Consider the following 124,637-nt stretch of genomic DNA (forward strand, 5'->3'; position numbering starts at 1 on the left):
TGCGGTTACCTCCCTGGGAAGTGAAGGTCACGGAGACAGAAGTGAGATAATGTGGGGCTTCTTTTAGCTCCCTCAAAAGCGAGAGAAAAAGGGAGTCATGGAAACAGGAACAAGGAGTAAGCCCAGTGGAGCTGCCGCCGCCCACTGCTTCTCTGGCTGCGAGTCTCATGGGGCCTCTTAGGGTCTAGGAGTAAAAAGTTCATGCCAGGGAAGGGGCATGAGTGGGCTCTAGAGTGAGCCTGCAGTCTTTGTCCTGAGGGCTTTTTATCTTTTTTCTACTGGTGAGAATCTTAGGGGATGGTGTCAGCAGAATATTCATCAGCTTTCCAGGTGCATTTTAAATGTGCTGATGCAACAAAATGAGCACATAGGGGAGTTTGGGAATATTCTTTGGTCTGCTATGTTTTACTTTTATCTTGGGTCTGACTGGTTTTTAATGTTTTTTTTGGGGGGGGTGTTGTTATTTATTCCCTTGACTTCATCTGTCCCTGGGTGTAGCTGGCACAAATGGCATTTGTTGGGTCTCAGACCAGGGAGATTTAAGATATGTATTCTCTGGTTTGGGAGGAGAGGTATGAACCATTCTCTCTCAAGTGTTGTGTAACAGCGGAAGATTGTAATGGCGGGAAATTGCAACCCACCCTACCATACTTTTGATATTGTATCTGTAAGTGCTGGTTCTGACTAAATAGTTCATAGTTGAATAGCATGTTTGTATAGGAATCCTAGGAACTAATGACTCAAAAGATACAGACTCTGGCCTTCAAGCATCCCATTTCTGGAAGATTTGCTGACCTTCAACCATGGAGTCAGCATGGCGTGAAGCCAGGATGACTAAACCAGGATGATGCACTCCGGACCATCACTTGCCTTATTGAAATGGACTGTGCTAGTCTGCATGTAGAGACTTTTCAACCCCTTTCCTTGATCCCTTTGTTCTATCTTCCTCTCCCTCCTTCTAAAACCTCTGCCTCCAAGAAGATATGGAGATGGACTTTGAGATATGAGTCCACCATCTTCCCAGGAGATGGGCTCTGTGACACGAATGCCCTACCTTCCAGACGGCCGGCATCTGCACAAAACCACTTTCCTTTACTTCAGCACCTGCCTCTTGAGTATTGGCTTTTATAGTGACAGGCAGCCAGACCTGCTTTCAGTAACGCTTGGTTGGGGGAGATAAGGTCCTGCAATTCACCAGCTGGCTGTAAGTTGCCCAAACGGTTTGGCCTTGTTTAATTTTCTTGTCTCAGTTTCCCTATTCCACTTGCTCAGGAATTTTTCTAGTTTTTTACTATCCTGTCACAGCAGGACTAACTACACTTTTGTTAGTAAATGTGTCACTTAGAACGTATTTTGTTATATTAGTTCCCAGACATCTAAGAAATACAAATTTCACAAAATTATAGATTGTGCTTTTGTGTTTATTTGAAAGAAATATTGCTATACAGTGGGTATCTTAAAGGGAGTGAGGAGCCTGAAATTTAGGAATGTATTTTATGCCACTCTTGGATTTTAATATTTTCCACTTTCTGACAGTATCTCTAATGAATTAATCTGCTCTAAGTGATATACCTGTTTAAGTACAGATCATCTATGAGGAGCAAAAAAAACTACTTTCCAACTCATTGTGAGTGCATTTGCTCCTTGGTTTAATATTTCTGCATTTGAACACTATATTACAATTTTTCTTCCTATGGCAGTCGTGGCATTAAATGATAGAATAAAACTTAGCTACTTATTGGCTGAATAGGGTGGCGTCTGCCCATTAGCAAATACCTCCTCTTGTATATTTGGATAAATATTTCTGCTCAAGTAGACAGTCCTCACACAAAATATAAAAATAAACTACTTGTTGTTCAAAATTAATCTTTTGGAATCAATTCTCATGGTTAGGCCTTGGAAGACCTTGAATTATGGTTTAGTGGTGCTTTTCAAACCCTCCATACAGTTCTAATTGGCATCTTTACATCAGTTATCTGATGCTAGAACTCCAGAGTTTCAAAACTACTGTCCAGCCACTATTATCAAAACTAATTCATCTAATGACATTACAGAGAAGGAAAATGGATCAACTATGTTATCAGGTCTATTTGAACACCTGATGATCAACTGGACACAGAGAAGAAATACACACATCTGTGAAGATCTAGGAACAAAAATCAGAATTTTGTAGTCTCTTCTTATTTAGATTAAAAAGAATCAAAGGGGAGTCCTAATCCATGTGGCTCAGTTGATTGGGTGTCATCCCACAAAGGGAAAGGCTGCTGGTGCGATTCCTGGTCAGGGTAAATGCCTGGGTTGCAGGCTCAGTTTCCAGGTGTGGGCGTGTGAGAGGCAGCCAATCAATGTTTCTCTTGCACATTGATGTTTCTCTCCCTTTAGTTCTCCATTTATTCCCCTCTCTCTAAAAATAAAGAAATAAGTTTTTAAAATTTTTTATTTAAAAAGGAATCAAAGGTGATATTTTTAAAAAGAACAAAAAAAGTGTTGCTTCCAACAAATGGTATCAAGGGCATAATATCAGGAATTATATTCATTGAAATTATATCAACATCAAGGTTAGTGCTGAGAAATATTGTTCTTTTAAATCATAAGACCCTGAGAGTTTACTGATACTTTTGCTGAAAAAGAATAGTTGGAAGAATCATGCTATCAGATTTGAACACTTATTACAAAGCTACAACAATCAAAGCAGTCTGGCACTGAAATAAGGACAGACATTTAGGTTAATGGAATATAACACAGAGTGCAGAAATAAATCTATATACTAGATCTGTCTGGAAAACATCCAGCCATTGTTAATAAAGAAAATGAGAATGGTTTGTGCAACACCAATGTAAATTGGCAGCCACAGAGAATGGATTGGAATGTGCAGTGTGAACAATGATGACTTCACTGTACTAGTCAGTGAGGCCAGTAAAGCCATTGAGTGAGCATTTGTACTGTGTGGCCATCACATTCAAAATGACTGAGAGAGTGGAGCAATTAATCTGCATCAGGTTTTGCATTAAGCTTGAACATTCCTCCACAGAAATATGATTCACAAGCCTTCCAGGACAATGCAATGAGTGCAGTGCAAATAAAAGTGTGGCACAAACACTTCAAAGATGGTCAACAAGACACAGCAAAATCTCAGCAAGATTAAGACCATGTTAACTGCGTTTTCTGATTGGGAGGGTATTGTCCATTACAAGTTTTCCCCTCCTGACCAAACAATTAATAAGGAGTACTACTTTAATATTCTTTGTCAGCTGAGAGACACAAAAGGACAAAAATGGCCAGCTATGGGCAACTGGTGATTGGCAGCTTCATCCCAACACACCTACTCATGCATCACGTCACACACAGTTTTTTTGAGGAACGTCAAATTACTGAGGTGACTTAGTCACCCTATGGCCCACCCTTTGGCACCCTGCAACTTCTGGCTTTTCCTAAAACTAAAATCACCTTAGAAAGGGAAGAGATTTCACACCACCGATGAGATTCAGGAAAATACGATGGGGCACCTGATGGCGATTTTAACTAAGGATGTTGCAGAGAGTTCTGAAGAGCAGAAGACATGCTGGGAGAACTGTGTGAGGTCCCAAGGCGCCTACTTTGAAGGGGACAGAGGCATCATTGTCCTATGTACAGTGTTTCTTGTATCTTATACTTTCTTCAAGAAATGTCTCTGTTTCTCATAGTACATGGCTGGATACTTTTTGAACAGGCCTCGTATACATGGTCAATGGAATTTCAATGAGGGTCCATGACATTCAGTGGGGAAAGAATAGTCTCTTCAACAAATGGTACTTGGTATTCACATGTAAAAGGAGAATTTGGATTCTTACCTCACACCATTTACAAAAATTAACTTAAAGTGGATCAAAGACCTAAATATATGGGCTAAAACCATAAAACTCTTTTTTTTAAATATATTTTATTGATTATACCATTAGTTGTTCTATTCCCCCCTGTCATTGCCCTCCACCCGCACACTCCCTCCACCACCATTCTCCCCCCCTTAGTTTATAACCACGTGTCTCAAGTTCTTTAGATTCTATATTTCCCCCACTATTCTCGCCCTCCCCCCTATTTTCTACCTACCATCTACGCTATTTTCTGTGCCTTCTCCCCCCTTCTCCCCCTCCCACCCCCCTGTTTCTAACCCTCCATGTGTTCTTCATTTCTAAGGTTCCACTCCTGATCTAGCTGTCCTCTTGGTTTGCTTTTGTTTTAGGTGTGGTTGTTAATAACTGTGTGTTTGCTGTCCTTTCACTGTTAATATTTTTCATCTTCTTTTTCTTATCTAAGCCCTTTTAACATTTCATATAATAAGGACTTGCTGATGATGAACTCCTTGAACTTGACCTTATCTGAGAAGCACTTTATCTGCCCTTCCATTCTAAATGAAAGTTTTGCTGGATAAAGCAATCTTGGCTGTAGGTCTTTGGATTTCATGACTTGGANTCCTTTATTATTTGTTCAAATACGTTTTCCACTCGTGGCTGTTTCTTTCCCCCTTCTGGTACCCCTATAATCCGGATGTTGGAGCGTTTAAAGATGTCCTGGAGGTTCCTAAGCCTCTCCTCATTTTTTTGAATTCTTATTTCTTCATTCCTTTCTCGTTGGATGTTTCGTTCTTCCTTCTGGTCCATTCCATTGATTTGAGTTCCAGTTTCCTTTCCATCACTATTGGTTTCCTGGACATCTCCCTTCATTTCAATTAGTTTAGCCTTCATATGTTCCTCTAATTTGTGACTGTGTTCCTCTAATTTGTGACTATAATCTACCAGTTCTGTGAGCATCCTGATAGTGTCTTGAATTGTGCTTCTGAGAGGCTGGCAATTTCTCGGTCGCTTAGAGTTATTGGCTCTGGGACTTTGAGTTCTTCTTGCACCATCTTTTGGGCTGTTCATGCCTGTTCCATAGCAGGATCGGAGCCCTAAAGTGTTCACTAGAACAGGGCAACTAAGTCGCTGGGTTGTGACGTTGTATGTGGGGGCGGGGTCAAAGAGGGACAATGGCTTCCAGTCTGCCGCCTGCTGCCACGGCCCCCACCGGTGCCGCAGCCACCACCATCACCAGGCCCACGTGTTTCGTTCCACTGCACGCGAGTGTGCCACTGTGGTCAGCCCTCCACCACTGGGTTCGCCCCCTGGGGCCTGCGTGGTCCGTCTCACTGTGTGCGAATGTGTGACCGTGGTCAGTCTGCCCCACACCCCGATTCTTGGCGGGATTCAAGACTTCCGCCAAGATGGAGGCATAGGTGGAAACACTGTGCCTTCTCCCACAACCAAGTTTGAACACAACAAAGGTTTGGAGAACTAGGACACACCCAAAGACCAGAAAACGGAATTATACGGAAGTCCAACAACTACGAACCTTCATCGGGGATGGTAAGAGAGGCGGAGCCAGCAGCGGAGCTGGGTCGGGCAGGACAGATCCCCCGACCTAGGCGCGCAGGCAGCCCGGAACCAGTCAACCTCCTAAACAGACACTTTTTTTGGCCAGTCCCTGGGCCTAGGATTGTTGCACAATGGCAGTGAGGTTCACCCTCAGGAGGAAAGACCTGGGGCAGAGGCTCATTTATAGGCTGAAAGTGGACCCATGCCACTGCAGAGGGAATGTGGGAACCCTAGGAATAAGAAACAGCAGGTCTGAAAAAGGGGGTGTGAGCTCTGGGTAGTCATGTCCCCTTAGCCCACAGAGAAAGACTTGGCTTGAGGAGAAACAGAGTGGGGACCATCTAAAGTTTGGGGCCTAGTGCAATGCCCTCAATTTTCCAAATCTAAGGATTTTAACTGCTCCCCTAGGTACCTTAAACTCAGGTATGCAGACCTAAATTTATCATCTACCTCCTTTTCCTCCTCTATTACTACCTACCCACAACCTCTTCATTCTCTTTGTTCCATATCTAAGCAAATAGCACCACCAAACAACCTTTTACTTTAGCTGTAAACCTGGGAGTTGATCCTATCTCCTAAACATCTTTATAATGTCTGTCTTCACCTCATAACCCTACTTGCAATACCCTAGTTTGGATTGTCATTATTTGTCATCTGATCTCACTCCTACCATAAGCAGTTTCTTGCTTAAAACTCCTCATTTGTTTCCCATTGCCCTTGGGATAAATCCAAGCTCCTTAGGGCATAGAAAACCCTTTCGGATCTGCCTCCTGCTTATCATTCTGGATCGTCAGCACTTTGTCATTGTACATATATGCTCTATCCAGTTGAACTACTTGTATTTCCATGAATGGGCCACACTTATCCACATTTCCACATTTATCCACATTTATCTATGTACCTCTCCCTTTACTGGAATGACCTTTTTTGCCTAATTAATTTTACCTAACTCATCCATTTTCCTCCTTTGCACCTCAGCCAAAGGTCATATCCAGAAAACCCTGTACTCCCGTTAGTACCCCCTTCCTCCACTTCCTTGTAAGGGGCCTCTCTTACATGCTCACATAGTACTCTCTGCTTTTGTATCATGGTGGTTGTAACTCTCTCTCTTTCCCTCTGGAATGTGAGCACCTTGAAGGCAGGAGCTCTGTCTTTATTCCTGTCCCAGTACCCAGTACAGAACAGGACACCTAGAAGGCAGACCCTCTATAAATGCTTACTGAATCAAAGAATTACGAAACAAACATCCTATTTATATATACTTTTTAAAAGTACTTTTATGTAATTAATAAACAATTTTTATGCTACAATTACTACAAGGTAGAGGATTTCTGAAACCAGTTTCTAGTTTTTGCTGAAAATACCTTAAATATGTGTGACCATCAAAAGTGCCTCCAGCCCTGGCTGGTGTAGCTCAGTGGATTGAGCTCGGGCCTGCGAACCACGCGATCGCGGTTGGATTCCCAGTCAGGGCACATGCCTGGGTTACAGGCCAGTTCCCAGCGGGGGACGCACGAGAGGCAATCCTACATTGATATTTCTCTCTCTCCTTCCCTTCCCCTCTAAAGGTAAATAAAATCTTTAAAAAAAAAGTGCCTCTGTTGTGGTGAGCCTGCTTTTCTCCTCTTCCAAGCTCTGTGGAGCCTTTTCTGGATGTCAAGGTGTTATGTCCTGGGACTGTCATGTGATAATAGCAGGGCATTATGGTGACTTATGCCCTTCCTCCACCTTACTTTTAAGTAATTTTTAAACAAGTGCTGATTGTATTGCTATTAGAAGGCTTTGTTTTCCTTTAATACTCCCTGTAAGGTGCTGGCCTTCTGCCCCACTTATTAAACTGGGAATTTTCTCACTTTGTGGGCACTTGAGCTTGCTAATGGTATCTGAAATATCAGGACACTAAGAAGTGTTCTGATCTGTGTCTCTACGTCCTGAATTCCCCCCTTTTGTATTTTTCATCATGCTGAGGTGACTGGAGGACTGCTGCCAATTTCCTTTTCTCATGGGTGGGAGTGGGAAGTAACCCTGATTGGGATCCAACTTGTTAGAATGGATTTCCCCACTGATTTCCAGTGAACAGGAAATCATAATTTTTCAGTAGCTTTAATACACTTTTCTGTATAAACAACCCATGTCCATTCTGAATGGCCTACCGTGTTCTTGGTGAAGTAGAAGTAACTTTTTCTAGAGCAGTGGGTAAACAGAATGCTCCATTTCAGAACTCTTTTAAACAACTGTTGTATCAATTTAGAAGTATATACACGTGCCGCTCAATAAAAAAGACGTGTTCTGAGAAATGCACTGGTAGGCAATTTCATCCCTGTGCAAACATCAAAGAGTACACACTTAAATTGTAAATCCTATACTACACACCTACATCATGTGGCATACCACCATTGTATTTGTGGTCTGTTGTTGACTGAAATGTTATGTGACTCGGGACATAGTAAAAAGTGAAAATCTTCACCCACTCTTATACTCCCATGCCGTGCCCTTCCCCGAGTGGCTACAATACAGTTTAGAGGGTATCTCTCCTGCCAGACCATTCTCCACGCATTTACATATGTAGATTGTGGTTGTTTTGGAAACATCACATATGTAGCTTGTTTTCATAAAAATGAGACTGTAATATACATATTATTCTGTGACCTTCTGTTTTTTAGTCTTTTTTCCAGGTCAGTAGCTATTCATCAACTTTTAGTACCTACATACCATTCTATTGCTGATTAACTGCTTAAAGCTCCCAAAGTGAGCTAACTTTATCAAACCGGGAAGGCTACTTTTGATTTTGTGGAGAGTAGGTCTTAGCCTGTTAGCTCTTTTGTTTTTTATCCCAAGTACACTTTGAAATCTATGAATCTCTTTCTTTTACTTTCCTTACTAGTTACGCTTACTTATTTTTAGTTACAGTTCACTGTCTCAGTTTACTATTATAATAGTAATTGTTAAATTTTATTCCAGAGGGCCTCACACAGGTGCCATAAACAAACACCACTACACTTTCAGTGAATGTTAAACTTCTCCCTGGCTGCCACTTAGCTCCTGGCGTTCCTATTTCAACTATTTCATTCCTAATATTATTTTGGCTATATTATCATACCAAGCAAGGCTGCATTGACCTTGATAAAGCTGGACATTGGCTAGTTACTTATTAAATATTTGTTACTCACCCTGGCTGGTGTGGGTCAGTGGATTGAGGTCCAGTCTGCAAACTGAAAGGTCACCAGTTTGATTCCTGGTCAGGGCAAATGCCTGGGTTGTCAGCCAGGTCCCCAGTTGGGGGCTTGTGAGACAACCAACAGATGTTTCTCTTTCTCCCTCCCTTCCCCTCTCTCTAAAAAATAAATAAAATTAAAAGAACATATATGTTACTAAAAAAGTCTTTTTAAAAATTATGGTGGCTTTTGAACATACACAAAAGTAGAACATACACAACAGTATAATAAGGCCCTATATACTATCACCCAGCCCCAACCATCAACCATGTTCAGGTACACATTATCTCATTTAATTTCATGGCAACTTTATTAGTTATTATCTTCAGTTTATCTCGAGTTGCAAAGCTTATTTATAATAAATTCAACTCAGGATTCAATCCTGCATACGGTAGACCAGTAGATTCCAATTTCGGGGTGTGATCAGAACCGACTGGAAGGAACCTTTAACTTAAATGAATCTCTGGTGTTAAGGGCTGGAAGGAGAGTCCCTGAAAAGTGGACATCCTACAAAGTTCCTCTATGGGTCGCGAAGAGCCAGGTTTGGACCCACTGCCCTACTCTATGCTGTCTGCTCAAGCTGTGGTTCTCAAACCAGGTGTCAGGCATCACGATGACCTCAGCTCTTTAAGCTCTAAAATTCCTCATTACGTTCAGCGTTAGCCCTAAACGCCTGCGTTTTTCAAAAATCAAGACTACCAAAACAAAAACGCCACAGGAAAGTGAGTGGCATTTTCTCCTGTTACGATGACTGGGGGCGAGGGGCAGGGGCGGCGAGCAGTCAAGCATACACTGGTTGACACTAACCCTCCAAAAGCCTAAGGTGATAACCCAGATCTGAAGATCGACTACGAAGGGAACTTCTTGTGTCCTTTACTCCCTCTCGGGGGCTTACATATTGCGTCCCGCGGCTGCAACTGACCAAGAATGGTCCACATCGCCACTCTTCGTAAGGGATACTGGAGGGTAAGCCAGAGTGTGCCATCAAGACCGCAAGACAGAGCATGGTCCCCAGACACCCAGACAACTCCAACCAGAACTCCAGTCTACGCGAGTAGGCGGGGCACGCAACACCGCAGCCGAGGCGCGTCTCCGGAAGGCTTCCGGCTCCACTCTCGCAACAGGGCTTCCAAACTCTCAAATTTCCCGGGCGCTCAGTCCCTCAATTGCCCGCCCTATGGTTTCCAAGGCGTCGCGCAGGAAGTGAGCTCATGACGGTGGCGTGGAGACGCGAGGCTCTTCCGGCGGCCGCGGCAGTAGGGTGGGTGTGGAGCAAACAGCCCCTCAATTTCTGGGTTCACTCTCGTCTCCGGGCCGATTCGCTTGGTGTGCTGAAGAGGCGCAGGCCCGACGACTTGGAGGTGGGAGGAAGGGGCGGCGGCTGGTTTGTGGGCGCTCGTGGGAGGGGGCATCTGGGGTTGCCAGGCAGCTCTGCTTTTAAGCTTGAAGATTCCAGGCCTCGTAGACCCATATAGAGGTGGCGCACGCTGGGGGCCACAGTGGGCGCGCAGAGAGCGAGGTACTAGGATGATCTTGGGGGCGTGGTTTGAGGTGGGAGTACGAGGGTCGCGGGATTCCGAACGGTCTGGGGAAGGGGTAAGAAGTGCGGCTTTAATTAGGCTCTTGGTTTAGACTTGTTGATGGCCGCTGCAGTTTGCCCACTCATTGCTTCATACCTCAGTTTCCTTTTGTAGAGTAGGGTGGCAGGGGAGAGCGTTAGTGCCACATCCATGACTGATAGCTTGAGGACAGAGATCTAAAGATGAACTGGATTCTAGAAGGGGAGAGTGGTTGAGAAAGTAATGATACCTACTAGGGCCCAGCTTCTACTAAGTCCTGGAAACTTCCCCTTGATTCTCCATGCTGTTGGTGTAAGACTGAGGTTCTTATCAGTACTTTTTTGTGTGAAATTGATTTACCTTATCAATAACTAACTTGTTGAAGTGGTTAAAGTGTCTTGCTGTGTGGAGGCAAAGTTCTCACCTGCTTGGCCAGTTGGTTGTCAATATATCTCCCAATTCCAGAGCCAGCTGGAATCCTAACAGTACTCTTCCATAGTAACAGATGAGGAACTGGAGACTCAGAATGGTTTTTCTCTTTCCTAGACACAGACTAAAGTGATTTCATTCTGCTGCCTGTCGATATTGGTCTTAATCCCACCAAAACGTAAGTGACTGTCTTCTGAGCAGATCTGTATTTCAACTGGAAACTCCTAATGGATTCTAGTTTTTTTCCTTTTTTTATTGATTTTTTTTTAATTTTAGAAAGAGGAAGGGTGAGTGAGAGAGAAGGAAACAGAGAGAAACATCATTTGTTGTTCCACCTATTCATGCATTCATTGGGTGATTCCTGTATGTTCTCTGACCAAGGATTGAACCTGCAATTTGGGTGTGTGGGGGTGACCCTTAAACCATCTGAGCTCTAGTCTTTTTTTTATGAATAGCAGATTACCTGTACTGAGCACAGAGTTGCTATTTGTTGGTTTCTGTGTATGAAGTGAAGATGTTTACAAATAACAACTTTTTAAAATATATTTTATTGATTATACCATTACAGTTGTTCTATTCCCCCCTTCATTCCCCTCCACCTGCACACCCCCTCCCCCACCATTCTCCCCCCTTTAGTTTATGACCACGTGTCTCAACTTCTTTAGATTCTATATTTCCCCCACTATTCTCACCCTCCCCCCTATCTATTTTCTACCTACCGTCTATGCTATTTTCTGTACCTTCTCCCCCCTTCTCCTCCTCCCACTCCCCTGTTGCTAACCCTCTATGCATTCTTCATTTCTATGGTTCCACTCCTGATCTAGCTGTCCTCTTGGTTTGCTTTTGTTTTAGGTGTGGTTGTGGATAACTGTGAGTTTGCTGTCCTTTCACTGTTCATATTTTTCATCTTCTTTTTCTTATATAAGTCCCTTTAACATTTCATATAATAAGGGCTTGGTGATGATGAACTCCTTGAATTTGATCTTACCTGAGAAGCACTTTATCTGCCCTTCCATTCTAAATGAAAGCTTTGCTGGATAAAGCAATCTTGGCTGTAGGTCTTTGGATTTCATGGCTTGGAATACTTCTTTCCAGCCCCTTCTTGCCTGTAAGGTCTCTTTTGAGAAATCAGCTGACAGTCTGATGGGTACTCCTTTGTAGGTGACTGTCCCCTTATCCCTTGATGCTTCTAGGATTCTCTCCTTCATTTTAGTCTTGGCTAATGTAATTATGATGTGCCTTGGTGTGTTCCTTCTTGGGTCCAACTTCTTTGGCACTCTCTGAGCTTCCTGGATTTCCTGGAAGTCTATTTCCTTTGCCAGACTGGGGAAGTTCTCCTTTATTATTTGTTCAAATAAGTTTTCCACTCGTGGCTGTTCCTTTTCCCCTTCTGGTACCCCTATAATTCGGATGTTGGAACGTTTAAAGATGTCCTGGAGGTTCCTAAGCCTCTCCTCATTTTTTTGAATTCTTGTTTCTTTATTCTTTTCTGGTTGGACGTTTCGTTCTTCCTTCTGGTCCACTCCATTGATTTGAGTCCCAGTTTCCTTTCCATCGCTATTGGTTTCCTGGACATCTCCCTTCATTTCAATTAGTTTAGCCTTCATATGTTCCTCTAATTTGTGGCTATAATCAACCAGTTCTGCGAGCATCCTGATCACCAGTGTTTTGAACTGTGCATCTGATAGGCTATTTCTTGGCCACTTAGAGTTATTGGCTCTGGGACTTTGAGTTCTTCTTGAGCCATGTTTTGGACTGTCTGTGCCTGTTATGTAGGAGGAACAGAGCCCCAGGTGTTCACCAGGGTGGGGCAACTCAGTGGCTAGGTTGCGATGCTGTATGTGGGGGCGGGGGTCAAAGGAAAGCAATGGCATCCCCTCTGCCGCCTCCCACCGCCAGGGCTGCTCGGTCAGTCCCACTGTGTGCAAATGTGCGACTGTGGTCAGCCCCTCGCCTTGTGCACTCACGCTGGGGCTTGCTCTCACTGCTCACTACTCACTCCTCTGCTGGTTTATCTGCGTGTGCACGAATGTGTGACAATGGTCAGTCTGCCCTGCACCCTCACTGGGTCCGTGCTGCTACCCCGGCTGCCTGCGCGCCTGGGGTTGGGGGATCTTTCTTGCTGGACCCTGCTCTGCTGCTGGCTCTGCCCCTCTTACCGGTCCCAGTTGAATGATTCTTGTTGGACTTTCGTATAGTTCAATTTTCTGTTCTTTGGTTGTGTCTTTGTTTACTAAACCTTTGTTGTATTCAAACTTGGTTGTGGGAGAAGGCACAGTGTTTCCACCTACCTCTCCATCTTGGCGGAAGTCACAACTTTTTGATTACTAAGAATTTTTTGGTGGAGCTTTCTAGTGGTAGAACTATGGGACTAGGAAAGTGTCTCTCAGACTCTTTTGACCTGTGACTACATCATGATTCTGTGTACCCCCTAAATGCATAAAGTTCATGTGCGTGCACACACATGACACAGGTTTGCTGTCTGCAGATGATGCCCTTTGACATTGTTTCATTAAAAGAAAAAAAGTAGATTGCAACTCACTAAATTGACTGCTAAAGACCTATAGTTTGAAAACCAGTGGACTAGAAAATGTTTAAGATTGTTATGATTTGTGAGATTCTGTAATTAATTCAAAGTGGAAAATGTGTGGTTTTTCTGTTTTTCTCAACCAGAGTAGCAGGGTTAATAGAGTTCTTTTTTATTATTATCATTTTTTATTGTTGTTCAAGTACAGTTGTCTCCATTTTCTCTCCACCACTACTCCCCCTGCCAGTGTCCCACCCATCCCCACCTCTAACCCTGGATTATACCTGCCTTTCCCACCTTTCCCATTATCCATTCCCCCTCCCTCTGATTACTGAGTCTTTATTTCAATGTTTCTAGTTATATTTTGTCTGCTTGTTTGTTTTGTTGATATGTTCCACTAATAGGTGAGATCATACGGTATTTGTCTTTTACTGCCTGGCTTATTTCACGTAGCATAATGCTCTCCAGATCCATCTATGCTGTCGAGAAGGGTAGGAGTTCCTTCATTCTTTCCGCTGCGTAGTATTACATTGTGTAAATGCACCACGAGTTTTTTTGTTTGTTTTTGTTTTTAAGGTTTTATTTAGAGAAAGGGGAAGGGAGGGAGAAAGAGGGAGAGAAATATCAATGTGTGGGTTGCCTCTCACATGCCACTCAGCTGGGGACCTGGCCCACATCCCAATCATGTGCCCTGACTGGAAATCAAACTGGCCACCCCCAATCCACTGGCCAGTGCTCAATCCACTGAGCCACACCAACCAGGGCTCTACCATGGGTTTTTGATCCACTCATTTACTGATGGGCACTTAGATTGCTTCCAGTGCTTGGATATTTTAAATTGTGCTGCTATGAACACTGGATGCATAGGTCTTTTGAACTGGTGTTTCTGGGTTCTTAGGGTATAATCCCAGCAGTGGACTTGCCAGGTCAAAAGGAAGTTCCATTTTTAGTTTTCTGAGGAAATTCCATACTGTTTTCCACAGTGGCTGCACCAGTCTGCATTCCCACCAACAGTGCACTAGGGTTCACTTTTCTCCACATCCTCGCCAGCACTTGTTTGTTGATTGTTTATGATGGCCATTCTGACTGGTGTGAAGTGGTATCTCACTGTAGTTTGAATTTGCATCTCTGATGGCTAGTGATGCTGAGCATCCTTTCATATGTCTCTGGGCCCTCTCTATGTCCTCCTTAGAGTAGTGTCTGTTCAGGTCCTTTGCCCATTTTTAAATGGGTTGTTTGTCTTCCTGGAGTGGAGTCATGTGGATTCTTTATATATTTTGGAGATCAAACTCTTGTCTGAGGTATCATTGGCAATATATTTTGCCAATGGTATTTTGCTATTCCATATGATTGGTTCCCTTTTCATTTTAATGCTATCTTCTTTAGCTGTGCAGAAACTTTTTAATTTGATGAAGTCCCATTTGTTTATTCTTTCATTTATGTCTCTTGCTCTAGGGGACATATCATTGAAAATATTGCTGTGTGGAATGTCTCAGATTTTCTAGAGTTCTTATAAATGCAGCAGATCAACAGGACAGGATATCCAAATTGGTAGCTCAAAGTAAGTGTGTATAGTATCCATGGTGATAATGTCACTTTTAGCAAGGTATTTGTTAAGTCTTTTATGGTGGCCCTGTGGGTAAGGTGGGGATATTTGCCAGATTGTGGTAAAAGTAGATGGAATCATGATTTTAAATAGCTTTGTCTGGAGGGTTTTGATTTATGGACACAATACTGCTGGGATTCTGAGTTGAGGCTCTGTCACTTTCTTTTATACACAGTGTGTCTTTGAAGTCTTACCTGAAAGGTATACTTAGCAAGTTTGTGACCTTGATGAAGTGAAGAGAGAAAGAATCATCTGGTTAAACTCAAAATTTGCCCAGTGCAACTTAATGAAATGGAAGGGTCATATAACTGTGAGGAATTTTACTTGGGTCCAAAAAAATCAGTTATATCAGTTAATTAAGGTAGAGATGTGACTTTGGAGGGGCTCATGTAATAAGAAGATGTGGAGTGTCAGTCATCTGAGTCAGTGGTGTGGTTAGCCCGTGAGAAGAACGATGTGAACTGTAGTAGTAGATTGCATTAGGGAAATATAAGGTCAAGAAAGGTTGTGTCACTTGATCCCAGCACTGGTTGGCTCACACATGAATATTAGGTTTAGGTCTTGGTACTCTGCAAGAATAAATTAATTTAGAAGTTGGAAGTTAAAAGGAGTCAAAATTGGTTTTAAAAAGTGATTTTTATTGGCTGTCTGAAGACATGGTGAAGTTGCTTTGGCAACTTCAAAGCAACCAGAAAGAATCCCGTATCTTCACCATTGAGTGACGCTTTTTCCCCATGTCATTCCAGGCACATTCAGTCAGTGTGGCCTTAAAACATTTTTGCTTGAGAGTGTCCAAAACGTTAGGAAATCTATGTATCTCTTTTAAGTTGGTCTCTGAGATTTTTCATCATAAATTTAAGTTTACCTGGCTGGTGTGACTCAGTGTAGGTTGAGTGCCAGCCAGCAAAGCAAGGGGTCGCTGGTAGAATTCCCAATCAGGGCACATGCCTGGGTTGCGGGCCAGGTCCCCGGTGGGCGGCGTATAAGAGGCAACCACACATTAATGTTTCCCTCTCTTTCTCCCTCTCTTCCCCTCTAAAAATCAAAAAATCTTTAAAAACAATTCAGTTTAATTAAGCATTTAATTTTTAAAAGTTAGGGATATAATTTCTGACATTGTAAGTATTGACTTTCTAAAAATAAATACAAAGCTATCTAAATTTAATAGCAATTTGATTTTGTTTTAAATTCTCACCTAAAGGAATATATCTATTGATTTTAGAAAGAGGGTGGGAGAGGGGCAGAGAGAGAGAAACACTTACTGGTTGCCTCAGAGAGAGAGAAACATCAATGTGAGACAGAAACATTGATCGGTTGCCTCTGGTAAGTGCCCCGACCAGGGATCAAACCACAACCTAGGAGTGTGTGCCCTGACTTGGAATCGAGCTGCAACATTTTGGTGTACAGGATCATGTTCCCACCAACTGAGCCACCCTGCCAGGTTGCAATTTGATGCTTTTAAAATATACAAATGCCCTGACTTGTATGGCTCAGTTGGTTGGGCATTGTCCCACAAAACGAAAGGTTGCCAGTTCAGTTCTGGTGGGAGCATATGCCTGGTTTGCAGGTTTGGCTCTGTACGAGGGGCATCTGCTCGCCGTTTCTCTCCTCTTTCTCCCTCCCTTCCCCTCTCTCTATAAATAAATAAATAAAATCTTTTAGAAATGATTAAAAAGCAAATAAAAAACCTTTATTATATTAAAAACCGTCTAAGGTATGTATAAATGGTATATTACATTATTTGATTTTCAGATGTTAAGCCAGTCTTGTGTTCCTATAATAAACCCCACTTAGTCATGGTGTATAATACTCGTTATATGTTCCTGAATTCAGTTTAGTAATATTTTGTTAAGAATTTTTCTCTGTGTACATGAGGGATATTGATCTGAAGTTTTCTTTTCTTATGATGTCTTTGTCTGGTCTTAGTTGTCAGACTGATACAGTTGACCCTTGAACAATACAGGTTTGAATTGCGTGTCTCCACTTACACCCAGACTTTTTTCAATAAATATACAATTGGCTCCCGCCCGCCCCCCGCCCCCCGCCCCGCCCCCAGTATCCCTGGGTTTCCACGTTTGCAGATTCAGTCAACCACAGATTAAAAACAGTATTTTCAGTGCTCGCTTCAGCAGTACATATCCAAAATTGGAATGATACAGAGAAGATTAACATGACCCCTGCGCAAGGATGACACGCAAATTCGTGAAGTGTTCCATATTTTTCCAGTGGAACAGAATGGAGAGCCCAGAAATAAACCCAAGTCTCTGTGGTCAATTAATATTTGACAAAGGGGGCAAAAGCATGAAATGGTGTAAAAATAGCTCTTCAACAAATGGTGTTGGGAACTCTGGACAGCTACATGCAAAAAAGTGAAACTAGATCACCAACTTAACCATACACAAAAATAGATTCAAGCTGAGTAAAAGACTTAAATTCAAGGTGGGTGTAAGTTGTGACATCATAAAAGTCCTAGAGGAGAATATAGGCAGGAAAATCTCAGACATTCAACACAGCAATATTTTCACCAATACATCCCCTAGAGCAAGGGACATAAAAGAAAGAATAAACAAATGGGACTTCATCAGATTAAAAAGCTTCTGCACAGCCAAAGAAAATAGCATTAAAATGAAAAGGGAACCAATCATATGGATTAGCAAAATACCATTGGCAAAATATATTGCCAATGATACCTCAGACAAGAGTTTGATCTCCAAAATATATAAAGAATTCACATGACTCCACTCCAGAAAGACAAACAACCCAATTTAAAAATGGGCAAAGGACCTGAACAGACACTACTCTAAGGAGGACATAGAGAGGGCCCAGAGACATATGAAAGGATGCTCACCGTCACTAGCCATTAGAGATGCAAATTCAAACTACAGTGAGATACTACTTCACACCAGTCAAAATGGCCATCATAAACAATCAACAAACAAGTGCTGGTGAGGATGTGGAGAAGAGTGAACCCTAGTGCGCTGTTGGTGGGAATGTGGAGAACGGTATGGAATTTCCTCAGAAAACTAAAAATGGAACTTCCTTTTGACCTGGCAAGTCCACTGCTGGGATTATACCCTAAGAATCCAGAAACACCAATTCAAAAAACCTATGTACCCAACGTTCACAGCAGCACAATTTAAAATATCCAAGCACTGGAAGCAATCTAAGTGCCCATCAGTAAATGAATGGATCAAAAAACCATGGTATGTTTACACGATGGAATTCTATGCAGCGGGAAAAAAAGAAGGTGCTACTAACCTTCGGGACAGCATGGGGGGAACTGGAGAGAATTATGCTAAGTGAAATAAGCCAAGCAGTGAGGGACAAATACCATATGATCTCACTTTTAGCTGGAACCTAATCAACAAAACAAACAAGCAAGCAAAATATAACTAGAGACATTGAAATTAAGAGCAAACTAACAGTAACCAGAGGGGAGGTGGGAGGGGATAATGGAGGGAGGGGAGGAAGGGTTTTCAGGAACAACTATAAAGGACACATGGACAAAACCAAGGGAAGGTGGAAGCAGGGGAGGGAGGTGGGGATGGCTGGGGTAGAGGGGAGTGGTGGGGGTAAATGCAGATAACTCTAATTGAATTAACAAAATAATAAAAAAAAAACAACAGTATTTTTGATCCTCAGTGGGCAGTGTATGGGTGGGGAGGGTTGACCATAGTCATTATTTCATACCATTTTATGTAAAGGACTTGAGTGTCCATGGATTTTGGTATCTGCATGGGTGTGAGATGTCCTAGAACCAGTCCCCTTTGGATATCAACGGACAGCTTTAAGTTTTTTGGGAGTCAAAAGTTAAACGGGGATTTTAGACTGCCCCTAACTTCTGCATTATTCAGGATAAATTAGTACTACCCTAATAAATGAGTTAGGAAATGTTCTTTTCTTTTATATTTTCTGTAAGAGTTTGTGTAGGATTGTTAATTATTTTTTTCTATATGTCTGATAGAATTTACCACTGAAGTCTCCTGGACCTGGGCTTTTCTTTATGGGAAGATTTTTAATTACTAATTCAATTTCTTTACTTGATTTAGGTCTATCCACATTTTCTATTGCTTCTTGAGTCAACTTTGATCATTTGTATCATTCTGGGAATTTGTCCATTTCATACATTTCCTTTTTCTTATTGAACTTGTATCCATCTCTTTTTACACAAATTTTTTAAAGGAGTCAGTAGACTTTTTCTATAAAGAGTCAGATGATAGGCTTCGTGAGTCATGTAGTTTCTGTCATAACTACTCAGCCTTTTTATTGCATTGCAAAAAGAGCCACAGAAAACAGGCAGACAGCTGAACATGATTGTGTTTCCATAAAACTTTATTAGTAGTGAGCCAGATTTGGCCCATGGGCTGTAGTTTTCTAACCTCTGTCCTAAGTAATAAGTTTTATGGTAGGAGATCTTTTATTAATGATTCAATTATCTAGGCAGATCAAGTTTATGAAAAGTAGTGTGGAAATTGATTCCCTTGCATACCTTTGTGTCTAGGGATATGTGTATTTTGAAGATTGGAACTTCATTTCCAGGATGTTGTAGAGGAAATTCAAGTATTATTATAGTTTTGTTTGGGTGAGAAGGGAGGTGGCCCTCACAGCATGACTTTCTGGGCCATAAATCAAGTTCCCTATTTGGCCAGTATTCTTTTTGCTGGAGTCTCCTTTATTTCAAAGGAGACTTTGAAATAAAGTGCACTGTATGGTAGAAACTATACAGATTGTGTGACTTAATCTTAACAATGATCCCTTCAGGTGGCAGTCTAATTGGTATCATTCCCATTTTTGGAGTTGAGACTCAGATTAGGATAATTTGCCTAGGTCATATTGCTGGTAAGTGGTGAAGTCCAGTAGTGAACCTGGGCTTGTGATGTCTGACCTTGGGAAGTCCATGCTGTTTTCGCTATGCAGCCTTTTATGGAAGGTATGGACTTAGTAGGATTGTACTAGATGGTTTCTTTTAAAATCTCTGCCATTCCCAAGATTTTGATTCTGTGAATACCTTTTCAGATAGAGGCATGGAAATATACCTAGTTTTTCAGAAATCAATAACTAATCACTTGTCTATCTGCAGCTGTTGATTGTAATTGTCCTTAGCATACCAAGGGGTTGCTCCTTGGATCTTAGTGCTGTAAGTGCTGTCTATCGTGGCAGTTTAGATGGAAGTTAGGTCTGTAATTGGCAAGTTGTTTATTTGTAGTTTATGGAACATTTTGGCAACTGCCTCAGTTGCATAATGTGTGGAAAACTATTTAGGGCTACCTGACTTAGTTACCTCAAGGCTTCTTAGAAGAGAAATAATATAGTCAGGTCTCATACTTAGTGTGGCATTTGGTAGTCTGGAAATCCTGATAGTCCAGCGTTTCAGTAAAACAGTCCCACATCTACCCTGTGACTTTCTGTGTACTGTGCCCAGCCAGTATGGGTACACTTACCCACCACAAGGATGTATAGAAAAGTGTTTAATTCTTAATTCATCGTGGCCTCTAAACTGGAAATAACTGTCTCTCAACATTAGAATGGGCAAAGCCATTAAGGCATAGTTATGTAATAGAATACTACATGGTCATGGGAAAGAATGAATTGTCGCTTCATGTAATAAGGGTGAATCTCAGAGATGTACCATTGAGCAAAAGAAACCAAATACTTTAAAAAGAGGACCTTTATACTTGTATGCAGAAAATTACACAACACTGAAGACAGAAATCAAGGAAGACACAAACAAATGGAAACATATACCGTGTTCATGGATTGGAAGAATTAACATCATCAAAATGTCCATACTACCCAAAGCAATTTACAGATTTAATGCAATACCTATTAAAGTGCCGATGGCATATTTCACAGACATAGAACAAACACTTCAAAAATTTATATGGAACTACAAAAGACCACGAATAGCAGCTGCAATTTTGAGAAAGAAAAGCAAAGTAGGAGGGATTACAATACCTGATATCAAACTGTACCACAAGGCCACTGTAATCAAAACAGCCTGGTACTGGCATAAAAACAGGCACATAGACCAATGGAATAGAACAGAGAGCCCAGAAATAAACCCAAACCTCTACAGTCAATTAATATTCGACAAAGGGGGCAGTAACATAAAATGGAGTAAAGATAGCCTCTTCAACAAATGGTGTTGGGAAAACATGCAAAAAAAATGAAACTCGAGCACCAACTTACACCATACACCAAAATAAATTCAAGGTGGATAAAAGACTTAAATATAAGCCGGGAAACCATTAAAGTCCTAGAGGAGAGCATTGGCAGGAAAATCTCAGACATTCCACGCAGCAATATTTTTACTGATACGTCCCCTAGAGCAAGGGATATAAAGGAAAGAATTCACAAATGGGATCTCATCAAAATTAAAAGCTTCTGCATGGCTAAGGAAAACAGTATCAAGATAAAAAGAGAAGCAACTGTTTGGGAAAACATATTTGCCAATGATACCTCAGACAAAGGTTTAATCTCCAAAATATACAAAGAACTCACTCGACTCCACTCAAAGAAGACAAGCAACCCGATTAAAAAATGGGCAGAGGACTTGAACAGACATTTCTCCAAGGAGGACATACAGAGGATCCAGAGACACATGAAAAGATGCTCGATATCACTAGCTATCAGAGAGATGCAAATTAAAACCACAATGAGATACCACTTAACACCAGTCAGAATGCCTATCATAAACAAAGCAACAACAACAAGTGCTGGAGAGGTTGTGGGGAAAAGGGGACCCTAGTCCACTGTTGGTGGAATTGCAGACTGGTACAACCACTATGGAAAGCAGTATGGAATTTTCTAAGAAAACTAAAAATGAACGTGCCATTTGACCCAGCAATTCCACTGCTAGGAGTATATCCTAAGAACCCTGAAACACCAATCCAAAAGAACCTATGCACCCGATGTTCATAGCAGCACAATTTACAATAGCCAAGAGTTGGAAGCAACCTAGATGCCCATCGGTCGATGACTGGATCAAAAAACTATGGTACATTTACACAATGGAATTCTATGCTGCAGAAAGGAAGAAGGAGATCCTACCCTTTGCAACATCATGGATGGAGCTGGAAAGCATTATGCTGAGCGAAATAAGCCAGGCAGTGAAAGACAAATACCATATGATATCACCTTTAACAGGAATGTAAACAACAAAACAAACAAGCAAGCAAAATGTAACCAAAGACACTGAAATACAGAACGTGCTGACAGGGTCCAGAGGGTAGAGGGGAGAGAAGCACAGAGTAAAAGGGGATGGACTCACATGAATAAGTATGAAGGACACATGGACAGTAACTAAGACGGAGGGCGGAGATGGGAGGGGGGTGGGGAACACTGGGGGGGTGCAGGGCTGGGAATACAAGAAAGAAAACTGTACTTGAACAAAAGTTAAATAAATTAAACCTTTCTCAAAAAAAATAAAATAAAAAGAGGACCTTTATTATTTCATTTGTGTGAAGTTCAAAAAACAAGCCGTGCTATTTTTCTTTATAGATATCAGAATAATGGGTACCTTTGTGGGTACACAGTGGAAACTTAGGGGGTGTTAGAAGTATTCTGTGTCTTGTTCTAGGTGGTGGTTATATGAGTGAATTAATATGTAAAAATATATTGAGCTGTACATGCAAAGTAGGTAGACTTACTATTCATTATACCTTGATAGAAAAGTAGAAAATAAAAGGCTCCCAAGATTGGTCCCCTGTAGCTTCTCTATCTTCTGCTTCAGCTGTAGCTCTTTTGACATGAAGAGGTTAGCCCTATAATTGATGAAGCCCCCTTCCTTCATGTGTTCATCTGATCAAGAACCCAGATGGTGGCACTCCGCTTGATTTTCTGCTTTCAGTTAATAAAGACATTTTCTTTATAGATACAGACATGGCTTGGAGCTCCTGCAAGTTTGGTTCCAGATGGCTGCAATAAAATGAGTATTGCAGTAGAGCGAGTTGTACTCTTTTTGTTGCTGGAGGGGCTTGTCTTCAATTTGTAAAAAATGTAGCATCTGTGAGGCATAGTAAAGTGAAGCCTGGTAAAATGAAGCATGCCTGTAAACCTATTTCTAAGTTTTGAATGATGTATTAGTGGATTTTATATAGAGGGAAATTGCTGACAATAAAAGGACAGTTAGTTACATGTTGAGTGGTTACTTTTTAAAAAAGTTTTTAGTAATAACTAAATAGAAAAATACCAGCAGTCCACATTTTAAAAATATTAAAAATTCTACGCAGCCCTGGCTGATGTGATTCAGTGGGTTGAGCGCTAGCCTGAGAACCAAAGGGTCACTGGTTTGATTCCCAGTCAGGGCACAAGCCTGGGTTGCAAGCCAGGTCCCCATGGGGGCCATGCGAGAGGCAACCACACATTGATGTTTCTCTACCTCTCTGTCTCCCTCCCTTCCCCTCTCTAGAAAAAATAAGTAGAATCTTTTGGAAAATTCTACTCAGTTATTAACAATATAAATGTGAATGTACAACATCCATGTCTTGAAGATATATGTTGAATTAAGAAGTTAAAATCTTACACCTGATTAATTTCTGGTATTTAGAATTTTTTTATTCTGCATCTATCTAAAATAAGTATTAGAATAGAATCATGATGGGTATAAATGATAGGGGGGAAATTCATACTTTTGTGACATTAAGTAGACAAAAGCTGGTGAAGGAAGGAAAATAAGCCTGAAGTATGTATATTTTTTTACATTTACTATCATTAGTGTTGTGGAAATTGTGTTGTATGGGAAATTTACCTGATCTCTTAAATTCTTATAGATAATGTTGATAATTGTTAAAGTCAGTGATGGATATGCAATGATTCATTATGCTGTTCTACCTACACTCGTGTGCGTTTGAAATTTTCTGTTATGTCAGGATAGTTTTGTGATACTTGCTCAGTTAGATCACTAGAGAACCACCTGAGTTTGGCAAGACATACTCTTTTTATCTTAGGAACACTTTTTTGCTGCTTTGTATGCTTTTTTGTAATTTTTCCTTTTTTAGACCTTATATTTTATGTAGGTATAATTCTGAAGTTAATATTTGAAATAGCTTGAAATACTATTGCATGTATTTTTTTTTAATTTTTCATGGAAAACACTAAGCCAGAGTTTCCTTTTGTACTTAATATAGTATGTTACATATATACTCATCTGCTATTTCCTGACTTCCTCCTATGTGTAGGGCAGTATTAGATGTCATATATAGGATTTTGCATTGAGCATGCCTAAAGGATATTGTATTTTTAGAACCATTTCCCAGAAGAGCCAGGCATTTAGATATAAATATTTTGGTACTGTAGACCTTGAGTGGCATCTTTCATATTTATTATGTTTCATTCATTCATTCATTGAATAAATATTTTTTTAAAGATTTAATTTATTTTGGAGAGGGGAAGGGAGGAGAAAGAGAGGGAGAGAAACAGATGTGAGACAGAAACATCGATCAGTTGCCTCCTGTACGTGCCCCGGACGGGGACCAAATCCACACCCTAGGCATTTGTCCTGACTGGGAATTGAACTGGTGACCCTTCACTTCGCAGCATGACACCTAAACAGCTGAGCCATGTCATTCAGGGCTCATTGAATAAATATTTATTGCATTTGTCTTCTATTCTAAGCACTATTATTCTTTACTGAACAAGACGGTCAAGGTTTTTGTCTTCATGGAGCTTATGTTCTGGCGGGGTGGGCGGTGACACACAACATAAACATGTAAGATAATACAGTGATTTATTTTGAGATCATAGTAGTAGGTGAAATGGAGAGTGTTGGGGAATTGCCAGAGAAGGTTGGGTAGCCATGCAAGGCCTCTTTGGGGTGGTTACATTTTAGAACTAGCCATTCACAGAGCTGTGGAGAGAGAGTTCTGAGAATACTTGATGCAAAGTACTGGAGGGAAGGAACAAGCTTAACGTGTTTGAGGAGCAGTACTGGGAAGGGAGTGGTAAGAGGTGAAGCTGTGAGGTTAGCAGACATTAGATCATGTAGGATGATACTCCTTGGAAAGGAAGATGGACTTGATTAACAAGTACAATTTTTTGAGATTATTTATTTATTTAGAAAGGGGAAGGGAGGGAGAAAGAGAGGGGGAGAAGCATCAATGTGTGGTTGCCTCTCGCGCTCCCGCAACTGGGGACCTGGTCCGTAATCCAGGTATGTGCTCTAACTCGGAATTGAACCAGTGACTCTCTGGTTCACAGGCTGGCACTCAATCCACTGAGCTGCACCAGCCAGTGCCTGTTTTGTTAGATTCAGTTGTTATTAGTTGTGAATTTGTTGCTATTTTAATGTTCATAGTTTTGGGGGGGGTTGTTTTGTTTTGTTTTGTTTCTTAGAAACATCAATGTGTGATTGCCTGTCCACCTGGCCTACAACCTAGGCTTGTGCCCTGACTGGGAGTCAAACCAGTGACCCTTTGGTTCACAGGCTGGCGGTCAATCCACTGAGCCACACAAGCCAGGGCTCATACTTTTGATCTTCTTTTTCTTAAATAAGTCCCATTCACATTTCATGTAATAATGACTTGGTGATGATTAACTCCTTTAACTTGACCTTGTCTGGGAGGCACTTCATCTGCCTTTCCATTCTAAATGATAGCTTTGCTGGATAGAGTAATGTAGATTGTAGGTCCTTGCTTTTCATCACTTTGAATAGTTCTTGCCAGTCCCCTCTTGCCTGAAAAGTTCCTTTTGAGATATCAGCTGACAGTCTTGTGGGAACTCCTTTATAGGTAACTGTTTGCTTTTCTCTTGCTGCTTTTAAGATTCTCTCTTTACCTTAAACCTTTAGCATTTTAATTATGATGTGTCTTGGTATGGTCCCCTTTGGGTTCAACTTGTTTGGGGCTCTCTGTTCTTCTTGGACTTGTATGTCTATTTCCTTCACCAAATAAGGGAAGTTTTTTCTTTTTTTTTTATTTCTTTTTTTTTTTTTATTTTTAGAGAGAGGGGGAGGGAAGGAGAAAAAGAGGGAGAGAAACATCAATGTGTGATTGCCTCTCACATGGCCACCACTGGGGACCTGACCTGCAACCCAGGCATATGCCCTGACTAGGAATCGAACCATGACCCTTTGGTTCACAGCCCGTGCTCAATCCACTGAGCTACACCAACCAGGGCTCATTATTTTTTTCAAATAAGTTTTCAACTTCTTGCTCTTTCTCTTCTCCTTGCAGCGGCCCTGATTCAGATCTTGTTACATTTGGAGATGTCCCAGAGGCTTCTTAATCTATGCTTGTTTTTTTTTTTTAATTATTTTCTTTTCTTGCTGTTCTGATGGAATGCTTTTTTTCTTCCTTGTGTTTCAAATCGTTGATTTGATTCTTGGCTTCATCCCCTTCACTTAATGTAACCTTCATTTCTGCCTGGGTCTTTTTAATGCTGTTGCAGTACTTGCAGTTCTGTGAGCATCCCAATACCAATGTTTTGAACTCTGCATATTATAGGTTGGCTATCTCCATTTAGTTTAATTCTTTTTCTGGAGTTTTGTTCAGTTCTCCATTTGGACCGTATTTCTTCATCTCCTCAATTTGGCACCACCCCCCCTCGTTTCTGTGTATTAAGTAGAGCTGCTTTGACTCCCTGTCTTAGTAGCATGGCCTGTTGTAGAAAAGGCACCTGTAAGTTTTGGGGGTGGAGAGTTAGGTAATCACCAGGATGGGGCAACCCATTCCATTGCTTTGTGGCTGTGTGTGAGGGGAGGTGCCTATAGAGGACAGTGCCACTGCCTGGCTTCTGGAGTTTTGTCCAGGCGGAAGCTCTCTCCCAGCACTCATCCTGTTTCTGGTCACTTCACTTTCTCCCTATTTGCCACTTGTGTCCTTCCAGCTGTTGCCCTGCTGCTGAATCCCAAATAGGGTTGGTCTGTGTAAGTTGTAAGTTTTTCTGGCCCTTTAAAAGGAGTCTCCTGATAATCTGGCAGTTTCTTTCCCCACCCCAGTCCTCACTGGTTATTATAGCCAGAAGTTACAGGGGTTTATCTTCCTGGCTCTGGAACCCTGGGCTGCTATGTAGTCTGGTTTGGGTCTGGGACCCCTCACTCCTGAGGTATCTCTCCCAATTTTTATCCGCCACGCATGAATGTGGGACCACCTGTTTCACCACCTCTCCACGCCACCCAGCTCCATGCCTCTCCACCTCTCTGTATCGCTGCTTCTCTACCCATCTGGATGAATGTGGCTTCTTTAAATCCTTGGTTGTCAAACAGCTTGATTTTCTGAGGGTTCTGGGTGATGTTTGTTTTGTAGTCTGGTTGTAGTTTTTTCTGTAGTTGTGCAAGGAGGTGAAATGTGTTTACTTGTGCCCCCATCTTGACTGAACTCCATAGTGGTGGTTTAGATTAGGAAGGTGGTAGTGGAGGTGGAAGAAACGGACATATTTTTGAGGTGGCGACAATAAAATCTGCTGCTAGATTGAATGTATGGGATGAAGGACAAGAAGGAATCAAGGATGACTCTTTTTTTATTTTTAGCCTGAAAATCTAGGTGGATGTTGGTGTCATTTATTGAAATGAGAAAGGCTTGGGAAGGGACAAATGGGAGTGTTGAGCAGGTGGTTGGAGAAATCAAGATTTCTCTTTTGGACATTTATGAAGGGCCTAATCATAGACATTTTGGTAGAAAGTGTTCAGTGTGTGAGTTTTTATCTTATGTTTTGTGGAAAACTTTTCTAGGAAATGAATTGTTTCTTATATTGGAGGAATGGGTAAATATTCTGTGGCATTATATAGTTATGTTGGCTACATACTTTCCTCCTTTTTATAATTTATGTACAATAAAATTCACAGATGTCATGCGCCAATTGAGTTTTGATAAAGTGTACATTCTTGTACCTACTGCATCAGTAAAAATACAGAACATTTCGTGACAACAGAAGCTCCTGTGTCCCTTTTTTGGCAGTTTTCCACACTAGAGGCGATTACTTCAGTTTTCCTCACTGTAAAGTGATTTTGATTCTTGTAGTAATTTTATGAACAACTCATGTAAGATGTACTCATCTGTGTTGCTTCTTTCCCCCAGTTTTTCAGAGTCCTCTATGTTGTATCACAAGTAGTTTGTACCATCAGTCACAGCACCATCTCCACACACTGCACAAATCTTTTTTTGAGGTTCAGTTGCATTTTTACCTTTCTTGAAATAATAAAGCATAATATGCCAAATATGTTGCTTATTTTCTTCCACCTTGTATATTAAAATTGCTACACAAACATTTGCTAATTTTCATGTGTTTTTTTTAAATGCACACTGATATGACAGCTATTACAGTACAACCTAACAGAATTATTTTGAATGAAGTTAAAGACAAGCACTACCAGAGCCATCTTATGGGAAACCGAATGAACTTTTTGACCACCCCAATATTGTGTAATTTATCTCGTCTCCTTGTTTCCATTTTTTGGCCATCATAGGTAAAGCTACTACAGGGATGGGCAAAAGTAGTTGTAAAAGACTTCCGCCAAGATGGAGGCATAGGTGGAAACACTGTGCCTTCTCCCACAACCAAGTTTAAATGCAACAAAAGTTTTGGAGAACTAAGACACACCCAGAGACCAGAAAACGGAATTATACGGAAGTCCGACAGCTACGAACTGTTAAACGAGGACGTCACGAACAGCCAAAAGATGGTGCAAGAAGAACTCAAAGTCCCAGAGCCAATAACTCTAAGCGACCCACAGATTGCCAGCCTCTCAGAAGCCCAATTTAAGACACTATCTATCAGGATGCTCACAGAATTGGTAGAGTACAGTCACAAATTAGAAGAACATATGAAGGCTAAACTAATTGAAATGAAGGGAGATGTCCAGGAAACCAATAGTGATGGAAAGGAAACTGGGACTCAAATCAATGGAGTGGACCAGAAGGAAGAACGAAACATCCGACCAGAAAGGAATGAAGAAACGAGAATTCAAAAAAATGAGGAGAGGCTTAGGAACCTCCAGGACATCTTTAAACATTCCAACATCCGGATTATAGGGGTACCAGAAGGGGGAAAGAAACAGCCACGAGTGGAAAACTTATTTGAACAAATAATAAAGGAGAACTTCCCCAGTCTGGCAAAGGAAATAGACTTCCAGGAAATCCAGGAAGCTCAGAGAGTCCCAAAGAAGTTGGACCCAAGAAGGAACACACCAAGGCACATCATAATTACATTAGCCAAGACTAAAATGAAGGAGAGAATCCTAGAAGCAGCAAGGGATAAGGGGACAGTCACCTACAAAGGAGTACCCATCAGACTGTCAGCGGATTTCTCAAAAGAGACCTTACAGGCAAGAAGGGGCTGGAAAGAAGTATTCCAAGTCATGAAATCCAAAGACCTACAGCCAAGATTGCTTTATCCAGCAAAACTTTCATTTAGAATGGAAGGACAGATAAAGTGCTTCTCAGATAAGGTCAAGTTCAAGGAGTTCATCATCACCAAGCCCTTATTATATGAAATGCTAAAGGGACTTATATAAGAAAAAGAAGATGAAAAATATGAACAGTGAAAGGACAGCAAACACACAGTTATTAACAACCACACCTAAAACAAAAGCAAACCAAGAGGACAGCTAGATCAGGAGTGGAACCATAGAAATGAAGAACACATGGAGGGTTAGAAACAGGGGGGTGGGAGGAGGAGAAGGGGGGAGAAGGCACAGAAAATAGCATAGATGGTAGGTAGAAAATAGATAGGGGGGAGGGCGAGAATAGTGGGGGAAATATAGAATCTAAAGAACTTGAGACACGTGGTTATAAACCAAGGGGGGGGAGAATAGTGGGGGAGGGAGTGTGCGGGCGGAGGGGAATGAAGGGGGGAATAGAACAACTGTAATGGTATAATCAATAAAATATATTTAAAAAAGTAGTTGTAAGAACACGAAACAGTTTATTCTTGTATCAGTTATTATGTATATATATTGTTTACATTTTTATACATAATTATGTAAATGTATTATTTACTTGTATTACAACTGTAAACCTTCTTTTGCCCACCCCTCTATGTACATTCATGCACAAGTATTTTTATGAATATGTGTTTTCATTTCTCTTGGGTAAAGCCCAGGAATGAAATTTTGGGTCATAGGTATATGTTTAATAATATAAGAAACAGCCAGATCGTTTTCCAAAGTGGTTGTATAATTTTTACCTTGTCAGCAATGTAAGGAAGTCCCGGTTGCTCCACAGCGTCACATACACTTGGTGTTACCTGCCCGTCCTTTTCACTTTAAGCTATTGTAGTGGCTGTAAAGTGGCATCTTACAGTGTTTTTTTCCTCCAGAGTTGAGCATTTTTTAAAAATCATGGTAAAATATACATAAAACATTAAACATTTTAAACATTTAACTTATAATTCAGGGCATTGAGTGCGCTTACATTGTGCGACCATCACCACCACGCATTTGCCATTTGAGAACTTTTTTGTTGTCCCAATCTGAAACTCTGTCCCCGTTAAAACAGTAGCTGCCCCCCAGGCCCTGGCAGCCACCGTTCTGTTCCCCGTATTTCTCAGTGGGACCACTCTAGGAAACTCCTGTAAGTGAAATCGTACTCAGTTTGTCCTTTGTGTCTGGCTGACTTCACTGAGCAGAAAGTCTTCAGGGTTTATTATCTATGTTGTGACATACATCAGAACTACCTTTTAAGACCGAATGATATTATTTCATTTTATTTATATATATATATATATATATATATATATATATATATATGCCCCTTTTATATACAAATAATGCCCCTTTTTTATTAAGGCACAAATAATGCCCCTTTTTTTTATTAAAACCATAAGCATATAATTTTGTAACAACAATACCACACTCAAGCATACCATATAACATTTTAGGTGAGATGTTCAAACTGAAACTATAAATTATTATGCCCCTACCAACTGCACTCAAGCAGGCATTACTTCTGCCTGACCCTGTGTGTGCGTATGCACACACACACACACACCACATTTCGTTTATCCAAATATCAGTCATTTCTGATATTTTGATTTGCATTTACTTGATAATTATGTTTAACAGTTTTTTGTATTTTAATTGGCCATTCATATAACTTTTTTGCCCACTTTTAAAAATGTTATTTTCTGTCCTGTCTGGTGTGGCTCAGTTGGGCATCATCCTGCAAACCAAAAGGCTGCAGTTTCAATTCTTGGTCAGGGCACAAGCTTGGGTTGTGTGTTTGGTGCCCAGTTGGGGAGTGTACAAGGGGCAACCGATTGATGTTTCTCACATCAATGTTTCTTTCCCTTTCTATAACATCAATAATAGAAAATAAATGTTTTCTTTTTGCTGATCTGTAAGCTTTCCTTGTATAGTCTAGATACAAGTTGTCTATTGGGTATTTGTATTGTGAATACTTTCTCTGTGACTATGGCTTACCTTTTCTTTCTCTCGTTATTTTGGAGTGATAATAATAGAAGAACAGGTTCATCTTTTTGCCATCATAAATCTGAAAGTTTGTTTTTGTACATTAAATCTATTGTGAGATTGGTGTAATAGAGTCATATAGGTTTAAGTGTACATCTCTGTCATACATGTTCTGTGTATTGCATGTGTGCCTACCACCCACAGTCATCTGCTGTTAACCATATAATTGGTCCCCTTTACTGTCCCTCATCCCCTTCCCTGTGGTGACCACCATACTGTTTTCTGTCTTCGTCTATGAGTTTCAGTTTTATATACCACATATAAGTGAAATCATATGGTTCTTAACTTTTTCTGACTAACTTATTTCTCTTAGCATAATATTCTCAAGGTCCATTCATGTCACAAATGGCAGTATTTCATCTTTTTAAAAATATATTTTATTGATTATACCATTGCAATTGTTCTATTCCCCCCTTCATTCCCCTCTACCCTGCACACCCCTCCCCCACCATTCCCCCCTTTAGTTTATGACCACATGTCTCAACTTCTTTAGATTCTATATTTCCTCTACTATTCTTGCCCTCCCCCTGTCTATTTTTTACCTACTGTCTATGCTCTTTTCTGTACCTTTCCCCCCCTTCTCCTCCTCCCACTCCCCTGTTGCTAACTCTCCATGTGATCTCCATTTCTATGGTTATGCTTCTGATCTAGCTGTCCTTTTGGTTTGCTTTTGTTTTAGGTGTGGTTGTTAATAACTGTGAGTTTGCTGTCCTTTCACTGTTCATATTTTTCATCTTCTTTTTCTTAGATAAGTCCCTTTAACATTTCATATAATAAGGGCTTGGTGATAATGAACTCCTTCAACTTGACCTTATCTGAGAAGCACTTTATCTGCCCTTCCATTCTAAATGAAAGCTTTTCTGGATAAAGCAATCTTGGCTGTAGGTCTTTGGATTTCATGACTTGGAATACTTCTTTCCAGCCTCTTCTTGCCTGTAAGGTCTCTTTTGAGAAATCTGCTGACAGTCTGATGGGAACTCCTTTGTAGGTGACTGTCCCCTTATCTTTGCTGCTTCTAGGATTCTCTCCTTCATTTTCATCTTGGCTAATGTAATTATGATGTGCCTTGGTGTGTTCCTTCTTGGGTCCAACTTCTTTGGGACTCTCTGACCTTCCTGGATTTCTTTGAAGTCTATTTCCTTTGCCAAACTGGGGAAGTTCTCCTTTATTATTTGTTCAAATAAGTTTTTCACTCATGGCTGTTCCTTTCCCCCCTCTGGTACCCCTATAATTCGGATGTTGGAGTGTTTAAAGATGTCCTGGAGGTTCCTAAGCCTCTCCTCATTTTTTTTGAATTCTCGTTTCTTCATTCCTTTCTGGTCGGATGTTTTGTTCTTCCTTCTGGTCCACTCCATTGATTTGAGTCCCAGTTTCCATTCCATCACTATTGGTTTCCTGTGTATTTTCCTTCATTTCAATTAGTTTAGCCTTCATATGTTCCTCTAATTTGTGATGAAAATCAACCAGTTCTGTGAGCATCCTGATCACCAGCATTTTGAACTGTGCATCTGAGAGATTTGTTATTTCTTTTATTTTTTATTTTTTTAAAGATTTTATTTATCTTTAGAGGGGAAGGGAAGGAGAGAGGGAGAGAAATATCAAGTATGGTTGCCTCTCGTCCCCTCCTGGGAACTGGCCTGCAACCCAGGCATGTACCCTGACTGGGAATCGAACTGCCATTGTGTGGTTCATAGGCTTTTTTCGCTTAAGAGTTATCGGCTCTGGCACTTTGAGTTCTTGAGCCATATTTTGGCCTGTTCATGCCTGTTATGTAGGAGGAGCGGAGCCCTAGGTGTTCACCAGGGCGGGGCAACTCAGTTACTGGGTCGTGATACTGTATGTGGGAGTGGGGTCAAAGGGGAGCAATGGCCGTCCCCTCTGCTGCCTCCCGCTGCCGAGGCTGCGCTGTCCATCCCACTGCACGTGAATGTGGGACCACAGTCAGCCCGCCGCCTTGTGCACTCACTGGGTTCGCCCGCTGGGGCCTGCTCGGTCTGTCTCACTGCTCACTGCTCACTTCTCTGCTGGTGTATCTCCGTGCGAATGTGTGACCGCAGTCAGCCTGTCCCGCACCCTCACTGGGTCCTAGATGCTACCCTGCCTGCCTATGCACCTGGGTCTGGGGATCTTTCTTTACCGACCCTGCTCCGCTGCTGACTCTGCCCCTCTTACCAGGCCCGGTTGAACGGTTCGTTGTTGTTGGACTTCCGTATAGTTCAATTTTCTATTCTTTGGCTGCGTCTTTGTTTACTAAACCTTTGTTGTATTCAAACTTGGTTGCGGGAGAAGGCACAATGTTTCCACCTATGCCTCCATCTTGGCGGAAGTCTAGTATTTCATCTTTTCTTATGTCTGAATAGTAAAGTGTTCCATAGTGTATATGTACCACATCTTTTTTATCTAGTCCTCAGTTGAAGGACTCTTTGCTTCTCTTCATGTCTTGGCCACCATGAATAAAGCTGCAGTGAACCTGAGGGTGCATGTACCTTTGCAAATAAATGTTTTCGAGTTTTTTGGGGGGTAGATACTCAGAAGAGGGATTGCTGGGTCATATAGTTACTCTATTTTTTAAAAGATTTCATTTATTTTTAGAGAGAAAGAAGGTTGGGGAGGGAGAGAAATATTGATGTGCAAGAGAAACATCAGTTGGTTGCCTCTCACTTATACCCTGACCAGGGAGTGAACCTGCAACCTAGCCATGTGCTCTGACCAGGAATTGAACCACTGATCTTTTACTTTAAGGATGACACCCAACAAACTGAGCCACTTTGGTCAGTGCTGTAAATCTATTCTTAATTTTTTTGAGGAACCACCATACTGTTTTCCATAGTGGCTGTACCAGTTTGCATTTCCCACCAGCAGTGAATGGGGGTTCCTTTTTCTCTATAACCTCCTTAACACTTGTGATTACCTGTCTTATTGATAATGGTTGTGAGGTGATATCTCATTGTGGTTTTGATTTGCATTTCCCTAATAGCTTGTGAATTTGAAATCTTTTTATATATCTGATGCCCACGTGTATGTCTTCTTGGAAGAAGTGTCTGTTCAGGTCCTTTGCCCATTTTTAATTAAATCGTGTGTTTGTTCAGTGTTGAGTTGTATGAGTTCTTTATATATTTTGGATATTAACCCCTTATCTAAGCTGTTGTTTGCAAATAATGTTTCCCATTTTTTTGGTTGCCTTTTTGTTTTATTGTCAGTTTCTTTTGCTGTGCAGGAGCTTTTTAGTTTGATGTAATCACGTTCATTTATTTTTGCCTTTGGGGTCAAATTTATAAAATCTTCTCTATGACCCAGGTCCATAAATTAAGTACTTATGTCATCTTCTATGTAATTTATTGTTTCAGATCTTACATTTAGGTATTTGATCCATTTTGAATTAATTTTTGTATATGGGGACAAACTGTAGTCTAGTTTCGTTCTTTTGCCTATTCTCCCAGAACCATTTATTGAAGAGGGTTTATTTTCTCCATTGTGTGTTTTTGGCTCCTTTACAAAAGATTGTTTGCCCATATACTTGTGGTTTTATTTCTAGGCTTTCATTTCCCTTCCACTGGACTGTCCTTCTGCCAATACCAGGCTCTTTTGATTATCATACCTCTGTAATATAATTTGAGGTCAGGTAGAGTGATGCCTCCTGCTTTGTTCTTTTTTCTGAGGATTGCTTTGGCTCTTTGGGGTCTTGCGGTTCTATACAAATCTGGCAGATTTTTGTTCTGTTTCTTTAAAAAATGGTATTGGACCCTGGCTGGTGTAGCTCAGTGGATTGAGCATGGGCTGTGAATCAAAGAGTTGCTGGTTTGATTCCTGGTCAGGGTACATGCCTAGGTTGTGGGCCAGGTCCCCAGTGGGGGTCATGTGAGAGGTAGCCACACAGTGATGTTTCTCTCCCTCTCTTTCTCCCTCCCTTCCCCTGTCACTAAGAATAAATAAATAAAATATTTTTAAAATAAATAAGTGAAAAATTATATTGGGATTTTGATGTGGATTGTAATACATATGTATCTTTTCATTTCATTGTGCCTTTTTCAATCTCTTTTAATAATGCTTTGTAGTTTTCAGTATATAGGTCCTTCACATTCTTTGTTAAGCTTATTCCTAGGTGTTTTATTCTTTTGGTTGCAATTGAAAAAGGAAGTTTTTTCATTTATTTTTTTTTAAGATTTTATTTATTTTTAGAGAGGAAGGGAAGGAGAAAAGGAGAGAAATATCAATGTATGGTTGCCCCTCGTGTTCTCCTGCTGGGAACTGGCCTGCAACCCAGGCATGTGCCCTGACTGTTCATTTCTTTTTCTGAAATTTCATTCTTAGTATATAGGAAAGCAGTGGATTTTTGTACATTGATTCTGTATTCTGCAACTTGACTGTATTTGTTTATTGTTTCTAATAGATTATGGATAAAGTCTTTAGGGTTTTCTATATACAGAATTGTGCCATCTACAAAGAATGAGACTTTAACTTCTTATTCTCAATTTGGATGCCTTTTATTTCTTTCTCTTGCCTGACTGCTGTGGCTAGGACTTCCAGAACTATCTTGAATAACAGTGGTGAGAGTGGACAGATTTGTCTTGTTCCATATTTTAGGGGAAAAGTTTTCAGTTTTTCATCATTGAGTGTGATACTGGCCAGGGCTTTGCTATATATGGCCTTTATTATGTTGAGATACTTTCCTTCTATACCAATTTTCTTATTTTTCTATACCCACTGAGTGTTTTCATCATAAATGGATGTTGTATTTTATCAAATGCTTTTCTGCATCATTGGTAAGATGATAAGAATTTATCCTTTGTTTTGTTAAATGTTGTGTGTGGCATTGATCAATTTGTCTATGTTGAACCATCCTTGTGTTCCTGGAATGAACCCCATTTGATTGTGATGTATTATTTTTTTAATGTATTCGATTTGCTTAGGATTTTTGCACCCATATTCATCAGAAATACTGGACTGCAGGGGTTTTTTGTGTGTGTGTATTGTCCTTGCCAGGTTTTAGTTCCAGGGTTATATTGGCTTCATAAAATATGTTAGGAATTATTGCCTCTTCGTCAGTTTTTTGGAAGGGTTTAGGAAGGATAGATGTCAAACCTTCTTTGAATGTTTTGTAGAATTCACTGGTGATGCCAGCTGGTCCTGGACTTTGTTAGGGGCAGTAGTTTGATGGTTGTTTCAATTTTCTCACTGTTTATGGGTCTATTTAGATTTTTCATTTCTTCTTGATTCAGTCTAGGAAGGTTATGTATTTCTAGCATGAAAGTTTTCTTGAAGTGCTTTGCTGCCTGGAGGTAGCCTCCAGTGGAGTGATTTGGGGAATGGGCAAGATTATGTGGAACTCCTTTTTTTTTTTTTTTTAAGATTTTTATTTATTTATCTTTAGAGGGGAAGAGAAGGAGAGAGGGAGAGAAACAACAATGTGTGGTTGCCTTTTGTGCGTCCCCTGCTGGGAACTGGCCTGCAGGGAACTGGGCTGCAACCCAGGCGTGTGCCCTGACTGGGAATCGAACCGCGATCGTCTGGTTCGCAGGCCCGCGCTCAAACCACTGAGCTACACCAGCCAGGGCCTATGTGGAACTCCTTTTAAGCTATTTTATTACAGTATCATTATTTTGAATGTTCAACTCTCTAAACCTACTCTGAGAATGATTTGGTTTGGAAAGAGTTTTCTGCTCTGGTGCATTGTAATCCGATAAAAAGGTGATTTTTACCTTGGAACTGATTGAAACTCTTTTCTAAGAAAATAATTTAAGACAAGCACTAAATGAAATTGGTCATTGCTGTGTTAATTATAATTGTGAGAAATGGAATTATCTGGATGTCCAATGAGAAGAAAACTGTTGTATATGTATGCAATGGAATAGTATATACGACAAAGAAAATATACCTTTGCGCTAAGAAGCTGACTTTAAGCTCTGGTTACAAGAGCGTAAAATATTGAGTATAATCTCTGGGTTGCAAATACCCCATCTGTAAAATGGGATGGTTAAGTAGCTGCCTCATAGGGTTTTCATGAGGTTGGAAAGAAAGAATGCCCCTGAAGTTTTAGTTCATGCCTGAAAAAGTAAGTGTGCAATAAATACTAGCTGCTTCTGCTCTTACACAGTTTGGTGGTATATGTATAACAACTATGGAATTACTTGTTCCACTCATCTCTGATTTTCTTTCTTTTTTAAGATTTTATTTATTTTTAGAGACAGAGGGAAGGGAGGGAGAAAGAGGGAGTGAAACATCAATGTGTGGTTGCCTCTTGTATGCCCACTTCTGGGTCCCTGGCCCATACCCACTCATGTGCCCTGACTGGGTATCGAACCAGTGAACTTTCGATTCAAAGGCCTGCACTCAATCCATTGAGCTACACCAGCCAGGGCTCATCACTTATTTTCTTGAAAGTGATTTTCCTCCTTTCTGTTACCAAATTCAAACCACCACGGGTCTTGAATCCATTAACTTTGTCCCATCTCCATCGATGTGGCCTGTTTTAGCTTACCATCACCTCTCAGATGGACTGCTCTAGTTGCCTCCCAGGTAGCCTCACGGCCATATGGTTTGCACCTCTTCCAGTTTGTATTCTATAATGGTGACTTTTGATAAGCACAAGTTTTTTAATTTTTTGTGAAATCTGTTTTAGCTTTCATGTTTTGGTGGTTTATTTCAAATTAATTTTTGTATCTAGTGTGGGATAGGAATGGGTTATTTTTTTCTCACACTCAGTTGTTCTAACATCATTTATTGAAAAAAATTTGATTTCTCCATTGATTTATCTTGGTACCTTGATCAAAAGTCACTTGACTCTACGTGTTTGGATTTGTTTCTGGACTCTATTCTGTTCCATTGTCTGTCTATCCTTGCAAAACCATCACACTGATTTCTGTAGTTTTATAGTAAATCTTGTCATAAGGTAGTAAAATATCTAACTCTGCTTTTCTTTTAAATAATTGTTTTGGCTTTTCTATTTTGCCTTTCCACGTACATTTTAGAACCAGTTTTTCAGTTTTTCCAAAAAGGCCAGCTGGGATTTTTACTGATATATGTATTTGATCTATAGATCAATTTGGGAAGAATTGACAACATTAAGCTTTTCAATCCATGAATATGGTAAATCTCTCCATTTATTTAGATATTTAAATTTTTTCAACAGTCTAGTAGAGATCTTGCACAGTTTTCATTAGGTTTATTCCTAAGTATTTTATGTTTTTAATACCATTATAAGTAGTATTTTAAAATTTTATTTTCAGTTGTTTGTTGCTATTCTGTAGGATACAATCGTCTGTTTTATGTTGAGCACGTATCCTATGGCTTTGCTTAAAGTCACTTATTCTAGCAGGATTTTTTTGGTGGGGTACATTCCTTAGGGTTTTCTACATACACACAATAGTTTACAAATAAGGACAGTTTTACCTCTTCCTTTCCAGTATTTATGCTTTTTAGTTCTTATTTTATTGCACTGGTACATTCTTTGAGGTGAATAGAAGTGCATGAAATGGAGGTGAATGAAATGGAGGAGTTCAAACCAGCACTGCAAGAGATGCTAAATGGTCTGCTTTAAGAAAAAGAGTGAAAGAGAGAGGAACACAGATACAAAGTGGGTAAAATGGCAATGCATAAATACCTATCAATAATAACCTTAAATGTAAATGGATCAAATGCTCCAACCAAAAGATATAGAATAGCTGAATGGATAAGAAATTATAACCCACACATATGCTGCCTACAAGAGACCCACTTCAGAAGAAAAGACCTACACAGACTGAAAGTGAAGGGCTGGAAACAAATATCCCAAGCAAATGGACAGGGGGAAAAAAGCCAGAATAGCAAATTAGATTGCTACTCATTTCAGACAAAATAGATTTCAAAACAAAGGCCATAAAAAAAGACATGGAAGGACATTTCATAATACTGAAGGGAAGAATCCATTAAGAAGAAATAAGTATTTTAAACATATATGCACCCAACATAGGAGGACCCAAACATACAAGGAAAATCTTGGAGGACTTCAAGAAGATTATAGATAGCAACACGCTTATACTAGGGGATTTTAACACCCCACTGTCAACAAGGGATAGATCTCCCAAACAAAATATCAACAAGGATATTATGCAGCTGAATGACACATTAGATCAAGTGGGCTTAACTGATATATATAGAACCTTTCACCCCCAAAAAGCAAAATATACATTCTTTTTAAATGATTTAACTATTTTAGTTTCCTTACCTTTCCATATACATTTTAGAATAATCTTTGCAGTAACAAAACATCTTACTGGGACTTCGATAGGAATTGCGTTAATCCTGTATATTAATTTAGGGAGAATCAACATGTGTTGAGTCTTTCAATCCATGAGCATGGTATATCTCTCCATTTGTAACTTTGATTTTTTCGTAAGCATTGTATAGTTTCAGTATACAAATACTGTAAATGTTTTGTTAGATTCATACTTCCATTTCATTTTTTGAGCAATTGCACTTTAAATTTCAGTGTCCATTTTTTTATTATCAGTATATTAAAATAAGGTAGACTTTGCATGCCTGTCTTGTATCTGTGACTTTGCTGAATTCACTTATTAGTTCTCAGGGTTTATTTTGTAGATCCTTGGGATTGTCTCAGGTAATCATGTCATCTGTAACTAGGGACAGTTTTCTTTTTACTTTTCAAACTGTGTGCCTTTTATTTCCTTTGCTTGTCTTATAAGTTCCAGGGCTCTGTTGAACAATATTGGTGAGAGTAGACTTCCTTGTCTTGTTCTTGATCTTGGGGGGAAGCACTCAGGTTTTCACAATAAGTACGTACATACTGTTATCTGTAGGTTTTTCATAGAAGTCTTTATCAAATTGATAATATTGTTTTTCTGAGTTTTTAATCATTAATGGGTATTGAACTTAGATGCTTTTTCTACTTCAATTGCTGGATCATGTGATATTTTTCTTATATGGTAGATTGCACTGATTGGTTTTATAGTATTGAACCACCATTTCATTCTTTTTAAAAAATAAATTTTATTGATTATGCTGCTATAGTTGTCCCATTTTCCCCCCTTTATTCCCGTCCGCCGTGCACACCCCTTCCCACCTTCATTCCCCCCGCTATAGTTCATGTCCATGAGTTGTACATGTAAGTTCTTTAGCGTCTACATTTCCCATACTATTCTTAACCTCCCCCTGTCTATTTTCTACCTACCATCTATCCTTCGTATTCTCTGTACCCTTTCTCCCTCTCTTGACCTCCTACTCCTCTGCTGATAACCCTCCACATAATCTCCATTTCTGTGATTCTGTTTCTGTCCTAGTGGTTTGCCTAGTTTGTTTTGTTTGTTTTTAGGTTTGTTTTTTAATAGCTGTGAGTTTGTTGTCATTTTACTGTTTATATTTTATATCTTTTTCCTAGATAAGTCCCTTGAATATTTCATATAATAAGGGCTGGGTGGTGATGAACTCCTTTAACTTGACCTTATCTGGGAAGCACTTTATCTGCCCTTCCATTCTAAATGAAAGCTTTGCTGGATAGAGCAATCTTGGATGTAGGTCTTTGGATTTCATGACCTGGAACACTTCTTTCCAGCCCCTTCTTGCCTGTAAGGTCTCTTTCGAGAAATCAGATGACAGTCTGATGGGAACTCCTTTGTAGGTGACTGTCCCCTTATCTCTTGCTGCTTCTAGAATTCTCTCCTTCATTTTTATCTTGGGTAATGTAATTATGATGTGCCCTGGTGTATTCCTCCTTGGGTCCACCTTCTCTGGGACTCTGAGCTTCCTGGACTTCCTGGAAGTCTATTTCCTTTGCCAGATTGGGGAAGTTCTCCTTTATTATTTGTTCAGGTAAATTTTCCACTTGTTGCTCTTCCTCTTCCCCTTCTGGTACCCCTATAATTCGGATGTTGGAACGTGTAAAGATGTCCTGGAGGTTCCTAAGCCTCTCCTCATATTTTTGAATTCTTCTTTCTTCATGTTGTTCTGGTTGAATATTTCTTTCTTCCTTCTAGTCCACTCAATTGATTTTATTCCCAGTTTCCTTCCCATCACAATTGTTTCCCTGTGCATTTTTCTTCATTTCACTTAGTGTGGCCTTCATTTTTTTCATCTAATTTGTGACTAAAATCAACCAGTTCTGAGTGCATCCTGGTCACCAGTGTTTTGAACAGGCATCTGATAGGCTGGCTATCTCTAGGTCACTTAGAAGTATTGGCTCTGGGGCTTTGAGTTGTTCTTCTGCTTGAGCCATAATGTTTTGGTCTGTTGCATATGATGGGCGAAAGCTTAGGTGTTCACTGGTGGGAGTCAACCCAGTCGCTGGCTTGTGACTGGGTGCGGGGTCAGAGAGGGAGCGATGGCGTTTTTTCTGCTCTCTCGGATTTCGATTCCCTCTGCTACTTACCACTAGCAAGTTGGGCCCTTCTGGTGCTGCTTCCCAGGTGGGTGGGCTTGTATACATTCTAGGACCTTGTGGGTCTCTCCAGCAAACTCTCCTGTGAGGCTGGGAGCTCTCCCAGCACCTCAACCCCTGAAAGTTTTTGCAGTCGGTGCTTTTAGGCTTTATTTCTTGTCGCTGGGGCCTTGGAATGCGAGGTCTATGTCACTGTTCTTTTTTTTTTGCCTGGTTTATCTGTGCATGAATGTGTGACCATGGTCAGCCAGCCGCCTTGTGCCCTCATTGGGTCTGCCCTTTGCCACCCCACACCTGGGATCTGCTAACTGCTGCCTGCGCACCTGGCTTGGTCCGGCAGCCACTTTTTCCTATGGCGACCCCTCTCCACAGGCCCCATACTCTGCCCCTCTTACTGGTCTGGATGAATGGTTTGTTGTTGTCGGACTTCGGTACAATTTTTGAACTTCAGTTCAATTTTCTGTCTGTTTTGGTTGTGTTTTTGTTTCTAAATCTTTGTTGTCTTTAAACTTGGTAGTGCGAGGAGGTACAGTGTTTCCACCTACGCCTCCATCTTGGTGGGAAGTCCTCTTTTTAAAAAAATATATTTTATTTATTTACTTTTAGGGAAAGGGAAGGAGAAAGAGAGGGAGAGAAACATCAATGTGTGGTTGTCTCTTCTGTGCCCCCTACTAGGGACCCGACCTAGCCTGCAACCCAGGCATGTGCCAAGACTGGGAATTGAACTGGCAACCCTATGGTTGGCAGGCCAGTGCTCAATCCACTGAGCCACATCAGCTGGGCTCAGCTTTCCTAATACCACTTAAAGCTCTAGTTTTCCCTTTAAGCACTTTTTTAAGTTCCCACAAATGTTACAGTTTTCCTACCACTCAGTGTGAACTATTTTTTTAAAAATATTTTATTTATTTATTTTTAGAGGGGAGGGAAGGAGAAAGAGGGGGAGAGAAACATCAATCNAGAAAGAGACGGAGAGAAACATCAATGTGTGGTTGTCTCTTCTGTGCCCCCTACTAGGGACCCGACCTAGCCTGCAACCCAGGCATGTGCCAAGACTGGGAATTGAACTGGCAACCGTATGGTTGGCAGGCCAGTGCTCAATCCACTGAGCCACATCAGCTGGGCTCAGCTTTTCTAATACCACTTAAAGCTCTAGTTTTCCCTTTAAGCACTTTTTTAAGTTCCCACAAATGTTACAGTTTTCCTACCACTCAGTGTGAACTATTTTTTAAAAGATATTTTATTTATTTATTTTTAGAGGGGAGGGAAGGAGAAAGAGGGGGAGAGAAACATCAATCTTTGGTTGCCTTTTGTGTGTCCCGTACTGGGGACCTGGCCTGCAACCCAGGCATATGCCCTGACTGGGAATCGATCCAGTGACCCTTTGCTTCACAGGCCCGTGCTCAATTCACTGAGCTACACCAGCCAGGGCAGTGTGAACTATTTTTAACTTCCCCGGTTATTTAGAAATGTCTTGCTTAATTTCCAAATATTTTAGAATATTTGAGATATCTTATTATCAGTTTCAGATAGCATTTTGTTATGGACCAAGAGTATCCTCTGTCTGATTTCAGTCCTTTGGAATGAGCTTGTACTGGTTCAAGGCCCAGCATATGTTGGCCACCGTTCCAGGCGGACCTAAGAAGAGTGTACATTCTGTAATTGTTACATGCTGGATTCTTAATGCCTTCAGCCTGCTTTTAAAAAGATTCTGTCTAGAAGTTATGATTATCATCATGAGAGGGTTAGTCAGATATAAGCAACTCTGACATTACCAATATTATTTTTTATATATTATTTCTTCATAATACATTCTTTGAAATCATTCTGACAGCAGATATGTTAAAATAGAGCAGGTTGTAAACAGGTTATAGTTTGTGTGATTTGTTGTCTGTGTAAATACATATTTTTATCTGGTACATGTGCTTTAAAGCAATTGTAAGATCTTTGTATATATTAAATGATACTTTTATTAATATGCATACTCCTTCTGGAAAGAAGTTTTTTGTTTTATTGTATCAATTAATGATGTGACAGAATATGCATTATTAAGCAACATCTGATACAGAGTCTGAGATAATTTTTTACTGAATTTAATTAAAGATTCATCTCTTTCTCAAGGTATGTTGCCTGGTTTCTTCTCTCCACAGTGGTCGCACATCTGAAACATGGCTACAGATTGGCTGGGCAGTATTGTGTCCATCAACTGTGGGGACAGCTTGGGTGTCTATCAGGGAAGAGTGTCGGCAGTGGATCAGGTCAGCCAGACCATTTCTCTCACCCGGCCTTTCCACAATGGAGTGAAGTGCCTTGTGCCGGAAGTCACCTTCAGGTGAGTGTCTCGACTGATTCTTCCAAATCTAAATCTAATCTGGTGGTCAGTGGAGCTTGGACCGAAGCCAGAATGCTCATAGTGTGTCGTGTAGGACTGCTTTTCAGTAGTCTTCTTTTAGGAGGTAAGATTTTGCAGTATTGGATTGTGTAGTTAGCAGACTGTCATAATTAGCTTTCAGCTCATGGTTCAGGGTTTGTAAAACATTTTCTGATCTCTATCAAGTGTGGAATATTACATTATTTAATTGGGTCAAATTCAGAATTACCTCTTAGTTTTCTTTTATGGTTTTAGATTTTCTTTCTCAGTTTTACATCACTGTGCTTTCTTAACCTGAGGTTGTTCCTTATTTTCCCCTTCATCACTGTAGCTCTTCTTGTGGATCTGTATTACAGTTTATTTCCAGAAGCACACTGTAGCCAGTAGCTAAAGTCCTTAGTTACGGGAATGTATTTTTCTTAGCGTTTGCCAGCGTATCTGGAGTTCAGTTGTCTTCACGCCCCTCTTTTCACCAGTTTGGCCAGCTTATGTTAAAAAAAATAAAAGACTGTCGGGCAAGAGCTTCCTTGACTTTCTGAACAATACCTACACATAACCTTTTTTGTAGGTATATCCATTTTTATTTCTTACATCTTCTGAAGTTTCAGTAGAAGAAATACCCTTTGTGTTCAGGGCTTACTTTATCATGTATGCTTTATATGCTATTCTTTTCTATCTCCTTGGAGACCCTAACCATCTTTTTCATGTCTTTAGTTTCAACCATTATACTGTGTTTTCCTCTCCACATTCTAACATCCCCAGGCCTCCCCCTATAGTACAGGCATTCCCCCCACCCCGCATGCAACTTCCATTTGAATTACCATTTCCTTCTCTTTACACCCGCATTTCTTTTCAGACCAAAATGATCTGCCTTCATTTCCTTTGTGGCCTCATTCTCTAGTCCCTCCTTACCCGACTGTATCTTTTTTTCTAACTTTACCATTTTGCTTAGCTAGCTCTTGTCAAGGTTACAAATGGCCTAATTGCCAAATTCAGTGTCAGTGTCTCAATTATAATCTATTCAAATGCTCCCTAACTTTTTTAAAAAAATTCTCAGCTGAGAACATTGTCTTTTTAAATTGTTTTTAGAGAGAAAGGAAGGGGGCGGGGTGGGAGGAGAGAAACACGTCACTGTGAGAGAGAAACATTGATTGGCTGCCTTCTCCTAGAAGGGATCCAGCCTGTGTCCTTTCAGTCGCCAGGACAGCGCTCGGGCCAGCGGAGCCATGCCTGCCGGGACAAGTGCTCACTAACTTTTGAAAGTGTCCGCTTCGTTTAGTTTCTCCGTCATTCCTTTGGGTTTTCTTTCCATGTTTTCCTCCATTCCTTTATCTTTCTTTTTTCCAGATTCCTTTTCTTATACTCACTTTTTAAGATTGATTTCCTCAAATTTCTATCTTTGATTCTTTTCTCACCCTGTACTCCCTAGATGATCTCATGGATGCCTTCTGATACGTTCGGGAGACCCCAAGTCTTTTTTACTAGTAATATAACTATTTATTGAGTTCTTAATAACTAAATACTAGACTTAATGATTTGCATATATCATGTCATTTATCCCTATAAGACTATTTATAAACTGGCCTTTTTAAAAATAATATATTTTATTGATTATGCTATTTCAGTTGTCCCATTCCCCCCTTCATTCCCCTCCACCCTGCACACCCCCTCCAACCCACATTCCTCCCCTTTAGTTCATGTCCATGTATCATAAGTTCTTTAGGTTCTACATTTCCCATACTATTCTTGCCCTCCCCTGTCTATTTTCTACCTACCATCTGTGCTACTTAGTCTCTGTATCTTTCCCCCCTCTTTCCCCCTCCCTTGTTGATAACCCTCCATGTGATCTCTATTTCTCTGGTTCTGTTCCTGTTCTAGTTGTTTGCTTAGGTTGCTTTTGTTTTAGTTGTGGTTGTTAATACCTGTGAGTTTGCTGTCTTTTTACTGTTCATATTTTTAATCTTCTTTTTCTTAGATAAATTCCTTTAACATTTCATATAATAAGGGCTTGGTGATGATGAACTCCTTTAACTTGACCTTACCTGAGAAGTGCTTTATCTGTCCTTCCATTCTAAATGAAAGCTTTGCTGGATAGAGCAATTTTGGATGTAGGTCCTTGTCTTTCATGACTTGGAATACTTCTTTCCAGTCCCTTCTTGCCTGTAAGGTCTCTTTTGAGAAATCCGCTGACAGTCTGATGGGAACTCCTTTGTAGGTGACTGTCCCCTTATCTCCTGCTGCTTCTAGAATTCTCTCCTTCATTTTAATCTTGGCTAATGTAATTATTATATGCCTTGGTGTGTTCCTCCTTAGGTCCACCTTCTTTGAGACTCTGAGCTTCCTGGACTTCCTGGAAGTGTATTTTCTTTGCCAGATTGGGGAAGTTCTCCTTTATTATTTGTTCAAATAAGTTTTCCACTTGCTGCTCTTCCTCTTCCCCTTCTGGTACTCCTATAATTCGGATGTTGGAATGTTTAAAGATGTCCTGGAGGTTCCTAAGCCTCTCCTCATTTTTTTGTTTTCTTATTTCTTCATTCTTTTCTGTTTGGTTTTTCCTTTCTTCCTTCTGGTCCACTCCATTGATTTTATTCCCAGTTTTCTTTCTATCACTAAAAGTTCCCTGTGCATTTTCCTTCATTTCACTTAGTGTAGCCTTCATTTTTTTCATCTAATTTGTGACCAAAACCAACCAGTTCTATGAGCATTGTGATTACCAGTGTTTTGAACTGTGCATTTGATAGGTTAGCTATCTCTTGGTTGCTTAGTTTTATTATTTCTGGAGCTTTGATCTGTTCTTCTGTTTGAGCCTTTTTTTTTGTCCTGATGCGCCTGTTAGTATGAGGGGCAGAGCCTTAGGTGCTCACCAGGGCAGAGCAACCCAGTCACTTGGTTGTGATGCAGTATGTTCCGAGAGGGAACAGCAGCACTTGCTCCACTCACTGTAGGATTTCAGTCCCTTTCGCTGCCTCCCCCAAGCAAACTGGGCCCTTCTGGTGCTGATTCTTGGGTGGGTGGGCTTTTGTACATTCTAGGACCCTGTGGGTCTCTCCAGTGAACTCTCCTGTGAGGCTGGGAGTCTCTCCCAGTGCCTCCCCCTCCCCCACAGGTGTTTTCATTCAGAGGTTTGAAGCTTTTTTTTCTGGCACTGGGACCCTGGGTTGCTCGGTCTGTCTCGCTGTCTGTTTTTTGAATGTGTGACCATGGTCAGCCAGCAGCCTTGCACTTCACTGGGTCTGCTGATTTTCTCTCCGTGCCACGGTCTCCTAGCCCCACACCGCCTATGCGCCCAAGTCTGCCAGCCACCGCTTTTTCCTGCGTCTACCCGTCTCTGCTGGCCACCGACTCTGCCCCTCTTACTGGTCTGGATGAATGGTTGTCTGACTTTTGTACAGTTCAATTTTCTGTTTGTTCTGGTTGTGTTTTTGTTTCCAAATCTTTATTGTCCTTAATTTTGGTTGTACAAGGAGGCACAGTGTTTCCACCTATGCCTCCATCTTGGCCCTAGTGTCTCAGACTGCTGTCAAGGACACACTCGGACATCCTGGGGAGAGGAAGTGTATGAGGCCCACCAGGGGCAGTGGGCGGGGGAGAATGCCCTCAGGTGTGGTGCATTCCAGGTGCAGCCCAAGCCCAGCACCCCTATAAACTGGCCATTGTTACTACTGATGACTTCTCTGTTTGCTTATATACCACATCTTTAATTTAGGCCCATTTTCTGAGCTCCAGATATTGGGCATTTCGAGGTGGATATTCTTAAATCTTCAATTCAAGATTTTCAAAGTTGAACTCATGTTACCTACAGATTTTTTCCCCAAAAATTTACCCTTAGTAGGCGACTAATGACACTCTCCACCCAGGTTAGAAACTTAAGAATCATAATAAATTCTTCTTTCTCTTTGATCCCACTCTTCAGTTAGTCACCAAATTCTGTGGGTTCCAAATGTCTCGTGGTTCCATCTTCCTTTCTCCCTTTTCATCGTCACTTGCCCTGTTTCTCTCCTCTTATTTCTTGCCTGGTCTCCTAACTGGTGCTCTTGCTTCTAGTTTCTCTGCCTACAGCCACTAGAAAAATCCAGTGTGATGATGACTGGCCCCTAATTGCCTCCACAGTTCTTACCTCCTAGTGGCCTGCACAAGCCCCTGACTCTTTAGTCACACTGTAACATTTGCGGGCATCAGGTGGGCCACACATTCTCAGCCTCTTAGCCTTGGCCTGAGATGCCTGCCCTGCCTGGCCAACTCTTACTTTCCATCCCCCAGACATAGCATACATATTCCATCCACCACCTCTGCCAGACTAATGTCTTTATTTTCCTTTTGGGTTCTCTAGTTTCCTATGCACACCTTTGTCATAGGAGACTATGACAAAGTGTCATAACACTTTAAAACATTTTTTCCTTATTTATTGAATTTATTGGGGGAAGACTCATTAACAAAATGATACAGATTTCAAGTGCATAATTCTACAACACATTGTCTGTATACTGTAGTGTGTGTTCACGACCCCAAGTCAAAGTCTCCTTCCATCACCATGTGTCCCCCCCATATCCTCTTACAGCTGTCCCCAGCAGTCACCACACTATGGTCTATATCCGTGAGTTTTTTTTTTCTTTTCTGTTTTGCTTAACCCCTCCACCCCCTCATCCCCCAGTATTTAACACTTTTGATTGTCTACTTGGCTTTTCTGACCAGACTATGAGTTCTTTGTGGACACGTATTGCTTTTCATCTCTATATACCCCATTCCCAGTGCAGGGCTTGCCACATATTAAGTACTGTGTATATGCCTACTGAATGAGCAAGTGAGGGAATGAATGCAAAAAGCTGTAAAGCATTCTGGAAATCCAAGATGTTGATGATAGTTTCTTGATTAACAATATGGCTCTTTAAAGGGCAGTGCTGTGTCCGTGCCGTGTTGGTGGCTGAGCTGTGTGTCTCTACCACCTTTCTTAGTGTTTTGCCTTTGATAACTCATTGAAATGCAGCCCTACAAAGGTGTAGCTGGTTGCTCTTGATTCCAGTTTCATCACTATTACCACTATTGAATTTTTGAGAATTGGATTATTTTGTGTATTTCAGGGCAGGTGACATTATGGAATTAAAAATTCTGGAGATACCAGGTCCTGGAGAAAACCAACATTTTGGAGACCTTCAGACAGATTTAGGCTCCTCTGGTGTTGGGTACCAAATGGGTATCAATCAGAATGGCATGGGCAGGTTGGTCAAGAAGCCCGCCCCTTCCAGCAGTGCCCCTCAGAACATCCCGAAGAGGACCGATGCGAAGAGCCACGATGCTGCCATCTCCCCGCAGCAGCAGTGCTCCAGGAGCTGTGTGGATAGGCACGCAGAGCCCCTCAGTCAGTCCAGAAGTTTTCGGCGGCGGCACAACTCTTGTAAGTCAGCACAAGTTGATTATTTCTTCCTAACCTGATGTTCGGGGGCTGTAAGTTCTTATCCACTGCTATTCTTTAGAGAATCCTTTGTTACCCTAATATAAAAGAATGTTAGCAGAGCTTCACAAAAATATACCGAGGTTCGCTTATTCCAGGGCTATTTCCTCAGCTACTGAGGGGAAAGAAAAAAGCTGCTAGAGACTCAACCAGTTCCTGCCCTCTCCTACTACTTCCCTTTCTTCAAGAAAACACCTGCTTAGAATTCACATAGACAGAAGTGATAGTGTTTTTGATCTGGTGACTGATGGTTGCAGTGATGTCTGATATGAACCGGCATTTGAGCTGTTCCAGGGGATTCTTGGATGACTTTTCTTCTTGTGATTTGGCTCCCATCCTCAATTAGAGGAGAGGGAGGTGACTTGTCTAGACATGTCTGTGACCTTAGTTTCAGACTGATAATTGTGAACTTGCTGTACTCACTGTCTGTGGTGGCATAGTTAATTCACTAGACTCTGGTTTGCTCTGTGACATACTCATTGACATAATGTGAGTCTGTTACATAATGAGGAATTATAACAGATTCACTGGAGTCTGTGTGGCACTGATGTCAGGGGTCATCATTTGGACCTTTGAAAATACCTGATTCTGTGAATAAGAATTTGAAATTAAAAAAATGTGTTTCAAGATACTTTTCTTCAGTGCTTCTTCAGTAACTATCTGAATTGATCATGATTGAAAACCTGAGACTGAAATTGAATTGTTACTTCTGTTACTTTGAAAAATTGTACAATACTTCGATAGAAAATGAGTCTTTCCATTTAAACTTTAAAGCCTTCACTACTTTGCTCTATTTTCTCTTTAGAAAAACAAAACCAAAACCAAAACCAAAACCAACATATTTTCTCCCTGTCATTAACATCTGATATTATTATTATGGTGCATTTGTTACAATTAATGAACCAATGTTGATACATTATTATTAACTAAAGTCTATATATTATTCATCCAGCAAACACATTACACTTAATAGTCGTATTGCCTCTTGGCTCTGATGGTTTCTCAGACTTTCATTCTTTCTGATATCCTAATTTTGATAAGTACTGGTCAGATATTTGGTAGAATATCCCTCAGTTGGTATTTGATGTTTTCCTCATGATTATACTGGGATTATGTGTTTTGGAGAGGAAGACCACAGAGATAAAGTGTTATTAACATATATCACATCAAAGGTACCTGTCCCCTGGGTGTCCAGGCTCTGGGGTTTCTTAAGTGGTACAAACCAAGGTCATCCCTGACCTGTGTTTTGCCTGGGGCCACCCTGCCTGAGCTATAAAAGCAGTCTGAGATGGCTGCTACTTGTGGTGCTGGTGTGGAACCTGGGGCCACTTAGCAATAGGTATAGGGGCCGGGGGTGGGCATGGGGGGTTGATTGCTCACTGAGGCTGGCTGTTGCTTGTTTGAGTGGATTTAGGAAGTTGTGAAGCATGAACCAAGACCAGCCATTCATATGGGAAAGCAGCTTGGGTGGGCCCATAAGTTGGGTAGGACAGAGTCTCTGAGGTTCTCCAGGGCGAGGCAAACAGTGTTAGCCAGGTTGATGGAGACTTAGATGTGGCACCAGCCTGCCAGCTCGGTGGCTCTGTTGGGGGGATGGTTCAGAAACGGGACAGTGGCCTCTGCCCACCTTTCTGTCTGGAAGAAAGCTGTCCCCCAGCTCTTGCATTGATGACAGACACTTCAGTTCCTCCCTGTATGCCCCTGGTACCTTTCAAGCTGCTACCTCGATACTGGAGCTCTGAGGGAGTGTGTCTGAGTAAGTCTGTGTGTGGGCTCTTTGAGAGAAACTGCTTGGGACTCCAAAAGTTTCTTCCCTTGACTCAGTGCCCACTGGTTTTTGCAGCCCAAAGTTATGGGAACTAAACTTCCTAGCTCTGGAACCTTGGGCTGGGGGGCCTGTTGTGGGGCTGAGACTCCTCACTCTCAGGACATCCCTCCCAAGCTTTTATCCACCACAGGTGGGTGTAGGACCAGACCATTCCACATCTGTACCTTTCCTACTAGTTTGGAAGGATGTGGTTTCTTGATTTCCGTAGTTCTAACTTCTCTGACTTCCATTCAGCTTGATTTCTGTCAGTTCTGAGTGGTGGCGCTTCTATATTTTAGTTGTAATTTTGATGTGGTTGTGCAAGGAAGTGAGTCATGTTCACCTGTGCTGCTATCTTGACTGGAAGTTGTTTTTTTAAAATATATTTTATTGATTATACCATTACAGTTGTCCCATTTCCCCCTTCATTCCCCTCCACCCCGCACACCCTCTCCCTCCCACATTCCTCCCCTTCAGTTCATGTCCATGTGTCTTAAGTTCTTTAGCATTTTTTTTTTTTAGGTGTGGTTGTTAGTAATTGTGAGTTTGCTATCTTTTTAGTATACATGTTTTTTATCTTCTTTTTCTTAGATAAGTTCCTTTAGCATTTCATATAATAAGGGCTTGGTGATGATGAACTCCTTGAACTTGACCTTATCTGAGAAGCACTTTATCTGTCCTTCCATTCTAAATGAAAGTTTTGCTGGATAACGCAATCTTGGCTGTAGGTCTTTGGATTTCATGACTTGGAATACTTCTTTCCAGCCCCTTCTTGCCTGTAAGGTCTCTTGAGAAATCTGCTGACAGTCTGATGGGTACTCCTTTGTAGGTGACTGTCCCCTTATCTCTTGCTGCTTCTAGGATTCTCTCCTTCATTTTCATCTTGGCTAATGTAATGATGATGTGCCTTGGTGTGTTCCTTCTTGGGTCCAACTTCTTTGGGACTCTGTGAGCTTCCTGGATTTCCTGGAAGTCTGTTTTCTTTGCCAGACTGGGGAAGTTCTCCTTTATTTTTTGTACAAATAAGTGTTCCACTCGTGGCTGTTTCTTTCCCCCTTCTGGTACCCCTATAATCCGGATGTTGGAACGTTTAAAGATGTCCTGGAGGTTCCTAAGCCTCTCCTCATTTTTTTGAATTCTCATTTCTTCATTCCTTTCTGGTCGGATGTTTAGTTATTCCTTCTGGTCCATTCCATTGATTTGAGTCCCAGTTTCTTTTCCATTGCTATTGGTTTCCTGGACATCTCCCTTCATTTCAATTAGTTTAGCCTTCATATGTTATCAACCAGGTCTGTGAGCATCCTGATAAACAGTGTCTTGAACTGTGCTTCTGAGAGGCTGGCAATTTCTCGGTCACTGAGAGTTATTGGCTCTGGGACTTTGAGTTCTTCTTGCGCCATCTTTTGGGCTGTTCATGCCTGTTCCGTAGCAGGATCGGAGCCCTAAGGTGTTCACTAGAGCAGTGCAGCTAAGTCGCTGGGTTGTGATGTTGTATGTGCGGGCGGGGTCAAAGAGGGACTATGGCTTCCAGTCTGCCGCCGCGGCCCCCACTGATGCTGCAGCCACCACCATCACTGGTCCCACGCATTTCATTCCACTGCATGCGAGTGTGCCACCACTGTCAGCCCTCCACCACTGGGTTCGCCCCCTGGGGCCTGCGTGGTCCGTCTCACTGTGTGCGAATGTGCGACCACGGTCAGTCTGCCCCACACTGCGACTGGTTCCGGGCTGCCTACTTGCCTAGGTCGGGGGATCTGTCCTGCCCGACCCTGCTCCGCTGCTGGCTCCACCCCTCTTATCGTCCCGTTGAACGGTTCGTCGTTGTCGGGAATTCCGTATCATTCAGTTTTCTGGTCTTTGGGTGTGTCTTTGTTCTCCAAACCTTTGTTGTATTCAAACTTGGTTGTGGGAGAAGGCACAGTGTTTCCACCTATCCCTCCATCTTGGCGGAAGTCTGTCCTTCCATTCTAAATGAAAGCTTTGCTGGATAGGCCAATCTTGGATGTAGGTCCTTGCCTTTCATGACTTGGAATACTTCTTTCCAGCTCCTTCTTGCCTGTAAGGTCTCTTTTGAGAAATCAGCTGACAGTCTGATGGGCACTCCTTTGTAGGTGACTTTCTCCTTTTCTCTTGCTGCTTCTAGGATTCTCTCCTTCATTTTAATCTTGGCTAATGTAATTATGATGTGCCTTGGTGTGTTCCTCCTTGGGTCCAACTTCTTTGGGACTCTCTGAGCTTCCTGGACTTCCTGGAAGTCTATTTCCTTTGCCAGATTGAGGAAGTTCTCCTTTATTGTTTGTTCAAATAAGTTTTTCACTTGTTCCTCTTCCTCTTCCCTTTCTGGTACCCCTATAATTCAGATGTTGGAATGTTTAAAGGTGTCCTGGAGGTTCCTAAGCCTCTCCTCATTTTTTTGAATTCTTGTTTCTTCCTTCTTTTCTGTTTGGTTGTTTCTTTCCTCCTTCTGGTCCACTCGATTGATTTTATTCCCAGTTTCCTTCCCATCACTATTGGTTCTCTGTGCATTTTTCTTCATTTCACTTAGTGTAGGCTTTATTTTTTCATCTAATTTGTGACTAAAATCAGCCAGTTCTGAGAGCATCCTGATCACCAGTATTTTGAACTGTGCATCTGGTAGGTTGGCTATCTTTAGGTCACTTAGAAGTATTGGCTCTGGGGCTTTGAGCTGTTTTTCTGCTTGAGCCATAATGTTTTGGACTGTTCACACCTGTTGTGTATGAGGGGCAGAGCCTTAGGTGTTCACCAGGGCGGGGCAACCCAAGTCACTGGGTTGTGACGCTGTATGTGGGGGCAGGGTCCGAGAGGAAAAAAATGACGCTTTGCTCCGCTCTTTGTTGCCCCTCAGTCTCTTCTGCTGTCCCCCGAGCAAATTGGGCCTCTCTGATGCTGATTCCTGTGTGGGAGGGCTTGTGTGCATTCTAGGACCCTGTGGGTTTGTCCAACAAACTTTCCTGTGAGGGTGGGAGTGTGTCCCTGTGCCTCAACCCCCACAAGTGTTTTCAGTTGGTGTTTTGAGGCTTTATTTCCTTGTGCTAGGACCCTGGGTTGCGCGATCTGTCTCGCTCCCCAGTTATCTGTGTGGGAATGTGGGACCGCTGCACGGTTAGCCAACCACTTTGCGCACAGTGCCCTGCTTCCCAATCACCACCTCGCTGGGTCTGCCTGTTGTCACCCCATGCCTGGGGTCTGCCAGCCGCCACCTGGGTGTCCAGGGTCTGCTTGGTGCCTCCTTGTGAGCTCGGTGCCACCTTGCTTGCCCTGGGTGCCTTGCGTGCCCAGTGGCACTGCTTCCTGTGCCACGACCCCTCTCCACTCGCCTGCCTGACTGTGCCTGGCCTACCGGTCTGGATGAATGTGTCTATTTTAACTCCTTGGCTGTCCGACTTCCATACACTTTGATATTCTTTCAGTTTTGGTTGTTACTTTGTTTCTGAATTGTTGTCCTTATTTTGCTTGTTTGAGGAGGCACAGTGTGTCTACCTACGCCTCCATCTTTGCTGCAAGTCCGAGGAAGTTGGCTTTTGACTTTTGATGTTGACCTTGATTGCCTGGCTGAGGTAGTGTGTGTCAGATTTCTTCTGTAAAGTAACTCTTTCCCCCTTTCCAAACTGTCCTCTTTCTAAGGAAGCCACTATATGCACCCCACACCTGTGTGCCCTGGGAGGGTATTGTGCACCCAAGATTTCTCTTCCATGTATTGATTTACTCACTTATTTTTCATCAGTATGGACTAAATTCTATACTGCTTTATTTTAGTGCTCATCACTTCAGCTTTGACCACAGGGAGCTCTTTCAGTTGGCTGCTGTGTATGTCCCTTTGACTTTCCCCTATTGCATGCACTCTGACATGCACTTATGTGGGTGTTTTCTTCCAAGTAGTTCTTTACTTCTCTGGCACTACAGGAGGCTCCAGGTTTATCTTCCTCCTAAAAACAGCCACATCTCTAAGGAGCCCTGTTTTCTCTTATTGGAGAATAGCATTACAAACCGTGGTCTGGGTGCTTGATATACACTCTGCTACGGGGTTTTGCCCTTTAAGCTGACAGAATAGGGAAGTATGTGTGCATACTTAATCTGTGTATATATGCATACCTATAAATATTTCTGTGCTATATGAAGCTAAATATGAGTTTATATTGATTGATATCAGTCTGCAATTTTAACCCATTACCATGTGGATAATTCTAGCCTCCTTTTCTTATCTGTAACTCCAACAGTGAGACATTCACCTGTCTCCTACCATTCACCATCCATTCACTTAAATTATTCTCTTCCAGTATACATATATAGCAGTGTAAGAATTACTAATCTGTACCCTCACCCCTACATTGACTTGTTTCATATAACAAATTCTGTCACTTACTGCATTTCATCCTGAGATCCTCCAGCTTCTTCGATGATTTTTAAAATTTTGTGTACATTAAAAAAATAAGCAAAAATTTTTGATTTATGTACATTAAAGCTCACTCTTTGGCTTCTGAAGTTCTGTGGATTTTAACAACTGCAGTGTCTTGTGTCCATTGTTACAGTATCATACAGAATCCCTCTTGTTTTACCTGTTTAGTCCTTTTCCCTTTATGACCTCTCATTCCTGACCACTCCTTTCTGCCATAGCAACTGATCTTTTTACCAACTTCTGTAGTTTTGCTTTTTCCAGAATATTGCATAATTTAAATTTTTTTTATTTTTCAATTACAGTTTATAGTCAATTTAGTTTCAGGTATATAGCATTATGGTTAGACAATCATACAAGTGATTTCCTAATATTTCCAGTACCCACCTGGCACCATACATATTTATTACAATATTATTGACTATGTTCCATATGCTGTCCTTGACATCCCCATGGCTGTTCTGTAACTACCAATCTGTATTTCTCAGTCCCTTCACCTTTTTCATGCAGTCCCTCCCCACCCACCCCCACCAGAGTATCACATAAAGTCACACAGTTGGTAGCCTTTTCAGACTGTCTTCTCTCACTTAACAGTATGCATTTAAGATTGTTCCATCTCTTTTTGTGGCTTGATAGATCATTTTCTTTTATTTATGAATAATATTTTATCAAATAGATGTTTATTTCTCCACTTACCTATTCAGGGATATTTTGGCCACTTCCATCTTTTGGTGATTATGAATAAATCTGCCATAAACATTTGTGTGCAGGTTTTACGTGGACATAGTTTTCAGATAACTTGTGTAAATACCTAGGAGTGGGATGGTTTGATGTCATGGTATGACTATCAGTTTTTGTTTTTTTCCATTACTAGAAATTACATGACTCTCTTGAAAGAGTGCATTTGACTTCAAAACAAGAAATTTGTTTGCTCTTTAATGATTTACTCTGGTATGCTAAAACGTGTAGTCACTATCAAAAGCATACCCTGACAGATGCTGCTTCTATTTTAGCTGTGTTGCTTTGTTCCTTTTTCTTAGATTAACTACACATAAATATTATAAAGAAATCATGGGGCCCTGGCTGGTGTAGCTCAGTGGATTGAGCACAGGCCTGCGAACCAGAGGATTGCGGTTCGATTCCCAGTCAGGGCACATGCCTAGGTTGCAGTCGGGTTCCCTGCAGGCCAACTCCCAGCAGGGGACACACGAAAGGCAACCATACATTGATGTTTCTCTCCCTCTCTCCTTCCCCTCTAAAGATAAGTAAATAAATAAAATTAAAAAAAAAAAAGAAAGAAATCACGGGCAAAAAAATGGCATTCTCTTACAGAGAACTTTTTCTGAGTCCAGATTGTGTGGGAAATGTCTGTGGCCTGGGGATTTGATTATGAAATGTGGCTCAGATTTAGTTTGTGATAGAAGGTAGAGTTACATCTGGGGTTCGGGCCAAGATGGAGGCATAGGCAGAAGAAGCTCTTTGATTCCTCACACAACCAAAAGAAGTATAACAACCAATTTAAAAACAAAGAATAACCAGAACTGCCAAAAAAACATTTGCATGAAAGTCCAGCAACCAAGGAGTTCACTAAGACACCAAGGAGTTCACTAAGACAAAGAAATATGGCCCAAATGAAAGAACAGATCAGCACTCCAGAAAAAGAGCTAAGCAACAAAGAGACAGCCAACCTATCAGATGCTGAGTTCAAATCACTGGTAATCAGGATGCTCACAGAATTAATTGAGCTTGGTTACAAAATGAAGGAAGAAATGAAGTCTATACAAAGTGAAATAAAGGAAAATAATACAGGGAACCAACAGTGAAGGGAAGGAAACTGGGACTCAAATCAGCAGTTTGGAACAAAAGGAAGAAATAAGCATCCAACTGGAACAGAATGAAGAAACAAGATTTTAAAAAATGAGGAGATGCTTAGGAACCTCTGGAACAACTTTCAACGTTCCAACATCTGGATCATGGGAGTGGTGGAAGGAGAAGAGGAAGAGCAAGATACTGAAAACTTCTTTGAACAAATAATGAAGGAAAACTTCCCCAATCTGGCAAAGGAAGTAGACTTCCAGGAAGTCCAGGAAGCCCCAAGAGTCTCAAAGAAATTGGACCCAAGGAGGAGCACACCAAGACACATCATAATTATATTACCCAAGATTAAAGATAAGGAGAGAATCTTAAAAGCAGCAAGAGGAGCTCTTGCTGATGTGGCTAAGTGGATTGAGTGCTGGCCAGCAAACTGGGAGGTTGCCAGTTCAATTCCCAGTCAGAGCACATACCTGGGTTGCAGGCCAGGTCCCTAGATGGGGCATGCAAGAATCTAATGTTTCTGCCCCTCTCTCCCTCCCTCCCTCTCTCTAAAAGCAAATAAAATATTTTTTAAAATACAGAGAGTAATAATAAATGACTGTTAAAAATAGAGAAAACTCTACTTAGAAAGTACATTTAAAAATAAAAGCAAAAATAAAATAAAAGCAGCAAGAGGAAAGGAGACAGCTACCTACCAAGGAGTCTCCATAAGACTGTCAGCTGATTTCTCAAAAAACCTTGCAGGCAAGAAGGGGTTGCCAAGAAGTATTCCAAGTCATGAGAGGCAAGGACTTACATCCAGGATTACTCTATCCAGCAAAGCTATCATTTAGAATGGAAGGACAGACAAAGTGCTTCCCAGAGAAGGTGAAGTTAAAGGAGTTCATCACCAAGCCCTTACTATATGAAATGTAAAAGGGACTTATCTAAGAAATAGAAGATGGTCAAAAACTACAAACAATAAAATGACAACAAATTCATAACTATCAACAACTGAGCCTAAAAGACAAAAACAAAAAGTAAGCAAGTAACTAGAACAGAAACAGAATCACAGAAATAAAGACCCCATGAAGGGTTATCTATGGGGAGGGAGTGGGGGAAAATGGGGGTGCAAGGTACAGGGAATAAGAAGCATAATTGGTACGCATAAAATAGATCGGTAGGTTAGGAATAGTATAGGAAATGGAGAAGCCAAATGTATGACCCATGGACTTGAACTGTTGAGGGAATGCTGGAGGGTGAGGCTGGCAGTGCAGGGAGGAGGGTGATAAAGGAGGAAAAAACTGGGACAATTGTAATAGCATAGTTAATAAAATATACTTTGAAAAAAGAATTATATCTATTTATCTGTAGAATTACATTTATTTATCTGTTCAGTGGCCCTCTAAGATAAGTAGTAGGGTCTGCTAGAGATTGACTTACTTGGCATTTATGTAGCATTTTGAGGATTCCGAGAAGATAGATTGGTTTCTTTCCACCACAGTTGTAATGTAGGTAAGTTATCAGTGTTTTCCTCGTTGATGAATGAAGAGAAGGAGATACAGATTTCTAATGAGAAATCTATAAATAGAATTCTGATTTATGAACATTGATGTTGAGACTAATAGACTGATAAAGCTACAGGCATATAATTTCTCTTCAATTATGGCTTTTACATGTTGTTCCAAGGTTAGTAATGAATTGTTGAGGGGCCTACTGGTTCTCGTTACCTAATCCAACACTGATGAGAGATTTAGCACAAGTAGATTTTAATTTCTTCCTTTTGGTGGAGGTCAGTTATAAAGAATGTTTTCTATGACCTTGTTCGTTGAACTGACCACTCACAATATTTTCAAGTTAGTGAATGGAACACGTGTCTCAGGGAGCAGAGAGAAACCACGTGAGGTCTGCTAGATACAGGTTTGTGTATAGTATATCTAGTGAGACACTGAGCTCACCATCTGAGGTCAGAAAGTTATTTTTTGCCAAGTTTTCATGGTTCTGCTATGACCTCTTAATCTCCTTGGGTGTACTTTAATTTTCCAACGGACTTGAAAATTTTGGTGCTGCTGCTGGAGCCTAAGAAGTTTATGATTAGCAGGGCTTAGAATTTGAGAGTTGAAAAGAAAGTGCCAGATATTTTCAGGCACCTTCTCACAAAGCTCATTGAGTCTGGCACTAAAACATTTGTAATTTGACCTTCAGGTGCCCTTTAGTGTGCTAAGAGCAGGACAGAGTGTCCCTTTACAATGTGTGTGTGATAAAAATCAATAAATAGGAACATGAGGGAGGAGGGGGAGGATGGCGGTTGAGTAGGACAAAGGATTTCGCTTCCCTCCATGCGCCGGAGAAAAACCTGGATGATCTGCGGAGGAGTGCAGTGGACAGCCAACAGGGACCCAGCATATAGGAAGGCAGGACTCCAGAAAGTGTAGCGGACACTGAATGACCAGAAGTTGAGGAGAGGAGATGGCCGCAGATCAACAAGGTACAAGGGAACAGCGTAGAGGCTGCAGGCCCTTCGCCGGGCCACCCCGGTCTCTGAGAGCCGAGGGTGGGCAACAACAACCCTGGGGGAGAACTAGTCACCAGCACCCTCCCTGTCTGGCAGGGGGCAATTTGGAAAACACCAGGAGAGATTGGTTTGCCTGTAGTGGCAGAGGGAGGAGTGGGCATTGGGAAGCAAACCAGAGAGCTCTGATAACCCGTGGAGCCAGGCTGCGGTTGCCGGCTTGGGAGAACTGAGAGTTACCCGTGCATTCCCTGTGGCGCTGGGTCAGAGCTTGGTCTGCCACAGACCCTGCGAGTCTCGGGCTACTAGCAGCCCGAGACTGCTACTTATAGGCCCTACTTATAGGCCCCTGGAAGAGAGCCAGCCAGCAGCTCCATCCCTGCCCAGCTGGGCGCAGACTGAGAAGCACCTGGAGTCAGGCTGTGGCTGTCGGCTTGGAAGAATTGTGAGTTGCCCTGTGTGTTCAGCCACAGCACTGGGAAAGGTCTGCTCCCAAGCCTGTGAGACCAGGAAAGCCTGGCTGTGAGCGTGCGCCCTCACGCCAGGCCAGGGCTGGGAATCCTGGGGAAAAAATCTGCTCTCAGTGGGGCGCAGGAGAGCGGCGCCAGTCTGGATATTGGGAGGGTACTGGCGAGACCAGTTAAGTTAGCCGAAATGCGAGAAAGGCCATACTAATAGCCCCTCAGGCTGCTGCAGCTAGTGAGACCAGAAGAGCAGGTTTGACCAGCTGGAAACCAACAAGAGGAGTAGGTGGAAGCAGAGAACACCAAGATACCTGCAGGAGACTGCACCACTGAATTTCACAGGCATCCTACCACAGAAGTTCATACCATAAACCCAGGGAACCAGAAGAGATCAATACAAGGAGCTGAGGCCAACAAGAAGAACAACACAAACAATGGGAAGACAAAGAAACAATCCCCAAATGAAAGAAAAGGAGGAAGTCTCAGAAAGAATGTTAGATGAAATAGAGGCAAGTCAACTATCAGATATTGAATTCAAAGCACTAGTTATCAGGAAATTCAAAGAGCTTACCACGAGCTACCAGAAACTACAGGGGAGCTACAGTGAACTCTTTGCAAACTATACCAACATGAAAAAGGAAATAGAAACCATCAGCAAAGGCCACGAGGAAATGAAGAATACAATTTCTGAACTGAAGAGCACAGTGGAAGGTATGAAGAGTAGGCTCGATGAGGCGGAAGACCAGATAAGCGAGATCGAAGACAGGGTAGAAAGAATCTCCCAGACGAACCAAGTAATGGAAAAGAGAATCAGAAAAAATGAGGAGAGTTTAAGAGAAATGCAAGACAATATGAAACGTAATAATATCCGAATAATAGGAATATCAGAAGGAGAAGAAGAACAAGGGATGGAAAACCTACTTGAAAGAGTAATAACGGAAAATTTTCCTAAGTTGAGGAGAGATAAAGTCACACGAATCCAGGAATTGCAGAGAGTCTCAATCAGGTGGAACCCAAAGAGGCCTACTGCAAGACACATCATCATTAAAATGGCAAAACTCCAAGACAAGGAGAGAAACCTAAAGGCAGCAAGGGAGAAAAAGGAAGTAACATACAAGGGGGTCCCAATAAGGTTGGCTACTGAATTCTCAATGGAAATATTCCAAGCAAGAAGAGAATGGCAAGAAATATTCCAAGTAATGAGAACCAGAGGCCTACAACCAAGGCTACTTTACCCAGCAAGGCTCTCAATCAAGATAGAAGGCCAAATAAGGAGCTTCCAAGACAAAAGAAGGCTAAAAGAATATGCCTCCACCAAACCAGCTCTACAAGAATTACTAAAAGGGCTGCTTTAAGAAAAGGAAGGAAAAGAGAGAGATGGAGAGGAACATAGGTATATAAATGGCAATGAATAAGTACCTTTCAATAATAACCTTAAACGTAAATGGATTAAATGCACCAATTAAAAGACATAGAATAGCTGATTGGATAAGAAAGCATGACCCACACATATGCTGCCTACAAGAGACCCACCTCAGGTCAAAAGACCATCATAGACTAAAAGTGAAAGGCTGGAAACAAATTTTCCAAGCAAATGGACAAGAAAAAAAAAGAAGAGGTAGCAATTCTCATATCAGACAAAATAGACTTCAAAAAAAGAGCCATAAAGAGAGACCCAGAAGGTCACTTAATAATACTCAAGGGAAGAATCCATCAAGAAGGCATGAACACTGTAAATGTATATGCACCCAACATAGGAGCACTCAAATATATAAAGAAAATCCTAGAGGACCTCAAGAAAGATATTGACAGCAACACAATTATAGTAGGGGATTTTTTTTATAGTAGGGGATTTTAACAGCCCACTGTCAAAAGTGGACAAATCTTCCAAACAAAATATCAACAAAGATATTGCAGCATTAAACCACACGCTAGATGAAATGGGCCTAACTGATATATATAGAGCCCTCCATCCCAAAGAAGCTAAATACATGTTCTTTTCAAATGCACATGGAACATTTTCAAAGATAGACCACATGATAGGACACAAAACGAGTCTCAACAAATTCAGGAAAATAGAAATCATACCAAGCATTTTCTCTGATCACAAGGGACTGAAATTGGAAACCAACCCCACAGGAAAAAACCCCAAACACCCAAAAGCATGGAGACTGCATGGTATGCTATTAAACAACAAATGGGTCAAGATTGAAATTAGGGAAGAAATCAAAAAGCTTCTGGAAACAAATGAAAATGAACTCACAACAACCCAAAACTTATGGGACACAATTAAGGCAGTCCTGAGAGGGAAGTTCATAGCAATACAGGCTTACCTAAAGAAGATAGAAATGTTTCAAACAAACAACCTAACCTGACGCCTGCAAGAACTCGAGGAACAACAAAGACAGCCCAGAGCAAGTAGAAGGAAGGAAATAAGGAAGATCAGAGCAGAATTAAATGACATAGAGACTAAAAGCACAATTCTAAGGATCAATGAATCCAGGAGTTGGTTTTTTGAAAAGATAAACAAAATAGACAAACCTTTAAGTAGGCTCATCAAGAAAAGAAGAGAGAGGACCCAAATAAACAAAATCAGAAATGGAAGAGGAGAGATTACAACTGATACCACAGAAATAGAAGGGATTGTAAGAAATTACTATGCAGAATTGTATGCCAAGAAATTTGAAAACCTAGGTGAAATGGACAAATTTCTAGAAAAATAAAATCTTCCAAAACTCAATGAAAAAGAAGCAGAAACCCTGAACAGGCCAATAACAGCAGATGAAATTGAAGAAGTAATCAAAAAACTCCCATCACACAAAAGCCCTGGACCAGATGGTTTCACAGGAGAATTCTACAAAACTTTTAAGGAAGAACTAACCCCTATTCTTCACAGACTATTCCAAAAAATCCAAAAGGAGGGAAAACTCCCCAACTCTTTTTATGAAGACAGCATCATCCTAATTCCAAAGCCAGATAGAGACACAACAAAGAAAGAAAACTACAGGCCAATATCGCTGATGTACATAGATGCTAAAATCCTCAATAAAATATTGGCAAATTGCATCCAACAATACATCTAAAAATCATACACCACAACCAAGTGGGATTCATCCCAGGGATGCAAGGATGGTTCAATATTCGTAAATCAGTAAATGTAATACATCACATAAACAAAAGCAAACACAAAAACCACATGATCATATCAATAGATGCGGGAAAAGCTTTTGATAAGGTACAACACCCATTTATGATAAAGGTACTCAGCAAAGTGGGAATAGAGGGAGCATTTCTTAATATAATAAAGGCCCTATATGAAAGACCTATAGCCAACATCATACTCAATAGGCAAAAACTAAAATCTTTTCCACTAAGATCAGGAACAAGACAAGGTTGCCCACTTTCACCACTTTTATTCAATATAGTATTAGAAGTTCTAGCCACAGCGATCAGACAATAAAAGGAAATAAAAGGCATCCAAATCAGAAAGGAGGAAACAAAACGGGCATTGTTTACAGATAACATGATAGTGTACATGGAAAATCCTATAGCTTCTTCCAAAAAACTGCTCAAACTAATAAATGAATTTGGTAAAACAGCGGGATACAAAGTCAGTATCCAGAAATCAAAGGCATTTTTGTATACCAACAATGAAACAGTAGAAGCAGAAATCAAGAAAAAAATCCCATTCGATATAGCAAAAACAAAAATAAAATATCTGGGAATAAACCTAATCAAGGAGGTTAAAGACCTGTATCCAGAAAACTACACAACACTGAAGACAGAAATCAAGGAAGACACAAACAAATGGAAACATATACCGTGTTTATGGATTGGAAGAATTAACATCATCAAAATGTCCATACTACCCAAAGCAATTTACAGATTCAGTGCAATACCTATGAAAGTACCAATGGCATATTTCACAGACATAGAACAAACACTTCAAAAATTTATATGGAACCATAAAAGACCCCGAATAGCAGCTGCAATTTTGAGAAAGAAGAACAAAGTAGGAGGGATCACAATACCTGATATCAAACTGTATTATAAGGTCACTGTAATCAAAACAGCCTGGTACTGGCATAAAAACAGGCACATAGACCAATGGAATAGAACAGAGAGCCCAGAAATAAGCCCAAACCTCTACAGTCAATATTTGACAAAGGGGGCAATAACATAAAATGGAGTAAAGATAGCCTTTTAACAAATGGTGTTGGGAGAACTGGACAGCTACATGCAAAAAAATGAAACTCGAGCACCAGCTTACACCATACACCAAAATTAATTCAAGGTGGATAAAAGACTTAAATATAAGCTGTGAAACCATTAAAGCCCTAGAGGAGAACATTGGCAGGAAAATCTCAGATATTCCATGCAGCAATATTTTTACTGATACGTCCCCTAGAGCAAGGGACATAAAGGAAAGAATAAACAAATGAGATCTCATCAAAATTAAAAGCTTCTGCATGGCTAAGGAAAACAGTATCAAGATAAAAAGAGAAGCAACAGCTTGGGAAAACGTATTTGCCAATGATACCTCAGACGAAGGTTTAATCTCCAAAATATACAAAGAACTCACTCGACTCCACTCAAAGAAGACAAGCAACCCAATTAAAAAATGGGCAAAGGACTTGAACAGACATTTCTCCAAGGAGGACATACAGAGGATCCAGAGACACATGAAAAGATGCTCGATATCACTAGCTATCAGAGAGATGCAAATTAAAACCACAATGAGATACCACTTTACCCCAATCAGAATGGCTATCATAAACAAAGAAACAAACAACAAGTGCTGGAGAGGTTGTGGGGAAAAGGGGACCCTAGTTCACTGTTGGTGGGATTGCAGACTGGTACAATCACTATGGAAAACAGTATGGAACTTTCTAAGAAAACGAAAAATGAACGTGCCTTTTGACCCAGCAAAACGTGCCTTTTGACCCCTTTTGACCTAATTCCACTATTAGGAGCATATCCTAAGATCCCTGAAACACCAGTCTAAAAGAACCTATGCACCCGATGTTCATAGCAGCCCAATTTACGATAGCCAAGAGTTGGAAGCAAACTAGATGCCCATCGGTAAATGACTGGATCATAAAGCTATGGTCCATTTACACAATGGAATTCTATGCTGCAGAAAGGAAGAAGGAACTCCTACCCTTTGCAACATCATGGATGGAACTGGAAAACATTATGCTGAGCAAAATAAGCCAGGCGGTGAAAGACAAATACCATATGATATCACTGTTAACAGGACTCTAAACAACAAAACAAACAAGCAAGCAAAATATGACCAATGACACTCAAATACAGAACAGGCTGACAGGGTCCAGAGGGGAGAGGGGAGAGAATCAGGGGAAAAGGGGATGGACTCACATGAACAAGTATAAGGGACACATGGACAATAACTAAGGTGGGGGCCGGAAATGGGAGGGAGGTGGGGAGCACTGGGGGTGGGCAGTGCTGGGAATATAAGACAGAAAACTGTACTTGAACAAGAATTAAATAAAAATTAAAATTGAAAAAGAAATGCACATGAAAAATTAAAAAAATCAATAAATAAGTGGCATTGAGGGTTGTACAACAATGGGTAAGTTATCCTGGCCAAGAGGTCTCTGCCAAGGCCTGGCAGCAAAATGGCAAGGGGAAGACTGTCAGCTTAACATACTTGAAAGGTAAAGAAATCTGGGAAGCACTGTTTATCTTTTCCAAGGCAAATGCTTTTCTCTCCCAGTGACCAAATGCCAGTTTAATACAGAGCCAGGCCCTTTGGGCTACGTAAGCCAAGTATTGAGACGGCTTACTCATCCAGGGTTTCCCAATATTTCTGTTAAAGTATGAGAAAATAGAAGGCTCGGTGACAGTTGAGCATGTTTAGCCTGCCTTGGGTTTATTTCACAATCTTTGTCTATTATCTCTTGTTGACCTTTGATGTCAATAAATCCTCTTGGAAATCTTTTTCTCTGTCTGCTTTCCTGACACTATTTAGAACATAGCTGGTCCTCAGTGTTTATGTGTCAAATGAATGAATGGAAGATCTCTATTCACAGGGAGCACAAGAAAATACCTGACACCTACTAAAGACATGGCTCTGGGTTCGGTTGCAAGTTATGTTTGTAGAATCCTGTGGCTGAGTCAAAAATGGTTTTCAGTTTTGTTTTTTTACCATCTTCTCTCCCATTGATTAATTGCTTATCTTCACTTGTCATTGTGATGTCATTTTCAGTCCATACTAAGCTCGAAGCCCTTTCCTCTGAAGCCCTTGCTTTATATTCCTTTTTATTATTGTTGACAGCAACATCTTCCTGCCCGTTTCAGTCATGCAGTGCACTTGGCATAGTTTTTGGTGGCTTTCTTTCTTTCTCACAGTTAATCTCAAGTTGTCTTTTCTTTATAACCTTTTAGACTTTTTACTTTTGTTGTTTGTTTGGGGTTTTTTGTTCTTTGATATGGATCTTAATTTTATTCCTTAATTCAGTAGAGATTTATGTACTTATGGTGGACTAACCAGAGTATTAGGTGACAAGTCTGAATGACATAGTTCCACCCACTTTTGGCTTACATGCTACTTGGAAAGTTAATGTAAGAACACATATCTACAGAACAAAGTAAGTAGTATAGGGTAAGTGCTAGATGAACAGTGCCCATACTGCCACAAGTGATCAAATGTGAGCGATTTTTCACCTGGAGTAATCAGAGATGGTGTGTTTGGGCTGAGTCTATAACAATAAATATGAGAACTAGCTTAAAAGTTCATAAGTAGGGCCCTGGTTGGTGTAGCTCAGTGGATTGAGCATAGGCCTGTGAAGCAAAGGGTCGCCAGTTCGATTCCCATTCAGGGCACATGCCTGGGTTGCAGGCCAGGTCCCCAGTAGGGGACACATGAGAGGCAACCACACATTGATGTTTCTCTCCCACTCTTTCCCCTTCCCTTCCCCTCCCTCTAAAAATAAATTTTTTTTTTAAGTTCATAACTAGGTATGGTGTGTATATATAAATTGGGCAAAAGTGGGTTTATAGTTATATGTGAAACACAAGAGTTTATTTTTATTGTTATTAATTATTTTCCATATGAACAACTACAAACCTACTTTTGCCCCACCCTGTATCCATATAATGTCTTTACTTCATGTAACCACAAAATATTTGGAGTAGTCTTTTGTGAAACAGTGAGATTCTCAGTAAGAAAGCAGGATACAAAACTTCATAAGATGGATGCATATTTTTAACTGAAACGAAACATGTCAAAATGTTAAGTCAACATCTTCATTATCCACTGTGAACATTCATAAACAAAAAGTTATTTTTGAAAAAGAGCTACTTGTTTCCTAATGTCATTTTTACCATTGTGCTGTGTTGGATACATTTTTTGCTTTTGCTTTGTATGCTTGTTTTCTGTACAGAATCTTCTCTGCTGTTTCTTTTAACTTCGCTAGGTCTACCAGAGTTACATGGTCTCCCTGTCACAGGTGGGCACAGGTAACCAGGGTCTTGGTGATTGCGAACAAAGAATTGAACTGAACACATAGAGTTTATAGCAGAGAGAGAGAGCAGATTTATTAAGTGATAGTACAATCCTCAGAATATGAGAGCAGGCCAACTCTGAGCAGAGATTGATCTCAGGGGCTGGAGGGATTCTGTTCTTACAGGGCAGGTATTACTAGTTCGTTTTGGTGGGGTTTTATTGCGCAAGTGTAAGTAGTTATATTACTTTGGCTACTGTGCATTTGGTCTCCCATGATTTTCCTTGATTGGCCACCGGGAAAGGGGGGGGTCACACACTGTTGGTCTATTATAATGCTATTATAATGAAACAGGGGTCATTTGTAGCACGTTCTATGTAGGTGCCTTCACGATTCAGTGCTTTTCCAGAAAGTGGGAACCACTGCTCTTAGAACAGGGTCTCTGTCCTGCATCGATGTCCTTTATCTTAGCTCTGGGGCACCTCCAGAGTTTCCTTCTCATCCCTACCTGTTTCCACATTTTCATGTGTGGAAATAGAGTGGAACTGGGCATTTGACAGTTCAGAGTTTAAATCCCAAGTTACATTTATTAGCTGTGTAAATTTAAGGCGCCCTTAGGTTCCTCATTTGTAGAATGGTAGGTTTAATCAGGTTGTTTTGAAGACAAATTCAGATAGTGTGTATATGAAAGCCTAAGATGGTGCCAGGCACATAGGCTCTGCAGGGTAACCAGTGGGGAGTTTATAGAGTCTTCCTTTACTCTCAGCTAGTAAATGACTATAGACAATAATAACCATCTTTAAGTGTTTTCATGTTTCTCTAGTACCTTTTTAATATGTTAGAGTATTGTATGAATTAAGTAAGCAATCTTTGTGGAAAAGCTCGTGGTAGATGTGAGAACACTACACAGTGTATCGGGACTCTCTGGCTGTGCTCACATAGTGAAGTGCTGTCACAGTGAGCACAGAGGTTGGACATCTCTGGTATCAGCCTGGTTCTCTGATGCCTCCTCTGTGTGCTGGCTTGGTCCTCAGACAGATGCTAGCTGGCTCAGCAGTGCCAAGTGCCTCAGCTAGACTTAACCTTCACAAGGAGAAGCCACATGTCTTTTCCTGAGTGTCATCTTCAGCATAGTTTCTCAGCCTCAGGACTCTTCATATTTTAGGTCAGATAGTGTGTGTATGTGTGTGTGTGTGTGTTTGAGACTGTCCTGTGCATCCCTGACTCTACCTACTAGATGCCCATAGCACCACAACCACTGCCAGTTGTAACAGTGAGAAATGTCTTCAGACATAGCCACACATGCCCTGAGAGGCCAGAGAGCCAGAAGCTCCTCAGAGGTGAGGACACCTTTATCAGAAACAGCTGCAAGATCTTTTCCTCGTAGCCCTGGCCCCATCCTGTCTGCTTGGCCAGGGTAGCTTTGCATGCCCATGGTTCAGTCAGTTATTGGCATGAGCACCACCCTGATTGATTTAGAAATTAGCTTTCTCACCTGGGAGGAGGGTATCTGATCAAAAGTGGGTTTTGGGGTGAAGGTAGAAGGGTCTGGATGTTGGGTAGGTAACAACAGAGTCTGCTAACAGGGAAAGGAAATACTTTAAAGTTGCTTACCTGTGGCAAGGACTATTGAAGGTGCTGCTGTGTTGAAAAATGCAGGCAATTTGACTGGTGGGTCTGCAAGAGTGATTATAAACCATAGTAAGGGGGTGACTGTAATATTAGGTGAACACTGGGGTTACGTTGATAATGTTCACTGTTGACCTCTAGCATCTAGCACAGATCCCAGTAGGTAACACCAGATGCTTAATGAAAATTTTTTGAAGGAATGCATATTTTTTAAAAAGATCAATCAAAATACACTCATGATGAGCCCTGCCTGGTATGGTTCAGTGGATTGAGCACAGGCCTGCGAACCGAAGGGTTGCCAGTTCAATTCCCAGTCAGGGCACATGCCTGGGTTGCGGGCCAGGACCCTAGTAGGGGGCATGTGGAAGGCAACCACACATTAATGTTTCTCTCCTCCTCTTCCTCCAAAAAATGGATGGATGAAATCTTTAAAACAAACAAACAAAATACTCCTGCGAGTGAAATGGTGTTTGGATTTAGTGATTAGTGATGTGATTATAACTGCAGTTGGCTGACGTGAAGAGACTCATGTAGACCATCCATATTCCTTTCTTCAGAATAAACTCTATTCAGCTTCAAAGGAATTCTGCTTTGGCCTACATAATACCTTTTAAAATAAGCATGAAGTATTTGACTCATAATATGAAAATATTTCATTAGGTTTCTTGCACTTCCTCCTTTAGAATTTACCTGTTTCTGTGACATTGATAAGAACTCTTCATTGGACCACCAGTTTATTAATATATATTCTCTACCTATGTACTAAATATTATACATTAGATATGAGACAAGAGCACAAATTTAAAAGGATTAGATAAATGAACTATATTACAGTAATATTTTACTGGTTTAAAATATGGTTCAGTGGTTCACAATATTTTTTGCTTCTTGAAAAACTAACATTTGCAGGTTTTTGCATACTAGTCATACCTCAGAAAATACATTTAGTATGTGCAGGTTTTTGTACACTGTTACACCTCAGTAAACCTGTTAAAAAACAGCCAGTGATGCATGTCATGAGCAGAGGAGGGTGAACCCCAGGCATATCTCTTTTTGCCTCCCAAGGGTGAATCCAAAAACCAGTAGAACTTGGCTGACTCTGTTTCTTTGGTATTTTCCCTTTCTACTGATTTTGTAGTTTTTACTTTGTTTTTGGATTGTTTAGAACTCAGCTGTTCCTCGTTGGTAGCAGCAATGGGAGTTCGGCTTTATAGTTTCAACACCTGTTGATCTCTATAGAGATTAATGTTTCTACATATCTAATCTCTGTTGAGTAGAGACAATAGAGAATTTGCTTTGTCAATCTTTTTTCTTCAATTATTTGAATTTAGATTTGGGTTACTAAAGAAATATATGCTTTTTATAAAAGTTGCAAGCAGTACTTAAGTTACAAAGACGAAAATGAGAGTTCCCCTTCAGATTTGCACTTTACCACACAGCATCAGCATTGCCTGTGAACTTGGCTTTGTTGGTCTTTTAAAAATCTTTTCTGGTTGTTTGTCTACTTTATGCTCAAATCAGTTAAGATTTTTATGCCCACTGGGAGAAGATCAGCTCTTTGATATCTGGACTGGTGTTTATATGTCTGTGTTTGCTCTCTACCCTGTCTGAGATTTTAGAATTGAAGCTATACACTCTATTTCTCTGTATATCTGTGTGTCTGTAATTCAAAAAGGTCTTCACCTGTACAAATTAAAAAGGATTAAGTAAACATGAATTACTTATACAGCAATATTTTATTCAAATATTTTAAAATATTTTTTCTTATAAACATTATTTGATTAGAACAGAGGAATTAACTGTGAGTCATTAATTTTTAAAATCTTGGTACACCACTAAGGAATATAGTAACCACTAGTTTCTTTCAGAAAAAGTAATATAGGGCATTAGTTAAGTAAGTGTTGGAAGATTGAAAAAGCAAAAAGAGTCATTGAGGAAGGGGAAACAAAGGGAAGAGGCCGGGGTTACCAGAACCTCAAAGTTCAGAAAAGAGGCTTCACAGCGCTGGTGCCAGCACTTCTTAGGGGTGCACTGAAGCACCTTGTGTCTACGCTCGTCAGAAAGAATAGCTGAAGACTGGAACCAGCAGCCAGGCCGTGCTGATGCAAACAGCAAGCAAAGGAGGACAAGGTCCCTTCTTCCTTCCTTCCGGTCTCTTCAGGCACCTACTGCAGGTGGCGGAACCTAACAGGAAGCCAGCTAGGGAAGGAAAATGGTAATTGTAGAGTTACAAAGGGTGAGTGTGGAGTTCAAAGACAGTAGTTTAATAAGTAACATACTTAACACTTTGAATGAAGCAGATATTCAAAGAACTGGTCTCAGGTTCAGCTAATTAAAATTTTTATTTTAATGGCAGTCATAGCTAGAAAGAGTACCTCAAGAGGTATAATGCACAGCAGGGTGAGCAAACTTCTATAAGGGTCAGATTTTAAGTATTTGAGGCTTTGCAGGCCATAAGGTCTCTGTCTCCAGTACTTAACTTTGCCTTTGTAGCCCAAAAGCAGCCTTAGACAGTAAGTAAACAAGTAAACAATAAAACTTCATGAATAGAAGCAGCCATTGGGGAGGACTGGGCCCCAGGGCTAATGTACATTTTACACCTGGGGTGCAGTTCATCAGTGGTAGTTCAGATGAATTCATGTTTGGATTGATCCTTTTTAATTTGGGAGATTATCTCTTTAAATCTGATTAGATTAATTTTAAAGCCTCCTGCTGGCTAACAAAGGCCTATAAAACACTGGGGGAAGTGCTAGCTCTGCTCTTTTGTTCACTGAGGACCGCATTATTAGTATTATGTTTAATCAAAGTTTCTTTATAGGAATGTGTTTTTAAGCCATTTGCTTATTTTTGTATGCTTTAGTTAAAATTTTGTGTAGTTGTACAACAATGTAAATGTACTTAATGCTACCGAATTATACACTTAAAAATGGTTAAAATGGTGATAAATTTTGTTACATGTATTTCACTGCACACACAAAAATGATGTAACTACTTGCCCATGGACAAGCAGAGCATCACTCTTTGCTCAGGTATCTCGAGCACTGGCAATGGTTAGCTGGCGTGAAACCTCATCGGAGTGCCAGTCACCACCACACATTAAATTAAATGAAAAGCTTGACTTTTTACTAGATTTAGTTAAAGGAAAATGCAAATAGGATATGTTGTATTGTCTCCTGCTCCCAGTGGACCATCCTATGCACTCCTGGGTACGCACATACCCACTGGAGAGAGACCACTGGGCTAGAGGCCTGTTTTAGAATGGTTCGATTTAATACTCAGGCAGCGCATTGATAATTTTGCAAACTGGACTTTTCTCTAGTTCTTCCCCGCCAACATATGTTGCTAATGGTGTCATCCTGACTGTTTTTGTGCCTGCTCTCGCATTCCTAATCTAGCTTTGCTTTTCATCCATATTTCTGTGGCACTTTATACAAGCTTCTGTTGTAATTCATCACATTGTATGTTAGTCATTTGCTTATATATCTCTCCTCCCTTTTTGAGTAGCTTGTCTTGATTATATGCTACATTCCCAGCACCCAGCTGTGGCACACAGCGTGCTCTCACTAAATGCTTTTATTAAGTTACTGGAATTAGAACTCAACCCAGACACTGACAGAATTCCCAGTGCTTTCATCTGAGCTGTCTGTGGTGACTCAGCCAGCTCTTCCTCCCCCTCACGATTTTGGTTAGCCTTAGTTTTTTTCAGAGGCCTAAATCTTCTGTCATCCACGGCCCTTCATACCAGTATTTGGAATTAGGAAGACTAGGACAAAAGTTATATTTGCATAGTACACATCTTTCAGAATAATTATTGTAATTAACCTTGCTGGTGGTGATTAATTCATTAAATAAGTACTGACTGAATGCTATGTGCCAGAAACCCTGCTGGGAATACCACAGTGAACATTTATGGACGAGGGAACTGAGAGGCTGGATGACAGGTGTGAGATGATAGGTGTATCCGGTTACTGAGAGAACTGAAACCAGATCCTAGGTCCATTGGGTAGAAGGGAGTTGGTTGTTGCAAGAAGAGTTAGAGCAGGATAGTTGGGATGATGTGTGAGGGGGTTTGCTTTGTGGCCCGTCCTAACCTCCACTTGAGTATTTTCAGTCATTGAGGAGCCCAGTCTCTCAAATGCAGTGCCTTACATTCATTTAGACCACGTTGGAGGTTCATGAGAGTACAAACTCAATTCAGGAGTCTCTGGGAATGGATGGTTTGGAGATTCTGTGGGGTCTTATGCCTTGGTTATTAGGGGAGTAGTTGACCGGTACGTGGCAGCCAGATAGAGTTTCAGAGACCAAGGGAGGCTGGCTGCCCTGTTGCTGATGTGTATCTCGGTGTGGCCTCCACAGGATCAGGCCAGTATGGTCCTTGTCATTATTTGATGGTTCATAAATTATTTACCCAGAAGTGATAAAATTCTGAGAAAAGAGATCTAAGGACAGGTTTAGAAATCAAAATGCCAATTTATAATGGAAGGTGTGTATCTGGCTCAGAATCTGCAATCTGTCTAAACCAGGGATTTCCTCCCACTGGGCTCTAGTCTGATACTACATAAAAATCAGAAGGTTGCTTGCTTGGTAAACAGAATTTAAGAGCTAGTTGAATAGTGTCTTCCTGTGAGCTTCAGGTTATGAGAATTGGCCTTTTACATTGGAGTATTTCTCTCTCAAACAACTGCCGGACATTCAGATCGAAACCACACAAACCTCAGGGAATACAGAGACTACTGTATTTTTGCCCTTTTACTATTTTGATATCCATTTGTCAAAAAAGCCTCTGTCATTACCAGTTTCCTTATGAAGGGCAGAACTGATTAAGATTTCCAAGAGTGCTGTTTATTTCATATTCACTATTACTTGGGTAATATGTGAAATCTATTATTCTAGGAAATTTGTGGTAATTTGTGCTGCTTAATATGGTCGAGGAATAGCTTCCCATCTTCACTTTGATTCCTACAGCACTTCCCATAAAGCAGGGTGTCAAACTCATTTTCACCGGGGGACCACATCAGCCCCGCAGTTGCCATCAAAGGGCCGAATGTAATTTTAGGACTGTATAAGTGTAACTGCTCCTTAACAGTTAAGCAAGAGGTCAGCGCTGCCACTGGGTAGAAACAAGGTGCCTGCCGCATAAAACAAGGTGGAGGGCCGTGTGTTTGCCACCTGTGCCATGAAGGATTAATGCATTTTCTACTTTCACTGAGCACTTTCTGTGGACACACTGACTGTAGTCTTTATTTTTCTCCAGGGTCATCTAGTAGCAGGCATCCAAATCAGGCAACTCCAAAGAAAAGTGGTTTAAAGAATGGCCAAATGAAGAATAAAGATGACGAGTGCTTCGGGGACGATATTGAAGAGATCCCAGACACAGATTTTGACTTTGAAGGGAACCTAGCCCTGTTTGACAAGGCAGCTGTGTTTGAGGAGATTGACACCTACGAGAGGAGAAGTGGTACCCGTTCCCGGGGCATCCCAAGTGAAAGGCCTGCTCGGTACCGCCACGATGAGAACATCCTGGAGTCAGAGCCCATTGTCTACCGACGGATCACAGTGCCGCACCATGTGAGCAAGGAGTTCTGCACGGGTGAGTTGCACCGGGCCTCACATCTCCCTGGCCACTCTTCCCTTCGTGTCATTCTCGAAACAGATAACGCAGACTTGGAGTCAGAATCTTGTAGTAGGAACTAACTAAAGTGGCTTACGGGGGTTATGGCCAATACTGCATACCGTAATTACCTACCATTGGGAGTTGATTTCTCTGCATGTCCATTTATATCCGGCATCTGGCAGGATCTGGTCTGCTGTTCATTTAGTATGTTATGATTAATAGCTAAAGGCATAGGGGCCAGCTATCTGAAAACAGATTAACATAAATCTGTTTTCACTTTGGCTCCCCTCTCACTGCCTGTACATTTTAGCAGAAATTCAGCTCTGTTTTACTAATTGCTTCCTGGGGTTAAAAAACAGTTGGGAGATGGATGGTTGAAACCACTGGCTAAAATTAGGTTTTGATAAATCACATTTGTGTACTACACTGTTTTCCTCTCCTGCTGGCCCAGGTCATTAAAGGTTGGCTAGTTGAAATTCTCATGAACCAAAACAGTGTCTTGGTAGTTATGTGAGTCACTGTATATGATAGTCTAGTCCAGTGATTTTCACCCTTTTTCGTCCCACGGCACACATACACTAATTACTAAAATTCTGTGGCACACCAAAAAACATAGTTTTTGCCAATCTGACAAATAGTTATAATTGTGATTCACTTACACCAGACACCTGTTGTGTTGGCGGTTACCATTTTTAAATTAGACAGTCTATGGGAAAAGAGGTCAGTGCCCCTGACTAAGTACTTGTATTTTGCTGTGTATAATGTGCACTTTTTGCCCAAATTTTTGAGAGAAAAATAGGGATGTGCATTATACATGGTTAGTACCTTAAATACCTTGTGTCTGTTCTTATGTTTTGTAATTATTTGTTACATAAAAGTTCAAGAGCCCTGGATGGTGTGGCTCAGTGGATTGAGCAGGGGCCTGAGAGCCAAAGCATCGCCGGTTGGATTCCCAGTCAGGGCACAGGCCTGGGTTGCCGGCCAGGTCCCCAGTAGGGGGCACACGAGAGGCAACCACACATGGATGTTTCTCTCCCTCTCTTTCTCCTTCGCTTCCCCTTTCTCTAAAAATAAATAAAAGCTTTAAAACAAAAAAAAGTTCTTGTAGCATATGTTCAAAAATAAATGCTAAAATTCCTTTACAATACAAAAAACAAGTATCTAAATATAAATAAATAAATAAATAGATTTTAAAAATTAAAATGAAAGTTTTTTCCAGAAAGTTTGGACCAAAAACGTGGGTGTGCATTATGCACGGGAGCTCGTTACGCATGGCAAAAACAAGAGTCGGGTAGTGCGTGTTTTAAGAGTTCTTGCAGCACACCGGTTGAAAATTGTTGATCTAGTCTGTTACCACAGTGATTTTTAAGGGTTTCTTTTTTTCCACATTAGAATTTTCAAGTGTGCAGCATTTGAGGCAGATAAAAGCAGCTGTGGAAAAGGTAGTCTGCCTCATCCCTGGCCCTTTGTCCTAAACCACAGTCTTAACTAGGCTTCTTGGAATACAGTTTTGAAACCATTGTTATTGAATGATGCGAAGAAAAGGAGAATCATCATTTTAATAAGGTAGAGAAGAAGCTGAGTGTAATGTTCATTTTGGTTTGAAGTTTTAGAATATAAAATTTTTTATTTGCTGTTATTTTTAATTTTAGAGAGAAACGTTGATTTGTTTACTCTTATTTGTGCATTCATTGGTTGATTCTTCTGTGTGCCCTTACTGGGGATCAAATTCACAACCTTGGCATATCAGGACCACACTCTAACCAGCTGAACTACAGGACCAGGGTTAAGACAATGAATTTTGAATGCTGATAGTGGATGTAGGGAGAGTTACGGAGATAGCCTAATTACATTTGGAGGAAAATCAGATCTGTCATGACTTTTTGTAGATGGCAGCAGGGCTCCATTTTACGTGGTTTTGCTGAGTATAGAAGCTTGACCGTGGTTTCTTTGTGAAAAGAATAAGCAGACTGTCAAGCTAAGAAAGACTCCTAAATTGTTTCCATCTTTTACTAGCAGACTTTTGCAGGCGTAACTCTTTACTAAGGTGGTTTTCTTATGTGGTACTGACTGTATCCCACTGAACCCTAATTTTGATTTTTACCACCTGTGTAAAGGCAAACAGTGCATGTGGTTCAGAGTGAGGCCTTGAGTGGCCAGGTTTTAAGCTTTTCAAAGGCAGCTTTCATTCAGCAGGTCTGGGAGTGCTTTAGACACTGCCTCGACTGGTAGCCCGCTGGCTGAGGCGGTCGGTCACACAGGATGTGATTTCCCTGGAATTCCTGAGCCGGGCGGTGTGGTAGCCTGCCTCGGAGTGAAGTGGCTTGACGGGGAGAGAATAACTGAGAGTCAGGAAAGTCCCAGATCTGAAAGAGCTCCAGAAGATGTTGCTGAGGGAGATGGAGGAAGAGGTAAGGAATTCCTCCTACTACACACTCCACCTCCCCAATTTGATCTTCACGCACTTCATTAATTCAATGACAGGAGTAAAAATTACCTCCTCTCATACAGAAGTGTTTTTCCAGAACTGCCAATTAGAAACATAACCACATGTGCTGGTCCTTGATAAAAATGCAGGTGTGGCAGCTTGTGGTGTGTAGTGACCAGTTGTACTCCACTGGTACATGGTTTTGAGGTGCCGGAGGCCCCACAGCCTCATGACATCCAGTGTTTCTCTTCGTTCCCAACAGTCCTGAGAGGTGGAAATGGAGCCCGTTTGCCTGGCAGGGTCTGTGCTGGACATGGAGCCAGCAAGCAGGTCTCTTGCTGAGCAGCTTCTCCTACAGGTGATTTGTATCTCGGCCCCGGCTCAGAGGCATAAGCCTCAAAGCAGATTTTACTGAGTGTATTCAGATAGTGCAAAGCTGGGGGCACTTTTCCAATTGCATCTACTATTTAGGATCAGAATAAGGCAAACTGTTGGGAATATGTGAGGAAACAACCTAGGTTCATAAAATGTTAGTGTTGGGTTATTTGATTACCTAGTATAATTTTCTCATTTTACGGGTGAGGACATTGAGGCCCACAGAATTAAAGACTCTTAAAAACTTTATCCCATTTCTTTTCCTCTTCTGAATGTTGTTAAGTTAATGAGGAAAAAAAAGGATATAGTATGAAAAGGGCAGTTTAATGGCAAAATAGACTCCAGTCTTTTTTCTTTAGTATTCCTTCAGAAATGGGCCAACTTACATCAGCAGTTCTGGAAAGTGGCTTGGATAGCTCCTCAGTCCAGCCTTGTGGCATTTGTGTCCTAGAATCCCATATACCATTTTTTCTACTGATCCCTAGAGAGGCAAGAGAAGAACAAGATGTTTACTTCCCATTTGGTGATGGCTGGGGTTTTAGGGTTCTGAGAACTCGCTCCTGGTATTCCGTGTACTGGTGCTAGTGGTGCCAGCAGTGTCTAAGCCGTCGCTGTCTAATTGCTCGTACCCCTCCTGTTGGCAATACCCTTCGCTAACTGAGGAGGGGAGGGGAGGGGTGGTATAAAAGGCCTATTGATTAGGAAAACACCTTCAGGAAGCAACTAAATTTAGGTCTTTCTTTAACCCAAGTCTTCCCCTCTGGAAAGCCCTTTTGAGTCCTTTAATGGTGACTGCTGTCTCCAGCAGTCATAGGTGGTCAGACATTCCTCCAGCTTGGACCTCCCCTGCTAAGTAATTGTATCAGTGGCCAAATACATGTGTGTTACTAAGTTTGGCTCTAAAATGCTAGATTGGGGAGGTAGGGAGCACTGGGGCGGAGGGCAGGGCAGGGAATATAAAACAGAAAACTGTACTTGAATAAGAATTAAATTTAAAAAATGCTAGATGGGTGGGCATACCTGGTGTTCTGTGGTGAGAGGTCCCCAAAGAACACTGGTTAGGAGAGTGGTAAGGCTTCAGAGAAGAATCTTTGTTCAACATTCATAATATTTTAAAATAAATAATTAAGACACTTTGTCCTGGCTGGTGTAGCTCAGTGGATTGAGCGCGGGCCTGCGAACCAGACGATTGAGGTTCGATTCCCAGTCAGGGCACATGCCTGGGTTGCAGGCGGGTTCCCTGCAGACCAACTCCCAGCAGGGGACGCACAAAAGGCAACCATACATTGATGTTTCTCTCCCTCTCTCCTTCCCCTCTAGAGATAAATAAATAAATAAACAAATAAATAAAATCTTTTTAAATAAATAAATAAAAAGACACTTTGTGTCAGTCAAAACACTGTGCGTGTTATTGTAAGTCATTCAAAGACAGTCCTTATGTTCACGTTATTAAAATGTACTAGGAGAGGGCAATACACTATATATGCTTTGAGTCCAGTGAGGGTGCACTGGGTGTTGAGAAGCCAGAGGGGTCTTAAGTGGGCTGGTCAGGGCAGGCTTCCTAGGGCACTGGACGGCAGCCTTGACGCCTGGGCAGGAGGATCTCATCTGGCAGTAGGAAGAGGAGGGCATCTGTGGGAGGCTGGCAGGTGCTCGTAAGGGAAGGGCCTGTGGGAATTTGGCCTGGGCAGAAAGTTGGTTTTGGGAAGTAGCAGGAATTTAAAATAGCTTTGGACAAGAGCAGAGAGCCTTGTGTGTCAATGCTGTCCTTGTCCTATGGCCATGAGGAACAATTGAAGGGATTCTGAGAAAGACATGATCCAGAATCCCTTTTAGGAAGGCTTTGAGTCAAGGAAGACTGGTCTCACAATGGAATTCAGCGTAGATAAGAAAAGAGACTAGAATAGGTTCAAGACCATTTAGGCTCATGACGTAACTAATGTGCCAGAGGTTGGACCTTTGAATGGAAAAGAAGATGAAGATGTGAGAGAAATGACAAAGGGGAATTTGATAGGATTTGATGATTGAAAACAAGTGGAAAGGGATTGCGTGATTAAGAAGATTGAAAGGCATTAAACCTGTGAGGCAGGAAGAATGGCAGTGAGACTCTAGTTGCAGTTGGATTACATAAGTTTATTTATTTTTTAAATGTATTTTATTGATTGTGGTATTACAGTTGTCCCATTTTTTTCTCCCCTTTATTGCCCTCCGCCCTGCAACAACCCCCCCACCAGCAGTCCCCCACACTCATAGTTCATGTCCATGGGTTGTACATCAAAGTTCCTTGGCTTCTCCATTTTCTATACTATTCTTAACCTCCCCCTGTCTATTTTGTACCTACCATTTATGCTTCTTATTTCCTGTACCTTTTTCCCCCTTCGCCCCCTTCCCCTCTCCACTGATAACCCTCCATATGATCTCCATTTCTGTGATTCTGTTCCTGTTGTTTACTTAGATCGTTTTTGTTTTTAGGTTCAGTTGATAGTTGTGTTTGTTGTCGTTTTACTGTTCTTAGTTTTGATCACCTTCTTTTTCTTAGATAAGTCTCTTCAACATTTCATATAATAAAGGATGGGTGGTGATGAACTCCTTTAACTTGACCTTCTCTGGGAAGCACTGTATCTATCCTTCCATTCTAAATGATAGCTTTGCTGGATAGAGCAATCTTGGATATAGGTCCTTGCCTTTCATGACTTTGAATACTTCTTTCCAGCCCCTTCTTGCCTGCAGGGTTTCTTTTGAGAAATCAGCTGAGAGGCTGATGGAAACTCCTTTGTAGGTAACTGTCTCCTTTTCTCTTGCTGCTTTTAAGATTCTCTCCTTCTCTTTCATCTTGGGTAATGTAATTATGGTGTGCCTTAGTGTGTTCCTCCTTGGGCCCAACTTCTTTGGGACTCTCTGGGCTTCCTAAACTTCCTGGAAGTCTATTTCCTTTGCCAAATTGGGGGGTTTTCCTTCATTATTTTTTCAAATAGGTTTTCAATTTCTTGCTCTTTCTCTTCCCCTTCTAGTACTCCTGTGATTGGGATGTTGGAACATATAAAGATATCCTGGAAGTTCCTAAGCTTCTCCTTACTTTTTTTGAATTCTTGTTTCTTTCTGTTTCAGTTGAATGTTTATTTCTTCCTTCTGCTTCAAATTGTTGATTTCAATCCCAGTTTCCTTCCCTTCACTGTTGATTCCGTTCATTTTCCTTCATTTCACTTTTTATAGCCTTCACTTCTTCCTCTATTTTGTGACCATACTCAACCAATTCTGTGAGCATCCTGCTTACCAGTGTTTTGAACTCTGAATCTGATAGGTTGTCTATCTCTTTATCGGTTAGTTCTAGTTTTGGAACTTTGATCTGTTCTTTTATTTGGGCCATATTTCTTTGTCTTGCTGCCCCTATTATGTTGTCAGGGTTGGAGCCTTAGGTGTTGGCCAAGGTGGGATAACCCTGCATTGTGGCTCTGTATGTGGGTGAGGGGTGAGAGAGGGCATAATGCCGCTTGCTGGGCTCTTGGCCAGCTTTCAGTAACTTCCTCCACTACCCACAAACAAATTGGGCCCTTCTGGTCCTTATTCCAGGTTGCGTGGGTGGGTGGATTTGTGTACATTTTAGGACCCCATGGTTCTCTCCAAGGAACTCTCCTGTGAGACTAGGAATTTCTCCCACTGCAGCAACCTCCACAGGTTTTTAAGCCAGAGGTTTTGACGCTTTGTTTCCCCACTCTGCTACCCTGGTTTGCGTGGTCTGTCTCATTCCCAGTTGTTCCTCCCAGTTTATCCGCACACAAATGTCGGACAGCCTGGTCTGCCAGCTGCCACCTTGCCGCGCATCCTCTCCACCCTGGCTGCCCATCTCTGCTCCTCCTACCAGTCTGGGTGAATGTTCTTTCTTTAACTCCTCGGTTGTCGGACTCCCATACAGTTCAATTTTCTGGCAGTTCTGGTTGTTTTTTGTTTTTTTAATTTTCTGTTGTCATTCTTTTGGTTGTGTGAGGAGGCAAAGTGTGTCTCCTATGCCTCCATCTTGGCCAGAAGTCTCAGATTACATGGATTTATAGTAGGCCAAGTCTATGTTCTTCTGTAGTACTTTGTGGCAGAACCCAGAGAAAGTAGATACTAGAGTTGCCACACTGAGGAATAGCGAGGTGAGGGAGATGCTAGCTATTAAAGGTTTCAATGCGGAGGCTTCAGTAGAGTCGGACTTAAGTTCCATAACTGAAAGGGGGCTCCAGAGCCTGTTTTCTTGTCTGTGAAATGGGATAATACTTGTCAAATGAGATAACGTGGAAAAGCAGCTATTGTAGTACTCTGTTTATAATTGTTATTTACCAGCGTGTGACTTTAAATGTGAATTGCAAAGGCTGTCTCAGTAGGGTAATTTCAAAGCATCAGCACTTAAAAAATTTCTGTTACATGCCAGGCACCATTCTGTATACTCTGGGTAAGTCATTGTGCAGCACCTCAGGGGCCTGAGAGCTTAGGATACCAAACATATAAACAACAAATAATAGAAGTGTGTGCAGGGCTAGAGGTGGAGGAAAGCAGGGAGGGTAGAGGCTGGTTCAGGAGAAGCAGTGTCATCGTATTGAATGTTTATTGTTCTTCTGTGCATGTGCTCATTCATCTCAGCTAATTTTCGTGGCATCTCTGTGTTCCAGTAAATCTTTCATTAGGAATGACTATGAGGTGTTTTGAATTCTTCATTCTCCAGGTTCTAGTAAATCCCTGTCAGGTGTATCTATTCAAGAATCCTTTATTATGGGTAGAGTTTTTATTTAACTTCTACAATTTGTTTCCCATCATGTAGCTTCTGTCCTCAAGTACATGGAAGCCCAGATGGGAGGCAGTGGGGTACGATGGATGCAAGCACTGAATTTCCAGTTATCCTCCTCCCTGCTTTGCCTGAAGGGAGTTCCTCTGCCTCCGCACTGTGTGTCTGCTAAGATTGGGGAGCAGCAAGTGAATGACAGTGGCCTTAAGGAGAGTTTGAGTGTAGTGGTCTGAGGTCCCTTTGAGTCTGGCACCACTTAACCATACCCATTTCTCTTGGCGAAAGCAGTTTGGCTTCCTACTCTGAAGGAGAGCGTCGAACAAATCAATGAAGCCACAGTCGATTTGTTCCTACTGCTTTGTGGCTTGCCTTCCTACTTTTCCCACAGTAGCTAGTTAGGTCCTTGAGCTTCAGCAGGGCGTGTCTTGCTCTCAGGACAGTTTTGGCTTTCACCACTGCAGGCTGCAGTTGTCCTCCGCCGCTTGCCTTCCATCTCCACCCCTGAACCCTGGATGTCTTCACTGCGTTTTGTCACAAGAATCCCTCAAGAAATGTTGTAATGCTTTCAAGACCAGCAGTGTTTTCCTCTCCTAAAGAACAAGTAATCAGGAAATCCGCTCTAGGTTTGTATGTGTGTTCAAAAAGAATTCAGGAAAGAGTAGTCTTTGAGTTTAGAAGTGCCCATTGGAGAGTTTTACCCTGAGGATAGTGAGACCTCCTTTTAGTGGCTGTCGTGCTCCTGACAAGGACCCTTCTCGGTCAGAGAATCAAGTGTCTGCTGTGCTGGAACTGGTCATGATCTCATCGCCTTCCCAACCCATTGACCCAACCCATCTAGTTCCCGCCCTGATCTCCCCATGACCCCAGCTCCCCATCCTGTGTTTACAGATGAGACCACGTGCTACAGGGATGCCATTCACAGGTAGGCACCTCTTCTACATTGCTTACCTTAAGAGAGCCACAGGGAGATGTCAAGAGGTAAATTCTAAGGAGGGGTTAGGACATCTGAACTGACACACTTGTCCTCCTGCATTAAGTGCTCCCACAGCTTTTCACTGAGCAGGGGCTCATGAACCTGTCACCTGAGATTGTGTCTCCTGCAGGCAGACTTCCTTGGCAGTGACTTGGTGGGATTATGGAGGATTCTAGCAGATCCCCTCCAGTGCCACAAATGAGGGGGTAGTCAGTACCTTTAACATGGAATCCTTTGGAGTTTCTGGGCCTGGGGAACCAGGTGCACACTTGTCATGGGCCTGAAGGTCTGGCTGTAAGTCATGGCAATCTCTTGAGGTTTTATAGCAGGGGTGTCAAACTCATTTTCACCAGGGGCTACGTCAGCCTCACAGTTGCCTTCAAAGGACCGAATGTAATTTTAGGGCTTTATAAATGTAACTACTCCTTAACTAGGGGCAAGGAACCCAGCACTGCCACCAGGTAAGAAACAAGGTGCCCGGCGGATAAAACAAGGCGGAGGGCCAGATTTGGCCCGTGGGCCTTGAGTTTGCCACCTGTGTTCTAGAGGAATACTGTTAAGACAGATGTCTTGGCTAGACTCTTCTCCCAGTGCTGAACACTTAAGGACGCTTCCTAGTCTTTCACTGGAAAAGGTCTCATGGCAATTTGTTGCCAGAGTATCAATTAAAGAGTTTAAGCTCAAACTAAGCCTGGAGAATCTGAAGTCTAGCATATATGGCTTGACACCTGAGTTTTTCATGGAAGCTACTAGTTGGTCATTCTAAAAACTGACATGGTCTTGACAAATATTTGCTAAGATACGACATTTTACCATTTCAGAGCCAAAGGTACCTAGCCAGAGTGAGGAAGGAGTTTAAATTCGGTGCACCCACCATCCCCCTTAAATTCAGTGCATCACAGCTAAGCCAGCCACCCATTCCCTTGACTCCTGCCATTCCTATTTCTTTCAGTGAAGTCATTGTTTTTTAAGTGTCGGCATGAAACTTTGTGGCCATCGTTGCTTCTTCCTCGTACAAGTTCATGATTAGCAAGAACCCTGGAGGCCTTTCCCCGCCCCTAACTTAACAGCCAGTGTGGCAATTCCTTTGGTAGCAGCCCTGGCAAGGACTTCTCCTTTATCCTCAGCATTCATTCTGGCTCCCGATTCTCTTCTTCCTTCACAATCACCCTTGAAATTGTTATGAGCTTTTAGTTTCTTGAGCTACCCCACACATTCCTGTGTCATTTGAAATCAATTCTATAAGATCGTTTTGCCCTCATTTTCTAGCCCTGTCAACTTCATCCTGCATAAAACAACTCGGCTTTTAAAACCTTCTGACATCAGTCTCTAGGTTCCAGGCAGCCTCTGGAACTCAGTTCAAGGTTCTTCCCCACCTTATCTGGAGTGTGCACTCTCTCTTGTGGTTGTAACTACAGTCCTGCCTGTCTTTCAAGGCACAGTTTAGATACCTGCCTGTAGTTCCTTGTTTGAAATGCATACTTTGCCCTTGTGCTCAGGATGATACCATTCATGTTGTTTATTCTCTGGTACTTGGACATACATATTTTTTGTTTCCAGCTGATGGGAACAGGATCTTTTTTCATATTCTTTTTGTTTACTCTATCTCCTACCGCTCTCCACCCCTCACTCACTTGCTATATTATTGCTCTGTAAACATTTCTTAATTATATTTGGAGGCACTTAATTAACTCTTTCTCTTTTTCCCCCCAACTTCTTATATTGAAAAAAATTTCGAACAGTTACTAGACTAGCCCAGACTGGTATAGCTCAGAGGGTAGGGCATCGTCCCACAACCTGAAAGGTTGCCAGTTTGATTCACAGTCAAGACATGTCCCTGGGTTGTGGGCCAGGTCCCCAGTTAGGGGTGTGCAAGAGGCAACTGAATGATGTTCTCTCTCACATCAGTCTTTCTTTCCTTCTCTTTCCCCCTCCCTTACTCTCTATCTAAAAATAAATAAATAAAATCTTTTAAAAAGTAAGATGCTAGACTAGTATAGTGAACAACCACACACCCTTGATATAGATTCACCAGGTAATATTTTGCCACATTGACTTTATATAAATAAAGTCAATGCACACACGTATCTGAACTATTCACAGTTTTATCCCACTCATTGTATTTCTTCATGCCTGGACATTCCTGTGTGCACCTATAGGTGTTGTAGTGTTCAGTCATAACGCAAGGTTACTCAGGAAATTTAAAGATCATACAAAAGTATTATTTAATATATATTCTGTGCTCTAAACAGACTTTCTAATTGTTTCAGTTGTGTCTTTTCTAGCTGTATTTTTAAATATATTTTATTGATTATGCCGTTACAGTTGGCCCGTTTTCCCCCCATTCCCCTCCACCCTGCACACCCCCTCCCCTTTAGTTCATGTTCATGTATTGTAAGTTCTTTAGCTTCTACATTAGACCCATACGACTCCTGCCCTCCCCTATCTATGTTCTCCCCACCATCTACGCTGCTTATTCTTTGTACCTTCTCCCCGCCCCCCGCCTCCTCCTCCCACTCCCCTGTTGCTAACCCTCCATGTGATCTCCATTTCTGTGGTTCTGTTCCTGATCTAGATGTCCGCTTAGTTTGCTTTTGTTTTAGGTGTGGTTGTTAATAATTGTGAGTTTGTTGTCCTTTCATATTTTTATCTTTTTTTTCCTTAGATAAGTCCCTTTCACATTTCATATAATAACGGCTTGGTGATATGAACTCCTTGAACTTGACCTTATCTGAGAAATGCTTTATCTGTCCTACCATTCTAAATGAAAGCTTTGCTGCATAGGCCAATCTTGGATGTAGATCCTTGCCTTTCATGACTTGGAATACTTCTTTCCAGCCCCTTCTTGCCTGCAAGGTTCTTTTGAGAAATCAGCTGACAGTCTAATGGGAACTCCTTTGTAGGTGACTGTCCCCTTATCTCTTGCTGCTTCTAGAATTCTCTCTTTCATTTTAATCTTGGGTAATGTAATTATGATGTGCCTTGGTGTGTTCCTCCTTGGGTCCACCTTCTTTGGAACTCTGTGAGCTTCCTGGACTTCCTGGAAGTCTATTTCCTTTGCCAGATTGGGGAAGTTCTCCTTTATTATTTGTTCAGGTAAATTTTCCACTTGTTGCTGTTCCTCTTCCCCTTCTGGTACCTCTATAATTTGGATGTTGGAACGTTTAAAGATGTCCTGGAGGTTCCTAAGCTTCTCCTCATTTTTTTGAATTCTTGTTTCTTCCTTCTTTTCTGTGTTTTTTTCTTTCTTCCTCTGGTCCACTCCATTGATTTGAGTCCCAGCTTTCTTTCCATCACTATTAGTTCCCTGTACATTTTTCTTCATTTCACTTAGTGTAGCCTTCATTTGTTCCTCTAATTTGTGACCAAAATCAACCAGTTCTGTGAGTAACCTGATCACCAGTGTTTTGAACTGTGCATCTGATAGGTTGGCTATCTCTTGGTTGCTTAAAAGTATTGGCTCTGGGGCTTTGATTGGTTCTTCTGTTTGAGCCACAATGTTTTGGTCTGGTTGCGCCTGTTAGCATGAGGGGCAGAGCCTTAGGTGTTCACTAGGGTGGGGCAACCCAGTTGCTGGGTTGTGATGCTGTATGTGGGGGCGGGGTCAGAGAGGGAGCAATAGCACTTGCTGGGCTCTTCTCACAAGCAAATTAGGCCCTTCTGGTGCTGGTTCCCAGGTGTGTGGGCTTGTGTACATTCTAGGACCTTGTGGGTCTCTCCAACAAACACTCCTGTGAGGCTGGGAGTCTCTCCCGACAACTCAACCCCCGAAAGTTTTTTTCAATCAGTGCTTTTAGGCTGTATTTCCTGTTGCTGGGGCCCTGGGTTGAGCAGTCTGTCTCACTGCCAGTTTTTTTGCCTGGTTTATCTGCCTGCGAATATGTGTCCGCGGTCATCCAACCAGCTTGTGTGCCTCACTGCGTCTGTCGTTTCCTCCCTGCGCCCGGGTCTGCCAACCATCACCTCTTCCTGCCACCCCCTAACCAGTCTGGATGAAAGGTTCATTGTCAGACTTCAGTACAGTTCAATTTTCTGTCTGTTCTGGTTGTGTTTTTGTTTCTGAATCTTTGTTTTTCTTAAATTTGGTTGTGCAAGGACGTACAGTGTTTCCACCTACGCCTCCATCTTGGCTGGCCTTATCTTAGCTGTATTTTTAATCAAGCATGGCACATGGCATTTAGTTGTCTCTTGACATCACATCACATCTTTTTCCTTTTCCACAGCTTGTGTTGCCTTTTGTGATACTGATATTTGTGGAGATTGTGAGAGAGTTGATACAAAGAGTCCCCTTTAGTTTTGACTTACTGCTTGTTTCCTTTTGACATGATTCATGTTAAACCCTTTTTCCGGGGTTTTGGTGGGTCTCTGTCTCTGAGGGCATCACCACGTGGAGTCCACATTGTCAGTTTGTCCTGCCCCTGGGGCTCAGTTTGATCACTTGGTAAGATATCCATCAGATTTCTTTGTAAAGATACTTTTTCCTTTGTAATTAATAAGCAGTCTTGTCAGGAACTTCTTTACCTCTTGAGTTTGTGGCTTTCTTCAGTGGAGCTGTATCCTGAAGGAATGAGGTCCAGCACAGATAAGAGGGTTGGCCTAGTTGTAAATGAGAGAGGAAGAGGTGGGGAAAGAGTCAGACCCTTCTTGTGCCCACCTGCCTTTGGTTACAGCTGCAGAATGGAATGCCTCGGGGCTATTGCACCGTCTCTTCACATTCATTCACTCCTTCAACACACTTGTGTAGCCCCTCCCACAGGCACCCTGCCAGCACCGGGGGTCCCGTGGAGAAGGGGACACAGCACTGGAACAGGATGGACATGTTCACTGCCCCTATATTGCTTACCGTCTGGTGAAGTAGAGAGTCCAGAAAGAAAACCATCTACAAACTACTAAGTAAAATGAAGAGAATAAGCAGTGTGCTGAGAGTGTGGGGTACGGGCACTGATGTGCGAGAGTAAGGAACCAGCCCTGTGTTTAAGGGAGTGAAGGGAAAAGAGAGTGCCAGGAGAGTTCTTCCGGAGCCCAGAAAGGAGCTGGGGTATTTAGGAACCAGAAAGCAGCCAAGGTGCCCGGAGCATGGTTGGGGTTGGGTTCAAAGGGATGAAGTCGCAGGGGCCGGATGATGGGAGGCCTGGTGGGCCTTAAAGAAGAGTATTAGGGGCATTGGACTTCTTGTCATGAGTCCTCCTTTCAGAGATAACGACCCCAAACTGTGTTTGGTGGCATCATTTCTGTAAATGTATGGGGGCTGTGGATCTGAGGGTCTGAATTTACTGGTGGTTTTATACTCCAAGAAAGACCCAGTTTGATACTGTCAACCAAATGTATGGCCACCGTGGAATGGAATCAGAATTCACAGCCCTGGGTAAATCCCAGGCCCATTAATGAGCCACGGTCCTCGCTGATAAGACATGGGGCACACACAGCCTTTCCAACTAAAGGGCCATGTCACTGTGAGGATTGGGTGGAGATAGGAGAGGACACTTTATTACTGGTGGGAGCCTTGTTACTCAACAGAAAGGCTGGGGACTTTGAAGGACAGGGAAGGATGTCCATTCAGAGGGACTGGGGAAGGCTTGGCCAGTGTGTGATGGCAGCAGTACAATGGAGGGTGTACTGTTTGTGAGGGAGGGAAAGGCCTGGAGGTGTTGGGCGAGGGGTGCAGAAGGGACAGACATGCCAAAGGGGCCATTTGGTTCCAAGGTCCTTGCCTCACGCTGTGGAATGAGTTGTGCCATCTGGAAGGCTCTTCTGTCTTGGTCTGTACTGAGTGTGCTGAAGCCGTTTCCTCGATATCCTAAGGTTGATCAGGTCCTAAGTAAGACGTTCTCTGCTCATCACAAACTGACTGTGATTACATCTGCCTTCCTCGTTTACCAATAGCTGTAAGAAACATACTGATATTAGGACAGACCCTTCCCACTGATGTTACTGCCTCGAGTCCTGAACAATGCAGAGCCACCTTCCAACCCAGAGACAATAGGCTTGGCTCTTGTTCAGGCCTTGGCAGTGTCATTGTTTGCAGTTTACACGATATGTTCTTGGTTCCCTTCCTTTGGAGTTTATTTTATTTTCCCTGCCTGTTTCTGATAAGCCAGTCTGCCTGGTTGGACTTTGTGTGTGAGTGTTGAAAGAAACATTTTGTGGTGCTTGCACACTCACTCAGAAGCGGTGGAGTACAGTGGAGTCCTCAGCCTTGCAACGGCAGACGGAGCCAAGGACCCCGCCTTTGTCTGTCCCTAAGCTACAGACAGGCCAGTTCCTCAGCGGTGTCCCCCCCACACACAGCCACACCGTTTCCAGCTGTCAGGGGCAGCGAGTGAGGGGTGAGCCTCTTCTCCCTGCACTGTGAGTTTTGCACCTTTAAGAACTGAGGGGGAAGGCAGCCGAAAGTGCTCGGCCTGCCCCCAGAGAGCCCTCAGAGTGGGAGGGGGACCCCTGCACACACAGCAGGAGGCCTGGACCCAGAGAGTAAGCGTGAAGGTTGGGTAGCAGACCACGACTCACAGCCCTGACCCGTTTCCAATCCAACAGAAAGAGAACAAGCAGGTGAGGAAGTGCACAGACCCGAGGGAAAGCTCTCCCTTGCGTGACTGCAGGTAAAGAGGGTATTGATGTGGGCAGCTGTGTGACTTGTCTGACAGGTTAGGACTGGAAGTAGTTTAGGGCTCCCAGGAATTCCTTCAGCTGTGTTACACTGCTATCAGTGGTTCCTAATTAGTTCTGATAATGTGTGCATGTCTGGAGCAGGTCATAAACATGACTGTTTTGATCATCTGTTGACATGCAAGGTCAGGCTGCAGCCTCCAGCACTGGCACCTGGGTGTATCGGTAACTGATGTTCCTGAAAGGGTGCGAGGAGAAACGCCCCTGTGGCACCGTTCATTGTCTTTTAATTCATAATTGTTCATAGAATGAATGCCTCTTCAAATTCTGCTCATGGATCTGTAAAAATCTAGATCTGTAATATTTTGAAGCCCAAGCCCCTTGGACACTGCAGTTCTTTCCAGTTTTTGCTTCTACATAAATCATACTTTGCAGCTAATTAAGCTGAAGAAGCCTGGGAATAAAGTTTGAATTAAAAAAATAATTTATGTAGGCAGGACTGGATGCCTGATAGACCCTCAAGAAATTCTTCTGAAATGGTCAGTGAGAAAGACAAGTTTTTCTGTGCATGGCTCTGGAACCAGTAGGATGATGAACTTCTGCTTCAGAGTTTGATCAGAGCAGAAATAACACTACGTTCGCATCACTTACGTGTTTGAATATGTGATGAGAGCTCGCATCTGTTGACAAATATAGGTAAGCCAGGTTGAGGAGGTGGGGGACCAAGAAGTACAGGTTATTTCCCTACTTTGAGGAGCTGACAGTCCAGTGTAGGCAATGGCACAGGCTCTGAAAAGGTGTTTGACACAGAAGTGGTTACACACAGTCCACAGGGACTTGGGGATGGGGGTCTGTGTCAGTCCGTCAGCCAATGAGCCTCTCAGGTGGGGGGCCGCTCCCAGTGGCTTTTAGTGTCTGTCGGGTGGCGTTGGTTGTCAGGGCAAGAGCTGCTTGTTGTGGGTTTTGGCTTTGCTGTTTCTGTCCTATCCTGGTTTTCTGGGCCCTGCAGTGAGTGGCATGTCGTGTTGATACTGGTGCGGATACGTGACGCCAACAACTCCTGCAAGTGTGCCGGCTACCACAGACTTGGCCTTTTAAAACCAAGTGCTTCCAGTGACTGATGTCCTCCAGCCTTTAGAGTTCTCGTTATTTATGGTGAATTAAATCACACGATTCTTCTGCGTAGCTTAAAGCAAGCCATAGGTTCCTTTCCATGTACTAGTTCCCTGTGGTGTGAGTATTGTGTAGCGTTCACTCCAGATGGGTAGAGAATGCCAAGTTCTGGGAGAAAACAAGTTGCTAATTGAAATTTCTTAAGCAAAGAGAACGGATAAGTAGAAGAGAGGAGGGGACGTAGGGAACAGATGGGATGAACAAGTCATCCCACCCTGAAAGTGAGTAGTGGGATGCGCCGGCTGGGGGGTGAGGCTCTGGGGAGGGTTAGGGCTGTACTTGTAAGGAAACCCCACCGCCAGGGCGGCATTTCTCGCTCTTGGGATGAGCATGTTCTCCTCTGGTGGGGTCTGTAGGTTGCTGTTACCGAACTCAAGCCCTCTGCCAACCTTTTCTTGGTGGTACCAAATATATCTTGGTAGATTTGGCCACCATGGTGAAAACTTCACAAAACCCACTCTGTGGTAACCTGAACAAGCTGGTACTCAGTTCCCCGTCACTGCCTGAGCCTCTGGGGCTGCATAGCCCCAGTCCCAGGTGAGGCAGATGGTGAGGGGAGGGCGGTTCTCAAATCCGGGCTCTCACGGAATCCTGGATCGAGCACACCCGTTTGCGGACCTGGCTTCCTGTGATCACTGCCCTTTATCTTCATTTCTTCTTTTGAACTGCAGACTCTGGCCTGGTTGTCCCAAGTGTCTCCTATGAGCTACACAAAAAGCTGCTCTCTGTGGCCGAAAAGCATGGGCTGACTTTGGAGCGGAGACTGGAGATGACAGGTGTGTGTGCCAGTCAGATGGCACTGACTCTGCTCGGAGGACCCAACAGGTAAATGCCACTGGATCGGCAGCAGCCAGGTGCGGGTTGGTGTCACTCTGCCTGGCCCCGCACGGTCTCTCACACGGGAGGGATTCCTTAGGCAGTTGCTGCTCAGGTAGTGGGTACACCTTCATGAAGTCACTTTCCTAGATGCTGGAGGTTTTTGTTTGTTTCTCTAACCAACCTCCGGGAAGTCCTCGTTCCTTTCCCAGGAAGCCAGCCTTTGGTACCTGTCATTCCAGGGGCTGGATGCAAATCAGTCCTGAGTTCCAGAGCCACGCTGACAATTGGGTGGGAGAGCTTGAGCCCGGTACCTTCCCCCTTGCCCTCTTGGTTCATGTAGCAGGAGCAGTGCTTCATTTTATTTGTGGACATTTACGGATACTGTGTACCGGCCTTGCGCTAGGACTAGGGATACAGGGAAGAATAAAACACAGCTTCTGCCCTGCAGTAGCCTAACGAGGCCTCCAAAATGCACCATGCTGTGGGAGAGGAAACAGAAGGTTCTCCAGCAAGCCACATCTGTCTCCTCCCAGATGAAGAAGCCAGTCACCCTTCCTAGAGCAGGGCATCCAGGTCAAGTCGTCCTGCAGAGCAAGGCGCCATTAACAGGCAGCAGGAATGGGGAGAGGAGGTCTGGGGAGTAGTGTGTGCCAAGAGCATAGAGAATTGAAAGACTGTGGCGGTGGTGGGGCCATGAGTCACTCTCTGGCTGGAAAGCAGAGTCTCGGTGCAGCCAAGCAGTAGGGAGCTGTGGAAGGAATTTCACTGGGGCTGTGACATGATTTTACAAAGATGACTTTGGTCAAGTAGATGGTGTGGAGGCAAGACCGGAAGCACACGGTAACAGAAAACTTAGCAATCAAGGAAATAGGGATCAAAGAAGTGGAAATAGGTGAGGGCTTTTTTTTTTTAAGATAAAATCAACAGAGCAGGGTCATTGCATGGATGTGGGAGGTGATGGGAAGTGAAGTGCCCGTGGTCACTGAACTTCGAGTTTTCCCACATGGATACCTTGTCGATAGCGATACCATTAACTATGGTAGGGAACGTGGGAAGAGGAGCAGGTGTGGAGGAAATGGTGGGATCGTGTTTTGACTGTTAATTTGAGAGGCCTGTGAGATAGCCAGATAGAGTATTAGCAGTCTGCATCTAGTTTAGAAGAAGGTCTGAGCAGAAGACAGATCCTGCAAGGCATCAGCTCGTAGGTGGTACGGAATAGATGAGATCCTGTAAAGAGAAGGTATGCAGGGAGGAAGGGCCTAGGGTGGAATTCTGGGGAACATCAGCATTAAAGGCATGGTGCGGAGGGGAGCCTTCCAGAATGGCTGAGAGAAAGCCAGAGAGGTAAGAAAACCAAGAGGATAGTGCTTCAGAACCAAAGCAATAGTGTTTGAAGAATAAAGGAATGGTCAGCGGTGGTACTGCCGAGAGGTCAAGGAAAGGTAGAGCTGACAGGCGTCTGCTGGATTTGTCTGTCAAGGGAGGACAGTGGCAGCCTTGTGGAGGGTGGTGTCTAAAGCGATGCAGCTGCATGTGAGGTTCCCCTCCTTGCTCCTCCGTTCCCCTGGCCCTGTGAAGTTGCGGATGTGCTTACTCCTCCTGGCCCTTCATTTAGGCTTCTCAACCGCGCCTCTCCTGTAGCAGGGAAGAGCCAGTGGAGAGCAACTCCCTCCCCACACGCACACACACACACGAAAGGAATAGCGCCAGCTGCCTGTGGACAGAACACCAGGCCCCTTGTCCTGGTGACTGCCACACCTCCCCCAAGGTGGCCATCTGGGCAGCTCCTGGAGTAAGTTCTTCCTGGGAGTATTCGAGGCCATTAAGCAGCTTCCCAGAAACAGTAGTTTGGGGGCAGGATTTGAATGTCCCCACAAAGTCAAGTTCCTTTTAAGCCAGCTTCTTGGGATTGGCTGTCCCTGTGCCTGTCTGAACTCTTAGAAATGCCTTCGCCTGCCCTTTGCAGCAGCTACTGGCTTTCTTTTGAAAAAGATGACCACGTTAGTAGTCATTTTTATGTATGTCAAGGATCATGCAGTTCCTCACTGCTTTCATAACAGTGTTGAATTTGATACTTGTGGCTTCTCTTCAAGGGTGAAGTAGTAGCCCAGTGTTTTAAGACAAGCCAGCTAAGGCTCAGAGAGCTAGAGCTGGAGGATTGCCTGTGTGATCCTGCATGTACGAGGTGGACCAGGTCTCCAATGCCATAGCTGTTTCCAGGCCTGCGCTCTGCCCCGCACTGTTGCGTGTGTGGGCGCCGTGGTCTGCTTTGATACCTCTGTGAGAGTTTAGGAAACAGACACGGGTGAGTCATGTGCCAGAACTTGGCAGTGTGTCTGAAGGGGGTGTTAATCGTATTTCCTTAAGATGCAGACGTCATGGGGGAAATGAATGGTATTACCCCCAAATTTATTTCAGGGGCAGGGTTTTCCCCTTTGGCTTGAGGGCAGCTAGCTGTCATATTCCTCCCTTTGAGGGACCGATAAGTGGCTGTCACTGCACCATCCCAAGCAGGACCCTAAGTCTATTTCTTGCTGTACATATTTCCCTTACCTTCCAGCCCTGGGATGGACTGCACTGCCTGTGAATCGGGCACAGCTCCAGGGTGACCCTCCAGCCTTACTTGTGGCCTGAGACCAAAGAGGTCTCAGCTTTGAATGGTAGGAAACTGAAAGTGGGTATCCAAGGCATCCGCCAGCCTAGCGGGCCCGCAGGCCCAGCCAGCTGCCCCTCCTGTGACCAGCACTGTGACAGTGCCAACACCAGGGGGCACTTTTGTGTCGTGTCCACATAGCATCCTGTGCAGTAGGTCCTGTCAACATCTCCAGCACTGCCCTCATTGAAGCTTACTGGCAGCTCGGTAAAGAGAACTTGAACTGGCCACTGATTGAGGACAATTCAGAGCTATCCTGTTTGGTACTTGCTGTGAGTTTCTTAGGAGCTGAGCCAGAGTAATCCTAGAAAAGATGAGCCTTGAGCTAGATCTCAAAGAAAAGGTGGGCTTTCTGGGCAGGGGCAGAGTTTGAGCAGAAGCAAGAAAGAGCTTTAACAGTACAGGCGAGAATGAGACCAGACCTACCACCGGGAGCAGGCATGTCGAGGAGGGGAGCAAAGAGGATGGTGAGGTGGGAAAGCCCGTCTGTTACACAGAGTTTGGATCTGATAGGTTCGCACTGTGAGGACAGTAAACGTTCTTGGTCAAAAGCGGTGTTCTGTGGAACAAGGTCCGGGTAAACTACCTAGTAAGAAGGTCCAGCAAGTGATGTGTGGGACACCCTGTAGACCTGTCCTACCGAGGGTTTTGGCCCCTCTGGAACCTGGGACTATCAGGAACTCTTGAGAGCAACAGGTGCAAAACACTCACTTGGTTTAGGGTGCAAGGGAGTGCCAAGGCTGCGAATGAGACTGCTTCTTTACTTCTGTTCCAGGTTGAATCCCAAAAATGTCCACCAGAGGCCTACCGTGGCTTTGCTTTGTGGGCCCCATGTGAAGGGGGCTCAGGGTATCAGCTGTGGGAGACATCTAGCCAACCACGACGTCCAGGTCATCCTCTTCCTGCCCAACTTTGTCAAGATGCTAGAGTCCATCACCAATGAGCTGTCTCTCTTCAGCAAGACCCAAGGCCAGCAAGTGTCCAGTCTCAAAGGTAAGCACTTGCTTAGGGCTGGGCTGAGGCCGCCTCCCTCCTCAAGTAGTTCGATAGTCTGATGGTGCCGCCCAGTGGTTACAGGTGGAAAAGCATCATGAGTATACAGTGTGTTCTGCTTGTACAAATGGGAAATAACTTTGGTATTGACTTGCCTACTTCCTGTCCCTTTCACCCTCACTGTCCCGTACTCAGATGGAGAGCTGGGGACCCATTTATTCACTTCACAGATATTTACAGAATGGGCACTGTTCCTGACACTTGGGGATAAGGGCAATAGATTTTTTTCCCCCTTAAATCCATGCTTCCATGAATCTTAACATTCAGGTTCGGACAGATGAAGAGACTAATAAGTAACATTTCCACTAGGTCAGATGATAGTGTTATGGAAACAGATGAAGCAGAGAAGAGAGACGAGAGTGTCGGAGGGTAGGGTGAGGAGTACAGACTCAGACATTATGGGGCCGGGCTGGAAAGGGCCTGTGGGTCATTTGAAGGGCTTGGACTCTGGCTACGTGAGGTGGAAAGTCACTGGAGGAGTAAGTAGAAGAAAGGTATGATCCAGCTCAGGTTCCAAATGGGCATTCTGGCTGCTGCTGGAGAGTAGACTGTAGGGTTCCATAGAGATGCGAAGAGGCGGCCACGAGCCCTGGCCGGTTAGAGCATTGTCCCGTACACCAAGGTTGCAGGTTTGATTCCCCGTCAGAACACATACAAGAATCAACCAGCAGATGCACAAATAAGTGGAAAACAAATCAGTGTCTATGTGTGTGTGTCTCTTGCTAAATAAATAAATATTTTTATTAAGAAATGTATTTTAGCACAGGCCTGCGAACCAGAGTATCGCAGTTCGATTCCTGGTCAGGGCACATGCCTGGGTTGCAGGCTGGTTCCCTGCAGGCCAACTCCCAGCAGGGGACGCACAAAAGGCAACCATACATTGATGTTTCTCTCCCTCTCTCCTTCCCCTCTAAAGATACATAAATAAATAAAATAAAATAAAATAAATGTATTTTAAAAGGCTGTTATGATCAATTGGAGATGGTGGAGGCTGAGACAGTGGACGTGGTGAAAGGTGGTTAATTTCTGAATCAGTTTTGAGTATAGAGTGTACAGATTGAATGAAAGTGATGAGAGAAAGAAGTTAAGGGTGACTCTAGGGTCTTTGGCCTGAGTGACTGGAAGGGTGGGGGTACCATCACTGAGATGGGAAGACAGGAGAAGAGCAGAAGCTCAGTTAGAGATGCTGCTAGATACGGCAGTGGAACTGTTGATTGATATGTCAGTGAGTCTGGAATTTAGTGAAGGGATGTGGTGTTTAGAGTCGTTATGAACCTGGATAAGATATCTCCTAAGAAGAGAGTGTGGGTAGAGAAGTTGTTAGACTATTTGTTTAGAGTCAGGGAGGCAGAGAGCAGCCAAGGATACAGGGAAGGAGTGGTCAGTGAAGGAGAAGGAAAACCAGGAGAGGCAAGTACCTGAAAGGCAAGTGAAGAGAGGAGGGTATGAGTGGTGTGAGCAAGGTAGTCTAGGTTAAGTTCGGATGATGCATTAGAATTGACCACTGGATTTAGCAGTGTGGAAGTGCAGTTTCTAGGGAAATAGTGGGGGTAAAGTATGACTGGAGTGGGTTTAAGTTAGAACAGGGGAGAAGTGGAGAGAACACATACGGCCCAGAGAAAGGGTTTTGCGGGGGGGTCAGATGGTGAGTTGGGGCCAGAGCTGGGGCCAGATCTCTGAGGCCAGGTACCTGTGGGCACGTAGACCCTGGGGCCCTGTCCTAAGTCAGGAAGCCATGGGTCTGTCATTGAGAAATAGCACTACTTCAATGAGAGCTGGGAAGGGGGCCTGCTGTGGGTTTCCCTCTTGAAATCGATAACGTGATGCCCATCTCAAGCAGTTCTTTCTCTGGCTGCCCTAAAGGCTTTCTGTCCCAGCTGTGCCAGGAGGCAAGCAAACCTGAGGATGCCAATCCTGGGGTTTGATCTGATTTTTTATATTCTCAGTTTAATTTTAGCCTGGGCAAGAGTTATGTGCTCTTACACTGTCCCAGTGGCCTGATTAGAGCAGAGAACCCTTTTGAAATGCCTGGGAGAAGTGATAGGTTCCCTCTGAATTCTTAAGGTTGGGCTGCAAGGAGGAAGGACCCATTTCAATGCGGGGGCCACCTGGGTTCTATTCCCAGCCTGGGTCCTCTGCTTAGAGGGATTTTCCAATGACACTCTTTTGCATCTGCAGATCTTCCCACTAGCCCTGTGGACCTGGTGATCAACTGTCTGGATTGTCCCGAGAATGCCTTCCTGCGGGATCAGCCCTGGTACAAGGCAGCCGTGGCATGGGCCAACCAGAACCGGGCCCCAGTCCTCAGCATAGATCCTCCTGTGCATGAAGGTGAACAGGGCATCGACGCCAAGTGGTCCCTGGCTCTGGGCCTGCCTCTGCCGCTGGGAGAGCACGCGGGCCGCGTCTACTTGTGCGACATTGGCATTCCCCAGCAGGTATTCCATGAGGTGGGGATCAACTACCACTCACCCTTTGGCTGCAAGTTTGTCATCCCACTGCACTCTGCCTAGAGGGGCTCCGGACAGGCTGGACCCTGTAGTCCCCCGCTGCTCCTGACACTGAACTTGACAACGAACGCCTTAAGGATGTGAAGTTTCATGGACCTTGTTAAATTTTTTCTCGTTTGGGTTTATTTTGTGAGAGAACAAATCATATTTAAAGCTGAACTGTCACCTGCTCTTCACCAGGAAAGGCTTTCCCACTGGGTGTGCGAGACAGGTGGCAGGCTGAGTGCTCAGTGGCTCCAGGCATCTCTACACTCGACCCCGTGTGGGGTTTTGTTTACAGACGTAGGCAGCTCACAAACTGTGTGTCAGGTTTACAGCCACTGGGCCTGGGCGAGCACCTTGCGGAGTGGGGCAGGGCCTGTTTGGGGGCCTGTACTTGCTACTTAAGTGCTGGTGGCTTTGTGTCCCCCTCCTCTGATTACACACAACTGGCTGTGCTGCAGCTGTCCACTAGAGGGCAGACTTGCACTCCCCATTCATTTGAGGGCTGTGGGGCCTCCCCTTGAGCCCCACCACAAGTTGATTCGGAGGCTTTGACCCTTTCTCTGGAGCTGATCCAAGTTTAATGTTGGGATTTTTTTCCAAGGGTCCTTCCTCCTTTCTACAGCACTCTGAGAGACAGGGAAGGGGTGGTATCGGGATGGTTTTACTGTACTGGGGTTTTACATTATATTTGTCTTCAGCCCAGGTAGTGTGGTTGTTACTGTAGAACCACAGTACCCATCTTGCCAGCAGCGTCCCCCAACCCCGCACCCTCTGTAGCTGGGAGTTGAGCCTTTTCTTAGTCTGGGACCAGCCCCCTCAGGCTGCAGCTTTAATGTTCAGTATTGGGGAGGCTGGGGGGCCTGGTGCTGAGCCATAAGAAGCTCCCTGGTGCTTCTGTCCTAGGCCACCACTCCCCCTACCTTCTTGCCTGCGCATACATACCCACACTGTTTTGTTCCCTCCGCCCTTCTGGAATGGTCGGTCCTCTGTAGCTGCACATCCCTCCCTTGTTTGAATCCTTTTTGGTTGTCCACTCTACATGAGTAGGCTTGGGGTCAGCGCCCTATCTCAGAGATGCCAAAATGAAGTTAGTTCTGGATGAGCTAGCTGGTGGGGCTCAGCCATAGGAACACACTGCTGCTCAGCTCTAAGGCACTAAGCCCCTGGACCTTGATGGCCTAGGCCCTGGGAGCCGGTAGAATAGGAGCCATGCCCTGGAGTTCCTGACAGCTACCCTTGCAGACTTGTGGTCTGAAGCCTTTCTCAGGGCTCCAGGTTTCCTTCTGCTCTATGCCCATGCACTCTGGTTAAAGGGGTGAGTGGGCAGGCTCGCCATAGGTTGTGGCCTAGGGCTACGCATCACTTTCCTTATAGGGGCGTGGCCAGGACAGGAGGCAGGGCAGAGAGGGCTGGTCCCTCTTTTCCTCCTCTCCTGCAGTGTTGTCTCCAGCAGTGGGAGGAGACAGAGACAGTCACCCTGTGCTGTGCCCTCCCTGAGCCTCTGCTCACTCAGGGCCCAGCAGCTCCCAGGATGGGGCCCTTACTCTAGGGGCAGGGCCATAGTCTGAGGACTGGTGCTGGATTCCAGGCTTTTTAGTGAGCAACCAGTCAACAGGTTCTTGGCTGCCCATTAACGTGCATAGGTTCCCTGAGTGGGTACAGTGGAAAACAAGCTAGAAGGACCCTGGCCCCAAAGACTACTCACTCCAGTAAGTTGTGGTGGCACTGGAGGTGGGGGATGGGGGGGTGGCCTTGAGGAACCACTGGGAATTTGCCCGCATTCTTTTCTTCCCTGGTGGCACTGGAGCCTCCTCGTACCCTTAGCCTGGGCCTTTCCCAGGGGTACTATAGATAAGCATGATTCCTCTGTCCTTGGCTTTTTCCAGAGGCATCCTGCCTGCCATGCCCAACCTCTGAGGGGTCCCAGTCATGTGGTCAAGAGGATCACTAATGCAGCTCTTGGGGAACTAAAAACCAGCACTAAAATAAAGCTCAATGATAGTCCTGTCTCTGGTGTGTTCTGCTCTGTAGGCTGCAGGGAGGTACTGCCACCTCAGACCTAGGAGCCAATCTTGTCCTAGGCTTAAAAGGGCTGGGACAGGTAAAACCAGATGCTGCCTGGTGAGCCACAGTGGGGTCTTTCCCTTTCACCCCTTAGAGCTGAGAGGTACAAGGGCCAGAAGAACAGGTGCAGACAGAGACCCGAGTGCCCTCTAGGACTGTTCAGCAACCCCACTCAAAGCTAAAACCTCTCCTGGGTGCAGAGGACCACCCCAGCTCTGGTCTGCCTGTCTCAGTTCACACTCAGCTCTCCACAAGCTGAACTGCTAAGAAAGACTTTATTAGTAAGATAGGGAAGGGAGAGGCAAGGAGCCCGGAGACACACTGGTACCAGGGATTACAAACAGTAAGAAACACTTTATTATAACTTTACAACATATAAATAGCTTGGGTCAAATCTGTGCTTTCTGGCAGCTGGGCATCGCATCTCCGCCCTTGCAGGCACCTGCCTTCCTTCACATTGCACTGTTCATTGGGTGGCTCTGGCCCTGGGGCCCGATGGTTAGAGGCTGGAGAAAGGGGGCCAGGCAGCCCAGTCCCACTCTCCATCTCCTCTTCCTCGTGCAGTGGCCTGTGCCTGTCATCTGCTGGGGTTGCGGCTGGTGTGGAAGGACCGCTCCTCAGGGGTCAGGCCAGCAAAGAAGGGGTGCAGCAGGGCCTCCGCCAGTGTGATGCGCTGGGCAGGGTCAAACTCTAACATCCTCCTCATCAGGTCAAACAGCTGCACGTGCTCCGGGGAGTCTTGGAGCATGTAACTCTGCTCAGGGACACAAGGCGCCTCAGTGTGATGGCAGGGGCGCGGGGAGCCTTTCTGCATGGCTTGAGGAGGCAGTGACGCCTCCTGGAGGACTACGTCTGCCCTCTTGGACAGTGAGCGGCTCCTTTCTTTTCATGCCTGTTAGAGCATTTTGCTCTGAACGTGTCAGGCTACTGGGCGTCTTGCTGGTTTCGTGCCTCTGTCCCCACATGCAAAGTCCTGACAGGTGGGTAGAAATCACCTGTGCGAAATTCACTGTCCGAGCACCGAATGCAGTTGACAGAGGCTTCCTGGGCATGTCTAAGTCTCCCCTCCCCCTCACCTCGGTCCTGCCTAGTTCTTCCCAAAACAGAGAGAAGATGGGGGCAGGAAGCAGCAGGGTCTCTGATACTCTTCTGATGTTACCCAATTACGTTCATGGTCACCCTGTCAGGAAGGGGTAGGGCTACGGGCCCCTCTGGAAGAAGCCCCACTGCCAGCACCCAGCAGCCTTGGGTGCAGCCTCCCATAAAGCAGGAGCAAGGGGGCAGCCTTTAGTTGCCTGGCCTGTCTCTCTGCTGTATGTGTGCCCAGTGCCTGGGGTCTCCTTGGCATGAGTTGAGCTGGGGGAAGCCAGAAACTGACCTTCAGAGGTTTGCAGTTCTCCTTCACATATCGGCCATCAGAGCTGTTCTCATCCCAAACCAGGCCCCCTTTGTAGAAATATTTCTGCTTCCTGAAAATGAAGGGAGGGAAGCGGTCATGGTGGAAGGGAACAGGTGGGGCCGGGGAGAGCAGCAGCTGAGGGATGGCAGCAAAGTCAGGCAGGGAAGACCCTGTAGGGCAGAGAGATCTGGGTAGCGGTGCTGTCCAGGCTGCCTGGAGGGGCGTACAGGGAAGGCAGCCATGAGCCCAGAAGAGCCAGGGGACATTCTGCAAAGACTATGTAGTAGCTTGTTGACCCTCAGCCAAAGATGGGAAAGGCCTTTGGGCCAGGGCTTACCTGGTGCGGTGGATCATGTGAGATGGGATGGGCCCTAGGATTTTCTCCATCATCACCAAGTGCTCTCGGTTTTCGTGGGTCTGTGGAAGGTGAGGGACAGAGTAAGTGGGGGTCAGCCTCAGTCCCTCAGGGAGGAAAGAGGACAAAGCAGATGGTTAAGTGTCTTCCCAGCCTCTCTGATCTTATGGTAGCCTGCCACCCTTTGCCAGGGATAAAGGCCATTTCTTAACTCTCCCTGGAAACATGCCCCAGCCCATCCCCTCGTCCTCACTCACGCCATGTCTCTCGCCTCAAACGCTCACTCCTCCAACCCCAGTCCTCCATGCTTGCTGGCTGAGCTTCAGATTCCCCCAGTGCTCCCACTACACTACCTTTGCCTTGCCCTGAACTTCTACAGCCCTTGAGAGTGATTCTCACGTGCTGCTGACTGGGGGGCCTTGGAGGGTCTCCTGCACCAGGCCACTGTGGCCTACCAGAATATGAGCACTCATGGAGCAGGGCGACAAGGCAGGGAGGAGGCCTTACCTGGAAGAGTGTGAAGCCCCGGTAGTACTCGAACAGAATGCAGCCAATGCTCCAGACGTCACAGGGCTGTGCCCAGCCCAACTCTGAAAGCCAAAGTGGAAAGAGGCGCTGAGATCCAGCTCTGGGTCACAGGGCCGCTGCCACAATGATGGGCAGGACTCTCGGCCAAACCCCAGTATAGGTCCCTTTCTTAGCCAGGTCAGGTTGGCAACGACAGTGGCCCTGGGTGGCAGATGGGCACATGGCTGCTTCTGTTCATCCCACCCTCCCAGCAACGACCCACTTTGAGTTGGGGGCCATGCAACTACTCACCAAGGATCACCTCAGGTGGGCGGTAATGACGGGTGGCCACGATGGTCGTGTGATGCTCATGGTCAAAGGTAGCACTGCCAAAGTCAGCCACTCGGATGCTGGTGTTCTTCACTGATTTCTCCTCACAGCTCTGAGAGGCAAGGAAGGAGAGCCAGGTCAGCAGTCTCTCCCAGCGGGTAACTCAGCTCTGGAGCAGGGCATCACCCTCTCCCCACCGATACCTTATGTTCGTTGTAGAGGGTTTCAAACTCAGAATTCACAAACAGGATGTTCTCTGGCTTTAAGTCTGTATGGGTCAGCTGGTTCTCATGTAGAACTGGAAAGGCAGGAGAGGAGGAAAGCAGACCCTCAGAGCCTAGGTTTCCTCTCTGACTCCTGCCAGTGCTGAGCCAGACCAGTCCTCCAAAGCCACCTCAGCAGTGGGCCGAGGGAGCAGATGCAGCTCTGCCCCTGCACTGGTTTCCCTCTCACAGGCTCCTTGTGCTTAGGGACTTGGAGGCTTTGGGAATTTTAGAAGATGGGGCAGGAGGCACTTTCGATTCAAAACACCTCCTTCCACCTCTCTGCAGGGCTAGGCCTCCTCGGCCTGGTCTCTCACCAAAGTGGCAGCATCGGCCTTAGGCTGGTTCCTTCTCCCCAGCACCAGCAACATCGTTTGTGGGGCCCAGGGCAAAATGAAAATGCAGGACCCCTTTTTCGAAAATTACAGTGTCAAGCTGGTGTCAAAAGAACATTAAACCAAGCAAGGGCCACCCTTGAAGCCAGCCCTGCCTCCCGTTATCCCTCATCCTAAGGGAAATCTGCCATTTTCCTCCAGTCCCTGCCCCACCAATGGCCGTGCCCTTCCACTCCTACTTCCAGGCTCCTGCTCCGACACTCATGACCCTCACAGCAATGTGGTCTACTGTTCCCCAGAGTGGGCCCTCCTTCACCAGCGTCTGCAGGCTCCAGGCCATCGCCGAGCAGCTCGCCTTGCCTGGAGTGCTCCTTACCATCCCCGCCACCTACACAGACCCTGTGCTAGGTTCATCCACTCTCCAGGCGCCCTGCTGTGTCCTGCTCCAACCACCACCGATCCTTTCTTAAAGCTTGGCAGGCAGAGGGTGTCTGTTGGCCGGAGCTGCTGGTGGGATTCCCCAGGTCACCTGGACCTTTTCATCCATGCAGGAAAGTGGGAATGGAATTGGTAGCTAGAAAAATTCTAGAGCAGTTTATTTTTTTTCTTCCTGAGTGTGTACAGGCAGAAGCTGGCACCTCTCCACCAGCAGATTTCATACCTAAAGATTGTGCAGCCAAGGGGCCCCAGTGCCCCAGGCTCAACAGAACAGTTAGCAGCGTGCAGGTGGTTTTCCCACCCGGTGTGCCATTCTCCGTGGGGGCGGATACTCACATCTAAGGGCGTGGCAGAGCTGGTAGGCCATGTGCCGGACATGTGGTAGGGGGTAAGGCTGGAAGTTATTCTCTTTCAGGAATTCAAAGGTGTTCTTGCCGAGGAGCTCAAAGGCAATGCACATGTGACCATGGAAGTTGAACCAGTCAGACATCAAGACGCACAAGCTGGGGGAGAAGGACAGATGGAGCTCAGGCTCTGTGCCGAGAGCCTGTGTGGCCTCCCAGGCCCGAGTCACACCCCCCGATGCAGACACCCATGAAGAACGAGAACCAGTTAATAGCAAGAGCAAATCCTGCAGATCTCGGCAAGGACCGAAGTTCCCACTGTGGGGGGTGAGGTGGAGGGCATTCTGGCCCCGGGTGTCCCGCCTCACCTACTTACGAGGTGAGCGTAATCCTGGCATTTCCAAGAAAGATGGCATGGCGCCGGGGCACTGCATGACTAGCAGTACCTTTTGCAACTCCCAGTGGAGATTCCTGAGCACAGGGCTCAGCGTCTGTGTGCCAGGGCAGCTCTCCTCTGGGTGTGACTATGTGAGCCCCAGCGAGCTTTCAGTTTGCATCTTGTCTAATGCCCACCACACCCAGCGAGGCCTTCAATCCACAAAAGCAGGCCTGGGAGAACTCAGAACTGGTTGTGGTGGAACCTGGACTGAAGTCCAAAGGCTCCTTCCAGCAAGACTCGGTCGCCCAACTCCCCTGGCTCTAGCGCATGGAGAAGGCATGGTGCCAGCCAGGTGAGAGGACACTACTGGCTTAGCCCCAAGGGGTCCAGGCAGTTTGGACTGGAAAGGTGTCCCCAGTGAAAGCTTTCTTCCCATTCCTTGCTGACACTCACAACTTGTTCTCTTTGTCCTTCTCCTTGATTTTCTTGAGAACATTGATTTCTAGTCGGGCAGCCTCACGGTACTTGCCCACGTTGCGGATAATCTTCAGGGCAACCTGAGACTTCCCTCTGGCACCAGGGAAGAAAGCAGAGGGTCTCATGAGAAACTGCCCAGCCCTTCCCCCACCCTCGACCCCAGCCCAGAAACTCTTGGCAGACACCACCCAGGACTGCAGGAACCGGGCCTACCCCGAGGAAAGCAAGTGCTTGACGCTTAGCCAGTCCTAAGCAACATCAGACATCTACCTTCCTAACAGTAGGCTGGCTCCCTTGGCACCTATGCCAGCCTTAGGCTTTTATGGTCTCAGCTATCTGCCAGCTCCAGGGAAGCCTGGACAGAGGGGTAGAGGCCTATCTCACTGACCAACGCTAGCCTGAGTCTTCACGCAGTAGACGCCAGCCTGCGGGCTAGTAGCAGTCTCTGACCCTTGCAGGGCTGTCCCACACTAACCCTTTTGTGGCGCCTCTTGACCTCAGGAGAGAATGTCTGCAAAGTCTGGGCAAATAGCTGCCCATGGGGTGGGGGCTCCAGGATGGAGTGAAGGCCTGGCAAGAGGGTAAGGGTGCCAGGAGTATAGGGGCATATCCAGGGAGACCAAGGGCTGCTCTGTACCCGACCTGTCGCCTACCAGCCACAGCATTTATGAGACCCCTGAGTGCCAGGAACCCTTGGTGCCTAAAGGAAAGGCTGATGGGCCCCAAGCAGAGGCACCTGCTAGAGAATACCCTGCTTTTTCCTCCCTATCTCACTTTTTCAGATGTGCAGGACAGGAAAGGACCTCAGAAGGAAGGCTACCAGACGCCTCCTAGATAAGGTCCCCTCAGTGGCATTCCAGCCCTCAGCACAGGCTCATCACTCCACAGGCATCCACCAGGATTGGAAGGCTCTTAGGGTAAGACCCTTTTGCTGAGCTGAATTCTGCTCTTCATAATAAACCTACTGGCGGACTCCCTTTGTACCCTCTGAAGGCCCTGAGCCCTACGTCTCCCCCTTAGTGACTCCAGAGGCCAACTTTCCCTCCAGCTACTCAGTGGCACAGCCCAGAGAGCTTAGCTGCCTCCGTGTGCCACAGCTCTCCGATCTGCCACGTATCCCTCTGGTCACCATACAGTCTACATGTCCCTATGCTCACTGGTCCCAACCCTAACCTCTTGGGTCCCAAAAGGTGTTTAAATGGGAACTGGGAGGCTGGGGAAGCTTCCTTTCAGTCACCATCATTACTTTTTCTTGGGGCTTCATGGCTGGCTAGGCTGCTTGGTCTGGTCTAACTGCCCTCTCCGAGCGCCTCTCCGAACATGGGAGCACTTCAGTATGCAGTGCCCAGCCCCATCACCACAGCCAAGGGACGTGGGCAAACCCTGAGCATGTTTCCTCAGCTCTAAGATAGTGGAAGAGTCACACATGGGCAGCATGTGGCTCAACTGAGAAAGTCAGGACAAGAACTTTGTAGCTAAAGCCACAAACCAATGACAGGGCCATTGAGGCAGGGAGGCAGTGGCTCCCACAAGATGACTTTCCAGCCTAAAGCGAAAAAGGCAAGTGTTCTGGTCCTGAGAAATGGCAAGACGACCAAAGCACCCCACTGTTCAGCCTGGGAGAGCAAGGCGCCCCGGCAGCACTCCCACACACACACACACACACACACACACACAGGTGTACCCCTGCTCTGCCTGAGCACACTGTAAGGGGCCCAGCCTGAACCCCGGCCACACTGCAGGAGGCAGCAGCCCACTTGGTGAGAAAGTCCAGGGGCTGGTCCACCTTGGCCAGCCTCTAGAGGGTGGGGACTCATACTTGGGCTGGGCTCAGCAGTAGTACTCTCTACCCTCATCAGAGGCCAAGGCCCTAGACCTGGCCCTGTCCCTAAAAGTGACACAAAGCGCAGATCAATGCCACAGAGAAGCCAGAGCCTTGGCTTTGTTCTGATATTCACCACCACCACCTGGGGAAGTGAGGAGAGTGGGGCAGGCCATTCACTGGCCAGCAGTTCTTAGGCAGGCATGCCACATGCTTGTGGAATCCCAGCTGTTTCTCCCTGTTCACGGTACCAGCAACACCCCAACATGTGTAGGTGCTGTGATGCTTCCCTTTAGAAAGGTTAAGCTCTAACTGCCACTACCCACAAGAACCTCAGGCCAGCTCTTCCCAGAAAGCTCGCTCACCTGGCATGGTCCAAGCACTCCACCACCTTGCCAAAGGTGCCTTCGCCCAGGTTCCCCACAATCTCATCTAGGAGAGAAAAGAAGCAGGGCGTGAGGATCTGGAGGGCAGAGGGTCGGCAACTCCTGCAAGTTCACAGCATTCAAATTCTCAAAAACAAAAAAGGTTTCTCTCTCACTGCTACACTCTTAAAAACAAGTTGCTAGCGTTTGTGTCATTCAGGCAATTACTGGTGGCCCCGCTAAGGCACCACGCGCACTAGAGGCCCCTCCAGGCAGGAGAGGTCTGGTCTAACAAGGGGGTAGAAAGTAGAGAGGTAAAGTTTTACGAAAGGTGGCTGTACATCGCTCTTGGAGCCAATCGCCGATCCGGCACACCAGGTGGCCCTCCTTGTCATCTTCCACACTTCGGCTGCTGCGCTTACTGCTCTGTTGGCTTCTCTGCATGCACCGCCCCCCGAAACGCCATCCGACCAATCGCATGGTAGGCGGTTCCGATTGACAGATTGAGGTGTCAGTCAAAGGCAGAGGTGGAGACGGTGAGGAGCCGGTGGGTTGGTTGGTTGGATTTTCCAGATCCCAGCATTTCATAAGGCACACAGCATATATAACGATAGGGATATTGCAAGGGACACGTCAAGACACAAACTGACTTCAAAAACAGAAAAGTAAAAACAGCTACAGGTATGTAAAGAAAACTCGGACATTATCTAAGAGAAGGGCGCCGCAAATGCTCAGAAAGACGACCAGCCTCTGCTGCTGAGGGGCCGGGCCATGAAGAGAGCCAGAATCCGACACCCTTCTCCAATGAGTGTCCCCCTCCCAGGCCCTCCCAGTAGCTTCCGCCAGGGTGAAGACGCAATGAAAACGGCGCACGCATGTGGCTGTCCCAGCCTGGGTCCGATCATCAGAATAGTCAGAGGCCACTCCGGCTTCAGCTGCAGAATGCCCAGCCTGTCTTCACCTGCCTCTTTTGCCCACACAGCCCTGCACATACCCAACAGCTGTCACTCAGAAACAAGCTGCTACGGGCCCCCAGACAGCATCCGTGGCCAGACTTAACATCACCACCAGAAAGGGCCTTCCATCAGCAGCCTTTGTACCACCAGCTTCAAGCAGGGAAGGAGCCCAGAATTATCTGGGCTGGTCAACCTCCAGGCCTCCTACCACAATGGCCCACAGAGACCCAAAGCCAGCTCCAGCCCTGGCCCTGGCCCCCATGGGCCAGGTCCACCCTGAGCTTCATGACAACAGAGGGCGCCAAAGAGAAGCAGAGCCACAGACCTGCACTGCCCTCCTGTGGCAGTGTGTGGTAGTGTGTGGCAGTGAGCAGAGAGACCACCAGGCCACGATGGGTGCCCAGTCAACCTGCAACCCATAGCCACTCAAAGAAGTCACCAGAGCGCTCAGCGGAGAAGATGCCTGGCCCCTCCACTGTTTCCACTACTACTCCCTTCAGGGGCCTCATGGCTGGCGAGAGGGAGGGAGGGAGGGAGGGAAGAGGAATTGGGAAGAAGACAGCACTTAACGTCAGAGATTCACAACAGGCTTTCCTTCCCAGAGGTGTGAGGGCATTGTGGGCTGTGGTCTCATTACAGGTCTATGCAACCTTGCATGCTACGAACACCTCTGGGCCCTGTTCATGGCATGTGGTCTGCAACTGGACAGGTCCTGGGACCACAGTCCTTTCTGTCATTTCTTTACATGTCCCATCGCATAGGCAGCTCGTCTCTCATCTTGACTATCCCTCATACAAAGAGGTTAGGCTAAAGAGGGCCTGGCTGGAGGTCAGACAGGACACTCCCAGTCTGAGCTGCTCGATAGGAAGACCCTCTCCTACCCATGGGAAGTCCAGAATCCAGGCCTTGGCGGGGGGGGGTGGAGGTTGAGACTGCAGAAGTGGGTGCAATCCACACCAGTCAGAGCACTCAGCTACATGTGGAGGCAATCTTTGGGTGGGAAGAACCAGGCCAGACAGCTCCAGACCACATACCAGCAACTTGGTTAGGATCCCTAAGACGTGTCCCTGGCCACTGGCACCCATGCAGCCTGTGCCTGGCTCAGTGTGGAAATATAGACAGGCTGGGAGCCAGCCAGCGCCGGAACCAGAACCCCTACAGCTGACACTGCCAATGGGCCAGAAGATAGAGAAGCCGGACCCTTTGCTCAGCCCTGTGCCTAAACCAGACGACACACACACACACACACACACATGCATGCACACCAGATGTACGTGCGCAGGGCTAGCAGTACTCACCCGGACCAGCCAACCTGAGAGAAGGCTACAAACAGATGAGGCCTTGAAGCCCCAGCCAGCACACTCTGGCCACCACTCACCGAGGAGGCGCTGCTACAAGACCTGGTGCGGCGTTTGTGGCAGTGGTGGGCATGTTTGCGGGTCCGGTATGGCTCCCTGTCCCGTGACCGCCGACGATGATGGGAACGTGAAGATCCATAGCAGTCTTCTCCAAAGGATGGGCTCCGTTCTTCACAGCGGTATGTGTCACTGTCACGGCGCTCCCTGTATCGCCTCTGGTAGGGCAGACGGTCATGGCTGCCAAGAGGGGGATGGGGACACTGGTCAGACAGGCCCTTCCTCCCACTAGCCAGGTTCCTACTACCAGGCAAGAGGCATCTGGTTAGGGCTCACAGGGGCAGCCTGCTGGGAGCAGAGGCACACAGACTAGGGGAAGCGGGGAGACAGGAACGTGTGTGTCTGAAGGCCGACCTCTAGAACCGGGGCTACTGACAGCACCCCCCGCAGTGCCACAGGAGGCAGAGCCCTAGTGGAAGGTGATCGCGGTAGAGGGCCTCCAAGGGTTGCCCTGGAGCTCCCTGTGGCCTGCTGAGGCTGTAATTTTGGTCTGGGGCTGAGAAAGGACCAGGGACCAACCTCTGGAAAGAACTAAAGCTATGTTTTTAATGCCCACTGAGGAAGGCTCAATGGTTAGGGAGATACTGACCTAGAAAATGGAGAGTGTGTCAGGAAAAGACTCAAGGACAGAGAAAGAAGTGGTGGCAAGGATGGAAGCCAACACTGAGGCTAGGGAATGTAGGTGAGCTCAGGGGAGGAGCCCAAAGAGGGTTCTTGTGATCTAGTGCAGTAATCTACGCGGCCACGCAGAGGCAGCAGTCACGTGAAGAAGCCCTGGGTGGCCACAAACCTCCAGACTGTCTCTGTAGCCTGGCTGAGGGAAGGCGCCCTCCCTCTTGATCCAGTTCCCTCTCACCTTCTGGACCGAGATCTCCGGGGCGGAGGCTCCCTTCGAGATGGGTATCGCAGTCTCCCTTCGTGCTCCCGACTGTAAGACCTCCTTCTCTTCCATCGGTAGCTCAGGTATGGGTCTGGCTCAGGGGAGCGGTATCGCTTACAGTGATGCATCTAGGCCACGAGAAATGGACAACTCTGCTAAACATGCAGGCGGCCACCTCCAGCCACCCGGCGGCCTGAGTAGCCTAGGCACTCCTGAAGAAGAGGCCCATTGTTCTGTCTGGGGACAGCCCATTGTTCTGTTGGGGGGCAGCCCATTGTTCTGTTCAGGGGCAGCCCCTCCCAGGGGTTTATGAAGTGAAGAATGCTGAGGTCACAGTGGTCGAAGAGCAAACAATAGGCAACACCCTCCTCTGCCAGAGAACGGCTGCTCCTCAGCCTGGCATCACTGGCCTCATGGTATAAGCGCCTGGGGAGCCTAGCGAGCCAGGACAGGTGCCAAGGCTGAACACAGGGAGGAGTTGATGAGCGCCACCATTACAGGAGTCCAAGACCCATGAGCCTCTTGTGGTCAATTCCCTCCTGCCTGTCTGTGGGTCCCAATGAAGCACTTTGCTCTGTCAAGCCAGAGGCCAGAGTCAAATGGCTGTTGGCAGGTCACCAAGACACAGGAGCCACAGGTGAAAGTACTCAAGCTGAAAAGTGCAACTGCCTGTGGAGGCCCTGAACTGGACCCCACTCAAAGGATCAAGGACCACCAGTTACATGAGGAGCTACAGGCAGAAAGAAAACCAGCTTTTCTAGAAAAAGATGGAGGGTTCTCACAAACATTCCCTAGCCCACCTGAGGGTCTGGCCAGCCCTTGCTGGTCAACACCAGTAAAGATGCTAGGGTCAGAGCGTCAGGGGGTGTTGTCTGACACCCATTTAGCACCCTCAGACTGCCTGCAGTTGGGCAGAGCTTCACCTCTATCCAACAGCACCATTACTATCCTCTCTTCTCGATCCTCTGTCCGGGTACCTTTCTCCTGTGCCCTTCTCAGGAGGGCGTGCTCAGGGAGGCATGCCAAAAAGGCTCACCTCACTATGCCTGTTTAGCGGGGACTTACATCCACTACAGGAAATTGCCAGGCTGGATCAGCCACCTGCTGAGAAAGGTGGCTATGTGAGGCTAGCTCCCTATTCCACCCCAAACCAAAACCAAAACCCTGACATTGCTTGCCTCCATTGGAAGGCTGGGCCAGAGACCATGGCCACTCTCACTCCCAACCCTTCACTTGGCTGGAGTCAGCCTTCAGTAGTGATCAGTCTTGGGTTTGCCCGACCAACTACATTTTAGACAAACCCATTAAGGCTGCCCCAATTCATGAAAAGAGTCTGGCAGGAGAAGAACAAAATGGAATGGTCCCCTTTGGATGAGCAGGACAGCAAGGCATATTTGGCAAACCCACTGGGAGCTTCTCTGTGATCCTAAGAAAGCCACTGCGTTCAATCACCCCATGAGTAGGTGTCTTTCCTTGTCTACCAGGAAGTCCAGGTCCCAAGCAATCCTTGGAGAGAAACACTATGTAAAATCCCCTACAGTTCCTAAAGTACTTAGACTGTTGTTCTGGTGTTTTTTTTTTCTTTAAAGATTTTCATTTATTTTTAGAGGGAGGAGAAAGGAGGGAGAAAGAGAGAAAGAGAAATATCAATCAGTTGCCTCTTGCAATGTGCCCAATGGAGGGCCCAAACCTGCAACTCAGGCATGTGCCCTGACTGGGAATCGAACCAGCGAACTTTTGCTTTGTGGGACAATGCCCAACCAACTGAGCCACACTGTTAAGGGCTGTTGTTCTGTTTTGATAATCAGCTGACTAATGTTTTACTGTTTTCCTGCAATTACCCTGGGTCAGGTGCCCAAGCTATGAAATGAAGGCAATATATCACATGTCATTAAGTGACCCAGAAGATGCTCCAGTGGCCAGGATAAAGGCCCTGCCCATCCTCACTGGGAAGACAAAGTACTAGGGCTGGAGGACACAGTCTAGTCCACACCAGGCCAAAGACCCTCTCCTGGGACCTAGAAGATTCTTGTCAACACATGTTCACTTAGAGGAAAGAGCACAGCCTCAGGGTCAGATGTCAATCTTAATCCTGGCACTGCCTTATTCTAGCTGTGCCTTTAGGCAAGTTAAACTACTCTGACCTTCAGCTCCCTCGTGCAACAAGGGTACAGAAATCTCTCACAAAAAACCCTCTGTGAGGGTTACATTTTGTCATTCCTTTACTAACACACCTAGACCATGCCTTTAGGTCAAATGCCTAGCACAAGTCTGTGCCCACAAGAGGTACTGAAGGCAGCTTTTTATTAACATTAAAAAGGTTCCCGGTAACACGTGGATCTGTGTTGAATGAGCTGAGGACATTTTATGTCTCTTCCAAGGGACCACGGGGGAAGAGAGCTCTGGTTAGAAAACCCTGAAGTAAATCCCAGTGCCGGCCTTGTGACCAAACCACTCCAGGCCCTACAATTTACCATACCTGGAAAATGGAGGTAACACCTCCCAGCCCTTTTGGCGAAGGAGATGACAAGCTGTAAAGTACCACACACAAAACAATCATTATATTCCCTCGTTATATTCCCAGCCAAGGCTCTAGGGCCTATTTCAATTATCATTCTCTGAGACCCCAACAAACGGGCTGTTTGAGAAAGCTAAGGGCCACACTTATGCTCCAGAACGCTCTGCTCTACACAATGAAAAGGTAACGTGAAGGAAACGAGGCGGAGGATGCCAGCTTTTCTCTGAGAACAGACCTAGTCGGCTTCTCATTTGCTGTTCCTGGCCAGAGAACTGGGCTGACAAGAGCAGCCAGCCAGGTCAGCGGCTGCCCTCCCAAGCCCAGGCACCGCAGCGCCCCATGGTTATTTTCGGCTGACGCTGCTCCACCACTGCAATCTCAAACCTGCCACCTTGCAAGCAGCCACCATCGGGTGAAACTCTCCTCCTTTTCAAGGGCATGGAGAAAGGAAGCTGGAAGACCGCCAACTCCACCTCGACGGGGGCCTGGCTCAGGCAATTCCCACCCCAGTTCCATGCCCGAGTACCCACACCCGGAACTAAGGCACAGAGACTCCCGGACCGGGAGCAGCCCATGCACTTGAACTGTCAGCTTAGCCTGGCCCCTCCCCCAGGCTGGAGCGGCTCCATCATCACAACAAAACACGCCGGGACCTGCGGCCCTCGCTCGCGGCCCTTCCCGACGCCCCAGGTCCCAGAGCTTTCAAGCTCGTCCCCCTGTAACCGCCACCAATGGCGGCGAGGGGAAGACGGGTGGGGGAGGGTGTGCAGGGGGAATGCCAGCCTGGGTCGGAATCAAACTCCAAGCCGCGAGGGGAGGAGACTGCGGACCAAGCCTCGAGCCGGGAGTAGGGGAGGGATCTGAAGGCCCCTCAAGGCTAGTCTCGGTAGCACCCGACCCCTTCCGCGGACAGTTGCAAGGTTGAAACCAAAGCCCCTTTGCAGGGACCTCAGAGGCTACTCAAGCTCGGACTCTTGACACCGCAGGATCGAGAGGTCGGGGTCCCCGGCGACCGCCCCCCGGGGGAGAAGCGGCAGGTCAGAGGTGAGAGGTCGGAGCTGCGGCCTGCGGTGGGCCGAGGAGGAGAAAAAAAGGAATAGGCTCACAACAGCCTAGGACCCCAGGGACCCGCACCAGGGGCACCCACCCCGCCCCCTCACCTCCACCGCGGCGGCCCCAGGACCACACTCACCGTCTCCCAGGCTCCGGCTGCAGCTAGGCCCCACTTCCCGCTCCGTGCGCCTCTTCCGCTTCCGGTTCCAGCCTCCGCCCGCTGAGGCACCGCCCCTCGCGTGACGCAGCTGTCCCCATCCTTAGCTCGGTGGCTTGGCCGCTCTGGCTTCCAACTCGAAGGCTTAGGAGGACCCGTCTTCTCCTCCCTGATCCGTGGGGTGTCTGCAGAGACTAGTTCCGGGAGAGTCGAGGGGAGGTCCTCGGCCTGCCCTTCCCCGTGTTGCAGTGCACGTAGGCCCCAAACACGCAACAGGGGAGCTCTCCCGGGCCGGCGGGCGTAGGGAGCCGAAAGGTGGAACCACGACCTGGCTGGCGGGCTCGGCCTGCTCTGTCGCCCCGACCCGGACGGCGCCCGCCAATCCCTTCCTGCGCGGGGGGAGGAGGGCATTATTGCGTCGTCGCCTCAGTGAAGAACCGGCGAGCCCCGGGCCTCGAGAAGGTGGTCGCAACACCCGCTTCCGTGAAAAAGCAAACGAGACTACATTCTCTGGCTCGGGGGTGAAGGCATTGGCGGCACACTCAGTGCCCGTGGGCACGCCAAGCAGTTTGTGGGCAGACGCCCAGGATCCCCAGGGGCGTGGCCGCTGACGAAGGGAGAGTCTCCTTTTCCATGAGCACCACTGCAAGAGTACAACATCGTTTCTCAGTTAATAGACCCTGCGCCCTGCCGTGGTCATGCCCCACCGGCCATTTCTTGGAGTCACTCGACGACCCCTGGATCAACAAAACCCTATCACCCATTGTCTCACGGTTGGTCGGGGTGGAATAACTAGGACCCATTTTCAAGAGAAAACCCGAGGTCGAGCCCTTTGGGAGACCTAGCGGTTTGTGAGCGTGCACGCCCCCAGGCTCCCATTGCATTACGCTGGAGTAGTTCAGGCAAGCAGAGGAGAGGACTCTCTAATTGCCCCTACCCTAGCTTGCGCGGTAATGGGAGAGGCTAGGCAACCCTCCAGGTCCCGCCCCTCCAAGGGGCCGCGCCGCGGGGGCAGCTGGGGCTTTTCCGGCCCCGCCCGCTCCACGCCCCTCTATTGAAGGCTGGGCACGCCCCTGGCGCAAAGCGTAGTCTTCCAGCCGGGGCAGCAGCGTTCGGAGCGGAGCTATCCACTCCGGTGTTGTGGCGATCTCTCTAGTCCTAGGTCTCACGCGCCTCCTTAAACTAAGGTCTGACGGCGTGGCTCGAGAGGATCCCCAAATCTCCGTTAGCTCCACCCGAGGTAAACAACTGAAGCTAAGTAAAAACAGGATGCATTAAGGCATCCTCAAGACCGGCTCCTAGTCCCCTGCCAACCAGGTGCACACCCCCCACCCCCACTCCGGGTATAGAGATTCCAGAGCGTCTTCAAGTGTGAAGAGGATGACCAAGCCCGGGTGTCCCCGCCCCCTTAGTATGCTACCTTAGGGGCCAGAGATTGAATTACCATTCTTGTCCTGACCCAATGCTTGGCCTGCGGCCGCGGCCACACCAACCGAGTTTCATCGCAGGGTGTCCCCTCCTCCCACCAATTCGTGTTGCCACCGTTTCCGTGGCGCCTGGAAGCCAGGGCCCTGTCAGTGGCTGAGCGAGGAGGTCCTGCCCCTGGTGCTAATCGGATCCATCTTCCCACCAGCCTCCTCACCATCGAGAACCCAGGAGTCCTTGCCTCCCAGTAACAAAGCAGCTCTTTTTTTTCTGAGGTAGAATAGGAGCCATCTCCCGGCTCCCTCGCCAAAATCTGCGGTCCAACAGCTGTGGTGCCTGAGATTCTACCGTTAGTGCTTCATCTATTGTCTCTTCATTACTAAAAGAATTCACATACACACAAGAAAGCCTGGCAGGAAACCCTGGGCCCCTGCAGAAGACGCTGGTGCCGGGTCCTCAGGGCCAGAGCAGAACTGGGATGGAAACAGGGGACTCTCCATGGGGCCAGCTGATACCCCTGCCCAGGCTCAGGACAAAACCTTCCTGCAGGAGTGGCTGTTGATGTTCACCCAGGTGGGTCAAGCAGCTGGCACCATCAGCCGTACAGGAAAACCTGCACAATTTGAACCAGCCTCTGCCCACCTGTGCCAGGAGCAGAGAAGCAGGGGAGCCTGAGCTCTGTCCTTGGGGAATTCCGAAGTTGGGTGGAAGGCTTTAAGGACTCCATGGTAGAGAGAATGACCGGGAGGGACAGATAGGAGCAGGGCCTCCACAGCACAGCTCCCGCGAGCGTCATTTACTTTGTAGTCCACTTAAAAGAGCGGCCTCTAGTGTTGAGCCACATCAGCCACATCCAGATACTGTTCAGCCTTAAATCGTTTGGTCCACAGGATTTTGGAGTAAGGATTTTGGAGAAGCCTCTGCTGGGGTGGTCAGAGGAGTCCTCCTGTAAGGACTGAGTCCCAGAGGATGAGGAGCTCAGGGGCTCTTAGGGGAGGGGACTGCATGGATAAAGGCCTGGGAGATAGCTTGAGCAGACAGATCACAGGCATGGCCCTGGTGTAAGAGAGCCATGACTTGGAGTTGAGGGGAGGTCTTCACAGGTGAACAAGACTTTGAAGAGCTGGGCCAGAACCACCAGTGATGAGGGATCTGCTTGGATTAGCTGCAAGCAGAGCAGACGGTGCCACGGGGCCACGTGCAGGCTCTGGAGGCAGTGCATGCCAGGTTGCCAAGGGACAAGTGGGTGCACTGGGGGTGGCCCTTAGCCAGGGGGCTTGTTAAGTGGCTGCTTAGGCCTACCCCTCAGAATGTCCAGGCTAGGCTGGGGTGGGTGACCTGCTCTCACACTCGGTGAGATGGCCCTGCGGCCAGGAGGTGGGTTAGCCTCTGTCACCAAACCCTGAGTCACATGATCAAAACCTCAACACTCCTAGTTGTCCGTCAGGATTTTTATGAGAACATGTAGAAAATATGTCATCTTCAACAAGCCCTGTCTCCCCTACACATGGCTGAGGCCCTCCGGGGCCAGGCTGGGCAGGGGGCAGGGGGGAACGAGGTGGGAGATAACCTCAGGTACTGGGCTCATATCAGGATGCTGAAGAGTGCCCAGGACAGAGGGTTCTCTGTGCAGGGAGTTGTGAAAGAGACATCTTTGCCCCAGTCCCCATCCCAACAAATAAGACATAGTGAGGACCTCCGTGCAACTTGGAAAGAAATCATTGAAAATGGCCCTGGCTGGTGTAGCTCAGTGGATTGAGCGCAGGCCTGCGAACCACATGATTGCAGTTCAATTCCCAGTTAGGACTCATGCCTGGGTTGCAGGCCAGTTCCCATCAGGGGACTCACGAGAGGCAACAATACATCGATATTTCTCTCCTCTCCTTCCCTTCACCTCTAAAGATAAATAAATTTTAAAAATAATTATAAAAAAAGAAATCATTGAAAATGAGGTAGGGAGACCTAGAGCCCATGCTGTGTCTAGACTGCTTCATTTCCACTAGCACACTGCAGGTCCAGGAGGTACCAGGGCAATGAAGTTTCATGAGAAGGTGCCTGAGGACTGGGAGGCAGAAGGGAGAGGCACTAGGTGGCAGTTGCCTTGAAATCTAAAGAGAAGGAACGGCAGACACTCCAGAAACAGAATTAGGCCTGGCTTCCCCAGGTGTGTGCTCCCTCTTCCTCTTCCTCCCCACACCCCCCTCCTCCCCATTCTCTTTTCTACTGCAAGCCAATCAGCCTCCCCCCTTCTTAAGAAACTTCATCCCACACTTCCTCCCTTTCTTCTGCCCGTTCCTGATGATGCTCCATCATCCATTTGTTTATTCACTGAGCATCTACTATGCCTGGCCCTCTTCTGGGCGTAAGAGAACCAAATTCAGGTCAGGCCACTTGGTATCCCACGCTTATAGTTTCGGGCCACACAGTCATCAAGCTGGCGGTTACAGTTTGGTGTGCCTGATGGGGGAGAGACACTGGGGGGGGGTGGTAGCAGATAGGAAAGTCCTCCCCGTATTGAAGGTTTTTGGTCCTCTGAACCCTAATGATAAACAGGAAGGAGTATCTCCCAAGAGTGAAGGAACAAAGGGCGTTTCACCAAGAGGGAAGAGCATGTGCAAAGACCCAGCAAGGAGACATATGGGGGTGGGGATGTGCAAACAGTTCCTGAGTCAAATGAAAAATTGAGTGAGTGAGGGGCTTACTGTGAAATGTGGGACGGGGGCCAGGGCTTGGTGTCCATGCCCTGTCCACCTGACTTGAACTCTGGCTTGGTGACTGCCTCTCCTGGCCAGTGTCCTCCCCTTGTCTCCTGAGTAAACGTATGTGTGCACAGCTAGATAGACATACAGACACACGCACACGCCAAGATGCACATCTGACACCAGAGACACAGAGAGACGGACACCAAGGAGTCACAGGGATGTAGAGCTGTAAGGACCCAGGATGGGATCGTGCTCTGCCGAAGGACCCCCTACCGGAGCCAGTAGGCTCTGGCTGGAAAGCTTTGGTGGGGGGTGGCATCTCAGCACCAGGGCCTCGCAAAAGGTGGAGTTGGTCTAAATCAGTGTATCTCATACTGGGGTCTCTGAGAAGGCTGTTGGCTGCCCAAGGAAGACTGCAACTATCCATTGCATGGAACAAAATCTCAGTTGTCTCTCAACTCAGACCCTTGAGGATCAGAGTTTGTCTCCTTGGGGTCTGGAGGGACTCTATCCTTCATGGGGTATGCACACTAGTCAAGTTGGGGGTTTGTTTGCAATGGACAATGTCAGCGAGACGGCAGGTACACAGTGACCTAGGGTTGGGCCCTCTGGGCACCCAGACTCCTAGAAGCAAGTGGCACCAGGTGGGCCCATTGAAACACAAGAGAACAGTGCTGACTTGGGTCCCAACTCCAGGGCCTTCCAGCCCATTGCTCCTCAGGGACTGCCAAGGTCATCTCTCTCTAGTCCCTGGGGAAACCCATCCAGGACTCACCTTCTGTGAGCAAGCGGGTGCCTCTAGGCCCTGGGCCTGTCTGTGCAGGGTGGGCTCTGGGCAGGGGTCCTATGGAGAGCAACTGATGGGCCAAAATCACAGCAGGGCAGAGATGGGGCAAGAGCTGATTAGGTTCTGGTTGCTGCATCAACATTTTGGCTGGCAGGGGCTCCACCTCAGTCCCATCCCCAACCTCCAGCTCCTTCCACCCTGACTGACACTTTCTGGGTCTCTACCTCAGTCTGGCTTTCTCTCTATTCTCAGGATTCTATGGTCTTCACTGTCCCCAAATTAGTGGTTAAGACTGTGCGCTCAAGGTGGGGAGGTTTTGGGGCTGAGTGGAAAATGTAAAGGGATTAAGAAGTACAAATTGCCACTTACATACACAGTCATGGGGATGTAAAGCACAGCATAAGGAACATGGTCAATAATACTGTAATAATTCCTGTAATACTGTAATTACTAATATTACAGTTATACTGTAATAAGTCAGATGGGTGCTAGACGTATCAGGGGATCACTTCATAAGGTATTTCGACATCTCATCTCTATGCTGTCCACCTGAACTAATGCAATACATGCCAACTGTAATTGCAAGGTACATCTTTAAAAAGCAAAACCAGACTGTGGGCTCAGGAGCCTGAATACTGGCGTAAAGTCCTGGCTCCATACTATACTACTAGCTGGGCAAGTTACTCAACCTCTCTGGGCCTCATTTGTAAAAAAGAGAGAGACAGACAGACAGACAGACAGAAGTAAGAGAACAGTAACAGTTTTCCACCCCCATCAGCTGGCTGTGAGGTGAAATTCTGCAGGCCGTGACAGGTCAGTGCCGCGCTGGACACTGAGGTGTTACAGTCACTATGAAAAATTAGCTACTGTCGTCACACTTCACGCTGCTGCAGACAACGGCTTTGAGGTGAGAGCTCCTAAATCAGGGTCCCTTGGGGGCCAGAGCACTGCCAATGAGGTTTGACTACACACCCTCTGTATTAGTTTGCCAGGGCCACCATAACCAAGTACTCCAAAGTGAGTGACTTAAACAACAGAAACAGTTCTGGAGACTGGAAGTCTGAGATCAAGGTGTCAGCAACATTGGTTACTTCTGAGGACTGTGAGGGAGAATCCGTTCCTGTGTCTCCTCCAGTTTCTGGTGGTCCCTGGCGGCCTTTGACGTTCACGCTCTCATGGTGCTCCCAGTGTGTGCATGAGGTTGTGGCCAAATGTTCCTTTTTAATAAAGACACCAGTTATATTGGACTAGAGGCCACTCTAATGACCTCCTTGTAACTTGATCCCCTTTACAAAGACCCCATCTCCAAATAAGGTCACATTCTAAGGGAATGGGGTTAGAATGCAAACACGTCTTTTTGGGGGAGACACGATTCAACTCATAATAGCCCCCCCCTTTGCTTCCTGCTGGGTGGGCTGGGTGTGACTTGGGATCTCCAGGATGTAGCTGTTCTGTCTTGTGTTTCCATCGTTTAACCCCAGGACCCTGACACAGCTGCAGAGAAGCTGGCGTGTCCGGTGGAAGGGCCGTGGTGACCGGGGAGGGCTGCCGCTCACTGAGCCCAGGCTCCTCCCCCGCATCAAGTGAGGAAGGCAGCCCCTGCGCTGCCCAGACCCGGTTCTGTGGGGAAGGCTGGCGTGGAATCCTCCCTGGGCCTCAGGCAGCAGAGTTTCCAAGATGACCTAGGTGCGGTGGTGGCCTGTGGCCCTGGTCAAGCCCCTTGTCTCTGAGCTCTGGTCTGATCTGTGCACTTCGAGTGGTGGTGGCAGGACTCAGAAGTTCGGACCCTCAGCGATTCCAGGGCCCTAGTTGGTTTACCCAGCAGGTCACTGTCCCTGGGTCTCACTCTCTCCAGCCCTTTAGAACTGGGCCTTTGTCCCACCAGGCTCCAGGAGTGGCCAGAACTGAGGCCCAAAGAGGAGCTAGAGGATTGTTCAGGGGTTCCCCATCAGAGGCAGAGGGGAGAACTCAGGGACAGGCAGGGGCAAGGGGCTGCGGCTCTGGCAGTTAGGTGGGGGCTGGCCTGGGTGGTCATGGATGCCCTGCCCCACCCCCAGGTCAAGCTTCGGGTGGGGCTGGAGGAGGGGTCCTCCTTTGCTGTATGGGCCAGAACCCCTAAGACCACACTGGGCTCTTGAGACTAAGAACCAGAGGAGTTGAGACTGAGGCCACCTGGAGAGGTGAAGGTAGGGCTGAACTTGGGAGGCAGGGTGGGAGGCTTGTGTGGTTTGTTGGAATCAGTGAGATGGCATCAGGGTGTCTCTACCAAAGGCCAAGAGCAGAGCTGAACCCCTCTCAGGCTGGACCCCAGGCTGCTTTGCACTTGCCCTGTCTCTAGGTGGCCCTGGGAAGGGACCAAACGCCCCGTGTCAGTATGGGTTCGCCTATCAAGCAAATGCATGGGAGTCAAAGGCACCTATGCAGTAGCCAGAGGGGAGGAGGATCTAGAGATGGAAGGGGCTGCAGACCTGGGCCTGCCCTCAGGGAGCCCTCAAGCTAGGCTATATCCCTACAGGGAGCACTGAGGAGTATGACCCTGCAATACTTTGGATTCAGGAAATTTTTGGTCACCTGTACAGTCTGATGGGGAAGAATGAGGCGTGTTGCTCCCTCCCCTAATGCTCTTCTTTTTTTTTTTTAATTTATTTATTTATTTATCTTTAGAGGGGAAGGAGAGAGAGAGAGAAACATCAATGTATGGTTGCCTTTTGTGCATCTCCTGCTGGGAGTTGGCCTGCAGGGAACCAGCCTGCAACCCAGGCATGTGCCCTGACTGGGAATCGAACCGCAATCATCTGGTTCGCAGGCCCGCGCTCAATCCACTGAGCTACACCAGCCAGGGCCCTAATGCTCTTCTATCAGCCTCTCCTAGCATCTCCCAGTCATTATGCCCATTTTTTAGGTCAAGGCATAGTCCCAAGCAGGTCCCTGTGAGAATGCATCTCTGAAACCAGGGTGTGGTGATGTCCTGGGGAAAACACCACACGGAGATAGGAGCCAACAACCCTCACCCCCTTCCCAGAATTCCCTGCAGGAGATGGGCTCCGAGCTGGCCCAGATACAGGATGAGCTCCAGAAAGCCTGGGATTTGGTCAGCACTTGCAACTCAGACCTGGAGGATCAGCAGCTTGCCCTGGATGGTACCCAGGACCACCCCTCTCTGTGTCTCTGACAGGCCTGCGAGCCCAGGATGGTGCCTACAGTCTGCCCTACGCCCAATCACTGGGACAGAGGTTGGAGATTTTGGTTTGGTCCAGGGGATCTCCCGCCTGGAGAAGACATAACCCTGACCTTTGGGATGGCCATCTCCCCTTGCTCTGTGACCTGGGCGGCAGGGTGAGCTGGTCTACAGAAGGCGAGCAACACCTTCCATGGTTCACACTTCTGGGTTCCAGGCCCTCCAGAGGCCAGCCCCAAGTCTCCCTGTCCTTGGGCTCTGCCACATACCTTGGGGCCCCAGAATAAGCCCTTCTCCTTTCTGCTGACCTAGTCCTGATTGGTAGGGTCCCTTGCCAGGGAAAAACCCCCAACGGGCTCCAAACCAGATGTTGCCCTGCTGGAAGGTCCTCAGAACGGGTCTTGCTCCCTTTCCCCATTTGCTCTCAGATGGCTCCCTGTTCCCTGGCACATGGCCGGCCCCACCACCCTTGGCCTTCAGGTCTGTCCATGTCCCAGCTGCCTTGGGGGTTGTGCCTCCCTGTCTCCAAGCGCAGCAGGAGCCCCGTTCTTCCCAGTCCTGCTATCCTGGTCGGCCCCTTCTCCCCTTCCCTCGAATGGTGACTCTGAACCTTCTCAGTCAGAAGCCCCAAGCCACCAGCTCCCCGTTCCTTCTGGGGAGTGAGGGGCACTCTCCTGTCACGTGGACACAGGTGCTGCGCTCCCAGCCAAGGCCCCTCGCCCTGCTCTCACCCCTTTGGCTGTGCTGGGGCCCCTCGCCAACCCTGGCCAATCAGGTGGGAAGTTACCTCGAGCTCTGGTGGGCAGAAGACTGCGGCGTGGGCGCCAGGCTGAGCAGGAACAGGAACCACCAGCCTCTGCTTCCCTCTTCTCACCACGCTGAGCCGCCCCTGCCCCTCACGGAGGAGGCACAGGTGGGAGAGGCCACTGTAGTTGCTAGATGTGTAATCTGGGGCACATTCCTCTTCTTTAGTTTCTTCACATGAAAAATGGACATTGTCTTTGTCCCAAGTCATTGTCTGATGGGACTGGGGCACCATGAGACACTAGTGGCTGGCTCTGTGCCAGGGCAGCACATTAGAGTCCTGGATGCTCTTCTCCCAGGTTTTGGGGCTTCAGTCCAATCCACTCAACTTCTCTGTGCCGATTTCCCCATCTGCAGCCTGAAGATAGTAATAGTCCCACCTTACAAATGTGCAGAAGGTCAAATGAATGAATTCATGCAAAGACCTAGAACAGTGCCTGGCACACATCGTGTTCACTAACTGGTAGTTTCACAGCACAGTTACTGCCGTCAGTGCTATGGGGTTTCCTGGGCGCACGTCCAGAATTGGCAGCGTTGCTTGGGCCCTGCGGGGTGTGCATGTTCCATATGACTAGGTAATATCAAAATGTTTTCCAAACTGGCTTGACTGATTCATACTGAGCAGTCTGTGAGTTCCTATGGCTCCCCATCCTTATTAAGACCTAGATTTTTTAGACTGAAGACTGTGTTGTTCCAACGGTGTGGAATGTTTGTCTGTGTATCCCCTGATCATGAATGAGGTCCAGGCATTTGTATTTTCTCCTGTGCACACTCACTTTCTGCTTAAAAAAAAAAAACAAAAACTTTCCGGCTGCCTCTTGCACGTCAACCAGACACTCAGCCTGCAACCCAGACATGTGCCCTGACCAGGAATCCAGGTGACCTTTGGGTTTGCAGGACCGTGCCCAACCCACTTGCACCAGTCAGGGCTCTTTTCGCTTTTATCTTAGTTAGCAATAGAAAGAATTCATTTTGGCTACTGTACCTTCGTTAGTTGTGTTGCAAATATCTCCCCGCAGTTCGTCTTTTTACTTTATGGTATCTTTTGATGAACTGCTTGGAGGGTCTACTTTGAGAAACTTTTCCTCTTCTTAGCCTGAGATAATATCCTGTATTTTCTCGTGAGAACTGAAATGGAACGAGATCGCCACGGTCTGGTGCCTTATTCTCCCCGGGATTCTCCATCAGGACCTTGCTCACCTTCCATCTCTCTCAGTGTTGCCCCCAGTCACTCTGCTGATTCCACCTCAAACATCTCGAGACCCTGCTTCTCCTGTCAGTGCTCTCCTAGACTGGGCCCACCGAACCTCCACAGGACAGACCTCCAGTGTGTCAC

At 45.1% G+C, this 124,637-nt stretch overlaps 2 protein-coding genes and 1 non-coding gene across 7 annotated transcripts; 2 read left to right on the plus strand and 1 right to left on the minus strand.

The window, feature by feature from the left end:
* The first annotated feature begins 9,841 nt into the window (after positions 1–9,841).
* On the plus strand, positions 9,842–100,357 carry EDC3 (enhancer of mRNA decapping 3). Of its 5 annotated transcripts, none has more exons than XM_037047033.1 (8): positions 9,849–9,963; positions 10,708–10,768; positions 43,642–43,823; positions 48,941–49,254; positions 74,652–74,987; positions 92,000–92,153; positions 95,576–95,793; positions 98,032–100,357. In XM_037047033.1, exons 3-8 carry the CDS (start codon positions 43,660–43,662, stop codon positions 98,364–98,366), a joined length of 1,521 nt encoding a protein of 506 aa, XP_036902928.1. In that variant the 5' UTR covers positions 9,849–9,963; positions 10,708–10,768; positions 43,642–43,659; the 3' UTR covers positions 98,367–100,357. The 5 variants fall into 5 exon arrangements, with proteins under 5 accessions (XP_036902933.1, XP_036902928.1, XP_036902929.1 ...); XM_037047035.1 differs by lacking the exon at positions 9,849–9,963 and adding an exon at positions 9,972–10,121; XM_037047038.1 differs by lacking the exon at positions 10,708–10,768 and having other exon boundaries at positions 9,842–9,863.
* Positions 16,840–16,945, plus strand: LOC118987850 (U6 spliceosomal RNA). Its single transcript, XR_005066654.1, has one exon. It is a non-coding gene; the product is annotated as a U6 spliceosomal RNA (small nuclear RNA).
* A 380-nt stretch (positions 100,358–100,737) lies between the features above and the next one.
* On the minus strand, positions 100,738–114,859 carry CLK3 (CDC like kinase 3). Its single transcript, XM_037047032.1, has 13 exons — positions 114,388–114,859; positions 110,654–110,805; positions 109,761–109,977; positions 107,768–107,864; positions 107,427–107,493; positions 105,216–105,332; positions 104,376–104,542; positions 103,207–103,301; positions 102,986–103,115; positions 102,674–102,756; positions 102,149–102,228; positions 101,791–101,881; positions 100,738–101,166 (listed from the first exon to the last, which is right to left on the minus strand). The coding sequence occupies exons 1-13, from the start codon at positions 114,814–114,816 to the stop codon at positions 100,990–100,992; spliced, it is 1,902 nt and encodes a 633-aa protein (XP_036902927.1). The 5' UTR covers positions 114,817–114,859; the 3' UTR covers positions 100,738–100,989.
* Positions 114,860–124,637: the final 9,778 nt, after the last annotated feature.

Source organism: Sturnira hondurensis, unplaced genomic scaffold (genome assembly GCF_014824575.4).
Source record: "Sturnira hondurensis isolate 20B ecotype Veracruz unplaced genomic scaffold, ASM1482457v3 Scaffold0005329, whole genome shotgun sequence".
NCBI lineage: Eukaryota > Metazoa > Chordata > Mammalia > Chiroptera > Phyllostomidae > Sturnira > Sturnira hondurensis.

What these genes read in the sequence shown, in the direction of transcription:
- EDC3 (XM_037047038.1), top strand. Translation starts at nt 43,660, where the DNA reads ATGGCTACAGATTGGCTGGGCAGTATTGTGTCCATCAACTGTGGGGAC. An exon ending in GTGCCGGAAGTCACCTTCAG is followed by an intron (nt 43,824 to 48,940) that starts GTGAGTGTCTCG and finishes TGTGTATTTCAG; the next exon opens with GGCAGGTGACATTATGGAAT. An exon ending in GAGCAAGGAGTTCTGCACGG is followed by an intron (nt 74,988 to 91,999) that starts GTGAGTTGCACC and finishes TTTGAACTGCAG; the next exon opens with ACTCTGGCCTGGTTGTCCCA.
- CLK3 (XM_037047032.1), bottom strand. Translation starts at nt 114,816, where the DNA reads ATGCCCTCCTCCCCCCGCGCAGGAAGGGATTGGCGGGCGCCGTCCGGG. An exon ending in CTTGTAGCAGCGCCTCCTCG is followed by an intron (nt 107,865 to 109,760) that starts GTGAGTGGTGGC and finishes CGGTGCATGCAG; the next exon opens with AGAAGCCAACAGAGCAGTAA. An exon ending in CCCTCTACAACGAACATAAG is followed by an intron (nt 103,116 to 103,206) that starts GTATCGGTGGGG and finishes CTTGCCTCTCAG; the next exon opens with AGCTGTGAGGAGAAATCAGT.